The sequence below is a fragment of the Anser brachyrhynchus genome (genome assembly GCF_964034855.1).
Source record: "Anser brachyrhynchus genome assembly, chromosome: 3".
NCBI classification, from domain to species: domain Eukaryota; kingdom Metazoa; phylum Chordata; class Aves; order Anseriformes; family Anatidae; genus Anser; species Anser brachyrhynchus.
The window spans coordinates 125,098,052-125,234,205 of record NC_137696.1 but is presented as its reverse complement, the minus strand read 5'-3'; the positions used below and the strand labels follow the sequence as shown (position 1 = coordinate 125,234,205).

Genomic DNA, 136,154 nt, shown 5'->3' with positions numbered 1-136,154 from the left:
GTGATCTTAAAGCAGGAAACCCCACATTTGGGGCGATCCTAAAGCCCGAAACCACGTCAGGGGCGACCCTAAAGCCAGAAACCCCACATTGGGGGCCATCCTAAAGCCCCAAACCCCTCATCAGGGGCCATCCTAAAACCCCAAAACCATGCCAGGAGTGATCCCAAAGCCCGACCCCCCCCGTCAGGGGCCATCCTAAAGCCCAAAACCACGTTGTGGGCGATCCTATAGCAGGAATCTCCCCCTCGGGGGCCCTCCTAAAGCCCCAAACCCCCCCTCGGGGGCCCTCCTGAAGCAGGGAACCCCACCTTTGGGGCCATCCTAAGGCAGGGAACCCCACATTGGGGGCGATGCTGGGCTCACCCCCCCCCTCCTGTCCTTCCTCCGGCAGGGAGTAGCCGCCCCGCTGCCGCAGCAGCCCCGCGCGGGGGCTCAGCCCCTCCTGCCCCCCCCTACCCGCGGGTGAAACACCGTCGGCACCGCTCCTGCTGCTGGGCCCCCAGGGTCCGGGACAGAAAATAAAAGGTAGAGTTCCCCCCCCTCGGCTGGCTGAGCTCTCCTGGGCCTTTTTGGGACGCGCCCCGGCACAAATAAACCTCGCAAAAAGCAGCTGTGTGCGCCTGGAGGGGGGGCCGGGGGGTGCGAAATATGGGGAACCCACCCTGAGGGGGCTCGATGACGCTTCCCATCCCCTGCACGGGGCACGGACGCGGCCCCAAAGCCAGCGGGGGGGGGGAGCTGAGCTGATACGGGGGCCCCATGAAGGACCCCAAAGCTCGCCGTCGATGGATGAGGACCTGAATCCTGCTATGGGGGGGGACACACGGGGACAGGGCCCCCAGGGTAAAGGAGACCCTTGGCCCACCCGTGCAAGGGACAGATGCCGTCCTCCACCCCGTGCCATCCCCCTTTTGGGTCCCCAACGTCCCCCCCCCCCCAGCCACCACGCAGCGAGCCGGGGGCACTCGCCCTTTATTTGGCACAGCCCCGGGGTGGGGGGTGGGGGGCGCAGAGCAGCAGGGCCAGCCCCGACCCCAATCCTAGGAGCTCACCCCGAGGGGCACCCCGTTGTTCCCGTGTGCCGAGGAGGAGGAGGAAGAAGAGGAGGAAGGCTGCCCTTCGCCACGCCGCCAGCACCCCGGGGAGGGGGGCAGGCTCAGGAGTCCGGGGAGGGGGGCTCAGCTCTCGCTGTTGATGGCCCCGCGGTCCCCCTGCAGCAAACCCTCGCGCTCGGCCGCGCTGCCCCGGGCCAAGCGGGCGAGCAGGGGCCGGTGCAGGCCGTTGTAGAGCGCGGTGCCGGCCAGCAGCACCCCGAACCCCAACACCTGGAGGCCGTGGAAGCTCTCCCAGCCCACGGCCAGGCTGACGGCCCAGACGACGAGGGTGCGCAGGCTGTCCAGCACCATGCGGGTGGTGGCGCTCAGCTCCTTGGTGACGCTGACGCCGGCGAAGTTGAAGAAGGCGATGCTGCCCACGTTGCCCAGCAGGGCCAGGGCGATGAGGGGCCGGTGGCCGACCTGGCAGAAGGCGTCGAGGGCGTCCTCCAGCGCCCGCCGCGGGTTGCCGCTGAAGCCGCCCGCCGGGATGTAGTACATGGGCACCAGCAGCAGCGCCAGGATGACGAAGCCGAAAAATCCTGGGGGGAGGAAGAGAGGGAAGAGGGGGGGGGGCGTGTGAGGCGGGCGCCGGCTTCAAGCACACCCCCAGGGCTGCCCGTTCCCCCCCCCACCACCCGTCCCTGCCCTGTGGTTGGGGTCCAGCACCCCCTTTGCAGCCTGTTCCATCCCCAACCCCCCCCCAAAAAAACAGCTCTCCCCAGGCAGGGTTTGCACCCCCCCCAAAAAAACGCCCGGCCCCGCGACGCAGCAAACCTTCGGTGCCCACGGCCTGCAGCGGGTGCACGTCGTGCTTGTAGACGAATTTCTCCTCCAGCACCATCTGGATGGCCACGATCACCTGCGCCATGACGATGAGGAGGTCACCTGCGGGGGGACGGGGGGGGACGGCTGAGCCCTCGCAAACAAGCGGCGCGGCCATCCCGGAGCCGTGCCTGGGATTATTTCCTCCCCCCCCCTTACCCCCCCCGGGACCACCACGTACCCGTTATCACCTCGCTGAGCTTGTGCTTCTGGCCGTGGTCGCCGCGCAGGTCGGCCAGCCCCACCAGCACCAGCCCCACGATGGTGGCCGCGATGCCCAGCCACTGGCTCAGCTCCAGCCTGCGGCCCAGGAAGGCGACGGAGAGGAGCCCGGTGAAGACGATGACGGAGCCTCGCAGCATCTGGAAGCTGGAGGCGCTGGTCATGTTCAGGGCTGTGGGGTGGGGGGGGGAGAGAGGAGGACCCCAAAAAAATCATCCGTAGGCAGCCGGAGCTGCCCCCAGACGCCGCCGCCCCCTTTGGTTAGGGGTTCCCCAAGCCCCGCTGCTGCGGGGGGCTCCGGGGGTCTCCGAAACGGAGCCGTGCCAGTCCTCCCAGCACTCACCCACGTACATGATGCTGGTCCCAGTCATGTCGCAGAGCGCCGGGGGCAGGAAGAGCAGCGAGCTGAAGGGCTGCGACGACGGAGCCGGGCTGGGCTCCGGCCTCCGCCGCTCCCTCCACAGCAGCAGGTAGAAGACCCCCAGGCAGGAGAACTCCCCCAGGAACATGCCCGTCGCCTGCGGGAGAGGGCGGGTGAGGGCGGCCGGCCCCGTCGGGGACACCCCGGGGTGCCGAGCTGGGCTCTCACCTGCAGGAAGGGGTGCTGGAAGCCGTGCTCCTCCGTCCCGCCGCAGCCCGCGGCGCTGAAGTTGTCGGCCCACCTGCGGGGCGAGAGAGGGCGTTGGGGTTAGGGGAGGTGGGGCAGACCCCCAAGCACACCCAGGGCTGTCCTCGTCCTCCGCTTGCTCGGGGACAAACTGGAGGGCAGGGGGCCGGCCGGGGAGGGGGCACCTGCAGGTGCCGTCGGTGACACCGTGGGACACGGCAAAGCCAGGGGACGGCTCTGGGGACGGGGCTCCCCGTGCGTCCCAGGCTCGGGAAGGATCCGTGGCCACCCCGCCGTGCTGCGGGCTGCTGGCCCCGCTCCCAGCCCTGAGTGACAGGCGGGGAAACGGGACACCGATATGCACACACACCGCCGCCATCCCCTGGCCCCGCGCCCAGCAGGGCTGGATGCGGCCGAGCAGGGTGGCAGGGGACACCCCGACAGCACCCCGCGCCCCCGGGGGACGGGGCCCCTGAAGGAGGCCGCCTGCAGGCTGGGAAGGCAGCGGCACCACCCGCCCAGGGTTTTGGGGTGCGGGGCTACGAACCCCTTCTTTTGGGACGTCCTAGCCACCGGGCAACGTTGGACAGGCAGGAGCAGAGTCCCCACAGCCAATTCTGGGGAGCATCGCCCCGTCCACATGGAGGAGGGGACCCCAGACAATTGGTGGCTGAGGATCCCCAGCCCCACAGTCCCAGCTCCTGCCCCCCAACCCCCAGCTCCTGCCCCATGGCCCCAGGACCCCAGCACCAGCCCTAGGACCCCCGGCTCCAGCACCCCAGCTCCTGCCTCACGACCCCATAACCCCCAGCTCCCGCCCCACTGTCCCAGGACCCCAGCACCAGCTCCACGACCCCCAGCTCCAGCCCCACATCCCCAGGACCCCCAGCTCCTGCCCCAGGACCCCAGCTCCTGCCCCAGGACCCCAGCTCCTGCCCCAGGACCCCAGCTCCTGCCCCATAGCCCCAGGACCCCAGCTCCAGCCCCAGGACTCCCAGCTCCAGCCCCTAAGGCCCCAGGACCCCCAGTTCCTGCCCCAGGACGCCAGCTCCAGCCCCACAGCCCCAGGACCCCCAGTTCCTGCCCCAGGACCCCCAGTTCCTGCCCCAGGACTCAAGCTCCAGCCCCTAAGGCCCCAGGACCCCCAGCTCCTGCCCCAGGACCCCAGCTCCAGCCCCACAGCCCCAGGACCCCCCCCGCTCCCGCCCCACGACCCCCGGCCCCTGCCCCACGGCCCCACAACCCCCAGCTCCCACCCCAGGGCCCCCAGCTCCCGCCCCCCAGCCCCAGCCCCTTCATGCTGACACCGCGGCCCCGCAGAAGTGCTGAGCAGGGACAAGCAGCGTGGGGAAGGCCGCGCTGACCGCAGACCGCCATCCCACGGCCGTCCCCAGGCCCTCCCCAGCCAGGCCAGCAGGATTTCGGCCTGACTCAGCCCCGCTGCCCGCCGCCACCTTTCGCAAGAGGGCCGGGGGACGGCGGCTCCCGTGCCTCAGTTTCCCCAGCACCAGCCTGGGGGGGGGCAACCACAGCCCGGGGCCTGAGCCCTGGGGGCTGGAGGGGCCCTGGGGGGGCTGGAGGGGCCCTGGGGGGGCTGGAGGGGTCCGGGGGGGGCTGTCAGTGCCCGGAGCCCCCCCTCCCGCACTCACTTGGCCGCCAGGGTGTTGATGGAGCCGGTGAGCAGCATGAGGGCGGCCAGGCCCAGCTGGTGCCGGGACCACGACATGGCCCCACCGCCGCCCGCGCCGCCGCCGCCCGCCCTGAGAGAAGGCCTGGCCACGCCCCCCGACTAGCCCCGCCCCCCGAGTAGCACCGCCCAATCGCAGTCACGCCCCCGTTGTAGCCCCGCCCCCTCTCTCGTAGCCCCGCCCCCTGTGGCTCCGCCCCCCGCAGTGTTCAGCCCCGCCGTGGCCCCGCCCCCAAGCCACCCTTGGCTCCGCCCCGCAGGGTTAAGCCACGCCCCCAACCTCCCTGGCCACGCCCCCGGTATCCCCATGGCCCTGCAACCGCGTCCCCGTATCCCTGTGTCCGTGCCCCCGTGCCCCCCGTCTCCCCACCCCCATATCCCCATGTGCCCCCCTCCCTGTGTCCCCCCATGTCCCCGTATCCCCTCATCCCCATATCCCCGTGTCCCCCTGTCCCCATATTCCCACCATGTCCCCATATCCCCGTGTCCCCCCATCCTCGTGTCCCCCCATGTCCCCATATCCCCCTAACGCCATGTCCCCATATCTCCATATCCCCCCCATGTCCCCATACCCCCCATATCCCCTTACCCCCCCATATCCCCATACCCCCCCATATCCCCTTACCCCCCCCATATCCCCATACCCCCCTCATCCCCATACCCCCCCATATCCCCATACCCCCCCATGTCCCCATACCCCCCCATATCCCATTACCCCCCCCATATCCCCTTACCCCCCCCAACCCCATACCCCCCCATATCCCCATACCCCCCCATCCCCATACCCCCCCATATCCCCTTACCCCCCCCATATCCCCATACCCCCCATATCCCCTTACCCCCCCATATCCCCATACCCCCCCCATATCCCCATACCCCCCCCATCCCCATACCCCCCCATATCCCCATACCCCCCCATGTCCCCATACCCCCCCATATCCCCATACCCCCCCCATCCCCATACCCCCCCATATCCCCATACCCCCCCATGTCCCCATATCCCCCATGTCCCCATATCCCCCCATATCCCCATACCCCCCCATGTCCCCATACCCCCCCATGTCCCCATACCCCCCATATCCCCATACCCCCCCATATCCCCATACCCCCCCATGTCCCCATATCCCCATACCCCCCATATCCCCCCATATCCCCCCCATATCCCCATACCCCCCCCATGTCCCCATATCCCCCCCTATCCCCATACCCCCCATGTCCCCATACCCCCCCATATCCCCATACCCCCCCATGTCCCCATATCCCCCCCTATCCCCATACCCCCCATGTCCCCATACCCCCCCATATCCCCATACCCCCCATATCCCCTTACCCCCCCCATATCCCCATACCCCCCCCATCCCCATACCCCCCCATATCCCCTTACCCCCCCCATATCCCCATACCCCCCCCATCCCCATACCCCCCCATATCCCCATACCCCCCCATGTCCCCATACCCCCCATATCCCCTTACCCCCCCCATATCCCCATACCCCCCCCATCCCCATACCCCCCCATATCCCCTTACCCCCCCCATATCCCCTTACCCCCCCATCCCCATACCCCCCCCATATCCCCCATACCCCCCCATATCCCCATATCCCCCCATATCCCCTTACCCCCCCATATCCCCATACCCCCCCCATCCCCATACCCCCCCATATCCCCATATCCCCCCATATCCCCATACCCCCCCATATCCCCATACCCCCCCCTATCCCCATACCCCCCATATCCCCATACCCCCCCATATCCCCATACCCCCCCATATCCCCTTACCCCCCCCATATCCCCATACCCCCCCCATCCCCATACCCCCCCATGTCCCCATACCCCCCCATATCCCATACCCCCCCATATCCCCATACCCCCCATATCCCCCCATATCCCCCCCTATCCCCATCCCCCCCCATGTCCCCCCATATCCCCCCATCCCCATACCCCCCCATATCCCCATACCCCCCCATCCCCATACCCCCCCATATCCCCCCATACCCCCCCATGTCCCCATACCCCCCCCACCCGATCCCAGTGCCACCAGATGGCGCCGTTGCTGCAGCTGGGCCGGGCGGGGGGACACGGGGGGGGGACACACACTGGTGGTGCCAGGGCGCCCCCTTCCCACAGGTCTCCCCCCCCCACCCCAAGGGACTCAGCCCCCCCAGGGGTCCCCCCCCGGCCCCCCAGGGCTCAGTGCGGCCCCCCCATGGGACCCGGGGGGGGGCGTTAAGGGTTGCTGGAGGCGCTGCTGTTCGTCTCCCAGTTTGTCCCAGTGCAGCCTGGTCACCCCCTCTGGGATCCCCTGGGGGCACCGGTGGGACCCCTGGGAGCCTCCTGGTGCCTCCGGCCTCCCCTCGAGGGAGAAGGGGAAGGGAGGCCAAGGGAAGGGAGGCCAAGGGGGAAGGGGAAGGGAGGCCAAGGGAAAGGAGGCTGAGGGAGGGGAGGCGAGGAAGAAGGGGTTGGGAGGCCAAAGGAAGGGAGGCCGAGGGAGGGGAGGCCGAGGAAGAAGGGGTTGGGAGGCTGAGGGAAGGAAGCTGAGGGAAGGGAGGCCTAGGGAAGGGAGGCCAATGGAGAAGGGGCCAGGAGGCCAAGGGAAGGGAGGCCGAGGGAAAAGGGGAAGGGAGGCCAAGGAAAGGGAGGCTGAGGGAAGGGAGGCCAAGGGAGAAGAAAGGGCCCAGGAGGCTGAAGCAGGTTTTTGGGCTGAAACATTGGTTTGGGGACGGTGGGTTGGGGACGGCGTTTTTGGGGGTGGCGGTTTGGGGACGGTGGGTTGGGGACGGTATTTTGGGGACGGTATTTTGGGGACAGTGGGTTGGGGACATTGGTTTAGGGATGGTGGTTTGGGGACAGCAGGTTCGGGATGTTGGTTTGGAGACGTTGGTTTGGGGACGGTGTTTTTGGGGATGGCATTTAGGGGACCGGTTTAGGGACATTGGTGTGGGGACGGCGGGTTGGGGACGGCAGGCTGGGGATGTTGGTTTGGGGACGGTGTTTTTGGGGATGGCGTTTTGGGGACAACGGATTGGGGACGTTGTTTTGGGGACGGTGTTTTTGGGATACCCGTTTGGGGACAGTGCCTTGGGGACGGCGGGTTGGGGACGGCAAGTTGGGGATGGTGGCACAGCCCCTGTGCCCCCCCCGAAGCCCCCCTGGGTCACCCCAGCACCCTTTTTAGCGGGGAGGCACCACGCGGACACGGACCCCCCCCCGTCCCCATCACCCCAAAACCTGGTGGTCCCCGTCCCGAGGTCTCATCCAGCACCGGGGGAGCCAGGGGACCCAAATCACCCCCCAGCACCCCCGGAGCCTCTGGGGACGGGGGACACCCCCCGGGAACCTCTCTCCCAGGACAGGTCCCAGCACCCTGGTGCTGAGCAGAGGGGCAGGATCCCCCCCATACCCCGGGACACCCCCACCTTCCCGGTGCCGAGGGCCCACCGCTGGCCCCTGCCCCCCTCGGTGCCCCCCTGGGACCCCCCCGGTCCTTCCCTGCCGCTCCCCGACTGGGGGCACCCCCAGCCTGTCCTCGTCCCTCCGGGTGGCTGCGGGACCCTCGGGGGTCGCCTCCCCACTTTGCGTCCCCCCGAGAGGGGACGGAGGGCTTCGAGGCAGGTAGGGGCAGGAGGGGACCCCAGAGCTCCGCCGGGGCCCACCCCGGGGCACCAGCAATGCCCAAATCCCAAAGGATTTTTGCCCCGAGATGCCCTGGCCGTGGTTCTTTGCGCACCTCAGCGACCCCAAAACTTGGGGGGGGGGGGGGGGGGGGGCTCAGCCCCGTGCCCCCCTCCCGGGCCACGCAGAGGGGTGAGGCTGCGTGCTGGTGGGATGGGAGAGGTTGGGGACCCCCCGGGACCCTTCTCGTGCCACCCCCAATGAAACGATGCCGTGGGGAAAGTCCAGAGAGGGGCACAAAGGCGACCACCGTCGGGACCCCCCCCCCCATCCCCGTGCGTCCCGGTCCCCAAAACCCAACGGTGACGGCGCGGGGGGGTGGTGGGGGGAGCGGTGCCGCGGTTCGGCCCAGCCTTTATTTCTCTCCGTACCGGGGGGAAGCCAGCAGCGCTTTGGGGGGGCAAGGGGGGGGTGAGAGGGGGTGAGGGGGGGGTGAGGGGGGTGATTCCGTTCCCCAAAGCAAATCCCCGCAGCCCTCCCTTGGCGCACCCCCCCCCCCCCCCCGCAAGCCTCCCTCCCAGCGGGGATTTCTGGGGTCCCCCCGCGGACGGGGTCGGGGCGCTGGTTATACCGAATATACCCCCCCCCGCTCTCAAATAATACACATTATTATTTTGGTTTTTTTTTCGGTTAAAAGGTGAGAAAAGTAACGCCGCGCCGGGGGGAGGGCTGCCCCCCGAGTCCCGGTGTCCCCCTTGGGTTTTTTTTTTTTGGGGGGGGGGGGCTTCAAGAGGGGGTCAGTGCATGTCTTGGTGTGTCATTCCCCCCCCCCCCCCCCCCCGTCCCTGCTGTAGGGTCAGCCTGTGCTTTGGGGGTCCTGGGGAGGGGGGTGTCACGGTGCTGGGGGGCGGGGGGTGACGGTGCTGAGCCCTCCTCTGTAGGCATTTGGGGGTGGTCTTGGTCCTGCAGCCCCTGCCCAGCCCACGTTGGGTGAAAACAAGGAGTTTTTTTCCCCCTGTTTTTCCCTATTTTTCCCCCTATTCCCCTTTTCCATGGGGCTGGGATGAGGACATAGCCCCCGTGCCCCCCCCCCGTGCGATGTCCCTGTGCCACAGAGCGGGGGGAGAACCCCAAAAACTGGGATCAGAGTGCGGGGTGCGATGGGGCGCAGTGGGGTGCGATGGGGTGCTACAGGGTGCGATGGGGTGCGTTGGGGTGCGATGGGGTGCTATGGGGCACAATGGGGTGTGTTGGGGTGCAATGGGGTGCGATGGGGTGCTATGGGATGCGATGGGGCACTATGGGGTGCGATGGGGCGCTGTGGGGTGCTATGGGGCACAATGGGGCACTATGGGGTGTGACGGGGTGCAATGGGGTGCAATGGGGTGCTATGGGATGCGATGGGGCACTATGGGGTGCGATGGGGTGCTATAGGGTGCGATGGGGTGTGGTGGGGCACTATGGGGTGCATTGGGGCACTATGGGGTGCAATGGGGCACAGTGGGGTGCGACGGAGGCAATGGGGTGTGATGGGGCACAGTGGGGCACAGTGGTGGGGTGCAATGGGTTGCAATGGGGTGTGATGGGGGCAATGGGGTGCGGTGGGGCACAATGGGGTGTGATGGGGTGCTATGGAGCACCATGGGGTGCTATGGGGAGCAACGGGGTGCGGTGGGGCACAATGGGGTGCGATAGCATGCAATGGGGTGCAATGGGGTGCAATGGGGTGCAATGGGGCACAGGCTCAAGGGTGCAGCTCGGGGGCGTGAAGAGGACGGGTGAAAAAGCCTCCCCGTGCCCTGCATTGTCCCCCCCCCCCAAAAAAAAACAAAACACTTTGCCCCAGGTGCCGCGATGGAGATGGGGATCGGGGTCGGGGGGCACCCTACAGCCTCGGCCCGGGCACCTCCACCTCCGGGCACAGCCGGCGGCGTTTTGGGCTACGTGACTCGTGGCGTGTCCCCCCCCCCCGAGGGGCAGGGCGAGCACAGCTCCGTCTAAGCCCCTCTTAGCCTGATTTACGGGTGCGCGCACGCTGCAGCAGCCCGGGAGCTGCCCACCCCCATGGGACCCCCGGTGCCCACCCCAGCGCCCCCCTCACACCCGGAGAGGGTGCCGGGGGGGGTCTTGGGGCTCCCCGGATAGAGACGTGTGTGCTCCCCCCTCTGCTCACCCCCCCCCCCCTTCCCTTCCCCGCTGCTTTCGGCCAGGTTAAAACACCCTCTGCGGCTCTTCGAGTTTCACATTTTGAGGAGTGGTTTGCACAATAAAATAAAAATAACCATTAATTTAAGTTAAAATAAAATAATCCGGCCGCTCCCCCCCCCCCCACGTACCCACCACCACCACCTCACCACCACCACCATCGACACCACCACCTCCCGCCCCGCAGCCGCCCCGAGTCCCTTGGGGACCCCGGGGGGGGGCTTCCAAGGAGGGGGGGTCCGAGGAGATGGGATGGGGGGGGGGGTGATGCCACCGGGGAAGGGGGGGGGGGGCTACACGGAGCTGCGGCGCTTCACGAGGCCCTGGAAGGCCGAGAGGCTGTGGAGGCCGGTGGAGACGGAGCTGATGGCCGAGCGCCGGGCGCCGCAGAAGCAGCGGTTGGAGGGGGTCTGGGGGCAGCGTCCCGGCGAGGAGTGGCTCTGCTCCACGCAGGTGTCCGAGGTGGACAGGTCCCGGGGGATGATCATGGGGATGGAGTACTGCAGCTTCTCCCGGCTCTTGTACCACAGGCACGAGCACATGGACTGGAAGTGGAGCACCTCGGCGTAGACGTTGCGCAGCCCCCCGCCGCTGCCCCCCAACCCGACTCCCCCCGATGAAGCCGCCGAGGCCACCGGGGCGCCCGGAGCGGCGTCGGCGCCGTGCCCGCCGCCCGCCTGCCCGCCGCGGGTGAGCAGCGCCCGGTGCTCGGCGTCCCGCTTCTCGTCCTCGGCGTTCATGGTCATGAAGCGCAGCACCACCAGGTTGAGGAAGGCCCCGATGACCGTCAGCCCCGTCAGGATGTAGACGAAGCTGAAGGCCACGTACTGCGGCTTGTTCTGCAGGGCCTCGTCCTTCTGCAGCGCCACGTAGTCCCCGAAGCCGATGGTGGTGAGGGTGATGAAGCAGTAGTAGTAGGCGTGGAAGAAGCTCCAGTGCTCGTAGTAGGAGAAGGCGGCCGCCCCGATGCACAGCGTGCTGATGCAGGAGAAGAAGCCGATGGTGACCATGTTGGCCATGGAGACCTCGGCGCGCCTCATGCCCAGGCACTTCTTGGCGCGGTGCAGGAGGTAGCGGACGAAGGTGTTGATGCGCTCGCCCAGGCTCTGGAACATGACGAGGGTGAGGGGGATGCCCAGCAGGGCGTAGACCATGCAGAAAACCTTCCCGCCGTCCGTGCTGGGGGCTGCGTGGCCGTACCCTGCGGGGAGAAGGCACGGAGAGGGTCGGGGTGGTCCCAGCACCCTGCACAGCCCTTCCTTGGCCACCCGGCCGGGGGTGGGGTCTGGAGGGGGCACCCGAGTGAAGCCCCGGCCGGGGGGGGGGGTTGGTGCTGGCACCAGGGCATTGCAGGCGCTGTTCCTCAAATGCACCTCCCGGGACAGCCTGACCCATAAGGGCTGCGTGGGGGTGCGAAGGAGAAGGGGAAAAAATGGAGTTTTTAAGGAATGGAGGGGTGACGGCTGTCCTCTGTCACCCCATCCCTGAGCCCCTGCATCCCCATGTCCCTGCATCTGTGTCCCCATGTCCCTGCATTTCTGCGTCCCCATGTCCCTGTATCTCTGTCCCCATGTCCCTTTATCCCTGTGTCCCCATGTCCCTTTATCCCTGCGTCCCCATGTCCCTGTATCCCTGTGTCCCCATGTCCCTGCATCTGCTTCCCCACGTCCCTTTATCCCTGTATCCCCATGTCCCTTTATCCGTGTCCCCATGTCCCTTTATCCCCGTGTCCCCATGTGCCTGCCTCCCTCTGCCCCAGGTCTCTGCCATCGGCCACCCAGGGGCTGCCAGGGGAGCTGGGGGGAGCTGGGGGGACCCCAGCCCCGGGGGCAGCATCTGGACGCGCAGTAATCTCCTGCCTGCGCAGGACGCGTGCAGATGGGACTTTGTGAGGGGGATTATTTGTCTGTAATGGATCCCGGGAAGAGGCAGCTGAGCCCGGGGGGACGTGGGGGGGCTGGGAGCTGGGGGGGCTGTGCGCTGCCAGGAGGTGCCCTCGCCACCGGGCAGCCACCCATCACCTTGCCCTGTCCCTTCTCCTTCTCCTTCTCCTTCTCCTTCTCCTTCTCTTCTCCTTCTCCTTCTCCTTCTCCTTCTCCTTCTCCTTCTCCTTCTCCTTCTCCTTCTCCTTCTCCTTCTCCTTCTCCTTCTCCTTCTCCTTCTCCTTCTCCTTCTCCTTCTCCTTCTCCTTCTCCTTCTCCTTTCCCTTTCTTATTCCCTTTGCCTTTCTTATTCCCCTTTCCCTTCCTCTTTCCCTTCCTTCCCTATTCTTTTCCCTATTCTTTTCCCTATTCTTTTCCCTATTCTTTTCCCTATTCTTTTCCTTTTCCCTATTCTTTTCCCTATTCTTTTCCCTTTCCCTTTCCCTTTCCCTTTCCCTTTCCCTTTCCCTTTCCCTTTCCCTTCCCCTTCCCCTTCCCCTTCCCCTTCCCCTTCCCCTCCCCCTTCCCATTGCATTTACAGTGCCCCACTCCTCAATTACTAAAAGCCTCCAGAAACACGTTCCACATAAAAGACGAGGCCGCGTTCCCCTACACGTGGAAAACATTTCGATGTTATTATTCAGGCGCAAAGGCAGGGACCTGCCGGGCGCCTCTCCCCCGGTGCCAGCAGCGTCCCCGGGGCCCCGTGGGCCATTTCTGCCCAGTGCTGAGCGAGCACTGTCGGGGCCAGGTGGACCTGGGGACGGCTTCGGGGAGCCCGACACTGGGTTTGAGGCAAATTTACCCTGAAAAAAGCTCTGGTCCTCCTGGGGCCCAGCCCTGCCCTCCGGGGAGCCCCCAGCCACAAAGCCTCGCGTGCGCCCTGGGGGTTTCTGGTCCCCTTTCCTCCTGCACCCCGCAGGTTACTGGTCCCCTTTCCTCCTGCACCCTGGGGGTTTCTGGTCCCTTTTCCTCCAGACCTGAGCTCGGCCCTGGTATTCCCACTCTGCCCCGTCTCTCCTTCACCCTGCCTTTCCCCCGCCGTCCTCGCCGGCAGCCTCCGAGGGGCCAAGGATTTACGCCGTGCCGGGGCGAGGCGAAAGCACGCACGTCAGATCTCCTTCCAAACCGGCCCCGTGGAGACGGTGCTGAGCTGCAGAGGGGAGCTGGGGGGCCCCAAATACATCTCCAGCTCCTGGGGAGCCCCAAATACATCTGCTGCTCCTGGGGATGGGGGCTGAGCGTGGTGCCCCCCCTGGGGACCCCGCGGAGGGGACGCCGCGGCTGTGCCACCCGCGGCAGGATGGAGCTGGGGGCGCAGCTGCCGGCTGCCTCCATTTCCCCCGAAACAGCCCAAACCTCCCCATTTCCATACGGCCAAGGGTGGGATTTTAGGGCCCGAGCCTCCAGCGGTGCCCTGCCGGCACCCTCACCGAGCACCCTGCTGCCATACGGGCTCCTGGGCTATATTTGGTATATTCAGCCCCATTTCCCCTGGGCCATATTTAGCATATTTAGCCCCATTTCCCCAGGGCTATATTTAGTATATTCAGCCCCATTTCCCCAGGGCTATATTTAGCATATTCAGCCCCATTTCCCCAGGCCTATTTTTAGCATATTTAGCCCCATTTCCCCAGGGCTATATTTAGCATATTCAGCCCCATTTCCCCAGGGCTATATTTAGTACATTTAGCCCCATTTCCCCAGGGCTATATTTAGTACATTTAGCCCCATTTCCCCAGGGCTATATTTAGTATATTTATCCCCATTTCCCCAGGGCTATATTTAGTACATTTAGCCCCATTTCCCCAGGGCTATATTTAGTATATTTATCCCCATTTCCCCAGGGCTATATTTAGTACATTCAGCCCCATTTCCCCAGGGCTATATTTAGTACATTCAGCCCCATTTCCCCAGGGCTATATTTAGTATATTTATCCCCATTTCCCCAGGGCTATATTTAGTACATTCAGCCCCATTCCCCCAGGGAAGGCCAAGCACCCATCGACCCCCCTCCCCCCCCCCAGCTTCATCGGGCACTGCCTGATCTCCGCCACATTTTTGGGGTGAAAGTCGGGGGTTTTAAAGCCTGGAGGAGAGGCGGATAGCGGGGGGGGAGAGACCCGGGGAGGGTGAGCCCCCCAAACCCCTCTTGCACCCCCATTTTCATCCCTTACGGGCAGGAAGAGCGCTGGAGATGCTGCCCGAGCCCCTGCCCCATTGGGGACCCCTTCCCAGTGCCCCCCAGCCACAATGGGGCCGGATCCTGCCCTCCCCACCCTTACAAAGGGGGCTCAGCACCTTTCCTCTGTTTCTACACCCCATAAACCGTCCCCATGGGTGCTCCTCAGAGGGTGCTGGGGGTGCCGGGCGGGCAGGGAGCGCGGTGCCCGTCCCCGGGGGGGAACCCTGGCACGTCCCCGAGGAAGGCGGCCGGCTCTTGGCCTTTTTAGGGCCGCGGAGGAGCAGGTGCAGGGCTGGGACCTGGAGCACGTCCCGGGGATTAGCGGGCAGCGGGCCATGGGGCTGGAGGAGGGGGGGGAATGGTGCTGAGCTGGGGGCTGTGGGGCTGCGGGTGCCAGGGGTGGTGGGCGCAGAGCAGGGGGCACCGGGTGCTGGGGGGGGGGGGGGGGGCGTGGGGGGGGCTGTGTCAGCTCCAGGGGGTGTGGGGATGGGGGATAGGGCTGCTGGGGGCCAGGGGTAGGGGGCTGCAGGGGGTAAGGTATGGGGCTGCAGGGAGTGAGGGTATGGGGCTGAAGGGGGCAAGGGTATGGGACTGCAGGGAGTGAGGTACGGGGCTGAGGGGAGTAAAGTTATGGGGCTGAAGGGATTGAGGGTATGGAGCTGCTGGGAGCAAGGTGTGGGGCTGCAGGGAGCAAGGTTCTGGGGCTGAAGGGGGCAAAGTTATGGGGCTGAAGGGGGCAGGGGTACGGGGCTGTATAGAGCAGGGTATGGGGCTGCAGGGGATTAAGGTATGGGGATGCAGGGAACAAGGTATGGGGCTACAGGGGGGTAAGGTATGGGGCTGCAGGGGGTAAGGTATGGGGTTGCAGGGAGTGAGGGTGTGGGGCTGCAGGGAGCAGAATATGGGGGTGCAGGGAGCAGGGGACTGGGGCCCCGGGCAGCCTCCCCCTCCGGCAGGCAGCAGCACCAGGCCCCTCGCTCCGTAACCCCAACCCCAGCGTGTCCCCTCCGTGTGTGTGTGCGTGTGCGTGTGTGTGTGTGCGTGTGTGTGTGTGTGCACTGCTCTGTGTGTGTGCAACAGGGGGGTCACAGCCCCCCAGGGCTGCTCGCAGCCCCCCCACCGGGCCCCCCCCCCCCCCCCCCGCAGCCGTGCGCCCCCTCCCCCCCGCCGCGGGCCCGATGCTGTCATGGAAAATCCCTGCAGCGGCCAAGGGCCGTGTTTGCGCTGACCCAAAACTGGCAATTTTTCACTCAATTTTGGGGCTCCGCCAGGCCTCTTCCCGGCTGCCCCCCCCAGTCCTCCCATTCGCCCCACCACTGGGGGGGGGGGGGGGCACAGCCGTGGGGCTGGGTGCTGGTGGCCCCCCAGCGGGAAGGGGTCTCGGGGCTGGGGGGGGTGCCTAGCACCATGCACCAGCACCGTGCAGCAGCACCAGCACCGTGCACCAGTACTCATCGCTCTGCACGAGTGCCCAGCACCATGCACCAGCACTGTGCAGCAGCGCCCAGCACCGTGCACAAGCACCCAGCACTGTGCACCAGTGCCTAGCACCATGCACCAGCACTGTGCACCAGCGCCCAGCACCGTATACGAGCACCCAACACCATGCAGCAGCACCCAGCACCATGCAGCAGCACCCAGCACCATGCAGCAGCGCCCAGCACCATGCACAAGCACCCAGCATCGTGCACCAGTGCCTAGCACCATGCACCAGCACTGTGCAGCAGCGCCCAGCTCTGTGCACCAGTGCCCAGCACCGTGCACAAGCACCCAGCACCATGCAGCAGTGCCTAGCACCATGCACCAGCACTCTGCACAAGCACCTAGCACCGTGCACCAGCACTGTGCAACACCAGTACCATGCAGCAGCGCCCAGCACCGTGCAGCAGCACCCAGCACCGTGCAGTAGCACCCAGCACCCTGCACAAGCACCCAGCACCCTGCACCAGCACCCAGGACCGTGCACCAGCACCATGCAGCAGCACCCAGCACCCTGCACAAGCACCCAGCACCGTGCAGCACTGCCTAGCACCGTGCACCAGCACTGTGCAACACCAGCACCGTGTAACACCAGCACCGTGCAACACCAGCACCGTGTAACACCAGCACCATGCAACGCCAGCACCGTGCAATGCCAGCACCATGCAGCAGCACCCAGCACCGTGCAGCAGCGCCCAGCACCCTGCACAAGCACCCAGCACCATGCACCAGCACCCAGAACTGTGCACCAGCACCATGCAGCAGCACCCAGCACCCTGCACTATCACCCAGCACCGTGCAGCAGTGCCTAGCACCGTGCACCAGCACTGTGCAACACCAGCACCATGCAGCAGCACCCAGCACCGTGCAGCAGCACCCAGCAGCGTGCAGCAGCACCCACCACCGTGCAGCAGCGCCCAGCACCATGCACAATCACCCAGCACCATGCAGCAGTGCCTAGCACCGTGCACCAGCACTGTGCAACACCAGCACTGTGCAACACCAGCACCGTGCAACACCAGCACCATGCAGCAGCACCCAGCACCATCCAGCACCCCCGCAGCCCCTCTGCCCGCGGCTGCTCTCCCCGCCGCGAGCCCCCCACCCCGAGGCAGCAGCTCGTCTCTCCCCTTCATTAGCCCCACGCCACCCGGCCAGGATTTATCCAAGGCGGCGCTGCCCGCCATAAATCCTGCACGCTGCGCTCCCTGCAGCCCGAGAGGCGGCTGATAAATGTTGAGGCCGGCCCGTAAATCACACGCGGGTCGGAGCAGGCTCTCCCGCGGCTCCGGATCGGGTCCGGCTTCCCAGCACCAGACCCAGCAGCACCCAGCTGGGGCTCGGCACTTGGAAAAAAAAAAAAAAAAAGACAAAAATAAAGAAATTGGGCCGCGGCTTGTTTCTTTCTGCCCGGTGCCGGGCACCTCTGGCCCAGCACGGGTTGTTTGTGCCTGCTCCGAGCCAGCCGCTTGCAGAGCTTAATGAGGCGTCTGCAGGGAGAGGCATTAATTGCCCTTATCTCTCCAGGACAGGGATGAGCAGGAAATGTACAGGCTGGGAGCAGAACTGAGCTCCGGGGGGGGTCTCCAGGATGGAGCCCACCGGGCAGGACACCCAGGAGCCTCCCCAGGACAAGGCTCTGCCTCCTCCTTGCCGCGGGGGTTGCGGTCGGCACCCCAAAACCCCATCACGCAGGGCCGCGGTCTCGGGGTGCGCACGCTCTGCACCCCGTCTCCCCAGCCGCCCTCCGTGCTGCGCGCGCCCTCGGTAGGCTTAAGAGTGAACGTCCTGTGCAGTGGGGGCAGGGGGGGCCTGGTGCCTGCGTGGAGGGGGAAGGACGCCGGTCCTGCCCTCCCAGCACTGCTTCGTCCCCAAAACAAGCCCCCGGGGTGACCGCAGGTGGCTGGAGCGGGTCGGGCGATGCGTGTTCCCCGTGGGCACGGGGGTCCCGCTCTGGGCATCGCCCCCCCCCAGTGGGTGTTTGGGGTGTGGGGAAGCAAATCCCATCCCTAAACCGGAGCGGCACGGTCCTTCCCTCCGGCGCGTTCACTCTGAAGCCTACCGAGGGCGCGCTCCCAGCTGCCAAGACCGATTTCCCCCGCGCTCGTCGAGCGCGGAGCGGGGACGGAAATGTCCGGGGGGGCTTCCGAGCTCCGTCCCCAACGCCCCTGCTCGAGCGACCTGCTCCTCGTCCTCCGGGCCACGCGTGTCTCACTGCCACCGTGCCACGGCCCCAGGGCCCGGGGAGGGGGGGCTTGTGGTCCCTTCCCTCCCCCTGCCTGCGGTTGTCCCCCTGCGTGTCCCCTCCCCGCGGGGCCGCCAGGACGAGCCCGGAGCAGGGTGAACGGGGCTGAATCAGCGATGAAAATAGCAGCAGGGCACGCGGGGAGCGCGGTGCTCAGCCTGGCTCTGCGTCAGGCCCGCGCTGCCAGCGGGGAGGAGGCGCTGCCGGGGACGGGCGGCGAGGCCGAGGGCTTTGGGGGGGGGGTGTCCGAGCAAACCCGGCCCTGCCACCGCGTCCCCGCGTCCCCAGGGCATGGGAACCCCAGCGAGGCAGTGGGGAGGGGGCTGCAGGGCCCCCCCCCCCCCCCGTGGCCGGCACCCAGAGCACCGCGGTGCCCACGTTCCCATGTCCTTGTCCTTGTCCTCAGCCTCTTTTTGTGTCCCCCCCTCCCCCCCGCGGGGTGCTGAGCAGGGAAGGTCCCAGCACCTTCCCGCGGTGCCACGGGTTTGGGACATGGGGCACGAGGCTTTGGGGTGTGTGTGGGGGCACCAGGAGACCCCCCGGGGGCAGAGGAGGGGACGCGGTGCCACCGCTGTCACCGCAGCGCTGCCCCACGCCGAGCTGTCCCCTCGCCATCCCGTGCCATAAACAAGCCCAGAGGGAGGGGGACGGTGACAGATGGTGGCACCGCGGCCGGCCTCCGCCACCTGCCCCAGCCCAAATGGCCGCAGCGAGGTGCTGGGGACACGTTTTGGGGCCGGGGACACGTTTTGGGGCCGGTGAACCCCCCCCACCCCCCCCAGCACGTGGCAGGGACACGGGGTACCCGTCCCCGTGCGTGTACCCGGCTGCCACCACCGCTGTCCCCGTGAGTGCCACCCCTGGGGGGGGGGGGGGGGCTCATCTCCTGCCCCCAGCAGCTGACGGAGCCCCCCAGGGCAGCAGCACCCAGCCCCGGGCACCCTTGGGTGCCCCCCAGCTCCGTCTCCAAACCGGAGCCCCCCCCGGGAGCATCGGAGGGGACAGAGCCCAGGAGAGCTGGGGGACAGGGGACAGGGGGACGCGTGCTGGGGACAGGGCCCCCAGGGACCTTCGGAGCCTCGAGTTTTGGCTCTTTTCCCAGGAGAAGGAAAAATAATAAAGATAGGGAAAAAAAAAAAAAAAAAAAACACACAAAAAGCAAGGAAAACTTTGGAGCGGGACCCGCCGCCCGCCCCGCTTTTCCTCCTTCCCTCCTTAAACCTGACCTTGGCCGGCTCAGCGCCCTCCCTGCCTGCCCTGCACCCCCGCAGGATGCGTCCCCGGCTGGGGACAGGCACAAAGCCACCCCCCTGCCACCCCTGGGGAGGTCGGGGGGGGGTGCCCAGGGCCACCCCGAGGGAGACGGAGGCTGAATGTGACGGGGCCGGCCACAGCCCCGAGCCTGCCCCAGCTGCTCCGCCGGCCCCCAGCCCATAATAACCCCCCCCCAGATCAGCCCTGCAGCCCCCCAGGACCACCACCACCCCCCCCCCCCCCCCCCAGAGACCCCCGGGTCCTGCCCGCGGCACGCTGAGCCTGAGCCTTTTGGGGCTCCCGGGGATGGGGACGTTTTGGGGCTGGGGGCTTATAGGGGTGCTGCGGCCCCCCCACCCCCCTGTCCCCTGCCCCCTGTCCCCCTCTCCCAGGTGGGGGGAGCCCCCAGCAGCGTTTCCCCAGGGATTTTTGGTTCCTGGCACCCTGTGCGCCCCCAGCTTGGGTCGGGTCAGGTCAGGATGGGGCAGGGAGATGGTCCTGAGCCGTGCCCCCCCCGCAGCAGCTCCCCCACATCCCTGTGTCCCCCCCCGCCCCCGGCAGGAGATGGGCTGCGATGGGCTCCTGTCCCCAGGAGACCTTCCTCCTCCTCCTCCTCTTCCTCCTCCTCCTCCTCCTCCTCCAGGGAAGGGGTCAGCCGAGGGAACGGCCTGTCCTCCGCGGGGAAGGGGACAGAAGCACCCCAGGGTGCTGGGGGGGGGCACGGTGTGCAGGGACGAGAACCCCCCCCCCCAGCCCTGCCGGACCCCACAACCCCCCCAGGACCTCCCTGCAGGGCTGGGAAGGGGGGTGCCTGCCCCGAGCCAAGGCTCAGCCCCCCCCCAGACACCCTGGGGCTGCAAGGGTGGGGGGGGGGGAGTGGGGGGGGGTTATTCCGGGCAGGGGATCCCCCAAACTGGGGGACCAGAGGCTGTGGGGTGGGGGGGGGGGTCCTGGGACAGTGGGGGCTGGGAGGTTTCAGGGGGAGGGAACCCGTGGGGGTCTCCCCGATGCTGCAGGGAGGGGTGGGGGGTGCGGGTGGGGGGGGTTTCCTGGTGGTGGGTGGGTGAGCCTGATGCCGGGGGGTCGGGTGTTTTGGGGAGGGGATTTTTGGGGTGGGCTTTTTGGGGAGGGTGCCCTTGGGGTGGGGGTTTTGGAGAGGGTGCCACTGGGGCTGGGCGTTATGGGGACGGGTCCTTTGGGGTCAGGCCTTTTGGGGAGGGGACTTTTGGGGTGGGGGTTTTGGAGAGGGTGCCACTGCGGTGGGCATTTTGGGGAGGGGTCTGTCGGGGTCAGGCTTTTTGGGGAGGGGTCCTTTGGGGCCGAGCGTTTTGGGGAGGGGTCCGTTGGGGTCGGTCGTTTTGGGGAGGGGACTTTTGGGGTCGGGCCTTTTGGGGAGGGGTCCGTTGGGGTCGGGCGTTTTGGAGAGGGGACTTTCGGGGTGGGGGTTTTGGGGAGGGCGCCACTGGGGCCGGGCGTTTTGGAGAGGGGTCCTTTGGGGCCGGGCGTTTTGGGGAGGGGACTTTTGGGGCCGGGCTTTTTGGGGAGGGGACCTTTGGGGGTCAGGCCTTTCGGGGAGGGGTCCGGCAGGTCTAGCGGGGCTCCGGGGGGGCCAGGCGGGCTGCCCTCCCGACCACCGCGAGGCTGGGCGCAGCAGAGGCGAAGGGAGGAGGAGGAGGGTGGCGGTGGTGGCGGCGGCGGGGATACGGGGGGCCGGGGGGGGGGGGGGGGTCGTTACCTATGGTGGTGATGACGGTGATGGCGAAGTAGAAGGAGCCGGCGAATTTCCACTGCACGCCGGCCTTGTGCGGCTTCAGCTTGAGCACGACCCACTCGAGCTCGCGGAAGCCGGCGGCGCTCAGGTTGTACTTGCTCCGCAGCTCCTGGCTGCGCGCCTCCAGCCGCCTCCTCTCCGCCGTCTCCCCCTCGGACTCGAGCGCGTCGAAGACGGCGGCGCCCACCAGCAGGTAGGTGAAGGTGCACATGATGAGCGCCAGCGTGCGCACATTCTGCCGCTTCATGGTGCGGAGCAGGAGGCGGCGGTGGCGGCGGAGGCGGCGGAGGAGGGCGGGGGGGGCGGCGGCGGGGCCGTCTGGGGCATGGCGGCGGCGGCTGGAGCGGCGGGGGAGCGGCGGGGCCCCGGTGGTGGTGCCGGTGGTGGTGCTGGTGGTGCTGGTGGTGCTGGTGGTGCTGGTGGTGCTGGAGGTGGCGGCCGGGCTGGCGGCGGAGGAGGAGAGGGGAGGGGGCGGTGGAGGAGGGGGGCGGGTGGGGGCGGAGCTGTCCTTCAGCACCGGTGCGCCCCCCCCCGCTTCGGGAACGGGGACTGGGGACCGCGGTTGGCACCGGGGACCGGGGACCGGGTTTGGCACCGGGGACCAGGCACCGAGCACCGGGCGCTGGGATTGGCACCGGGTACCGGGCGCCGTGCGCTGGGAACGGCACCGGCACTGGGCACTGGTCCCATAACCTTGCACCAAGCACTGGGGACTGGGAATGGCACTGGGTACCGGGCACCATGCACTGGGAATGGCACTGGGTACCAGGCATCGTGCACTGGGAATGGCACTGACACCGGGCACCAGGCACTGGTACCATCACCAGCACCGGCACTGTGCACTAAGCACTGGGCACTGGGACCGGTACCAGACACCGGCACCAGTCACTGGGAATGGCACCAGCACCAGGCACTGGTCCCATAACCTTGCACCAAGCACTGGGGACTGGGAATGTCACTGGCACCAGCACCAGGCACTGGTACCATCACCAGTACCATCACCATCCACCAAGCACCGTGCACTGGGAATGGCACCGGGCACTGGGCACCGTGCACTGGGAATGGCACCGGCACCAGGCACTGGGCACTGGTACCATCACAAGTACCGTCACTGGGCACCAGCACCGGGCACTGGGACTGGCACCGGGCTCCATGAACTGGGAATGGCATTGACACAGGGCACCGGTCCCATAACCGTGCACCAAGCACCGTGCACGTACACACGCTGGTACACCCCGAACCCTCAGCATCACTGCCAGGCTGCACTAGCACCAGCACTCAGGCCCCAGCACCATGCACCAGGCTGTACCGGCACCGGCGTTGGTACACACCCATGCGGTGTGCACCAGCACGCACCAGTGCGCTGTGCACCTTCGGTGCCAATGCGCTGCACTGGCACACACGGGCACTCACCAGTATGGTGCACCGACTGGTATTGTGCACCGGTACACACCGGCAGCACCCCGCTGTGTGCACCGACACAAGGCCAGCTGTTGCACGCCTCTCTCTGTGCACACCCAGAGCCCGCGGTCACACGCACGGTGCGGGGCTGCGGTCGGAGGCACGGTGCTGGTGCAAAGCGCCTTGGTGTCAGCCTTGTGGCCTCTCCTCTGGCCGGGGGACGCCGAGGGAAATCCCACGGCCGTGTTGCTCGCGCCCCACCCCATCTCCGGCAGCCGTGTGCACGGACACGGCACGCTGTGAGAGGGGATGGAGAGCGAGCTGCCCAAAGCTGCCGGTTGCTGTCCCCAAAACCGTCCCTGTCACTGGAGGTGCCCCAGAATGGGCACCGCTCCTTACTGCATCCAGCACCAGCTGGGCACAGCGTGGGGGACCCCTGGGGGAAAGCCCCCAGGCGCAAATGTCCTCGGTGGAGGCAGGAACCGGGGATGGGAGCTGCTGTCCTGCTGAGCCCGGGGCAACAAGGAGCGACCTCATGCTGCTCGTGTGGCCCCAGGACACATTTTGTCACCCGCTGACACCCGAAACGAGGAACAATTGCGCTTTGCACATGTGCTGGCACCTCAAGCAAGCTGCCAGCAGGCAGCGACACGTGGCACTGCGGCAGGACGCCCGGGTCCCTGCGGTCCCCAGGGGGTTCCCAGCAGCGCCCTGCCTCCAGCTCCTCTCCACGTCCCAACACAGGAGGGGGCAAATCCTGCCCGAACGGGGCTTGGGCACAGCCAGTGGTGCTCTGAGAGCTTACAGGGGTGCAAAAGCCAGGGCAAGGCTCAGTGCCCCAGCTTCTGCTCTATGCAGGGTGTGGGGAAGGAGGGTGCTACGTGGGGACACCAAGTCAGCAGCGGCGTCCCCGGGGGCTTTCCCCTGTGCCAGGAGGTGACGGTCGCCCTCCTCGGCTCACAGCCGAGTTTTCTGCCCCTCGTTTGTTTTGCTTTCCAAGCTGTGCAGGTGAGGAAGGGCAGGGGCAGCCGAGGGGCCGGGGGAGGGCGCTTGCCCGCACTGCCGCTCTGGGAGTTGGCTTGCGTCTGTTCTGCAGCCGGTGAAAGCAAGAGGAGGAAAAATCAAAGCTCTTCCAGGAGGCAAAACGTGCATGGAGCTGAAATAACGATAGTGACAATGCGGGAGGCAGAGCTGAGGTACCCTGAAGGATCCCTGGGGGCAGAGGGAGACCCTAATGCCCAGAGCAGCTCAGCGCTGCCGGGATGGAGCTTGGGGACCTGGTGGCATCGCCGCGCTGTTGGGGATGGGCTCATCCTGCGCACACGTGTGTGTGTTTGCACGGGTAAAAGCCCCAGCTCGCTGCACACAGAGGCATCCCTCCCGCGTCTGTTGGAGAGCTGCCAGCCCACCTTGCCTCTGCCCTGCCCGGGGCTAAGCCCACCCGAACCCGGGGGGACCCCCTTCGCCAAACCCAGGGCTCCCCAAAGGCAGGGGGCAGGGGACAGGCTCAGGGATGGGGTGCACTGTTAGCAGTGGGAGGATTGGCACCAGCAGCAAAGGAAGGGGCTTCAGCCCTCTGTGTGCTGCTCCGTGCACATCTCTGTGGTGCTTAAACAGCACCCAGGCTGGCCTTAACGAATCCAGCCTCGGCTCCCTGCTCCTGATGGCGCTGCATTCGTTGCTCCGGGCTCTGCGCCTCCTTCCCCCCTCGGGCACCTGCTGGGTGAGGTGGCCCCAGTCCTGGCTGGGGTGCTGGGGTGCTGCTGGGGTGCTGGGGTGCTGCCGGGGTGCTGCTGGGGTGCTGCCGGGGTGCTGCTCTATCCCCAGCACAGTCTCCGCTTTCCACCAGCCGGAGCGGCGAGGTGCGAGCAAACAGAGCACAACACAAGCTGTCGCTGGCAGCTGCTGCCTCTCCCACCAGCACAGCCCCGGGGAAAAGGCAGAGGCAGCCTTTTTTGGGGGAGAATCCAGCAAAAATCCTCCCTGCTGAGCCCCGGACACCAGCCCCAGGAGCATCCCTGGTCCCGGCTCCAGCAGCTCCAGGCCCTTTGCTTTCCGTGGGGGGAAGGAGCAGTGAGCAGGGAACGGGCCCCCCCCCCCCCCTTCCCAAATCCTGATCCCATGCCCTGGCAGCCAGGTCACAGCATTTGGGGCAGTTCCCAGGGTGGGGAACAGCTCAGGGTGGGCGCCACAGGTCCTTGGTCCTTGGCAGCACGGGGGGACCCCAACCCTGCTCCTCTCCTGGGTCCCGGGTCACAGCAGAGAGCACCGGGAGGAAGAGGATGGAGTTCAGGGGGGACCGAGGGGGGGGCGCAGAGACAGCCCTGCAGCGGGGACAGGCAGGGTGTGAGCACGTCTTTGTCACTGGTGCTGGACAGAAAAGGGGTTGTGCAAAGGCCCTGTGCCTTTTTCCTCCTGGGTATCCATGTGCAGGGAGAGCTGTGCCGAGCTGTGCTGCCCTGCGAAAGGGCTCGCCTGGTCGGACACCACCTCTGTAACACGGTGCTGGGACAGGGGCGCCTGCCCTGATATCCCTGCACCCCTCTACCCTGCTCCTCCATCCCTGCACCCTGCTCCTGCACCCCTGCACCCTGATCCTGCCTCCCTGCTCCTGCATTCCTGAATTTTTCTTCTCCGTCCCTGCTCCTCCGTCCCTGCTCCAGCATCCCTGCACCCAGCTCCTCCATCCCTGCTACTCCACCCCTGCACCCTGCTCCTCCATCCTTGCCCCCTGCTCCTGCATCCCTGCACCCTGCTCCTCCATCCCTGCTCCTCCATCCCTGCACCCTGCTCCTGCATCAGTGAACTCTTCTTCTCCATTCCTGCACCCTGCTCCTCCATTCCTGCTCCTGTCCCTGCACCCTGCTCCTCCACCTCTGCACCCTGTCCTTCCATCCCTGAACTCTTCTTCTCCATCCCTTCTCCTCCATCCCTGCTCCTCCATCCCTGATCCTGCACCCTTGCACCCCGTTCTTCCATCCCTGAATTCTCCTTCTCCATCCCTGCTCCTCTGTCCCTGGTCCTCTGTCTCTGGTCCTCCATCCCTGAATTCTCCTTCTCCACCCCTGCTCCTCCATCCCTGCTCTTCCCTCCCTGCGTCCTGCTCCCGCCCCCCTGCTCCTCCGCTCCTGCACCCTCTTCCTCCGCCCCTGCACCTCCACCCCTGCTCCCCGACCCTGCACTCTCCTTCCCCACCCCAGCCCCCCCCCGCCCAGCACCCTGCCGCACCCTCGGCCCTTCCCCGCGCCCTCCCCTCCGCGGCCCCGTGGCCGTGACTCATGCCCTCCGCAGCACAAAACGTCTCCAACTCCGGCCGCTTCTGCCTCTTGAAAGCCACAAATGCATCCGGGCTCGAGCGAGGCCATTTACTCCCCCCCCAACCCCCGCTGCCATCACGGCTGCCAAAAATAAAATAAAAAAAAATAAAATTAAAAAAAAAAAGAAACCCAGAAGACCTCCTAAAAAGCAGACTGCGCTGTCTGCCTTCCGGCTGCGCTGCCGAGTCACTCCCCAGGGGGTTTTTGTTTCGTCTCGGCGGACCCGCGCCGCGCTGATGCTGCTTTTCTGCCCCTGCAACCGGGCTGCAAGGGCTGGTGGAGGGGAGGGGGGCTGCCTCCGGGCCCCCCCCCGTCCTTGGGCTGTGCGGGCAGAAATGTGCCTTGTGCTGCTGCTCGAGGGGCCGTGGGTCTGCGGGGAAAGAGCTGGGGCCAAATCCTGTCCTGCCACCCATGGGGGTGGGATGGGGGCGCTGCGGGGAGCGAGCAGGGAAATGGTTTTGTCCTGGGGGGTGCTCCGTGGGCGAGCACGTCCAAGGGGGGGACTGCGAAGGCCAGGGCAGCCTGGCCCCTCACATTCCCCCTGGCAGGGCAGCTTGGGATGGGGTGGGGTGGGATGGGGAGGGATGGGATGGGATGGGATGGGATGGGATGGGATGGGGATGGGGATGGGGATGGGATGGGATGGGGATGGGGATGGGGATGGGGATGGGGATGGGGATGGGATGGGATGGGGATGGGGATGGGATGGGATGGGATGGGGATGGGGATGGGGATGGGGATGGGGATGGGGATGGGGATGGGGATGGGATGGGATGGGATGGGATGGGATGGGGAGGGGGATGGGGATGGGGATGGGGACGGGGATGGGATGGGATGGGGATGGGATGGGATGGGATGGGGATGGGGATGGGGATGGGGATGGGGATGGGGATGGGGATGGGGGTGGGATGGGGATGGGGATGGGATGGGGATGGGGATGGGGATGGGATGGGGATGGGGATGGGATGGGGATGGGGATGGGGATGGGGATGGGGATGGGGATGGGATGGGATGGGATGGGGATGGGGATGGGATGGGGATGGGGATGGGGATGGGGATGGGGATGGGGATGGGGATGGGGATGGGATGGGATGGGGATGGGGATGGGGATGGGGATGGGGATGGGGATGGGGATGGGGATGGGGATGGGGATGGGGATGGGATGGGGATGGGATGGGATGGGATGGGATGGGGATGGGGATGGGGATGGGGATGGTGGGGACAGGATGGTGGGAATGGGGATGGGATGGGACAGGATAGCGGGCTTGAGACGGTGGAAATGGGATGGTTGGGATGAGGATGGGAGGGACAGGATGGTGGGATTGGAATTGTGGGGAAAGGATGGTGGTCTCGGGATGGTGGTGAAGGGGAAGGAAGAGACAGGATGGCAGGGTGCCCTGCACCTCTGCTCGCCCCTGCCATCACGGCAGCTCCCGAAATCATCCACCCCCCCCCCCCCCAATCCATCTCCACTCAGCACCAGCGGGTGGCTCAGTTCCCTGGCGTGATGGCAGCCAAGACGAAGGGTTCCCGACCTGCCTGCTGCCCCCACAGCGGCGGGGTGGCTGCAGTCCCTGAGGACGTGACGCGGGTCTGGGGGGGGGACACAGCCACCCCCTCTCCCCAGCATCCCACCAAGGCAGCCAACCCATGGGGCAGGGCGCGGGGACCCCCCCCCAAGCACCCCTCCCCTGTGCCCCCAAAACAAACCCTGCCCGGGCAAGAGCCGTGTGATCCCTGAAAAACCCCGATGAAAACACCAAAACGCTCGTCCGTGCCATCTGGAGCAAAAGAAAATGGAATTTTAATTAAAAACTCATGAGCCGGCTGCTATAAATACACCGCCTCGCTGCGAGCTGCTCACCCGTCGGGAACACCGAGGGCTCAGCTGGAGGAGCCGGGCTGTGCCGCGAGCGCTCGGGGATTTTGGGGGGCTTGGACCCCCCCCTCTGGGGGCCGCGACCAGGTGCTCATGTGGGAGCACCTGTATCGGGCATGCAGCTGCCCTGGGGAAGGAGAAAGTTTTGGTAACGGAACCCAAAGTGCCCCAAAAAGCGCTCCTCCAGGCTCTGGGGGTGCCTGGCAAGCGAAGCTGTTAACCCTGAAGCCTAATGATGGATGTACAGAAGAAACAGGAAAAGGAAAAACTCCCTGGCAGCAGCACTGGGTTGGATCAGAAATGTTTCTGGCCCAGGATCTTGTCTCCCTTTGTGGAGAACGGGCACAGCCCCGGGCTGGGATGGGGCAGAGCAGCCAGCCCCCGTCTGGGCACTTCTATCAGGAGTTTGTGATGTCCCAAAGCACCTCAAGCGCTGCTTTCGGTAGCCACGGAGGGACCTTTGCGGCGGGAATTTGCCCACTCCCCTGTGGCTCCCACGACCTCTGGTTCCACCCGACACTTAAATGCTACCTGGGATTTACCCCCCCTTGAACTTGAGCTCCGGAGGATCCAAAATCTGCCCGGGCAGGCGTGCCCACCTCCTCCAGCGGGGCAACATCTCACGGGGCAACGAGCAGCAAGGCTGGCAGGAGGGACCTCAGATCCCACACCCGGCAAATCTTACCCCAAAACGAGCCCAGGCTGAGCGAGCCCTGAGCCCCAGCTGCGTGGGATGCTCCTACGGAAGGTCTTGCCCTCCTTCCTGCCCGATCCCACCCCCGCAGGCTGACCCCGAGGAGCGCGGCGATGGAACAAGTGGGTTTTTATAGTTTGACGGGCGAAACATTTTCCTGGCAGCAGCTGGCCTGCGCTGGCACTCGCTGACGAGCACTGCTGCTAAATCACCGAGCTTCTGCTGCCCCCTGACCCCGGCCCCGGGGGGAGGCTGCGAGGGACGAGGTCTCCTGGGGGCCGCGGTGCGGGAGGAGCGGGTCCTGCGGGCCCCTTGGAGAGCTCCCAAAGCACCTCCATCAGGGGTTACTGGGTGATACTGGTGGTAGGGGACGGCTGGACCGGCTGATCTTGGAGGTTTTTTCCGCCCTTAATGGATTTATTCCACGATCAGCGGGCTCCGAAGGGGTGCAGCACGGCCTCGGAAGGGCGGTGGGGGCACGGGATGTGCTCAGCTGCACGGGGGGGGGGCTTCACTTGGGTGCAGAGCATTTAGCTGGCCACAGGGCAACAAGGACAATCCAGATCTTTGTTTAAGTGGATCACGCAAAGCTGAGATGCTCAGCTCAGAGTGGGGCAAGGGGAGACTCCTCCAAAATGCTCCGGACCGTCCTTGGGTCCCGCGCCCCAGTTGGAGAGCCGAGGGACCCGCACCATGCGTGTTTTCAGCGTCACGCACACCGGCAGCTTGGACACGAGGTCAGACCCAGCAAAGAGCTGGAAGCCACCAGAAAACCTCCCGAGCACGTCTTGGGCTTCACGTGAAGCACGTACGTCTGCTGTCCCGAAAAGACAGAACCAGGAATGCTAATAAAATAGCAGCAATGTAAATAGCGAGCGCTGCAGTCAAAACAAGGAGCCCCACGCCCGCACTCGCTGCAAGCAGCGCGCCAGGTCACAGCCCCGGGCTCCCAAAGGGGCTGGGGGGCCGGGAGGGCTCCGCAAACCACCGATGGCCCCAGCAGGGACAGGGACAGGGACACGGGTGGCACCGGCCGCTCCCCATGGCCGAGTCACCTCCGGGATGCAGGCGGCGATGTCCGGAGGGACCCCGGCTCCCAGCACCGCGGGGAGGAGGCTGCAGCACAGTGCTGCTCGCCTTCTAATCCCATTCCTCAAACCTTTCTGGACGTTTTCACGACAACCTGGGATTTCAGCTCCCTTCCTTGTACCAAGCCCCTGTCCGGCTCCAGCCCTGGATGACCTCCGGAGCTGACCCTCTGCAGGGCGCAGGATCCGCGCGGCCGCAGCAGCGCGTCCCCCCGGCACAGACCTCGGGGGACTGGCAGCAGTGCACCCCAGCACGGGGTCCCCAGGGTGCTGCCGGGCCTGCTCAGCAGCTCATCCTCGCTCGGACAGCCAGGGATTGCACTGAAAAGCCTGGGAAAGGCAGGGGGAGATGGGGCCAGCACCATGCCCTGCACCGGCTGGGTGCTGGGTCTGAGCAGCCGAGGGCTGGCGGTGCCGCAGGTGAGTCACAGGCGCAGGGAAACATTAAATTAAAACCTGTAATTGACTTGTCCTGCTGGGGTCAGCGGCTTGGAGCCATGGGCTGCCAGGAGGAAATAGAAACGTCTGCTTTTGGCTTGTAAAGGAGGGAAAAAAATGAAGAGGAGAGGGATTGTTTGGGGATGTGGCATGAATCACCGGGTACAAACAGAGAGCGCTTTCCTGGCGGCCAGAAGAGCAAAGGGGTGAATGCAACCTGCTGGGAGCTGGGGAGCTCAGTGGTCTGTGGGGCGAGAGGGGCTGTGAACCCTAGAGGTAAAACCCTCTTCTTGTCCTGAATGCCCTCAGAATGGTTGGGGTTGGGAGGGACTCCTGGAGGTCCCCTGGTCCAGCCCTGGCACATCCTTGTTATCCTGGCCTTGAAACACCGCCGTGAGCAACCTGATGCTCTAGGCCAGCTTTTTGCTCTTATTTTAGAAAAAAAAAAAAAAAACAAAAACAAACTCTGCCTTGCACCTCCCTTCCGCATTTCAAGCCTAGGCTTTCCTGCTGGCCATGAGACCAGGCGATATTCCTATTTTCAGACAAATTTTGCATATCTGAAAACAACGGTTTTCAGTGCTCTGGGCACTACACGAGAGCAACTCCCGTCCCTTTTTGGGACTGCTGGAGGTGATCAGAGCGAAGGCACCGGTGAAGCCAGGTGGGGTCTCAGTGCATCAGCACCGGTGACTGCAGGGGAACACAGGGCTCAGCACCACGAGGGCACCCGAGCTCCCCGCCGCCGCAGGCACCGTCGCTTGAAGCAAGCACAGGAGTGCCCGAGAGCCACCGGCGCCCGGTACACGACAGCAGAGGAACGAGCTCAGAGCAAATCCAATTTCCTCCAGAGAGCAGAAACAACCCCCGACAGGCGAGGGAACGGCACAGTCCCCAGCTGCTGCTCTCCGTGAGGATGCGACGGGCCCCAGCGCGCCTCCTGCAGCCCCTCGGCACCGTGAGGCCACCGTCCCCAGAGGCCATGGGGACCTTGCGCTGTCCCCTACAGCCCCAGCACAAATAATAATGGATCCCAAAGCCCCCCGGGAGGCAAGGCCAGGGGATGCCAGGCGCTGTCCCCCCCCTCCCCACCTGCCCGTTTCTGGCTGCATCAAGCGCAGGAAATCGGCTGCGGGCGCGGTGCAGAGGCACAGCTGCGTTTCGGGGGCCTGGGCAAGGCTGATTGCATTACACCGTGGCCAGCCTGTGCCCAAATGAGCCTGGGGAGCAGGGGGGGCAGGAGGGGAGCGGGCAGCACAGATCTGCAGCTCCGCAGCTCCACGTCCCAGCCCAGGAGCAGCAGGGGCAGAGCACCGGCAGCGCGCTGCTTCGCCAGGCAGGGTGAACGGGGGGGGCTGCTCCCGGCCGGTGCCTTGCCTGCCATCCCCGAGCGTTTCGTTATCCGCTTCTCTAATCCGTGTTTTCTCGGCGTGCCCACAAAGCTGGGGCTGTAGTTTGGTGTTTTCCCACCTAATTACACAAATAAATGAACGAAACCAGCACCCAGCGGGTAGCGGGCGCCGTGCCGGCGAGGAAGCTGCTGGGAGCGCGGCCTCTTTGCCTGCCTGCATTTCTCCAGGAGACTTTTGCCATTTGGGGACCTGGAAACCCATGCTCTTAAGCACGAGGTGCTCCTCCTCAGAGCCAGGAGGTTTCACCTCCCAGCCAAGGTTTTTGCAGATAAAGCCCCTGCTCCTGCAGGCAGTGCATCCCACGGACCCAAGCCAGCGCCTGCTGTGCTGAGTCCTGGGGGGCTCTGTCCCCCCTCCACCCCAAAACAGACCCACCTACAGCCCCACACGGGGGTCCTCTATGGGGAGGAGACCCCCATCCCCTTCAGCTGCCTCATCTCTTCCCCAAAATTCATCCCCCAGCTGCTCCATCGCACCAGCAGGCTGCGTGTTACAGCCCCAGGACGCTCTGCCTCCCTCTGACGGAAGCTGCCCGTGCATGGGGGGGGCTCCCATCCCAGTACGATTGCCCTAGTGGGGGGCAGAGACCCCCCCCCCCCCCCCCCCGTTTCCCCGATATGGGTTTTGGCAGCATGATGGTGATTTATCCCCATGAAAGGACCAGCACCAGCAGAGGCAGCCCCTGGAGGGGGAGCGCCCACCCGTGCGCACCCACGTTGGGGAGCCTCCCGTCACCCCCTGCCAGAGGCTGGCCTCCGTTTTCCTCCCGCATTGTCTCGACGGGACAGGGATCTGAATAATACAGCGCAAACAGCTATTTTAAGGGGAACAACCTAATGCGCAAAAAAGCCCGCGTTTCTGCCAAAATGGCCTCACAATGCGGCGGAGTGCTCGGCTCCTGACACGGGGCCCCATGCCCAAGTTAGGCGAAACTATTCGCCATCGGCCGCCGGTGCCTCGGGGCTTTTCCCAACCCACCCCAAAAGCCCGTCACCGTGGTGGTGGCCCCGTAGGGGACACGGCGCCGTCCCCTCCGTGCCACCCCGTTGCCGCGGGTCCGCAGCCCTTCGCCTGGGTAGCGGAGCGGCCGAGGGAGCCATCAAATATTCATGACGCCTCCCATTTGCAGGGCTGCGGTCGGCACGGGGGCGGCTGCGGCTCTGCGTCTCCTCCGGGGTCCTGCAGGAGATCGATGGCAGCGCAGGGAACAAAGCTGGGGCCGTCCCCGTGCCCTTGTCCCCGTCCCCGTGTCCCCATCCTCGTGCCCTTGTCCCCGTCCCCATGCCATCGTCCCCATCCCCGTGCCCTTGTCCCCATCCCCGTGCCACTGTCCCCGTCCTCGTGCCACTGTCCCTGTGCCCTTGTCCCCATCCCCATGCCCTTGTCCCTGTCCCTGTGCCATTGTCCCTGTACTTGTGCCATTGTCCCCATGCCCTTGTCCCCGTCCCCATGTCCTTGTCCCCATCCTGCCATCAGGGACGCATCGGTCCCACCATTTGCCATCACCCCAGTGCCGGGGTGGTCTCATGGTTTTAGGTGCAGGAAGGTCCCGTGGCAAAGCCCCAAGGGGCTCCAGGGACCCTGCACCAGGCTCCCCAAAAGCCCAGCCCCAGCTGGGGCTCATGGCATGGGAAAGGGAGCAGAAACCCTTCAGGATCCTGCCCTGAACACTTTCCAGTGTCCCCGCTGGTGCCACCGCACCCCGAGCCGCCTTCAGAGCAGGGCTGCTGAAAATAACCTCGGCGCGTGGCGGCAGCTGAAGCCTCCTTCCCCTGATTTACTGCGTCTCCAGCTGCATCCCCGCGCATCGCAGCTGCACGGTGCTGAGCCCTGAGAGCGCCCAGGCTGGTCCCAGTCCTTAATGACCCGGCTGAGGTTAATTAGTGCCTGCAGGAGCCATGGGGAGCAGAGGCAGCGGGTCACGGGGCAACATCACCCACCTTTATGAGAGGTTTGGGTTTTTCCTCTGTTTTTCAGCATTGTGAGAGCATCACCAGCGTGTTCTGCTTGTGACTTTTATTGAAAATCCCATCGTGTCGTGCTTCCTGGGGTATTTTATTTTTTTCATATGCTTGCCATCTGCCAGCATCTGCTCTCCCCAGCCCCTGCTCCCGCTGCTGAGCGTTTGGATGGGGAATAAAAACACCGGGTAGGGGATAAATAATTCATGGGGCAGGTTACCGAGTGTGGCAGGGACCGAAAAAAAAAACAACACTTTTTTTGGCCAAACCATGCCCCTGGCACCCTGCTCCCTGCATCGCCAGGGCTGGGAGCACGGTGTGCCTGGTGCCACCGGTGTGCCACGTCGCGTCCAGCCTCATCCCGAGGCTCAGGATTGCTGGCAGGGAAAAGGGAGAGGGAGATAAATCAGCTGGCAGGGCTGGATGGGTGCTCGGGGGAGGCAGAGCACTCCTCCTCCTCCTCCTCCTCCTCCTCCTCCTCCTCCTCCTCCTCCTCCTCCTCCTCCTCCTTCCCCATCACTTTCTGCTGCAGTGACCCAGGGTGGTGAGAGCACACCTCAATCAGTTGAAAAATGATTCAAAATTCAAAATTCAATCAAAAATGATTCACAAAATTCAAATCCAATCTAAGCTCCTGTTTGCCATTCAGCCCTGGGCAAAATCCCCGGTGTGTCTCCTCTGGGGCTGGTGGCACCCCTGGGTGCTGTGGGGGCACACGAATCCTGAGCCGGAGGAGAATGGGACACTGGGGACACCTGGGGTGGCCTCGTCCTGCCCCAAGGGTGTCCGAGCCCCCCAGCTCCCACCCCTGAGAGCAAGCAGCTCGTTAGTGCTGCCTAATTGCTGTCCTGCCAAGTTTTTTTTTTTAGCCCCTAATCCAGGGGTGGATTTATTTACCAGGTCTGACCTCGGGGGCTTCAGCTGGGGTTTCCCTTCGGCATTCTGGTTTTACTTTCAGCATTTTTGGGGTGATGTGAAGTGAGACCAGGACGGGTCCCCACCTGCGTGCAGGGGGTGAAGCCCCCCCGGTTCCACCCTCCTTGCTGGGCCCCCCCTGCCCCTCACCGTCCCTCCTCCTCCTCCTCCCCCAGGACCTGTTTTTTTCTTTCGGTCGGGGCTGGAGGAGGGAAGGGGCGAGCAGGATACGTGCGGGCCGTGCCAGCCCACCGCAGTCACAGGCTCGTTTTAGCTCGGCCGAGGTGCCAGGGCATTGTCAGCAAGGAGAAAGGGACAGCGAGGGGACAAGGGCTGGCTGCCGCAGGGTGGCCGAGGGGTTTTGCGCAGGAGCCTGCTGCACACGGGGGCTGTCCCCTGCGTGTCCCCTCCGTCCCTGCTGCCTTAACCAGGGCAGAGCGGCACGGGGCTGTCTGCAGCTCGGGACGTGCCTGGAGCTGGGATGGGTGGGTGCAGGAGCTGGGGGTGGGATGCTCAGCATCCTGGTGCTCAGCTCCCGGCACCGACCCTGGCCTGATCCCCTGAGACCCTGCCCCAAAGCGAGTGATGCTGCAGCCACACAACTAAAAAGAGCATTTTGATTTTTTTTTTTGCTCCATCCTTGGGAAATCTGCCCCAAAAGTTAGGGCTGCAGCGCTGAAGGCTTTTATTTTCTTTTTTATCCTGAGCAACACGATCTGCCAGGTCCTGCACGCGGGGGCTTACCCAGCTGCTGCCGCTTGTCTCGCCAGCACCAAGGGACAAAGGAAGGGTCACGGCCATGAAACAGGACACCAGCAGGACACCAGCAGGACACCCGGTGTGCCCCGGGCAGGGAGGAGCTGGAGTGGGAATAAACCCCCGTGGGGCAGCCAGGGCACGGCACAAGGCTGCCCGGTGCTCCCAGCATCCCGGCCCCAGGGCTGGGCTTGGCACCTCCGAGGCAAGGAGCGATGCCTTAGGAAGGGAAATTAAAAATCAACCTCTTCCCAGCAAGGCGCTGGCGTTTATCCTTGTCAGGTGTCAGCCTGGGTCTGTCACTGGTCTCGGGACTCTTCTGCCAAGGGAAAAGAGAGAGAAGAGTTTGTTGGGTGGTGGAGCCCGGGCGCACAGGGCTCCGGTTTGGCACCCAGGAGCACCTCGGATAACCCATTTCCACCTTTATTAATGCAGGGGAGCGTCTTAAGCAGCGACTTGCATTTAACCCATGTCCAAACAGCTCCTTGCAGGGCTCCCTGGGTGTGAATGAGCCCCAGGGCCACGAGCAGCCCGGAGCTGGCATCGCCCCGTGCCCCCCAGCCCCGCTGCTCCGTTGAGCCTGGCGCAGAGAGCCACCAGCCCTGCCGACGGAGCCTGGGGGAAGCACCAGCGTTTATCTGCACGGTGTTTGACTCTGCACGTCTGTGCCTGCAACGTGGCTGGTCCCTCCGGCTGCTCGTTATCCTGTTGACCCTATTTAGTGGGGTCTTGCTTCCTCGTTCATCATCCGGAGCCCGCGCTGGCTTCGTTGCGGCCGTGGGGAGCGCGAGCGGCTCTGCTCCCGCCTGTGCCAGGAGGCTCAGCCTCCCTCGGAGGCCAGATTGCCCGGCCACAGCACCCCAGCTCCTTCCAAATTAATTTCTCCAGCCCTTCAGACTAGGTCCGAAGCAGCAGCCTTCCCGCGGGAAGCAGAGAGAAGCCCCCTCCGTGCCCGTCATCTAAGAGCCAAGAGTTGGGTGAGCAAAGGGATGAGAAGCATCCTTCGTCCTCCCTGGCCGATTCCTGCCAGGCAAAGCCCTCGGAGGGCTGGGACAAGCATCTCCCCAAGAGCTGGACCCTCCAGCAGGCAGGAGGGCAGCCTGGCTGTGCCCCCGGGCGGCGCAGGCAGCAGCCGGAGTGGGCAGAGGCAGGGACAGCACGCCCTGCTATCAGCCCAGCCAGGTGTCTGATGGAAAGCTGCGATTGCCACAGCAGGTCCCCAAAATGCAATTAGTGCCCTTAAAACAGCAGCCCCGTGCAGCTCCTGCTTCCAAGGGCAGCGTGGAGGGCAAGGCTTGGCTGGCTGGCTGGGGGGAGCCTGCAGATAGCGCCCCGGCGGTGACACTGGAGAGGTTTGCAGGGGGAAGGAAGGTTTTGGGGGGCTCAGAGTGGGGATATCACAGCCCACATCTGCTTTGGAGCTGCTGGAGGATGGCAGGAGAGGGGCTGAGGCCACCCAGCCATGCAGAGAGCATCTCGGTTTGTCCTGAGGCTGCCCCCATCCTGCCCCCTTCACCGCTCCCCCCGTGCGCCCCTTTCCCCACGCGGATGGGGGCACAGCTCGGGTGTGGGGCAGGCAGGAGGGATTGAGGTCCACATCTCCCTTTGGATGGAAGAAGATCAGGGCACAAATTATTCATCGTCTGCTTTCCCCTCCACACCCCACCCTGCGCTAAAACCCTTCTGTTCCTTCCCCTTTCCACGGCAGAGCGCACCGGGCCAGCTTTTCGTGGCTCTAATTGCAGCTCTGCTCCGTGTCAGGCTCTTGGCTGCTCTCAAGGATCATGAGGAATTGATTTTTTTTTTTTTGCCTTTGAAGCACTCAAAAGGCTTATTTTTAAATTCTGCTTTCCTCTAAAGCATCCCATTTTTCTTCCTGCAGAATTTAGATCCTCGGATAAACAAGATCCCTGCGCGGATAATAAATATTCCTGACCCCATCTGAGCCCTTCGGGGTGGGTTTGTAGTGCACTGGCTCCTGTCTGGCTGCACGGGGAGAACAATTAACGCCGTGCTGCAGAAACCTGCCCATCAGCGCAGGAAGATAAAAAGGGCTGCGAGATCCAGACGTTAAGAAAGAAGTTTAAATACCCAAAGACTGGCTGCGTGACCCGGTGCCATTTGGACACATTTGGGTCCCAAAGGTCCCAAAGCTGCTGCTCGGGGGGGCAGGACCAGGCTGGCAGCGGGCAGGGGGTGAGGCTCGTTAATTTTTGCCTCCCTGTGGTGAGGGTGAGAGTGTTTTATGCTACAGGACCTCGTGCCCAGGTTTGCCCTTGGGCAGTTTCCCAGCACGGGATGCTTCGGTTGAGGCAGTTTTGAGCTTGGTAAGGCTGCAGATAAATGAATTGCTGCAGGACATCAGAGGTGCTACACAACTTCGGGATGTCCTACAGCCCCACTGCCTTCCTACAAACGTGTCCTGCTGGGGTGGGTCGGACCACCATCTCCCAGGCTCCTGGGGCCAACAGACCCCCCCAGCCTCACCCCCCCTTCCCGTGGGTAATTTGGCCCCAGAGCGGCGGTGGTGGAGCACGCTGGGGCCGTGGGGAGGTGAGGACTGGAAGGAGGATGGAGCTGGGGGAGGTGGCGAGGAGCAGGATTCCCCTCCCCGAGACCACGAGCTGCAGCGACATCTCAGCGTGGTTTGGTTTTAGTGTCTCCTTCTCTTTCTCTGTCTCTTTTTTTGCAGCAAAGACACACGTAACGCATACACAGGAGGCGTCCTGTGGACTGGTTTCATACTGGTCTTCTCTCTTCCCCAGGGCCAGGAGAAGAGCATCCTGGTGCAGGACAGAGGCTGCGGCACCGGGTTTGTGCCCAGGGCTGGGACACTCCTCAGGGTCCCACACTCCTCGGGGTCCCTATCCCCTCCACAGGACCTGTCGGAGCCTGGTTCACTCCTTCCACCCACCTCGTCTGGGGCTTTGTGGGTGCTGGCGGTGGGCAGCAGCGCTGTTGGCACCAGGAGGGGCTCCAATCCCTTTCCCACTTTTCCAGCCCCATGCATCTGAATAGGGCTGGGAGCTTTTGGGGAAGCTCCGGGACTTCTGGTACCGATGCAGGACCCTTGGTGTCACGTTGGAGCCACATCCAGCCTCTGCCTGCTCGAAAGCCTTGAGTGGAGCTGGGATGCAGAGCCTGGACCCCATCCAACCCGAACATGGACCTTTGTATAAGAGGTCTGGAGAGCTGAAGGCGCTGGCCTGGAGAATACACCTCACGCTGTGTCCCACCAGCCCTGGTCGTGTCCCAGCCCCATCCCAGGCTGCCTTTAACCTTGGGTTTCACCTCGGTGGCCTCTTTGCATTCTTGCACACCGGGCAGCGTTGCCCACTCCTCTTTGATCTGGTCTCCCAAGCGCCACGGTAAAGTTTGCTTCGCAAACCAATCGATAATAAGCTGCCTGAGCAGTGTTGTGTTGGGGTAATGGCATTAGAGAGTCCGGGGGGAATTAAGGAAATAACAACTGGCTTTATTAAGGAGCTTAATTAAATTACAGGGGCAGGATGGTTTAAGCTCCAGTCCTGAGCTCTCGGGGCGGGATGCTCAGCGGCAGCAGCGAGCGCACAGCCCGAACCCTCGCAGGACGCCCTGGAAAACCTCAGCACAGGGTGGTAATTCGGATCGAGGTTTCCATGAACAAGTGAGCCTGCAAAATGCTTGCACCCACCTGGGTGCACAGCTGAACAAAGGCAGGACCAGGACACACCTGGGACGAAGGCAGCCTGCAGCCAGCGCAGCTTCGGGCACGCGGTGGCCACGAGGATGCTGGTGGCAGAACAAGGGGGGATGTCCGGCAGGTCCCAGCACCCACACAAAGCCCTGGGCTCGGTCTCCCTCGGAGGCCAAACAACAACGAGGAGGCTGCTTTGTCTCCAGGACACCGGGGGGGAGAGCTGGAGCGCTCGCCCTGAACGGCAGCAGTGTCATAAACACGTAGCAGGAGCGGCGAGGGACATCTGCCTAAGACGCGTAATTGAATTTTATGGCAGCGAGTGGATTAAGGGATCTGCAACGGGAGTTTTGAAATCATAACAGCGCAAGGCGAGGGACGTTGCACAACCTGGCTCGGCTGCGGACCATGGAGACGAATACATTAATCCCGGGAGGGCAGGAGCCGAAATATCCGGGAGGCAGCGAGCGGGGCTCGTGTGTGCGCAGCTCGAACTGCAATGCCTGCCTTCCTGCCCCTGCGAGGGTTATAGAAAAAAATGTTGGGCCATCCAAGCCTTTTTCTGCCTCTTTTGGCGAGGTTTGCCAGCACCCTTTGAGAGCCAGAGACCCGAGACCTTTTGGGGATGGAGATGCCTCATGTCTCATCGCAATTACAAGATCGGGTGCCCTGGATGCTGCCCCCAAGCACAACCAGGGCGCACGGGGCTGATATTTCGGGTCGCCAGACACTCCTGGCAGCCAGAGGAAGGTCTCAGATATCGCATAAAGGAGCCAGATGCTCTTGCAGAGCACCGTGCTGAGCAGATATAGAGGACCCTCGGATGAGTCCGGCTCTGTTCTGACCCCACGTACGGGTCTGACATCCTGTAGCGACATCCCTGGCACCACGCAGTGACAGGCACCACGTGCGGCACTTCCCTGTTTGCTTTCGAAGCCTCTTATCTTTCCCCCAGGGTTGAAAGTCCAGCCGCTTCGGATGGCACCGGGGCGTGCACCTGCCAGGTAATTCACCCCGATCAAAGTGCTGGCTGCAGGACGGGAAAGGTAACCGTGAGAGGTAAGGGGGCTGAGACAGGAGCCCTCCCCATAAATGAGCCCCACGGGGGGGGGCGAGGGGGGCAGGTTGTCTAGGTGTCAGCGTAAGAGCGAGCGGAGATAAGCTGCAAACAATGAAGTGAAGGCTGTGAGTTACATGGCACTCGTAGTGTGAGCCTGGGCACTTTCAGCCCGGGCTCCTCCTCCCCCAAATCCGCCCCCGCTGATGCCAGGAGGGATGGCACAGGACAAGCCCCTAGGAGCAGGGGGTCACCTCGTGTCTCCTCCACCTCTCCCTCCCTGAAACGCAGTAAAAACACCGGCAAAAGCTCGCCGTATCCCAGCTCCCGGACGTCTGCTGCTGGTGGCTGCTGGGGACAAAGAACCTCCTACGTGGACCTTCCTCCCACCCCATCCGTCCTTCTCTTCCTCGGTGCAAAAGGGGCCTTCCGAGGTGGTCTTGGATCTTCCTGCATCACAAGGCACACCAGCAGCCTTTATTAAGGGTTCCTGAAAGGGGTCCCTCGTGCCTTAACCTTATTTATTTTGGGGAAAGGAGGGCCTGCATCAGTCTGCGGTGCCGGAGGGCGAAGCAGTTTCTGCAGCTGGCCTCACAGCTCCCAGGTGGTCATGGCACGGGGAGGCTGTCTTTCTCTTCTGGCAGGATGGATCTGGAAAAAGGGCCTCAAAAACAGGGCCTGAATTAGTTCTGGTTCTGGAGATGGGGTGGGACGGGATGAAACGGGATGAGACGAGGTGGGGTGAGGTGGGGTGGGAAGGTGAGAGGGTGAGAGGAGACGGTGCTGGGGATCACAGGGCCCTTGGGCAGATGACCCCATGGGCTCATGCCATCCCTTAGCACACACACACAGACCCCAAAGAGACGGAATCTGCAACAGCCAAACGAGGCAGCTGGGAAGCAAAACCCCAAACCGGAGCTGGAGCAGGGGAAGGACCCCCAGTCCCGAGGGATGTCCCAGCTCCCCCAGGCACCTGCAGGACACCCGGCCAAACACCCCGAACCAGGAATTCCTGCCCAGCAGGACCAAGCAGGTGAGATAACTGAATTTTGAAGCAAATTTTTACCCTGGTCCCATTTCCCCCTGGTTTCCCCTCGGTGAGCAGCAGCAGCTCCTGCGCTCAGCGCCCAGCAGGCAGGAGCGACGTCTTCCCTCTGCTGCTTTCTGGAGCCCTGCTTCGATAAAGAGGGGAATTTAATTGCTTCGTTACCAAATACTGGATGACAAAATAATAGCCCTGCACAGTTTCATTCTCCTGAATGAAAACATCTCAGGGAAGCTGCGATCTATTTCATTTTTTTCTCCCGCACTCCTCGGCAGCTCACACATCTGCCCAACAACAATCTAATTAGGAGTGTTGTCCTCGCTCCCTTTCACACACACGGAAGAGCAGCAAAACAGAAAGAGAACAGTTGTATGAAATTATCTCATCCCAGCCTCTTCTGAGAGGGAGAGGACCAAGAGGGTGTTCTCCTCCCTGCACTTTGTGCTGGGTGTGGGGAGGCGAAGAGGCTCTGGCCGTGCACGGGGTGCGCGTTGGGTGCAAGCTGCCTGATGCTCCGTTGTTCTCCTTGCTTCCAAATATTCTTTTTACATTATTCCAAGGCCAGGCTTGCACGGCCGAAAGGACCTTGCTCACCTCTTCCAGCCCTGGAGGGTAATTTGGCTTTCAGCTTGCTGACACCCCTACCGGCACCCCCACCTCTGTGCTTGGAGAGCATCGCCCAGGTCCCCTCTGCTGCCTCTCCGGGGCACACAGAGCGGAAGGTCACTCTGCACTGCCCTGCTGGACACATCAGGACCCAAAAATCTCATGGGGTCCCCAAAAATCCCTTCCCACCACCAAGCCCTGCCTGGTGCCGTCCCCAAACGAGGAGAGCCCTGCGTCACGGTCTGGGCACAGGCAGTGCCTGCAAGCGCCCGGGTTTCTCGTGCGGCCCGGCTCCTCCCAGCTTTCATCTCCGACACAACGTGGGAAGGAGTCTCTGAGGACCGCTTTATTGCATTTCCTTGGAAATTTCGCTGCCCAAATGTGGTCGATGACTGAGCGAATGCAGGCAAGCTAAGCCGGGGCCAGAGAGGCCAAGGAGCGCCAGCGAGTCCAAGCGACACACTAAAAGGGCAGCGATTACCCATCCGGTTCCCCGGAGGAATTAATTCCTCCAAGTACAACTTGCAGAGTATTACTCAGACTGCTGGTTCTCGCCACGCACAGACATTCAGGACTGAGGTTGGGACAAAGCTGGGAGGGTTTTTTTGGCACTGTTTTCGAGCTGTTTCCTCCCGCAGATGCTCCATTTCTGGGGTGCTGCTGGGACGGGGGAGTGGGCACTGGGGTGATTCCTGCCCCAGCGAGCAGTCCCAGGCGGGAATGGTTCTTTTTGGGCAGGTGGTGCTGGCATTCCTCCTTCGTTTCCAAGCACTTTCTGGGAATGAGTCAACGCACACAAGCCCATCCATCAGCCTGTCCTCCAGCCGCCCGGGGCGGAAATGGATGCAGTGGGTGAGGGCAGCTTGGCTTTGCTAAAAGCACATCCATCTTCCAGCCTCGCTCAGTGCCTGGGGACGGGGACAGGGCAGAGAAAAGCTGGAACGGGAGCCGGAGGCACTGAGGAGAGCTCATGTTTCCGGAGGAGGCTTCAGACCACGATAGCTCTCAGGGGAAAGAGTGCTTTCTGTGCAAAGGAGCCCAGGACAAGCCGGGGTCTGCATTTTGTGCCATCCTCAGCCCCGCATTTCATGGGGATCCAGCTCTCTAAGTCAGTAAATGCTCTCTCTTCTCCATCTCCCACGAGAAGAGCTCCTCACGTCAAGGCAAAGCCATCTGCCTGCCCCTTCATCTCCCCCAAACCCAGCAGGTCCCCAGCAGTCCGTGTAAACGGGGTGGGTTTATCCGCGCTGCTGGCCCAGGGACATTTGGGATGGATGTTCCCTTTCAACGCTGCTGTGAGCAAGTTTGCACCCTGATTTGTGTTTAGGATGAGTGTGATCCACAGCCCTTGTTCATCGGTTCATCAGGCACGGGGGAAAACAAATGTTTTATTTTACTCCCATCCAACCCATTGCCCGTGGCAGCTGACCTCGGAGGATGCCGTAATTGAGCGGAGGATGCTAACAAGAGCGATGCTGAGCAGAGCAGGGTGAGTAAGGGATAATTGGGTTTAGTGACTGAACTGACGAGTCAAAACCTAAAGTTATTCTGTGAACAGGGAAATTCATTAAGCCCCAGCGCCCCCACCACCCGCAGCCCCCGGGGTACCGCAGCGGGCGAGCACAGCGTGGCCGTGACACCTCCGCATCCATCCTGCTGGCAGAGGGGCACGCAGGAGCCTTGTATCTGGGCACAAAAATCATTTTACACTTCCCATCATGAGTCTGGGCTTTAACAAGTTTCCCCGCTGCCCACACGGAGCATCGTCGTCAGTGCAGGCAGCCCAACAAGTGCAGCGAAGCTGGGGCCCGATGCTGACCCATGTGCTGCTTTGCCTCGAAGGGGATTACATATGCAGAGCATGCAGCCATGTCTCCTTTTTTTTTTAATTTTCCCTTTGTCATTTCCCTTTTCAATCATTCTGCATGCTTTAGGGATTAAACGCCTCGTTAGAAAACCCACATTACACGCGTCTCACGTCCCCGGGAGAGAGGACGCACCGCTGCCTGTACGCCCCGAGAATAATGCGCCTGTTTTATTTTATTTTATTAACGGGGAAACTGCACATGTAGAGCTTACAGAAACGCTGCTGCCTGGCGTGCCCGGCGGGGAGGGAAGCGCTGGCTCCCGCAGCAGGGCTGATGGATGGATTGCTCCCCGCCCGGCGCTGCTCGGTACTGTCAGCGCTCGGAGAAAACCCTAAATCCTCCCGCAGGGACTGTGCCTCCGGCACGATGGGGGACCCAGGTGGCTCATTATGGGCTAGCGGGGACACTAAGCCACCCAGGGTTTGAGGCGGCTGCGTACGAGGTGGCGTTGCTTGGGGGGACACCACCAGTGCCACCACCCCCTAGGGAAGGGGACGCAGCTCGGCTGGGCTCCGGCTGCCGGGGGGGTCTCCAAACCTGCAGAGGAGGCTCCGGATGGGGAATCAGGAGCTGGGGAGTTTGCTGGTGGAGAGGAAGCTCTACAGATTTTATCTTTTTTGAGCTGGGATCTTCTGATCCTGTTGGCATTCCTGGCCTGTCCCTGCTGCAGTGGGTCAGCTGAGCCGGCTGCCTGCTGCTGGCTGCCGATCGCCCTCCTGATAATTTCATTCCATCCCCTTCACGCTTGGGATTTGCGAAAGCAAAATGGTTTTTCCTGCTCGCTTCCTGCTGCGAAACCTTCGCTGTGCTCCTGGTTCCTGGCTCCTGGTTCCTGGCTCCCAGTTCCCAGCTCCCAGCTCCCAGTTCCCAGCTCCTAGATCCCAGTCCCCAGCTCCCAGCTCCTGTATGTATTTTATATATTTTTTTTTTCCTGAAAACCACTTGGGTATCGTGACATGACAGTCGCATTTATTGCCCAGGGCCGAAAGCTGCTTGGCTCTTCCCAAGATGGGAACACGGTCCTGCTCGAGGCGTGTGCCGTCGGCCCTAAATAACTCCCCAACTGTCCTAAACACATCTTCCTGACTTTCAAGCAAAACTGCCGTGCTCATCCTTTACAGGCAAATCCCCGTCCTCGCTGCAGCAGCTCAGCACCACGCCAGAGGCTTTGCTGTCTGCAGCCAGGGCCCCCGCAAAGCCCCCAGCCCCGGCTCTGCTGCTCGCCCTGCCTTTCTGCAAGACCCCTAAATATTTTGGGAGCTTTAGCCCCAAAGCTAAAAGATTGCAGACAGGAAGGTAAGGAGCTAGGGATGTACACTGATCCCGTGCCAGGGCGTTTCGTCTGCCACAGCAGCCCCAGGGGGGACTCGGCCAGCAGCTCACGTCACCCCCACACCCCTGAACATCTGCGGAAGCCAGGAAGGATTTACCAGGATTTCCTCTCTCCTCTGGGCTTGAAATACAAATGAATCATGCAGAGGATTCAGGCCTTTTCACATCTTTCCTCTTGCTTTTCTTTTCTTTTTTTTTTTCTTTTTCCCCTCCTCCTTTGTAGTTTCTCCAGCTGTGGAAAAGCCGCAGAGGGGCTGTGAGAGCTGCTGGGAGGAGAGCTGAGAAGCCCTGCTGCTGGTCTGGGGGCTGCTCCTGGGCTTTGCTCTGCTTTCCCCTGCCGGCTCTGGATAAATCTGGACCTTGTGTTTTGCTGCTTTTCACGCTCCCCACCCCAGGGCAGGTCCGGGTCCCCAAACCGCTCCCCGCCGCGCGTCCTCGTGCACCTCGTGTCCCCTGCCACCCCGGCAAAACTCGGGTCCATGCAAACAGCCACCCACAGGAGCTGCCCCAAATGGGATGGGGCAGAGGAAAGGAGGAGATGGGGCAAAGTATGGTGATAGGAGAGGCAAGGGCTTCGGAGATTCCTTGGGGTGCTTGTGCCCCCCGTGCCAGCCGTGCACCCCAGACCGTGCCACGCTCCGTGCGGCTACGCACCGCCGTGCCCCTGCTGGGAGAGAGGCTGCTCCTTTCCCCAGGGTGCTGTAGCAGAAGCCAAGGACGCTTTAATGATCAGTCTCGTGTAATTACTTCCCCTCGGCGGCGCAGATGGCAGGGGGTGGGGGACAGATGCTCGCCACGAGCCGCAGCCCCAGCACGGCCCCCGGCCCCAGCTGCGTCACCGCAGGATTACGCTGCCAAGGGAAAAAACGGGATAAGTGCAAGGGGGAGGAAACATCTTTCACTTCACACTGCTGTTTCACGTAGTGCCACAAACCTGCCCTCAGGGAGGAGAGGAGAACCTGGGGACAGATCTCTTTGGGGCAGCAGGAGCCCGAGTGGGGTTGTCCCTCCTGCCCTCTGCAGCCCCCCTTGTGCTGCCTCTGGTGCACCCGAGGACCTTGGGGTGTTCCTGCGGGGGCTTCAGCGCCAGTGCCACACTTTCTGATCCATTAAAAAAAAAAAAAAAGAAAAGGTTTCTCAGAAGACAAAAAAACAAATGAGCAACTTCACCATTTCTCTCATCAGAGAGATTCTCTTGTGGCAACCCGTCCAGGTTTCCTCCTGACGTCAGCAGCATCCGTCATCTGTCCAGGGCTTAAAATTTGGGAAATCAGGAGTGAAAAGAGCAAATTCCTGTGCGGGAACCATTCCTCTGTCCCAAAGAAGAGCAAAAGAGTGAAGAGGGAGTAGACTGAGCTGTGCTTAAGAAATCAAACTATCGCTCTGGAGGGCTTAATTAAAACCCAAGAGCTAAGAGTATTTAGATAAGCTGTCAGCCTGCATTAAGCCAAGCGCGTTTGACTTCCCTACGTTTAATTAAAGCTATCATCTGCATGAAGGGCTGCACAAATCTCACAGCTCAACTTTACCAGCTCCTGGAAGAAACGCTGTAAGAGCGAAGAGCTGTCAGGGGCATTAGAAGTTAAGACAAAACAAAGCTGGAAGAGGAGGGGCACCGCATCTCCACGTGTGTCGGAGGGGCGGGTGGGAGGGCACGTTTTGGGGGGCTTTGTGCTCGGTGAGTGTCGATGGAGGTCCTCCCACGAGGCTCTGGCAGGTCCCAAAGGTGCGGAGACCACCAAGGAGGCAGCAGAAAAGGCCCCTGAACCTCCCCAATTTCTCTTCATTTCAGAAAGTGCACACCAACCATCTGCAGAAAGTCTAGCTCTCCAACCCAACCCAACCCAACCCAACCCAACCCAACCCAACCCAACCCAAACCAAATCAAACCAGACCAGAACAAACCAAACCAAACCAAACCAAACCAAACCAAACCAAACCAAACCAAACCAAACCAAACCAAACCAAACCAAACCAAACCAGCAGAAGATACGTTAAAATCATGCTCAGATTGCTCAAAGCTCTGCTCCTCTGCCTGATCTTCGAGCAAAGCCCAAATCATGAAGGTCTTTGTACAAAAAACGGACCACGTGAGGCTGAAAACACCCAAGCTGGCCGGGACCCTTCCCGAGGTTAGGGGTTAAGTCCCACAGCCCCAGCTCAGGGACGTTTGTCCCCAGGCAAAGCAGTCGGGACATTTCCCTGGGACTGCCTGCGAGGTCTCACAGCCTGGGGATGACGCAGGAGCTCCCAGGCACGCGCCTCCAGCAGCATCTGATTGACCCTGCCAGAGAAAAAGCAACTCCCAGGGCAGCCGGGAACGCTGCCTGGACCATAGAGCTTTGTTTTTTCTTGTTTTCCTGAAAAATTGGGGTTTCAAATGAAACGATTTTAAGGCCAGGTTCCCAGCTGGGGTGGTCCGTGCGGGGTCACCGCTGGTGGCAGGGGTGGCAGCAGCACCTTGCGGGGCCACCACGGCCCCTGCTGGAAACCTTCAGGCCCCTGCCCCGCTGCTTGCTTACCTGCAATCCGCCTGCTTCCTCCTGTGTGCGTGGCTCCTGCATCTCCCTCTGCACTCAGGATTGTGCCAGAGGCTTAAAACCCGAGGGAAATAGGGCTGGAAGGGTGCTTGGAGTTTGGCAGTGTTTCTCCCTTCCTGCCCTTGGATAGCAGCGTGCTCCTGCTGGCACCCGCCTGCCCCACGCCCAGGCTGCACCCTCCCTGCCTCTCATCCCCGTGGAAAACCATAGGGACATTTTTTTTTTTCGCGTTTTCTAGTGGGAAAACGAGCACTTTGTTATTCTGGATCGTCTGTTTTCTGCCCAGCGCCTGGCTTGGTGCTGCTGGCGGAGCGAGCGCACGATAAAACACATCCCCAGGCCAAAGGAGCTCGCAGTCTAAACAGGGAGAGGTGGGACAGAGCCAACACCGCTGGCGCGCGGGGAGATTAAACAAGTTGTCCCGGCGGGGGCGAGCGCTGGACCGATCCCATAAACTGGGCTGATCCACCTGCAGGCTGCTGGGACGAGGGGCGCCCACACTGGGGGGCCGAGGGGGGAAGCACCCGGCTCGGAGGGCAGGGGGAGAGGCGGGAGGTGGTTTTCCAGGCGCACAGGAGGAGGGGGCTTGCTCGGAGACATCAGGGGGTTGTGCCAAACGCGGAGCCCGCCCGAATTTGTGGGATGTGGGAAGGGGGCCGCAAGCGGTGGGGTTGCTGCTCCATGACATTTCTGCTGTGACGGATGAGAGGCGAGCTGGGAAACGAGGCGGGGGCCTTCCCTTTCCCCCTCTGCCCCACGGCTGCGTGAAAGGCAGGGGACCCACGTGCCGGGCTCTCTGCAGCTCTGTGCCCAAAGGAAGACGCGGGGAAGCGTCCCCGAGCGGTGCTGGGGCGCTCAGCACCCCCCAAAGCACCTTATATAGTCCTCTGTGACGCTGCGGGCTCCGTCCCTACATCATCCTTCTGATGGCTGGAGCCTTTCCAGGGGAGGAAAATTCCTTTGGATAACACCAGTCCCTGGATCACGGCACGTTTTTTTTTTTTTCATTTCTTTGCTCTCTCTTGGGTTCAGCGGACCCTGGGGGCTCTGCCCGGTCCCTGCTGAGCATCCTGGGGCTGGGGACCTGTTCCCAGCACCTCTCCCTCCATGCTGCCCAGCTCAAGCTCCCCATTAGGGCACCCCAGGCCCAGCAGCTCCTCCTCACGGCGCAGCCCCCAGCAGGTTCCTCGTGGCCCCTGAGGGCTGACTCCTGAAGGGCTCCTGAAGATTTGAACACATTTTCACCCAAGAGCCCCGACCTTCTCAGGGTGTTTCAGGGCCATCTTCATCCCCTGCCCTTGGCTTTTGCTGCAGAGGGCACGCACCAACCCTTTATTCCTTAATTTCTGCCTGCTGCCCTTCCCTCCTGCCCCCACCACGGCAGAACAACCCACTGTGCCCCCCTTCCAGTGCCACGGGGGCAGCAAAACGCGCCAGCCAGCCTCGCCGAACCACAGAGGAAAAATCCCTTCGCCCCGCGCCAGCAGACATGCAGCGGCCTTGCTCGGGTGATGGGTTTTAATCCCGGACACAGCTGAGCCATCCCCGTCCCCAGATGGTGCAAGGACCCAGCTCCTTCCAGCCCCAGCCCCATGCAGGTCCCATACAAGTGCAGGTCCCATACAAAGTGCAGGTCCCATACAAAGTGCAGGTCCCATACAAAGTGCAGGTCCCATACAAATGCAAGTCCCATACAAAGTGCAGGTCCCATACAATTGCAGGTCCCATACAGGTGCAGACCCCATACAAAGTGCAGATCCCATACACTTACAGGACCCCCAGCACCCAGACCTGGACCCAGCGGGCAGAGCCCAGCCCAGGACCCCCGGGGTGCGGCACGATCCGGATCAGGCCCCGGTGCCGGTGCGCGCATCCTGCGGGGCTGCGCTGCCCTCTAACGGGGGAAGCGGGGGGAAAATCGCGGACCGAGCCCTGCTCCGAGCCTCTGGGGAGCTGCGAGAGCTGCAGAGCCAAGGGACAAGGGCATTTTTTTTTGCACAAACCCTTTTCTACCCTTTTTTGGGGTAGAAACCTGAGGCTGCTTCAATTTGCGCCTTGTTTTAGGGAGAGTTGCAAGTGCTACACCCGCGGCAAGCACTGCGTTTTCTGTGCCAGGATGAGCCACAAACCCCGCAAACCCCCTTAAAATAAGGCTGCAAGGGCTGTGAGCATCCTTGGAGGGGTTTGGGTGCTCGTGTGCTGCAAACACCCCCGTTTCTCTTGGCGTTTGGGGGCTCACCAGGACTGGGAAGGCAGAGGTGTTCCCGGTGCTGCACGGAGCCCTGGGGAGCAGAGGGTAAAGGGGTTCAAAATCTGCTGAAGCAGCTCCATCACGCTGCACACAGCAATTGCCAGCATGGTTTAAGGCTCACAGACCCACCCCAATGCTTCCAGGAGCATCCCATGACCACATTTCCTACAACCAAGAGGAGAGGGCGAGATATCCCCCGTGGAAGCACCCTGCAGGGCACCGAGCTCCTTGGGGTCTCCACGTGCCGGGAGGGTGCTCATGGGGCTGAAACTGCCTTGGAAATGTTGGCCAGGACAAAACATGATGAGATTTCCTTCCTCGGAGGTGTGGGGAGCTGCCAAGTCCCCAGAGGACGATGCTGGAGGGGGGCGAGGAGCTGCAGAGGGGTCTCGCAGGGCCGTGGAAAGCCCCTCCAAGGAGGCAAAATGAATTTGGGAAAAATGGTGAAAATGGTGCCACAAACATTTTTTTTTCTCATATTCCAAAGAAATACATGTCCCTTGGTGTCTGGTCTTGGCACCACTGGCACAAAGCGACCTTCTTCATCGTGTCTGCAGGCAGGTGCTAAAATCGTGCACAGTGTGAAGAGGAGTTTAAGGTGATTTTGGAAATGCACTAAAATGCACAAGAACTTTCCTCGGTGTGTTAAAATTAGCTTTTGGAGTGCTGGAGCAGTCGGTCCCCACCAGCCCATCTAATGGGATGACACAAGCTCACAGGGGGAGGGCTGAGCTTTAAAAGGGTTATTTCACTTCAGATGTCAGCGAGTGGAAAAAAAAATCAATAAAAAACTGCTAAAAAAACACATTTCTGGGTTTTCAAATGCGCAAACACCCGGGGGGTTGCATGTCCCCTTCCGAGCTGGCTCCGTAATGGTCACTGGGAACAGTGCTTGGCCTGGGAAATTGGTACGGATGTGCTGAGCATCGTCCTGAGCCCGTGCTGAATCCGACCCTGGGAAGACGTGGCAGCAGAGCAGGGCTCGTGGGAGCCCAGGGGACACCCCTGGGACACGAGCACCGCTTGCAGGGCTGCTCCCTGGGGACAGCTGGGTGGCACTGCCCTGCAATGTGTCACCCATGTCCAAGTCACAGCAGAAAAGGTGTGGTTTTTTTTTTTTTGCAGAAATGAAGCAGGGATAAGGCTGTGCCCAGCCCCTCGCAGCACCGTGCACCATCCAGCAGCAGCAGGAGCCTCCCCCTGCAGAGCACCCCCGGGCTTTCTGGCCCTAAATTCCACAGTCCTAAGCATGACGATTTTAGGAAGTGGTCTCAAATCGCCCCAGGGGAGGCTCAGATTGGATATTGGGCAGAATTTCTTCATGGAGAGGGTGGTGAGGGACTGGCACAGGCTGCCTGGTGCACTGGTGGCATCCCCATCCCTGGAGGTGTTTAAGAGATGCGTGGTCGTGGGGACATGGTTTAATGATGGGAATGAGATGATCTTGAAGGTCCCTTCCAACCTAACCCACCCTACGATGCTATGGGACTCGGAAGGTCAGGCTGGCAGTTGGGCTTGATGAACTTGAAGGTCTTCTCCACCCTACACGATTCCATGAGTCTACGATTCCATTATTTTATGATTTCTGCTTCCCAAACCTGCCTGTTTTCCCCCCCATCCTGCCACATCTCTCGACCACCCCTTGCAGACCCCCAGCCGGTGGGCTCCCGGGTGCCCACCACCACCACCAGCAGATCCCCGGGCAGCAGGGCAGCGCAGGGGCTCCTTGCCTGGCAGACGGTGACCCCACCACACCAAGCTAATCCCCTGCCCGTCCCCAATCCCTGCCAGCCTCTGATGGCCTGGAGCAGCAGGAGAAGCTCCCCCATGGGTGGCTGCCCCCTCTCTTTAGGGTCCCCAGGCAGTGCCCGTGCGCACAGAGCCCACCCAGCACCATCTCCCTCTGCTTCACGTTTATTTTACGGCTCTGCCCCCTCCATCCAGGAGACCACCTCACCACCGAGGGCAGCCTGGGTGCTGTGGCTCACGCTCGGTACTCGAAGAAGCTGTCGCGGACCTCCCTCTCCTCGGGGGTGACCCTCTTGCCCGAGGGGAAGGTCTGGTAGGTCCGCAGGTTCTCCGGGGACACGCGCAGCAAATGCCACCGCGTCTTCCCGCTGAGCGGGGGGCTGCGGGGGGCGAGACACCAGGTTACCAGGTAGGGACTGAATTTTTGGTCTCTGGGGGCCGATGGTAAAGCTGCCAGCAGGTCCTGAAGGCAGGGAGGCACCGGGCATTGCCCACAGCTTTGTTCTCCACCGCCCTTAGCAGCGCAGGAGCTGGCCGTGCGCTCTGCCAGCTGAACCCCCGGGAGAAGGATGCGTGCCCGGCCCTGGCAGCAGCTGCTCCCCTCTTTTTCCTCCTCTTCCCACTCTTTCCTCCTCCTCAAAATGGGACCGGGGAGGTGAAGGACACCCTCCTCGCTGCTGTGCACTGCCCTCATTTCAGGTGGCACAGGGCAGGTAACCCGGCGGTGGCCAGTCCGGAGGGGCACAGCATGCAGCGTGGGGGCAAAGTGTTCCGTGCCTACCTATTAACCACTGGGTTAAGCAGCTTTTCGGAGCTCCACACACAAAATTTAAGGGATTCACGGGCTTCCAGGCTTGGTCAGTCCGTGCTGATGCTCCCAGGGGCTCTAGGGGCCTGGAAGGTGCTGTGCCTTCGCAGGCAGTGGGTTTGTCCTAAATCTTTTTACCTTTACGCACCAACAGGGGCTAGCTTCACCTGGAGGGGCACAACGAGGGCTCCCCAAGGAGAGGCAGTGAGCGGGGTGGGTTTTGTCCACAAGGGGTAAGGGGGATGCCACGATCATCCACCCAGCAGAGAGGGGCGAGGAGAGGTGGGGCGGGATGGGCACGGGGGCTGGGGGGACCTGTAGTGCCCAGGAGCCCCCCCGCCTGGTGCCGGCAGCACGAATCGCTGCTTGAGCAGTAGCAGAGGGCGAGTTTTGCCTTTCAGTTTCTCTGGCCTCCTCTCGTCTCCAGGACCCCTATTTTGGAGGTAGCTGCTTGGCAGAGGACCCCCAGCTCTGCCTGGACCAGGTGTGGGGCTGGCTCTCCCCACACCCCTCAGGCTCGGTCCCACAGCCCTGGCTGGGTCACCGGGTGCTGCTGTGTCCTGGGGTGCCCCCTGGGTACTCACAGGTCCAGCGGGTGCGGGTATCTCTCCTCCTTCACGGGCAGCACGAAGTAGGGGACGGGGTAAAGCGTCCCAGTCTTGTCCTGGTAAAACTCGCGGTGCTGCTGGGCCAGCTGTGGTCAAAGACAAAGGTGCGGGGGTCTGGGCAAGCAGCAGGCGCCTCTCCCCGGTGCAGCCCCCCAACCCTTATTTGCAACAGGAATTTATGGGGGGTTCTTTTCCTTTGCAAGCCCACCGCTGTCACCTCCACCCCCCTAACAGAGCAGTGCTGCCTCTTGGGCACTGGGTTATCCCTGGTGTTGTGCACACAGGTCCCTGCCTGCGGGATGATGCACATCAGACAGTCCCTGTTGCATTCGAAACCCCCCCCCAAAAAAAACAGAGATGGGAGCAGTGCAAGCTCCGGCTGCCCGCCTGCAGCAGCCACGCACAGCACACGCTGCCATGCAAATACAAGAGCAATGCTCGGGCTGAAACACCCGGGGCTTGTTTCGGCTCTGTGAGCACCCCGGGGTGCTCAGGCTGCCTGCGCTCCCAATTTGGGTGCTGCGGTGCCATCCCTGCCCGCTGCCCCTGCATGGGTGCAGGGGATGGAGCCCCCTGGGTGCAGGCAGCAGAGGAGGGGACACCAGCTTTGTCCCCCATCATCGTCCCCGTCCCCACCTGGTAAAACCTGCCCAGCTCCAGGGCTCGGCCACCATCCAGGTCGAAGCGGGTGCGCAGCGGGGTGCAGGGCACCTCCTCCGGGTAGGGCGCAGGGGGCTGGGGGCTCCGCGGCTGCGTCATGGTGGTGGTCCTGGGGTGTGCAGGATGATGGGCCTTCCACACCTGCATGGGAAACACCTGGTCGGATTTCCCCTGGTGAGCATCCTTCCTCACCTTCCTCGCCCCCCCAAGCCACCAGGACACGGTGACAGGGTCTGCAGGCAGGGAAGGGCTGCACGTACCCATTTCTACCACTTCTTTCGCTCAAAATTCGTTATTTGGAAGGTCCCCGAGCCCTTTGCGTGCTCACAGCTGCGAATCCAGTTATCACTAACAATAATTGTTCAAAAAGCGTGTTTCCCTTTCGGCTGCCCCAGAGGGTCCGTAGGATTCCCCGTGTGTTTGCCCAGAAGATGGAAATGCGTCCTCTACATCCTCGCCCTCCCTGCAGCTCACTGCTACGGCTGCGTGCCATCAGTGCTCCCAAAAATCCTTGTGTGCCCATTTCACGGGGCCAGGGGAAGCCGCTTCTTTACCCAGGCTCTGCACAGGACCTGAAACCAGGCTTTCAGGTGTTGCACAGCACCTCTTGGTGCACGCAGAGCAGCTTTCCCAGGAAAACCCTTCCTGACCTGCACACCGAAACCAATCCCTTTGCTCATCTTGGAGCAAGACGCAGCACCACAGCTCTGCTCATCGGGGACCCAGGTGAGTTTTCACCAGGTCGTCAATCCAGACCTCGCTGTTAGGTGAACGCTGCTTGCCCGGGGGGGGGCTTTTCCTTCTTCTTGCCTGCAGCGTGGCTGCAGTTTGGTGTTGGCCGGAGCAGCCGGGAGAAAAGGAACGGGAGAGATCTGGCAGCAAATCTGCTCCAGGGTTAAAGCACCGAGAGCCCTTCAGCCACAAGCCAGCAGGGGGCTGCCAACAGGGTGCTGGGCCACAGAATGATGCTCTCAGACGAGCCGAGGAAAATTATTTATATATATGTGTGTGTTTCCTACAGCCACAGCTCTGCCTAGAAGGGGGACGTGCTCAGGGAGCAGCAGCAGACCGCTGCCAGCCGGGCACGTAGCCCTGCTAGCCACAGACTGTGGGCAGGGGGATACCAGGGGTGCTGAGACATCTTGCAGTAATTTGGACAAGCCCTGACAGCAGCGGCATTCTTTGCTCATAAAAAACAAAGGGAGAGGTGGAAGAGAGCAAGAGGAGGTGGGGAGAAGCCACTTGGGGATGGGAAGGGGCCAGGGGGCAGAGGGAGGGCAAGCAGGAGCTCAGCGCTGCTGGCAGGGCTGAGGGATGTTTAGGATCCGTGGGGAAAAGCCCCCGATCTCCCCCCGGGACCCGGCAGTGTTTCGGCAGGGAGCACAGCCTCTGCCAAAGGCAGTTACATGAGGACTGAGCAGCGCATTCCCCAGCAAGAGCCCTCTCACGGTACCTTGGATACCTTGGGATGTGCTCAGTGCTTCGGGGCCAAACCCAAGCTGTCGGCACAGCCCCGGGGTTGGATTTGCCACGCAGGAGGGCAGAAGGGAAGCCCCAAAAGCTGCCACCGAGACCGCGGTGTCTGCGGACACAGCCCGCGCTGACCAAGCGTAGGATCTGCGCAGGGTGGAGAGGGCAGGGTGCAGGATCCATGCAGTGTCCGGGATCCCTGGGACAAGGTGCAGGATCCATGCGGGGTGCAGGGTCCATGCAGGGTGCTGGATCCCTGGGGCAGGGTACAGGTTTGTTGCAGGGTGCAGGATCCATGCGGGGTGCAGGATCCACGCAGGGTGCAGGATCCACGCGGGGTGCAGGATCCACGCAGGGTGCAGCCTTTACCTGCCGCAGGTGCCTACAGCCCGACCTGGATCCCTCCCGTTCTGCCCTGCCCGCCCCAGCCACATCACAAACACCAACACCAGGCAACGGGGGGAGCCCAGCGCCATCTCCCCCAGACCTTCCTGCACCCCCCTGCACCCCCAGCACCCTGACACCCTCTGCACCCCACAGCACCCACCCATGAGCATCGCCTGCTGCCACTGCCTGCACCCTTTGTGAAAGGGGAACCGTGGGCTCTTTTCCTGCCCGGGGAAGGTAACTGGGGACCTGCCCCCAAAAACTTTGGGAAGGGTGAATCGTCTGCGTGGAACCAGTGCAGACAACAGTTGCACACACAGACAGAGGCACATTCGGTTAAAATAATTTAAAAATCCCATTAGGCTTGCAAGGGCGAGCGCTCGAGCTTGGGGACATGCGGGAATTGGAGGGGCAGGTCTTTATCTGAATCTTGATCAGAAAGGTCTGAGATATTGCAAATAAAAAATAAATTAATTAATTAAATTAAAATTAAAAAAAAGGAGAGAAAGAAAAGAAAAAGAAAAGGAAAGAAAACAGAAATCCAGAGACCTCCCAGCACCTGCATCGTGCTAGGATTTGCAGCTCTGGCTCCGGAGATGTCCTGGCCACCTCTCCTGGCCAGCTCATGACCCAAATGCTCGAGCTCTTGTGGCCGTCTTGTCCGGTTCCCAGTGAAATGTGGATTCATCCGGCATGGGACTGGTGGGAAGAGGGGATGGTTCAATCCATCCCATAGGAGTTTTCTACGAAAAACCTCGTGGAAAAGCACCGCGCGTCCTCACAGCCTGCTCCTCCGCAGTGCGCATGGATTAGGAAAGCTGGGTTTGTTAGTTGTGCTGAGTTCAAGAAAATGGGAAAACCTCCATATCAGAACTTGTTAAAAAAAAAAAAAAGAAGGAAAAAAAGAAAAAAAAGGAAAATTTCCCCACGGAGAGAGCTGCTGCAGAGCTGAGGCTGCCGAGTAACAGGATCAGCTCTGGCATTTAAGGAAGGGCGAGGAGCTTGCCTGGCGTCCAAGCGCGGCTCTCCAGGCGGTCTCAGAGGATACCATGGGAAGGAAAGAAGGTAAATGGAAAATGATGCAAAAGGCCACATGGATTTTTTTTCCATTTCCCCCCGTGCTTTCTTAGCAAGCCCTTGCGTTTGCTCACGCTTCTGCTTTATGTACAGAAACTGCCTCCACAGCATTTTTCCCCCTTTCTTCCGAGACCAGCACGCGCGTGCAGAGCCGCCCACCACCGCGCTCCGAACTGCAGATGATGCCGCGGTGCGGCGTTACCCCACAAAGCCTCGCTCGTGACGGTGGCGTCCCAAAAAACCCTGCAAAATGCAAGAGACTCGATGCGGGGGGGGGACACAGCTGGTGCGGAGAGACCTGCAGCGGGCGAGTCGGGTTTGGGAAGAGCAGGGATGGGGAAAGACGGAGGCTGGGCAGCGTGGGGCTGGCCCGAGGAAGGTCTGAGCCGCACAAGGGTCGCTTCTGCTCCTCGCTGGCCTGCCCCCAGCAGCAGCAGGCGATGGAGAAGTGGTTTTGGTTGCCGCTCCCATTCCGTGGGGTTTGGGATGGCGGCTGCCAAAGCCAGAGGGCTGTGGCTGGCGGAGATGAGCGGGGTGCCCCAGGTTTTGAAGCCCAAGCCGCTGCCGAGCTCGGCGGACAGGGGAACCTGCAGCGCTTCGGCGATGGAATTAAGACCCTGCGGGAAAAGGGCAGGCGATGGCTCTCTCAGCAAAACCACCCACTGGAAAACGAAATCCTCTCTATCCTCGCACAAAGCCGCTGCTTGGGCCAGCTCAGGAGCTCCCTGATAAGGGTGGTTTCTGTGTCTGAGAGGAGCCCATCGGCCAGAGCTGCATTAATGCTCGTCCCAGCGGCGAGGCGAGCCTGCGGCGGGGTGAAAAGCCACGGGCTGGGCTGCGCGAGCACATCTCCATCCCCTGTGTCCCCATCCAGCAGGATGAAGCACTCGCAGGACTTCTGGATGTGTTAAATGCCAAATTCCTGCTCCCAGGGGCTCAGGGAGCAGCTCTCCCAAGCTGCTTGCAGGGCAGAGGCAACGGAAGGGAATTGCTCAGGCATCCTTCGGGGCTTTCTAGCAATCAGAAGGAGATTTGGAGAAGCTCATTTGGCAGAGACAGCTCCTTTGGGTGTGCTCTTTGTGCCGTAGGTCTGGGTACAGCCCTGGAAGGAGCTCTCTGCCTCCTCCAGGCTGAGCAGCAGCTTGGAGCTGGGGCTGCTCGGGCTGTGGAGCTGCTGGGACTTGAGGCAGCACCCCACATGCCATGGAAAAAGAAACCTAACACATGAAAATCTGCCTCTATGCGTGTTCACACACAGCCCTTGAATAATACACGGGCATCCCGGTAGCACTGGCTTGGAGCCTGTCCCAGAGGTTCCTGGTTCCCAGCTCAGTCCCCAGCACGATGCCCCTCTCCGGCTCTCCGACGAGCTGGCGCTGCCCACAAAATCAGGGAAAAGAAAAACATACAAAGAAAAAATAACATAGAAACTTTCTGTAATTAATATAAAGGATCTCAGCGGTTTGACAAATGGGGAGGTTGATATGATTTCTCCGAGCGTAGGAGGAAAAGAGCTGGAAAAAAAATAGAGAAAAAGAGTTAAGAAGAGAAAATTTCATTAATTTTGGACGTGAAGTCCTGTAGCATCATCATAAGGCCATTGTTTCGGGATGGATGATTGGATTGGGCTTACTTTGATGGGATACTGGTGCTGTGGGAGGTGCACGCAGAGGGTCTAGCTAAGGCCTGATCCTGCCCTGGCAAGCCGTGCTTTCCCCTTGCCTTTGGTGTAAACCCATAGTAAATAGGAACAATCAGTGGTGATTCAGAGGTGGGTGTGGGATTTTATTCACATGCAGTGATGTGAAAATTGCAGACAGGTTGTGAAAATCGAGATTTATGTTTATGAAGGGCATTTTCTCACCTCGCTCTGCTGATCACATCCAGCTGGGGGAACGCTTCGGGTGCGCCGTGCTTCGGGGCCCCGTGTGTTGGCTTGGCTTGAAATCGGGTTCCTGCGTTGTTCCTGCTCGCCTTCATTATCCCATTTAATTGTGTAATGGGTCGATAAATCACCAGCGGTGCAGGTGGAGACCTTCTCCCATCTAAAAAAAGCACCGAGCCTCTTCAGCTACGAGCAGACAAACACCAGCAGAGTTTGTGCAGGGACGTGACCAGGGTGCAGCTCCATCCAGAAGACCCATGGGGGATATTTGCACACCCGTGGAGCTCCTGCAAACCCCAACCCCCAGGACGGCTGGGGCTGGGGGCACCCCTGGGTGCCCCTGTCCCCCCCTGCCCCAGCAGGGTGCCCAGCCCCATGTCCCTGGGCTCGGGGAGCTCTCCAAGGAGCAGCCCCCGGCCCCTCTCCGTGGGCTGCAACCCACCGAAGCCAAGCACGTGCCCGGGGTCTCGGTCGCCACTGACCAGGGTCCCACCAAACCCCGAGCAATGTGGGTTTGCCTCCAGCCAGGTCCTTCTTTAAAGATAGTTCATGTGATGTATAAAGAGTAATTTATAACAGCTCAGATATCTGCTTTCTGGTGCTGGGGGGGAGGTTAAAATCAGCTCCATGGTGCAGGAGGTGCTCTCTGTGTTCTCTGTGGTGCCGGAGCTTTTGGGGCAACGTGGGTTGCTCTGACGGTGACTGCCTGAAGCACTGGTGTAATTTGCCTGCTCTAAAACAGAATTTGAGAAGCGGAGCTGGGGGAGATAAAGGCGAGGACATCTTCTGCTGGATCTCCAGAAAGTACAAGTGGTACCAGCGGGAGGTTTCACACCACTGGGTCTCTCCGGATCTGATTTGGAGGAACCCAGGGGCTGACGTTCATCCAGCTGCTTGTTGGCCACACAGCAGGGCAGAGCCAAGCACCTGCAGGGTAAAACTTGTGCCAAAACCCATGAGAGCTCCTCTGGATGATCAGGACAAACCCCGGAGAAACCCTCGTTGCCCCCAGCCTCCAGCATTTTAGCAAGAGCGAAGGCAGAGGGGGGAAAGGGGCTGCAAAAGCAGCAGCAGCCTGCGCAGCTCTGCCGAGGAGGACCAAAAAGGAACCAAGAAAATGTTGTTGGATGGAACCAGATGCCCTATTTCCAGGGCTTTATTACCCATTTATGAAGGCTGCACCCTCTCTTGTCTCTCTCTGGTGACACTAAATCCCTCGTGGGCTCGCTCTCCACCACAGAAGTATTTCTCTGGGAAGCGTCCAAGCAGGAAAGCAAGACGTGAGGCTCGCAGCCCCCCACCTCCGTGCTCTTCCTCTTCACAAGCCCACATTTTAAAGCTGTTATTTATGTCTCGACCCCCCCCCCCCCCCCTCATTTTGAGGCTCAGAGCACGATGAGTGAGGGCTGCAGAGCGGTGCACGAGCTCCCAGCATCTCCACCAACCTCTGGCCCCAACCCAGAGCAGCTGAAGGGTCGAGGTCCAGCGCCCCTGGGGGGACTCTGAGCCTGTCCCCCCACCCCCAGGGGCTGGCACGGGCGGGGGGATGGATCTCAGCCCCCCCACCACTTGCTCCCCACCCCAGGAGATGCTGAGAGCAGCGGGGTCCCCATGCACCCCATGTCCCCATGGTGGTCCTGGGCGGTGGGACATGAGCTCAGGTCCTCCCAGGCACCATGTCCCCCGCCCCCCGTGACATGCCTGGGGGAGGGGACACACACACGTTTATTCTACCCCCCCCAACCAGCAGCACACCTGGGAGGTGCCTCGCAGCGGGGGGGGGGAGCCCTGCCTCAGTTTCCCCACTGGGAGATTGGGGGGGGGGGGTCTGGGGGTGGTTCCTGCATCCCGCCCCCCCGCTCCCCCCCAACCACCTCCAGCCCCGGGGAGAGGCGGGCAGGCGGGGCCGCTGCTGAATAAAGGGATTAATTCGGCGCTGGGGAGGGAGAGGGGGCACCGCACCGCACCGAGCACCGCGCACGGCACCGCACCGCGCAGAGCCCCGCGCATCTCCGGGCGCATCGCTCCGCACCCCGCGCATCTCCCGGCGCATCTCCCGGTGGAGAGCCCCCGCGCATCTCCCCCCACATCTCCCCCCACATCTCCCCGCACATCTCCCCGCACAGCCCCGCGCATCTCCGGGCGCATCGCTCCGCACCCCGCGCATCTCCCCGCGCATCTCCCGGTGGAGAGCCCCCGCGCATCTCCCCGCACATCCCCGCGCGTCTCCCCGCTCCGCACCCCATGGCTCTGCAGCTCCAGCTCCGCACCGTCTCCGGCCTCCGCGGCAGAGCCGACCGCATCGCCAAGGCGGCTTTCCGAGGTAGCGGGGAGGGGGCTGCGGGAGGCGGATTTCGGGGGGGAGGTCCCGCCGTGGGCCGTGCCCGGGAGCCCCTGCCTCAGTTTCCCCATGGTGGGCGCACCCAGGGGGTCGCACAGCCCTCCCCGAGGGGGTGTGAGCCCCCTTGTAGAGCTGTCCCCCCCATCCCTGCTGCCCTGGGGAGGGGAATGGGGAGGGGGGGGGAAGTCCTAGGGTGGTGAACCCCACTTCCCAGGGGATGGCTGGGGGGAGCCGGGCCCCTTTTAGGGTCAGAGCTACAGCTCGGGTGGCAAAGCGGTGCCGCCAGGGCAGTGTCACCAGAAGGGCTGGGAGAGGAACTTGCCTGGCTCCAGGACCCGCCGCGTGCTGGGATTTCTTCTGAGGCTGCAGCTTTGGTTCTGCTCGGGTCCCCTCCAGCCCCAAAGCCTTCCCGGGGGGGCTGAAAAAGGAGCCAAACCTCCCCAGGGGTCTGTGCCCTCAGCACAGCCACTCCTGCCCCATCCCTTCCTCCCAAAATCAGCACAGGGATAACCCCCCCGGGAACAGGTCGCACCTTGGACCGATGGAGAAGCCCAGGATGGTCCCAGCCCCAAAATGCTCCCACCTGGAGATGCTCCCTTGTCCCCATCCCATGTTCCCATCCCTATTTCCTGGCACAGTGCAGGATTGCCGCCGCTGTCACGCCGGGCAACGCTGGCTCCAGGCAGGATGACACCAAACCTCACGGCCCCGCTTCCTTCCCCGCGGTGCTGAGCCACCAGCTGGGCTCCTCGTGGGCGTTTCTTTGCCTCTAAGAAATTCGGTGTCGTGGCCGAGGAGGTTAGGAGCTGTTTTCCTGGTAGCCTGCTGCACTCAGCCTCTGTGCGCAGCGGGGACTTGGCCTCGTGCTGCCCATCTCACCGCCGTGTGCAGCTGGGGATGATTTTTTTCCCCAGCTCCTCCTGGGCAGCGCAGGGTCCGCGGCCAGGACACCAGCTGCCGCTGTTCTCTGCAAGCTCAGCCCTGGAGGAGAAGCTCTTGGCGGCCAGACCCAGCAGGGCTGGATCCTGAGGTTGTGGCTGGCAAAACCCCATGGCTAAAAGGGCAGCGGCGGGTTAGGGAGTGATCCCCATCACGGCTGGGGCAGGACGGGCCCCCTTTCCTCGCCCAGCGGGTGGAGGAGCTTTGGTCCCGTTCCCTCCTGTGTCACTCAGTCTGTGCCAGAAGCTGCAGCGAGCCTTGCCCATGAAGGGACCCATAGCTTAAAGTGCCCTGTTTGTGCCGTGTTAGTGCCATCCAGCACACCCAGCCCCAAATCCTGCCCCAAACTGCTCGTGGTCCCCAAAGGGGACAAGAGGAGACCGCTCGGTGCCTGCCCTGCGTGCAGGGGTGTCCGGGGGCAGAAGCTGTGGGTGTTTTGTGGATGCAGCACAGCGTGGCTCTCTGCTGCAGGAGAGCACGGGGCTGAGGGTGCTGGCTAACGTGGGGCACGAACCCTGGACAGGTCCTTGTTGTGCAGGGCTGCATCACCCTGCTCCGGATGGATGGACTGGAGTTATCAGTGTGCCATGATACAGGAGCTGTGCGATCGTTGTAGGAAGGCGATCTCCCCGAGACACCCCTTGTTCAAGAGCTCCGCCAGCTGTAAGGCAGGAAGGAGGATTTGCCCCACCAGCTGGAGCTCCCTGGCGTTGGACCAGAGCTGGGTGGCAGCGCACGGTGGGAAGGAGCAAGGAGAGAAGCAGTGGCAAGCTGAGCTGCTGGTTGCTATTCGGACGTCAGAGCCTCAGACCAGACGTGTTGGCAGCCCCGGGGGCTTGGACAGGCTCACGTGCTCACCTCGCGGTCATTTCTCGGTGGGCTTTGTGGATGCTTGCCTGGCTCCTTGCCCCGTGATAATTTAGGATCGATGGGGAGCAGGGTGATGGTGTGGGGACGTTGTGTTATTGGTGTCCTGTTGGCTTCCCAGCCCTGTGCTGGGCTGGGGCCAGCAATGTTGGTGTTGCCCTGAGAGGGGCCGGGGGCTGCTCCTTGGAGAGCTCCCCGAGCCCAGGGACCTGGGGCTGGGCACCCTGCTGGGGCAGGGGGGGGACATGGGCACCCAGGGGTGCTCCCAGCCCCAATCATTCTGGGTTCAGTGACCCTAGTGTCAGCCCCGGGGGAGCATCCCCAGGTGGGCAGCTGAGGTTGGTGCCCAGGAGTTGAGGGAGGAGACTCGTGCCGCTCTCCGTTGACTCTACAGGCAGCGATAGACCCCAGTTTTTGCGGGGAAGGAGTTAAGGAAGGAGCCGGACCCGGTGCGACAGGCTGCTGTGTGCGTTCCTGCAGGCTGTGCTCTGACATGCTGCTCAGCTCCAGCTCGAGGGGGGGATTAATAAGTCACAGCTCCGATAAAAGGGCTCCGATTAGGGTCCGACGTGGGAGGGGAACAGATCAGGGCTGCTCGTCTTACACCAGGGGCCCCATGCACCCGGTGGCTGCCCTGGTTGTGCTTTGCAAATAGGAGAAACTGAGGCACGGACGGGAGCTGGTTGTTGCTCTCGGTTGCAGGAGGAGCTGCCAGCTTGTCCCCCCCAGGAGGAGAGAAGGGGATAGCCAAAATCCCACCCTGAGCCATCAGGGGCTCCCCTCCCACCGCAACGTGGGACTTGACTCACCAGGCACCCAGGGGCCACCTGTACCTGGGGGACCGGGCTGTGTGAGCCAAAATCCCGCGTCTTTTTGAGACCCTCAGCTTTCTTAGGAGGTGTGGGGCTGGTTCTGAACTCCATCACGCTGTCGGTGCCCTGTGCCTGCCCCAGGCTGGCTCACAGGAGTCTGCACAGCCCCACATCCGCTGCCTCTGCAGCTTTCCAGCTTTCCACCCCTTTATTCTGCAGGGAGGACTCAGAAGTGAGCTAATTTGGGCTTTTAAGCAAATCTTTGCGCTGCAAACTGGCTTCAAAGGAAGAGTGGAAAAACGTCCAGAGGCTGGAGCACAAACAAGCACGGTGGGAGGGGAAACACCGGAGGTGTCCGCTGGTGAATTTTCCCCACCCTGCTCATTTTGTCGGGGCCAGCTCCTGTCTCCCAGCAGGATCTGAGCTTTTCCAGGGCTGCAGTGGGACAAGAGCATCCCAGATCCCAGTGCAGGGTGCAGGATGTTTCCCTGCCCTCTTCGTGCTGTTGTGCACCCAGGGCTGTGCCGGTCCCCTGCTGGAGACAGGTCTGCCCGTAGCGCAGTGTTTTCCCTTAAACCTGGTGCAATCAGAGCACTTGTCAGCTAATCGATCACAGGAGCTGGAGAAGAGCTTGGCGAGGTCTCTGGATTAGCTGTGCGTAAATGAGAGACCAGCCAGAGACCCCGCAGCACGCCAGGCACCGTGGCTGATGGCATCACTTTAAGGAAACAATTCCTGGCTGCGCATAGGGCAGGGGCTTCCACCACCTTCGCTTGCTGTAATACCTGCTCTCAGGTCAAATAGGGTGGGTGGCAGATTGCCCACCTTGGGTGGAGTGTCTTCTCCAACCTGCACGTGCCCACCGGTGGCTGATTGTCCCCCCCCGACCTGCGCACGTCTCATTACCCTGGTCTGGTATCTTGGTGTGCATGGGGATGCTCAGCACCCCCCCCTGGGAGCCCACAGCGGTGCTTAGGCGCTGCCTGCACCGACACACGGTGCCTGACCCCATAGCTGGGGACTTTTAGGGTCTGGCTCCTGGTGGCTCCGTCCCTGGTCCTGCAGGTGGAGCTGGCTGGTGTGAGGTCCTCGAGAAAATCCCTCATTTGTGGGTGGAAAGATTCATGGCAGGGGACCGGGAGGGTGGTTTGGGATGTGCGGTGCACCTTCTGGCTTTGCTCCCAGCACCTGGCAAAGGGATTTTCTGCCTCTCCTTGGGTAACGATTAAATCCGAAAGGGCCCAGCTATGGGATGGGGCATTCCCTGCAAAGAGCCGTGCCCGCAGGATGTCTCAATTTTGGTAAAATGAAGTTGGTGGCACAGTGGGAATGGGGGTGCCCCGGCCTCCAGGGGCTGCCTGTGCAGGCTTGGCCCAAAGCACCCGCCCTGAGGCAGCTTTAATTACCCAGGAAGGAAAAAAAAAAGAAAAAAAAATCAATTTGATTCAGTGAGATATTATTAGCATTTTCATAACACCACAAGAGGCAAGGTTATGAAGTGGCTATTAACTAGAAATATCGGTTTGGGGATGGGGGGGTGAGGTTATCCCACGAGGGCAGCCAAAAACACCAGGCTGGGGCTCCCGGGACGTGGTTTCGTGGTAGCCCTGGCAGCGCTGGGTGAATGGCTGGACCTGATGGCCTCAGAGGGCTTTTACACCTCAGCGATCCTACGATTCCCTGGGGAAGCCGATCTCAGCAGCCACCCCAAAGGCTCGGCACAGAGGCTTCTCTCCCCGTCGCCCTGCTCACAACCAACCCGTGTCTCCTCGTCCCCTCTGCAGGGCTCTCCTTCTACACCCGAGTGCTGGAAAGCTGCGAGGACGAGGCCAGGTTTGACGAGGTAAGAGGAGACGTGCCTGCCTCCTGGTCCATCTCACGTGCCTGGCTTGCTTTGCCGTGACTGATTTTCCATAAAAATATCCATTCTCCCTCTGGAGCAGAGGGATTCCCAAGGCAGCAACAGCTCCTTGCAAGGACAGAGGGGGAAAAAAAATGCAGTTACAGGTGAAAAACTCAAATTTAAGCGTGTTGGCACCATCTTTATGAGCTCCAGCATTTCTCTGGTGGGTGCTGAATGGATCTCATGGGCCACAGGACCCCGGTCTGGTGGGGCTGGGGGTGTCGGGGGTGTGAGACCTGCAGCACTTCCCCATGGTGTGGACGCTCCTGGGAGCACGGCTCTGCCTTCCGCCTGCCTTTCCCCTCAAACGCAGCCCTGGTGCATGTGGGGCACGGTTAATTAAAAAAAACAACCCGTGTGGTTGGCACTGAGGTTTCAGGAAAAAATACGGGGGGAACCCCACGGGCTCGTGGCTCGCCGTCCCCTTGCCTAGGAAGGAAGAAGCCCTTCTTGTCCCAAATCTTTGCTCGGTGCCAGCCCCCATCCCCTGCCCTCGCATCGTGGTGGTGACAAGTTGATTGATCCTTTTTGGGGGCCCGCGGGGTGACGGATCAGCCCGGCGTGGGGCTTGGGAAGGGGGGCGAGAAGGAACCGCAGCCCCAGCCCTGCATGGTGTTAAAATGCAGCTTTGCCTTCGGCGGTTACCGAGAAAATATTCAGAGATGATTGAAATAAGGTCACCCACACAGGCAGGGAGTAGAGCTGCTGCTCTGAAGTCACTTTCAGAATGGAAATAGGCATTCAGAGGAGAAGGGGTGCTTCCTTCGATCGTTCTGCGCTTCTCCGAGAAGACAACCCATTCCCAGGGGCGGGAGAATAGGTGAGCCCAGGAGAAATATGAAGATTTTAAAGCTGTTTATCACGTTTAAAGCTTTTTTTACCGTGAGAAAATAAGATTCCTTCCTGGTTCTGGGTGTGGGGTGTGTCTGTGGGATGACAGCCCCGAGCTGCTCCCAGGTCGAGGCACCCCCAGCTGCTGGATGTGACCCTGGGGGGGTTTTGCCCTCAGTGCAGGTTTTGGGGGCAGAGCCCAGCCTGGGCTCCCCCCAGTGCCAGCAGGATGGGGTCAATAATTGCTGGTAGGAAAGGCAAGCCCCCGCTCCTGGGCTCACCCCTCCAGCTCTGCGGGTGACTTGTTGGCAGCTCACAGCCCTGCAGGATCGGACCAAGGGTGCTGTGCCTCCTCTGGGTGCTGGAACGGGGCTGCTGCTGCAAAAGGTGTTATAGGTGCAGTCTTGTTTCCTCCCACCCCATTAAATCCCTAATTAATTGCTCGTGCTGCTGAAGCAATGGCCAGGGCAGGAACGTGGGTGTTGGAGCCAGCGAGGGGGTCCTGGGCTGCCCCCAGCAATTAGCCGATGGGAGAGTCCGGGAGAGAAATATTTCCACCTGGGTATACACAAATAACAAGTAATCGACAAGCCCAGATGACAACTTCTTTTTTAAATTAATTTTTATTATTGCCTCACTGCAGCACCCCAAAGTCCCCCCACCAGGAGCCTTCGCAGGGAAGCAAAGAGCACATCAGCTTCCCCGCCCCCGCTTAGCATTCGCGAGATCCCACCACCAGGCTGGATTTGGGCTGCCCCAGTGGTTTCCTTTTTGTTTGTTTTCCTCCCGTTTCTTTTTTGCAATTATTTTTATTCATGGCTTAATGAATTATGCAGAACCTGGGCCTCTCCAGAGCCTGGGGAAGAAAAGCTGCTGGCTATTCCGCAGGGTGGCCGCGGCGCTGTGGCTGTTTCACATAACCAGGAACAGTCACATCGTGTCCCACGTGCACCCCGAGTGGTTTCTGCTCCAAGGGGAGAAGAAAAAGAAACCTTCTCTTTTTTTTTTTTCTTTTTTTTTTTTCCCCTTTGCTAATAAAACAGATAAAACTGACCCAGCAGACATCACTCGCTTGGCTTTGCACAGGGCTTTTGATAAGACTTCTAACAACAAACCAGTGAGGAGAATCACCTGCCAGCCAGCTGGGGAAGGAGGGAGCGCAAGGAAAGCAGGGGGGGAGCTCGGGGAGCAGCCCCAGCTCTGGGAGGTGTCACGGTGATGGATGGTGGGGATAGATGTGCTCTGGGTCCGTGTTAATGGGGTCTGCTCATGGGGCTGGGGGCAGAGAGCAGGGGGCAGCCCTTCCCCACATCCCACTGCAGCCTTGACACCTGCAGGTTCAAGGCAGAAATACCCTGCAAATATTTACTACTGAAGGTAACCAGCTGTAGAAGCCACTTATCTGGAAGGGTAATTAATTGCTGATTGAATTCTGGTGTGTCTTTTTTTTTTCCCCTGTTTGTTATTTGTTATGAGTGAGGCACAGGGCATCTCTGATTTAGGAGCCTCTGAGTAAAACACAAAAAAAATCCGTGGTCTGGGTTGTATTAGAGGTCAGTGAGTGACTATAATAATCCTTTCCAGGCTTAAAAATATATATATATATATATATATATAAAATTCTTCCTAAGGCTTAGAGCACAGCATCCTTGGGGGAGCGATGGCCACGTTTTGCTGCAGGATGCCCCAGGGCATGGGATGGTGCATCTGTAAGAAGAAGAGGGAGCAGGGCTGAATACCCCAAATCATCTGGATCAGTTTTCCACGCACGGGGATAAAACCAGGAGGAGAAGGAGTGTGGATGGGCAGGGCACGGGTCGTCCCCGTGCTGGGGAAGATGTCACAGCTCTCTGTGGTTGGGGATCTGGGTGACGTTCCTTGTCCTGCTGGTGGTTTTTGGGGGGTTGTGGACAACTTTCAGAGCAGGGCGCTCTCCTTTACTGAATCGCATTCCCCAGGGTTTGAGGCAGACCGCCAGCTGTTAGCAGGCTGCGTGCGTGGCTGCGGGTGGGGGTCCCTCTGGAAACAGCCTGCAGAGCTGGAGAGCTGGACACACGGCTGCTTCTCCTCCCGGGGCTGGAGACCTCTTCCAGCACAGAGCACAGCGCCGTGGTGTGCAGCAGGGCACGAATAATGCTGGGAAGAGGAGTGGAGCTGCAGAGAGCAGCAGACTGGGGCTCGTCCCTGTGCTTTGCTGCTCTCCCAGGTGCAGGGCTTTGGCATTTGCTCGCTGGCTGTGGTGTGAACATCCCCCAACAGGCTGCGTGGCATGGAGGGCTCTCAGCAAGGCTCAGCGGGGATGCTCGGAGGGCTCGCCCGTGCTGGGGGCTGCACAAACCCAGAGGGCAAGGGGCAGCTGGGTCCCCGACCCCACAGCCCAGGAACATGGGGCAGGGACTCACCCATGTGCGTTCAGGACAGGGGGATGCTCGTTCCAGTTCCTCCCCAAAATTTGGTCTGTGGACAGTGACGTGCCCAAGGAAGACGTTCTGGGGCACTTTATCCAAAAGCCTGACTGCCCCACTCCGGTGGGTGCCGGAGCCCTGGCACAGGTCCTGGGCACGGGGCCTTGCTCCCCATCCCTGTGGGAAGCAAAGCGATGTCGTGAAGCCATTTCTCTTTTTTTTTTTTTTTTCCTATTTCTGGATGTTTTTATATTTGCTTCCTTGACTCACTGCAGGAAACATAAAAGGGAAAAAATTAGCTTCGGAGATAAGCATTTGAATGTTTCTGAAGAGTCACAAACATCTTCCTGTGAAGCTGCTTGGCCAGCACTTTCCCTTCCAGGCTCTGAATGCAGCCCTGCAGCGGTGCGGGGCTCGGTCCCGCTGCCGCGTCCCCGTGTGCTGGTGCTGCTGCCCCCGAGGCACCGAGGGCAGCTCGGCTGGGGCTCTGCTCGGACATGGGAGGCTGCAAGGGATGCGAGACTTGGAAAATGAGGGAAGCTCGGGTGGTTTGGCCTGGCAGGGTGATTCCTTAGCTTGGGGAGGAAGAAAAGGAAAAAAAAAATGAAACCCAAATATGTCTATATCTAATCCAAATCTATATCTATATCTAATCCATCTATATACCTATATCTAATCTATCTATATTTATATCTATGTAGATAGATATATCTATATCTATAGATATAGAATATAGATATAGAATATAGATATAGAATATAGATATAGAATATAGATATAGAATATAGATATAGAATATAGATATAGATATATTTGGCACCAGGACACATGGTTAGCGAGCCTCCTGTGAGACAGCCCTGCCTTTTGCTGGGCAGAAGGGGTGCTCAGCATCCCCCCGTGGCCCTCCCAGCCCCATCCTTATCACCTCTGCCGCCTCTCCCTGTCGCCAGCCTGACATCTCCCCGTCCTTCCTCCCCAGACCTTCCGCTGGCCGGTTGCGAGCAACGTCGATGGGAACGAGATCCTGGAGATCCAGGTCTTCAACTACAGCAAGGTCTTCACCAACAGGTGAGAGCGGGGCTGCCCTTCCCTCCCACCATCCTGCTTGAGCTGGGGCCACATCCCTCTTGGGTTTGGGGGCCAGAGGGTGACGAAGAGGTCGGTGGTGTTTCCTGGGTTGGGCAAGGAAGCCCAAATGTTTTGTGAAATAACACAGCTTGTGAGTGCAGCTGCTAGCACCCAACAATTCAGTTGTGGTCGCAGCCACGTCTACACCATGGTTTTGTGAAGGTGCTGCCGTCTGGTTCAGTACGCTTTGCATGTGTTTAAGAGAAAATTAAATATTTTTGTAAGTTAACAAGGTGGAAGTTCCTGTAGTAAGTTAACAAGGTGGAAGTTGATACCTGAAAGTGTCTCTCCGGCTTTGCAAATTCTGCACTTGGTTATATATCTTACTATTTATTGTAATTTGTTTTCACCTGGATATGGTCGTTGTCAGGACTTATGCATTATGTGTGATGTTATGAGGGTTTTTTTTTAAGGTTTATTCCTGTTAAAGTTTTGCCCACACATTGATAATGAACACAAGAGAGGAAAGGTTTGTCCTCTCTGTCAGCCCTAGTGTTTTTCATACATTTTTCCATGCTGTCACTGCAAAAATATGGGAGCGTTTCACAAAAACATGAATGAGATGTGGGTTGTCCTACAGAACATTTACGCTGATATTATAGAGGAAAAAACAAAAAAAAGATCCTTTTTTTTCAAGGTTTGCAGACTGCATTAACAGACAGCTGATGGGCAGCCAAGGAGAGGTTCTGCAGGGCTTGTCCTGCTGCTGTGCTCACCCCATAGCCAGGCCCTCTCCTCTCCCATGAGCTTTGGCTTCAGAAATAGAAGCCAGGACTTCACGGTGAGCCTAGGAATGGGAAGAGGAAGAAGGTTTGAGAACTGGTGGACAGAAGGAGGGGACCTGGGTGACGCACAGGTGCTGTGCTGGTGCCCACGGACAGGGGCAGTCACCGTGAATCCATTTCTTGTGTGTGCGGTGGGGCCAGGCGCTGAGCCCCCCCTTACTGCGAGGTGTCACCCAGCCGTGGCGTGTCCTGGGGTTTGCTGTCGCTCCCAACCCTTCCTCCCTGGCGCCTTGTCTTTATAAACCCTTCTGCAGCCAAGGAAGGGCTTGGGCTCGTGGCTGGATGTTGGATGTTGCTGTTGGTTTGCCTGTGGTTGGACGTTGCTTGGGTCTGGCTCTCTGGAGGAACACAAGTTGCTGAAAGGATTTGTTGTAGCAAAAAAAAAAAACAGTGGCAAAAATTTTCACTCTGAAAACAAAGTGTCTTCCCCAGCTGGGGCTCAGCAGGGTCTCCAGAACATCTCCCAGATGCACGCAGACGTTCATGCAAAAGCTTGCTTCGCGGCCCAAAAACGAGGAGACAGATGGTGTGCAGGGCAGGCGTGCTAAATACGCACAATTAAAAAAAAAAAAAAAGAGAGAAAAAAAGATTACCTACCTTCATCTTGCTTTTAAGTCGGAGCTTGAGCAGCAGGAGAGTTGAAAAACTTGTGCCATTCAAGGAGCAAGGCAAGGAGCCCCCAGGGGGTGGTGGCTGGGCTGGGGGGGAAGCATGGCAGATGCAGAGAGAGGAGGGGGCCAGGGAGATCCCAGCTCTGCTTGGCGTGAGCCACCTTGAGCCACGTTCAGACCACTTACTAAAGGCACCTACACTGAGACAGGGGAGCTGGAGAGGTCTCCAGGCTCATGAGCGATGCCCACAGGGCATGTGTGAACACCTTTGTCCCCTGGGTACTGTCACTGCCACGCGGTGCAAAGCACTTGCGGCCAAGGCAGGCTTGCTCCAGCCTGGAGACAGACGACGGGAAGGGACGGGGCATCCCGCCAGCCATGGTGGCTCCAGGCCTCCTATCTTCATCACCCATCAAAAATAAACAAAGTCAGGCCAGCTGAATCAGATGGTTTTGCCTTATCAAACTGCGCTTCAGGGCGTACCTCATTTACCGCCTGGACAGCAGTGTGGTGTGCACACAAAGAAGCAATCCCCTCTCCTATCTCTCTCTCTCTGAACCTGAAAAAAAAAACACTTGAAAGATGCACTAAGAAGTAGAAAGTGCAGTGTGTGTGTCTGCAAACAAAGGACTGTTGGTGTTCCTCTGTGGGACCTGGAAAGAGGAAAAGCCAGGGCATGGCAGCAGGCTGCACCGATTAGAGGCTGAGCCAGCAATCACTCGGGTAATTCCTTCCTCCCCCTGGGTGACCAAATTCTCTTAGAAATCTCCAAATACCCAGCACAAAATAAATATCCCAATAATGCAGCCAAATTAATCAGTGACTTTTTTCCTTTGACGAACTGCTTATACAGCCGCATCAAGCCAGCTGAGAGCCACTTCCACTCCCAGGACAACCTTCAGTATTAGCATTCCCATCACTTTGGTTATTTTCCTCAGTTTGCCTTTGGCTCATGGGGGCCTGGGCTGCCCACGCCTATCAGCCTTACTTTCAGCAGCAGCTGGTGGTGCAGGAGGGGAGCAGGCTGCAGCCTTGGGTCTGCACCTCTGCCTTCCATGGACACTCAGCCGGTGCTTGCTCCCTACGACCCCATCTTCAGCATGAACCGAGCAGCACCTTCACCTTTATCCCTTGCTGCTCTGCACTGAGCAGGGATCCGACCCCAGCTTCCACCAGCTCATCCCCCTCAGTACAGAGAAAGCCCCACGCTGTGCTCCGTGCCCCAGGGACACAGGAGTCACAGCTGTGGCAGCAGGGCTCCTGTCGTGGTGCCTGCAGCCCACAAAACCAGGAGCACCTCTGCCTGCTTCTTGGCAGGCATTTTCATCCCTTGAAAGCTCTCACGCCTTTGTAGTCAGAGCATCCCTCTGCCTTGCTTTTGAGAAGGCTGTTCCTCTTTTTTTTTTTTTTTTTTACCATCCCCAATCATCTTTGCAGCTCATTATCCCACCAGTGTTCAGTTTTCAACGCCTCCCCTCCGAAGCGCAGGCTGGACACACCTTACCCACCTCCCTCCTCCCTTCATGCAGCCAGGCAGTAATTGCTTCGTTACGCTCCGTGGTGCAAACTCCTGCAGGGCTGTGGATGCACCAGCTTCTTGGAGCTGTTCCCAGGAGCGCAGACCACGATCTGCCAGCCTGAGGTGCTGCTTCTTGGAGGTGTTTTTGGCCCGTGAGTGCCCGTTTGGGTTGGCTCAGGCACACTGTGAGGTCCTCACCATCCTGCGGGGCTGCCTCCACTCCCCGGTGATTGAGTGCTCATTATTTGGAAATTGTTTTGTAAGTCATTTTTACATGTCAGTCACCAATGTAGTAGTCATCGGGGTTTAATAGCAAAATTGCACTATAGCACTGCCATTCAGCGATGACTATCAACTGATATCCTATTTTTAGAGTTTCTCCATTAATCTGCTCTTGTTAGTGTGTAGCATCGATAGCAGGCACTGTAAAACCAAACGTTTTGTAGGAACCTATTCCTCTCACGCAGTTACCAAAAAAAAAGATGACTCTGAAGAAGCACACCGAGCTTGTTTTGACATGCTCCGTCTCCTCATAAACCTACCTTGAATGTCATTGATTACACTCCAGTTTTTAATTGCATTTTTGTTGAATCCTATACAGGATTTTCTATGATTTTCCTAGGATGGCTGCCAGGTGAGCCGGGCTCTCTCCATTCACCCCGCGTGAACGCTTTGCTGTGCCGGGATTTCTCTGTTATTCCAACTTCATTACAAATGCTGTCAGTGGATCAGGGGCTGCCAGCTTGTGTGTGATGATTACCCACAAACTACCTCTGGAACAACGCACAGAAATATTTATCCAGCATGTTTGCCTGCTTTATATCATTATGGGCTGGAACAGCAGCTACTGCCCCTGTTTCTGGGCTGCATTTGCCTTCAAAAGTGGAGCTCATTGTCCCCAGTACTGCTGGGGCCAGAGGCCGGCTGGAGGATGCTATCGTCCTGCTGTGGTCCTGGGGTGGGCGCTGGGAGCATCCTGACACCATCAGGACCAGGCTCAGGCGCTGGCACGGGGCTAATCTCACAAAGATGCTCTGTGGCGGAGCATCCCCAGCTCCCCGCAGCAGCTTTCCAGAGTTTAATTCCCTGTTCCATCTCTCTGCTAAATTAAAAAGCACTTCAGGTTGGAAACAGTTTCCTCGTGCTGGCATTTACAGACAGTGGTGAAGTGATCCCTGAAGCATCCCTGCAGTGGTGTGTGTGTCCCAGCAGCGAAGGGAGCCCCAGCACGGGGTGCTCTGGTTGTGTGGGGCCCCCAAGCCATCCGTCCATACAGCACAGCCCAGGGCAGGGGTGGGGAGCAGGGAACCCCCTCGGCAGGCACCCAAAAGACACCACCTCGAAGGAGCTGGCACCTCTATTAGCGTTGTTATTACAACCGGGCACGATCTTGTCATAGCATATCAGACCTCAGACAGGAACCAAAAGACGGGGTGAGCAGCGAGGTGTTAAATCAGGGAGGTGAGAAACTGGGGAAAGTGCTGAAGGTTTGGGGTCAGGGTGGCAGCTTTGTGTCGCAGCACGCAGCCAGGAGGGCTTTGAAATCTGGGCATGGTAGGCCCATCACGCAGGCACCGCAGGTGGATGGGGACCCTTGTCATAGCCCCCCGGGATGGCTGGGGGCACCCCTGGGCGCCCACCCGGCCCAGCAGTGCTGCCTGAGGGGCAGGGGGAGCCGCCGGGGCTCCAGGCTGGGCCCGGGGCCTCTGGGCCCGGCCCTGGGCACCGCCGAGCAGAGCCCGGCTCCGGCCTCTCCGCACCTCCCCGCGGGTCCTGACGGCCATGGGGGAGCTCCCCCGGAGCCTCCTCTGCTCCAGGCCGAGCAGCCCCAGCTCTCGCAGCCTCTCCTCACAGCACGGGGGCTCCAGCAGTAACGGCAGCAGTAACGGGCATCAGGGCTGCCACCGAGACAACGTGAAGGAGAAATGAGGTTTCAGGAAACGACCTGCCATTGACCAAGTAACCCTCCGAGTAGCTGAACCCGCAGTGAGCGGCGAGGGCTCTGGAAGAGCTGGGAGCAGCAAAATGCATCCTGCCCTGGAACCATGTGTTTTGGGACCAGGGGGTGGACAAGTTCCTGAAGTTCCCTGAGGCAGAAGGCCACCAGGAGCCCAAGGGGGCAATGGCAGCAGAGCCTCGGTCCAAGCCTACAGGCTGCCTAATGGTGGTGGAAGGAACTGGCTTCAGATCTGAGCATCGGCGGCAGGAATCAACCTGCAGAAGAGTGCTCCAAGTCAGAAATATAAAGGGATTAGCCGTGGATTTATGTCCTGCCTGCTGAGAAATGCCCACACCAGTACATCAGTGCCAGGTCCCGAGGCAGGGCCACAACCACAGCCCGTCCTTCTGTCCCAGGAGGAGGAGGACAGACAGACACAAATCTTGGCCAGGAGGGAGAGGAGAAGGGAGAAGCAGAGCCCTGTCCCCAGGCTTTGGAAAGGCGAGCCGTGGTGAATAATTCACGTGCAGCTGATTAGCACAACTTATCAAAGCCCCAGATAAAGGCACGACACCCGATGCAGGCCTGCCGTGAATAATGGAGGGGGCCGGTGCCGAGCCGCAGCTTCGTGGCTATTGCCTTGCCTTTGTCTGCTGCCCCGTGGCCAGCACCATGCAGCTAATTAGCTGGTAAGATAATCCTTCCCTGGCCCTGGTCCCCTGACAGCAGCTGATTGCTTCTGGCTCCATGGAGGGGCTGTGGGCTTGTGCCTGGTGGCTGTCTTTGGGAGCCGTTCCCCAGGGCAATGCATGGCTGGGTGCCCGAAGAAGGGGGCAGTGCCTTGAGACAGTTCATGAGGGCACCTTAAATGAGGAATACCATCCTCCAGCCATGGTCGGTGGCAGTTTCTTCAGTAAAAATGTGTAAAGAACCTCCTGATTTCCACGGTGGCTAAAGGACATTTCCCCTGGGATGTTCATTCTCCATCTCCAAACCACTCTCTTCTCTTCCTTGGTCAACACTGCCCAATGTCACCTTGTTGGGGACCAAGCGGAAGCAGGGTGCCCCACGCCAAGGTATAAAATTGTGTCAGTGCACGTCCACAGCCAGAACTACAGAACCACAGCTTCCCTGCCCCTACCTCGGCACCACGGCCGGGCTGGGAACTCTCCCTTCCAGCCCAGACCCATCCAAACCACCCTGGGGACACCCTGCCCTGGTGTGGGTGGATGAGGGACAGTGCTGCATCCTGATGGAGGTTAATTCACTAGAGAAGGTGCAGATTTAAAATCCTGCACCCGAGAGCCCAAGAGAAGGACAAATAGGAACATTTTTATGCACCCATCCTGAAAACATGAGATTCTTCATCTGATGCCACGCATCGCGTTATGGAAAGCGGGTGATGAAACCAAACAGCTGCTGCATTGTGAGGTGCTTTGTAGGAACTCAGTGAGGAACTCCTACAGGAGAACAATTCATTTTTGCCCTTTCCCTTCTGGTCCCCCGGGGAAACCTAAAAAATATCTCCAGGGTGAGTGAAAATTCATGGGATATGATGCCACAGTGCCCTGGGAGGGGGCATGTGCAGGAGGAAGGTGTGTGATGTGGGGTCCCAGATGTGGACCCGAGTGTGTCTGGGCAGGAGAAGACACCGTGAGCCACGTACCAGCGACCTGGCGTGGGGGACCACATGTGTGGGAGATGCAGAGAGAAGCAAGGAGCAAGCAGAGGCAGCAGCCAGGGCCGCACGCCCTGATGGGGAGACACCAGAGGACACCAAGTGGTCCAGCAGCCACAGAGCAGATCCCCAAGACAGGAGGTCCTGCCCTGACCTGGGGGACCGCCGGGAGCAGCTTCTTCTGCGCCCCACGTTCTCCCCGTGCCTGGAGCCAGGACATCCCGTAAGGATGGAGAAAGCTGCACGAAACCTCATGCCTTTTGCTCCGTGGAGGTTTGTTTTCCTCCCCGCTGGCTGCATGTCACCGTTTTCCTCTCCGGGGTGAGAAGAAGCAGTAACCAGATCTGGACAAGGGTGATGCCGGGGTGGGCACGCAGATAACACCCCCGGCAGAAAGCCGATCCGAGGAGAGCAGGCGGCAGCTGGCTCCCCTTACCTGGCCAAGAGACAGAGGGACTAATACCAAGGGCTTTTAATACAGCTCTCTGGGATAAAAATAGAGCTTCGTTTTGTCCTTCGTGCTCCGGCTTCTTCGGTAATCCGGGTCTCTGCAGGATTTGTGCCTTTAGTGAGAAGCTGCCCCCAGCGGGACTTGGGGGCGCCAAGGTGCTCACCGCTTCTGCTCGCCCACGGACGGTGACGTGCTGCAGAGTCACCGCAGGAGCCTGCAGCGCTGGGACCTTTCTGCTGCCAGCCGCGCCGAAACGTCACGGGCAGCCCCTGCAGCATCAGCGGTGCGGCAGCAGGACCGGTGCTCCCCAGTTCCCCCTCAGTGTGCCAGGTCCCAGGGACGCCACGAGGTCGCACCCGGGGGCCTGCGTCCCACCCAGTGGAGCCCTGGGCGCACGCATAAAAATGTGCTTTTTGTGCAAAGAATTGCTCAAAGGCAGAAAATAACTGCACCTCTGCAAATAAAACCGTGTGCTTTTAACCCAGACAAAATGTTTGCAAAATATTTCATCTAATAGATCGAAATGGATCTAATAGACCAGAAAAGGGGCCAAACGCTCTGGAGCTGCTTTATTTTATTTTATTTTATTTTATTTTATTTTATTTTATTTTATTTTATTTTATTTTATTTTATTTTATTTTATTTTATTTTATTTTATTTTATTTTATTATTTTATTTTATTTTATTTTATTTTATTTTATTTTATTTTTATTTTATTTTATTTTATTTTATTTTATTATTTTTAAACAGTAAATTAAATTAGGCGTCTTAAGTTCAGAAGGGGAGATAACTTGCTTTAACTTTTTCTTAGCCCTGAAGTGATCAGAGAGCTGGACTTGATCTTTGAAGGTCCCTTCCAAGTGAACTATTCTACACTGCGCTATGCTGTGCTGTGCTGTGCTATGCTATGCTATAACAGACCAACATCCATCAGGCTAAACCAGGGAGGCAGCAGTTATTCATCCCCTGTTCCAGCAGAAAAATGTGAAGGTTTAAAAGAAGACATCAAGAGGCAGGCTCAGGATGAAGTGAGTCTTCAGACGAAGCCAGCTGGGCTGTGGAGGACCCCAGGACGTCTTGTGGATACCAGAAGTTTACAGGCTCAAAACTGAATTTGGCATCTTCATGGAATAAAAATCTACATGAGTTTATTGAACACCAAGATATTTCCTCTGGGCCAGGAGCCCTACCGTGGGCATTTTTGATGGGCCAGAAGACATGTACACTGACCAACAGGGCTTGATGAGCTGCCTGATGTGTCTGGGTTATCAGTACAAACTGATTTTTCCTCCTGAGAGCCCAGGCTCCCTACCCTTTCCGATCCATGAACCGTACTTTTTATTTTTTTATTTTTTTTTCCTAAAATCCGCACTTCCTCTGCATTTTCCATTGCATTTGTTGGGCTGTGGGGTTATTCGCCTCCGAGGCAGGTCCATGTCCAACCTCTCTTCCAGGAGCCACCAAATGAGTTTGGTGGGATCAGTGAGCAGGGTCTCCTCGAACATCCCCCTGCACTTGGACGCTGCAGAGCTTGCAGTGGCAACCACTGGCCATGCCTTTAGGTACAAAACAGGGCTCATGCCATGCTGTTAGATGCAAAACATTCCCTCCTGTGGCTTACATGATGTGCGCCCAGAGCCTGAAGCAGCCTGAAGAGCTTTTTTCACTGCACAGCCAAACCGCTGCTTCTTTTGTAATCATCCTGCTGCAGCCAAAGCTTCCCAAATCGCTTACCTCCTCATCGCCCTGCTGCGCCCTGCCTGCGTGGACGGTAAATTGGCTTACCCTGTGAGTGTGTGCAATCATTCCTGGTTTGTTAATGGCTGGATAACCCAGAGAAACGTAGGACACCCCAGCTGCTCCACCCCAGCAGCCTCCAGATATGAAAAGTTGCTTCGGTGAATTAACTTTATTTTTTCCCAAGCAAACTCTCGCAAAAATTCTCATTAAATATGAATGGATTTTCATTCACCCTGGAAGACAAGTGGAATAACATAATGAGTGCCAGTCAGCCCTGTCTTGTAGAAACAGATCCTGTCAGGAAAGTCGCTGGGGATGCGATTACAGACCTGGTTGCCAAAGGTGCTGACGTGGATGCGCTCAGGCTTGGCACGGTGTCTGACTCGGCGGCACACAATATTTTGACTAAGAAATGAAAACCCAGCAAATCTTGTCACGGCGGGCGCTGGGGGTGTCGTGCACGTGCTAAGATACCCGCAGAGACTGGGGACAGGGATGTGTCACCAGGGAGGATGGCAGCCTGGAGAGCCCTGTGGGGATCAGCAGGGCTCCTCGTGCGGCCGTGCGCACCTCCCCGCACTGGTGAACTGGTGAAGGAGAAGGATGGATGGATGGATGGATGGATGGATGGATGGATGGATGAAGGGATGGATGAAGGGATGGATGGATGGATGGATGAAGGGATGGATGAAGGAATGGATGAAGGGATGGATGAAGGGATGGAAGGATGGATGAGTACAGGGAGGGATGAGAGTCTACCTGCATTCCAGAGGCCCTCCCAGGTTCCAGGAGCAGAATTTGCCCAGGGAACAAATAGCATCCAAGGGCTGAGCTAGCAGGGAAGGAGGGACAAGCCTTCATGGCCTGGAGGATGCTGTTGGCAGAACTGGACCAAGCTGCACAGACTTCAGCTTTTTTTTTTTTGCCTAATAACATCTCGGGCTTCAGTGCTGCAGCCTTTGCTTTGAGGGAGTGGGCACTTCAGTGCTGGCAACGCCTGGCAGGGTTTTGCATCCCCCCAGGCACTGTCTGTCCTGAACTGCTCTGGGCATGGCATGCAGAGGGATTATTGGAAAGGTGGCACGTGCCACGAGGGCAAAGAGCAAAGGGCAGCACGTGGTGGGATGTGCAGCAGTCCCAGACCGCCCCAGTCCAGGGCTGCAAGCCCAGAACCGGGCTGGGCTGGTAACAGAAGATGCTCGAACAATCTGATAAAATTACGAGTGACCCAGAAAAACTCCCTCTCTCTTTCCATCAGCAGAAATGCCAGGGAAGGGAGCAGGGCACTCGATGAATTATGAAAGGCTCGGAAGTGAAAGGCGGCGCAGACAAGTGCTGAATATTTGATCCCCTCTGGCTTGGCTCTTGCTGGAGACGTGGGCTGGGAGGGGGCCAAGGAAGGAGACCACCGCCCCAAGCCTGACGTGGGTGCATCTTTCTGGTCCTTCCCAGACATGAGCTGGGCTGAGGTCTGCGAGCAGAGTCACAGCTCACAAGGGGCTGCAAAGACATGCAAAGAAAGTGGTGCAAGGGCCAACGTGTGGCTGCCTGCTCGGAGGCAGGAGCACCTGCTCGGTGCCTGCTGCCACGATACGGATATTGTGGCTGGGGAAAAACTGTCAGGGGGCCAGAGCTGGCACTGAGACTCCTGCTCTTCTCCAGCCTCAATTAGGAGCACTCACAGGCAGCTTTCGTGTGCTTTTTGGCTGCAGCTCAGTGGGGGGGAGCTGAGAAGTGCTGGAGGTGGGCATGATGCTGCTCCCCCTCCGGGCTTCTCTCGGTCCCAGAGAGGAGCAGCACAACAGCAGGGCACAGAAGAAGGGGGGGTGGCAGCTTCAGGTGGGTCTGGGGGCTCAGGAGCCCTCTGCTCTCTGCTGCAGCCGGGTCCTGCTGCCCGGGATGTTCCCACTGCCTGCTTGGGGGCAGAGATGTCTCCCCTGTGACTCTGGGGTCTCCCCATCCACAACCACGCTCTGGACGGCTTCTGACTGCATGTCACCAGTCCTTGTGATGCTGGGAGGGGGGCTGGATGGGTGCTGAGCCCGCGTCCTCACCCCCTGCATGAGGAACCCGACACTCGGACGTGTCAGATGAGGTCTGCGGGGCTGCTTCGCTCTTCTCAACTGTTCCCCCTGGAGCCCAGTGGGACGCAGAGGGCTGCTTGTGAAGCGCCTCCCGGAGATGTTTGCTCCTTGTTGGCCTCCCGGGCTCTTTTCCCACTCTTCTAGCAATGCATTTTGACAGCGATGGATCCAAACACGCTCTCAGGGAGAGCTGCAGCACAAGCGTGTGGCTGCTGCCGTGCCCTAAAGCCCTGAGCCCTCCTGGCACGGCCCAAGCAGCACTGGGGACACCCCCAGGCTGTGCCCGTTCCCGAAGTGATGTTGGTGTTAAGACATGAGATGGGCAGAGCTGGGGCCTCTCGCAGCTGCCTGCTGTAGGGGTTTGTTCCCCACAAAGCACCAGGGAAGCGCACGCGCTTTGCCACTGCTATTTGTCTGAAGCACGCTTTTTAAGAGCAGCCTGCCCTGTCCCACCAGCAAGGAAGGTCGTAGAGGAAGCAGAATCAGCATCCATGGAAGGATGGATTGGGGGGGGGGGGGGGGGGGGTCAGCATCCACGGAAGGTTTTGAGGTTTGGCAGGACAAAGCCAATGGCCAGCCTCATCCGGAGCAGGGGGTGCTCACCGCAGGAGGTCCCTTCTGCACAGCCAGAAGTAGTGACCCTTGAACGAAAAGCTCCATCCTGCTGTGAGATTCCTTTGGAAAAATTAAGGAAAAACAAACAAACAAACAAACAAACAAAAACACAAAACAAAACACAACTGCTTTGTTGTTGGAGCAGCAGCAGCTGTGAGCCCTGGGCTGCAGGGGATTTCAGACGGGAAGCAGATGTCCAGGTGGTAAGAGCTGGGCACGGGCACGTTCCCACCCCTCTGCAACTAAAACAAGCCAAGGCAGCTTGAAACCACTTCAGAGCGCTCGCTGCAGTGTACGTGGGAAGCAGAAACGTCCAGGAATGAGGAGCTGCAGTCGCACTTTGTTTCTCCTGCCTCCACCAGCCCGAGGATGCTGGAGAGGGCGGTGGAGGCAGCCGGAGCCCAGGGCAGGTTCCCCGGCTGCCTCCAAGTAGCTGCAGCTCATTTCCCTCCACGCTAGTAAGGACTTTCCGGGACTTCCCCACCCCTCTGGGGGTGTTTCCAGTTACAGACACCTCTGCCATGTGCACCAGCCCTGCACCTTAGGGCTGTGCAGCATCGCCAAGGGGCTGCATTTTGTGCCAGCGGGTTAAATACCGGCAGCTACAAACATGCAGGAACACAAACTGCACAGTGAGCTGCCAGCTGAGCCTAGAAACCTTCACAAACCAACCTCCCTAGTAAGCAACCGTACTAAAATAACCTGATTTTAGAGCTCAGGCCACAAGAGAAGCCCTCCAAACTGACTTTGAGCAGCTAGCTGCTGACATGGATCCAGCCAGGAGCAGGGGACAGTTCTCCAGAGCCCCCCAGCACAGCCTGTGACGAGGTTTGAGAGATGAAGACATCTCTAGCAGAAGCCTTTCCAAAGCAACAGAGAGCAGCTTCTCTTGCAAACAGCAAACCTCATTATTTAGCAAACCCTGAAATCCAGGCTGATACGGCATTTTTCCCCTGATAAGTGCATCCCTGAGAAGACGCGGGTCTCGGTGGGGAGCGGTGCTGCATTATTCATGTGTGCAGCAATGGGAAACGCTTGGAGAAAAGGAGTTTGTGATCAACCTGGCGTCTTGGGGGTGCACCAGGGAGCTGGGGCGGGGAGGTGCAGGTCCTGCAGGGTGCTCACGGGTGGGTGGGAGCGCGGCACACAGGACAGCCCTGCCCTGTGCTGCCCTCTGCACCTGGAGCATCACGCACCGCCACGGCACCCTGCAGCGGGGTCCCCCTGCTGCTGCTGCAAGCCGGGGCTGGGTAAGTGGTTGAGCCACAGAAAGGTCATTTTTCTGTTCTCCTCAGGTGGTTTATTAATGTCCCCCCCAGCAGGTCACTTGGCGAGGGGTGGGAAATTGAGTAACTACATGGCACAGCTTGTTTTCTGGTCAGACACCCCTGGGGCTCTGGGCAGCTCCATCCCAGGTCAGCCTGGACACAGCATCGGTGCTTGGGCTGCACAGGGGCAGAAGCGCCCTCCGTGGCCCACGCACAGCACGGGCAGTTCCTCTCTGATATCTTATCTCGATAAATCAGCATCACAGGGATGCCTCGAGGTTCACAAGAAAGCGGTTTTGTCAGCAGCTGCTTCCTTGCTGGAGCAGAGTACTGCAGAAATGTTCCTGGTGCACCACCTCTGTCACCTGGGATCGTGGCGCTGGAGGTGCCATGCGAGGCCAGTGGTGTAAGGCAGCTCCACTTTCACCTTTTCAGGGCTTTTTCCGTGTCGGGAGCCACTTGTTTACTCACAGCTGGCTCTTTCCTCAGGCTGACTCAGCCCGGTCTGCACAGGTCCCTCTGGTGCCGCACCAGCACACGGAGAACATAAAGCCACAGCTCCTTGACAAGCCATGAGCCGGCGAATAAGTAATGGCTTTTATTAGCGAGCGCCAGGCTTCTCTGCTCCCCGTGGCATCCTCTTGGGCTTTTAATTTAACGAGCAGGGCTGCTTTTAGTGCACGGTGCTGCACTCCTGGCTGCGAGAGCAGCGGGGCGCAAAGAGCCTGGGCAGGAGCCACAAAGAGCGACGAGGTGTCTGCAGTCGGGGGGCTCAGGTGCTGGTGCGACGCTCGGGGAGAAGGATCCACGGTGGTCGGGAGGTGTTGTACGCCCTGCATCAGCCTCGGTGCTTGTTGTATGCCCTGCATCTGCCTCGGCGTTTCCTGCAGCCCGTGGTGGGAGCCAGCAGGTCCCGTGGGGACAGATGTGAGCCCTCGAGCACAGGAGTGGGAACAGCTTGGGAAGTGTATTATTGAATTGTATTGTATTATTGTACAGTGTATTATTGCTCCACTCCTGCTACACGTGTCTACCTTCAGCCACGAGCCCCTGTGGCTCTGGGACCTGTGCTGCTGGCTCGGGGCAGGCTGTCAGCTGCTGCAGGAGGTGTGACAGCCACGCAGAGACTGGGCACAAAGGTGTCCTGAATCCTACAGATCACAGCAGTAATGGCAATATCGTAGGATAAAGGGTAATATCGAAGGATCTCAGGATGGTTCATACTGGAAGGCTTTCCAGGAGTTCTCTAGCCCAGCCTCACGCTCAAATAAAAATAGAAAAAATAATAATAAATAATAAAAAAAAAAAGAAACAGGCTCAGCATCGCCTACAGCAATTAAAGTTTTCCCATTTTTTCCCTTTCCCATTAAAAAATGAATTCTGGCGGGTGCTCGCTGCAGCTCGCCTGACTTTGCTCTGCTCCGTAGGCTCATCGGCACGTTCCGCATGGTCCTGCAGAAGGTGGTGGAGGAAGGGCACGTGGAGGTGACGGATACGCTCATAGATGACAACAACTCAGCCATCCAGGTAGGTCACGGCCCCCTTCCCGAGGTTATCTACCCGCCTGTCTGCATTTGCTTTTGTGCAATTGCTTGTGCGCAGCTCAGAAATGGCCTGAAAGTGTCCTGCTGCTGGTTGCACTGGTTGTCTGCAACGCTCTGCACTCACAGCATTTCGCCGTGACCCCAACGCTGCTTTTATCCGACCCTGATAGTGCACGAGAAACGTGAAGTCCCACTCTTTGTGCCTCTCTGGGGAAATTTGGGATAAGAAAAATGGCCCGATCTGGGTGTGCACCCCTCATCCAGAGCTCCCCAGGTCTGGCTGATGCACCTCATGGGAGCTGTTTACCACGGAGACTGAGTTTTATAACACACTTGGAAATACAGCTACTTTTGACCTTCCTGTGTATAAAAACACTGGTGTTTTGAGAAAAAAAAAAAAAAGTAAAATTTCTGCCTCCCTCCCCGCTAGACACAACACCGTCCTGTCCCTTTATAAGCGGGTTCCTAGGCTCAGCACAAGGGAGCTTCATCAGCAGAGACACAAGGTGACTTCTGGGGGCAGAGGGAATGAAACTGATAAAATTAATGGGAAGAAGTCCTGAGGAGGGGCAGGGGAGCAGAGGCAGCACAGCCCCAGGATGCGGCGGTGATTTCAGGGCTGGAGAAGGCACCTCCTGGTGTTGTTGGTGTCGAACCTCTGAAGGAAGAAAATCCCGTATTCCCAACTCACGGTGTCACGGGGAAGAGAGGAAATATCGACGGGTGGAAATTAGGTCCAGGTAACTCCTCGATGCCGAAAATGATCAAATTTTAGAACGAACTGACCTAGGAACAAGGAGGCACCTGCACAATTGGGCACCTGGGGGCCTGGCCAGGTGCCTGGTGGAGCAGTGCAGTGGGTGGACGAAATTTTCTGCTCTCCTTCCCCTCTGAACAAGCCACGTGCTGCTCACTGGTGGTCCCTGGAGAAAATCAACCTTCCCCAGCCCGTGCTGGTGTGCTGGGTAACCTGTGCTCATCACCTCCCCTCGGAGGTCCTGAAGCCCACGTCTCCTCTGCATCGTGTTTTAGCAGGGTATGGGTCCCCCTGGGGTAAGAGGAGGAATCCCCCACGTTCTGCACGCTGCAAGCCACGTGCGTGCACCCACAGACCTTTTGGGGCTTGCTTTGGGCAGAAAGGCCACGTCCCTTTATTCCCCCTTCATTTCGGGGATGGTTTAGCCCCAGGTCTCCCCTGCTCAAGCCGGAGCCGGGAGGTGAGGGTGCAAGCTCGTTTTTTGGGCTTTCATCAGGATTTCGGTCCCTTCTCCCATGCAGTCTCCATGGCAACTCCAGGAGAGTCAAAACTCACAAATTTGTCTCCAAACCACTGCCGGACTCCGCTCTACGAGGAGGAGGAATTCCCTCAACCCATGGTCCCGGAGGCGTGTGTCCTCTGCGTGGGCACGGCTCCGGCACCGCAGCAGGAGGGCAGGGACGTGGGGGGCAGGTGCCCAGGGACCCTGTGCCGCTGGACCCCCCCCGTGCTGTGGGACCCCAAATTTTGGGACCCCTGCACTTCGGGACCCCTGTGCTGCAGGGCTCCAGGTGGGTCCAGTTCAATGTCACCATCTGGAACCAAACACAGGGAAGGGCTGAAAAAGGCTTCTCTTTTTCTTTGCTGCCCAGCCCTAATAATAGCGTTACTGACCGAAAGACCCAAGAGCTGCAAAGCCAGGAGGGGTTTCGTGGTTGTGTAATATGGCCATCAACAAGGGGCTCTGGGACACCTCAGAAATTATTGGTAGCTGGCAGGGGAGCATATAAAATAAAAGCAAAGATTAAAAATAAATAAAAATAAAAATAAAAATAAAAATAAAAATAAAAATAAAAATAAAAATAAAAATAAAAATAAAAATAAAAATAAAAATAAAAATAAAAATAAAAATAAAAATAAAAATAAAAATAAATAAAAATAAAAATAAAAATAAAAATAAAAATAAAAATAAAAATAAAAATAAAAATAAAAATAAAAATAAAAATAAAAATAAAAATAAAAATAAAATAAATAAAAATAAAAATAAATAAAAAGTAAAAATAAAAAACAACACGAATACAAATACAAATATTTTAAAATGTCCAGTGACAGAGGAACCAGCAGTCCTTCAGTGAACTATTCCGCTGCCTAATTTTCTTTACCATTAAAAGTCAGAGTTTCGTTTGCAGTGTGAATTTGGTTTCAGTTTATAACTACTATTTTCCCTTCAAACGAGCGACAATTTTATTCAGCCCCAAGACAAAATCATTCATTTTATTGCACCCATCATTTCTAGTTTCTTTTTAAGGATTTTTTTAACTTTTAAAGAAAGTTTTAAAATAAGATTTTTAAATCTTATAAAATAAGAGATTTATTTTTAAAATAAGAGATAAAATAAGAGAAAATGTCTCATAACAGCACTGAAGTGGCTTAAAAATATGAAAACATAATGGTTCAGCGTGGATCTCTCCCTCTCCTCTGTATTTGCTTTTTCGAACCATTTGAAACAGCTTGGTGGGGGCAGCACAGTGGGGCAAATCATTCTGATTGACTCAAATTTGCATTTTGCTGCGGAAAGAACAAAATCAGTCAAAACCTTCCGCAAAGCTGTGTCCAGCTGGGCTCGCTGAATGCCCTGAATCCCCCCCCGGCCACATCCTGCGTCTCCCAGCTCTTCTCCCTCCCTCGGACAGGCAGCACCAGGATGTCCCCCGTTCTCCTAAAAATACAGGTGGTTCTCTTAAAAATACAGGAAAAGGAAGGTTTTCCATCGCATTTTTTCCTGCTCAGGGTTTGCGTCTCCAGCAGTTGCTGGCAGCTGACTCCTGGTGGATGCTAACGGTGGGAAATTGCTTGTGCCAAAATAAATAAATAAATAAATATTAAAAATCCTAGATTTACAGAATCATAGAATATCCTGAGTTGGAAGGGACCCATAAGGATCATACTGGGATGCAGAAGCTCGGCCACCTGATGCAGGGCAGCGCTGCTCCTCTGCTGGGGACGTGTCCTCCCTCTTCAGGGGTCCTGCCACCACCTCTCCCATCCCTGTGCATGGTGCCGAATTCTCCTTTCTGCTAGGAGCATCCCGTCCTCGTGTCCAACACCAGTTTTCTGAGTGCTACCCAGTAACTTCTCAGCAGAAGGTGGAGGTGAAGAAAGGTTTGGGGTTCGGGTTTGGTTTAATCTTTGCAGCAGCTCGTTCCATAACTGCCTTTCCCAAATTCTCTGGTTTTAGTAGAGTCACTTTACTGGCTAGTCTGACCAAAGCAGAGTTTTTAGGAGTGTGGCCATCAGGACAAGCGTGGCGTTGGTGGCTCTTTGCAGCATGATGAGCTCACACATCCTCGGCCGGGCCTTAAACCCCGAAGGCCCAGTCCCCAAATGCCTCATGCTCTGGAAGAGAAGAGGCCCGGGGACGTCAGGCAGCCAAGGCAGCAGCTCCTCCTGCCTTTTGGATTTCGTGGGACCTGCCTTCCTCGGGGCTGAGCCCGTCTCTTCGTGTGTTGCAGACCAGCATCTCCATAGAGATCCGGTACCAGGCCCAGGACGGGACGGTGGGCACGTGGAGCGACAAGGAGTTCCTGGAGACCCCCGGCCTGCGCCCGGAGGGGGACGGCAGGTGCCCTCTGGAGACGGACAGCCTCCTCCCCGGCCTTCGGCAGAGCTCCGACGTGTCCCCGGGGAAATCCAGCCAGCAGCCTGCCGACAGGAGCTTCAGGAGGTAAGGGGGGCAGCATGGCGGTGGCCGGGCTGTCGCCAAAAGGCTGCGGTGTCCCCAGCACCCATCTGAGGAGCTTCCCGCCCCATAGCACTCCTCCTCCTCCTCCCCAGCCTCTGTGAGACCCGCACCAGAGCTGGAGGTGAGGATGGGCCGTATGGGGCCTCGTGCCGGTGCCAACAGGACCCGGTGCTCCTCCAGGGCCCTCCAGAACGGAGCCAAGGCCTCCCACAAGCATCGGGATTTGGAAGGCATGGCAGGCGTTGGGTTATAAACATGATTAAATACAGATCTGAGGAGGGTGAAGGGTCTGGCTGCTGGCAAACCTCCTCGTATCGGGTGGGACTGGGGCTGGTCGATGAAGTGTGGGGTCCCGCACCTCGACCCCCAGCGCAGGAGGTGGAGGTGTGCTGGGGGCAGGAGGCAGGCCGTGATCCCACACCGATGACGATGCTTCTGGGGTGGTGACAGTGCCTTTGACCTGTGTCCATGTGCCAGGAGCATTACGAGTGTGCACGTCCCGTGGTGAGGCTGGAGGAGAAACCAGGGGTGCTGTGGAACAGAGGCGATAAGCCCTGTTTTCTGCTTTGTCCCCCTGAACGTCACCAGGTTTAAATGACATCTCCATCCCCATGCCGGGGAAGGCGAGCCCTGTTCGGGTTAGCTGAGAACCCCTGGATGGCAGGGGGACACCTCCAGGCCTCTAAGGGATGCCGTTACCGGCTTTCTGTTAGTTCACAGCACCTTGGCATCACCTTTGTGTCTTCCTAAGATCACGGGATGTGATCCCAGATGAAAACAAGCCCAGGAACGGTCTCCCTCCATTGCTTGACACAGAGCTGCTGCAACCAGTTGCAAAGGATGTGTGGGGAGGGCTCGGGGCTGGGGACGCTGCAGGTGGCTGTGCTTTGGGGTGAGGTGAGGGCTGAGGCTGCTGCTTGCGGGTGCTCGGGACCCCAAGGAACAGCCCCTTTACCACTTTGTATGCCACCCGCAAGGCCAAGGCACGGATGGACCACAGAGACGCTGGGCTGGATTTCGCCCATTCTGAGCCCCGTGCTCAATCCCTCATCCAGCTTTTAGGCAACAGGAGGGCTTTGCAAGTGTAAAACCACTCAGGTATAACAGCATCGGGTTCACGAGCTGCCAAGCCACGTTTTCAGGCAAATTTATGTCATTTATGTAGTTGTGCTGTCCTGACAGTCACTCCATCTGCCTGGCTCCACTCCAGTAGCTCTTGAACCCAGCTGGAAAAGTGGAGACCTCAAAGCCCTGAACTTGCTTAAAATCTCGTAGAAATTGATAAACAGTAGAGGAGGGGGAGCTGTGCACGGAGGGTGCAGAGCTGGGTGCTCCGGTCACTCTACACCCCCCAGGACCACGCAGTCCCTGGATGAAGGTCACAGCCCAACTGCTTGCAAGGTGAATCAAAGCATAACCCTAGGAATTGACCGCTTTTTTAAAAAATATTTGCATCTGTGGTGCTGCTGCAGCCATGCATCCCCCACCCTGCGCTTCTGCAGTCGTGTGCTCCGGCACTGTTTGCTTTCTGCCTGCGTTTAGCACTTTATTACCGCCATATAAGGGCAAAATTTCTTTTTCCCCACGGCGAGATTGAGGAAAGATATTCCCAGTCGCTCGCATCACTCCTAGGCACTTAATTAACTGTGTGAACTGGGCCGAAACCTGTGAATTTTCAGGCAAATGGAAAGCGCAGACTCGTTTCCCGGCTCGGCGGACTGTGATGCTGCCGGGAGGGAAGGTGCTGAGGGCTTTGGGGGGGGGTCTTGGGATGGTGTGCAGGCACGGCCCTGCTTGCACAGCCCCCTCACAGGGTCCCATCCTGCCCGTACAGCTCTCAAACGAGACACAAGGAGACTCTGATGTGTCTCTGCTGTGCCTGGGGGCTCTGCACGAGGTCTCCGGGGGCTGCGGATGAGGCTGAGCCGGCCAGCTTAGCCCACCGGGGGCACTTTTCAGGGCAGGCACCTGGTTTGCTGAGCACCCCTGGTGCTGGAGGCTGCTGAGCTGCCCCCGTGCTGGTGCAGAAGGACATTTTGAGGCCGGTTTGCACCCAGTGCGTGACCCATCCTTCCTACCGGGGAGCTGAAATGAATGCGGCAGTTTAGGAACAGGCAGCAGGGACGTGTGCAGGTTGAACACCACCATGGCAAATCCTACTCGGCACTGATCCTTTCGCTGCGTTCCCCCCACAGCTCAGCAGGAGGGAGAGCGGCTCTCAGGGGCCACAGTCTGGCAAAAGCCTCCGAAACTTGGCAGCATTTTTTCCTTGATATCCACAATACTTTTCAAAAAAAAACTCTCATCCGCAGGGCTGACCCAGAGCCAGGCTGCTGCAGCTCCTTCCCTGGGCATCCCAGGAGCAGGCAGCGGCACTGCAGTCACCCCAAAAATGCAGGGCCTGCTCTAATCACTGTCCCAAGCAAGATATCATGAGGATAAGTGCACTAAAGCTTGAGGGTGGCCCAGGGTTCGCCTGCTGCCTTTGTCCCAAGGAGAAGATGGGATGGAGAAGATTTGTCCCGCAGCAGCAGCACAGGGGGCTTCGGTCCCCCGTGGCCATCAATGTCACCCCCAATACAAACACCAGGGAGGAAAGGGGCTCACGTTTCCCATCCTACCACCCCCGCAGGATGGAAGAGGACGAGATGTACTACCACAGCGAAGACGAGCTCCTGGGCGAGGGGGACACCCTTAGCCAGGGCTCCCTCAGCACGAGGTAGGGAGCCTGCCAGCGCCCACCCGTGCCGGTGGCCGTGGGGAGTGCAGTGCTGCGTTGCTCCTGCCGTGTCCCTGGGGATGTCCCGCAGGCGTTGCTGCTGGATTCCCACTTCCCAGCTGTGGGAGAGCTGTGATGGAGCAGCTGTAGCAGCATCCTTGGAAAGGATGCTCGGGTGCTGCGATGCAGGAGGAAAGGCCGTGGGGTGAGGCTGCAGCTGGGGTGCTGCCTCACCTCGGAGGCATCTCCATCTCCACAGTTGTCCCCAGAACCTGAGACCAGCCCTGTCCAGAGCAGGGGAAAGATCCTTGTGATGTGTGTTTCCGTTTGCAGTGGCTTTTCTTGCTGTGCAGTGCTGTGGGTTGTTCCCCACCGTGCCCAGAAAGGGTTCGGGGAGGAGACGCAGCAAAGAGAAGTTCGGGTAAAACCCAGGCACAAAGCTGACACCGGGGCCAGCTCCACAGGGCAGATTTGGGGTTATTTCCCGTCCAAAACCTTTCTTTGGATGGGGGAGATCAGGACGGGTGTGATGATTGCCAGGCAGTGTGTCTTCAAAGGCAGGGAGCGTGCCCTTGCACCTTTAATCTGGCAGTGCAGAGGTACGAGGCTGCTGTACGTGCCCAGAGAGCAGGATGAAATCTCCTTGGCAGCCCCTTTCATGTAATCCCACGTGTCTTCTCAGCCTGCTTCCATCGTCTGTGTCCTCCTGGGGATGCTTTGGATCCGGCTGAAGGCAGTGGAAAGATCCCCCTGGATTTCCACGGGCTGTCGGTGTCTCCATCACAGAGCTGCCTGCCTCCTCCCGCGGCTCATTAGGGACATTATTTTGTTATTCAGCCGATTCCCTTTCCTGAGAGGGTGCACGGGGGGGGGAGAACAAACGGGCCTTGAAAGGGGAAGAGCAGCAGCAGCAACCAGGAGCGCACAAATAGTGCCGTGCTTGCCGGGAACTCGCCAGGCGTTCACGTGCAGCTGGGACCAAGGGGGCTGCCTGCAGCTCGAGCCCCGTGTCCCGGGAGCAGGCACAGACACATCCTGCAGGCAAACACCTCCATCAGGTGCTCCAGGTCACTTCTCCACCACCAGAGAAAAAAACATCAGTTCCCAAAAGATGCTCATGCCAAGTGAATGATCTTACATCCTGGACAAAAATAACGTTGGCCCCAAACTCGCCCCCCCCCCCCTTTTGCTGTGGCCTGGGGCTGCTGAAATCCTGCCTGGACCTTGCAGCTGGGCACAGGAGCTCGGACACGGGTGCAGGTGGATGGGAAGAGGTGGCCAGCTCAATATCAGGGTCACCTCCCTTGGGTGGCTTGGTGGCGGTGAGGTCCTTAGGTGCAGGGGCTGCCCAGGGAGGTAACAGCACTGGGGTGGGGATGATGGGGATGCTCTGGCACTCAGTTATTTTGCAGCAGGGAGCAAGGGATGCCAGCTTTGCCATCTCTCTGCTTTATGTCCCTTCTGCCCAAGGCCACCCTGCCCTCAGCCCTAGGCACAAGGGGACGGCCATTTGCTCCCCATAAAGTCCCAGCAGGATTCCTGGCAAGGAAGTGCAGACACAAAGCCATTTTGCTATTATTTTTTTTTTCCCTCCACGACAGGGAAAAATACCAAAGAGCCTGGAGCACCTCCCGGGCTCCCTGCTAATGGTTCTGGCAGAGACAAACAGCACAGTGAGAAATCAGGCTGCGGTCAATAACCTGCAGAAAGCAGCTCGTTGGAGGCTGCAGCCTCGCTGCAAAGCCTGCTTCGTGTCTAGCAGCAGCAGCCCCAGAGCTAAACATCATCACCCCCAGCAGGAGCATCCCCAAACCCATCAGGGACTGTTCGAGGAAGCTATAAAAGCCCTCGTCCTCTGCGGGCTTCTGTGACCCATCACGTTGTTATTTCAGAGGCAGGCTGAGCGACAGCAGGAGGCTGCTCTTTGGGCAAATATTCCTAAAACACAGCCCCCAGATGTGCTTCCTTATGGCTTAACCCCTGCCTGACGGATCCCCCGGCAGCCTGGGCTCATCCTCTGCTTGCACGCACGCTGCAGCCCGGCTGGAGGCAGGCGAAGGGTCCCCGTGCTGCTCCTGGGGTCCCAGCCCACCAGTTGTTGTTTCTATTATACTGGAACGTTAGGTGAGAAAAAAGTCAGGGAGATTGCAGTGATTTATCTCAGAGAGGCAGGTTTTTCATGAACAACAGGGCTGGAAGCTTGCAGCGGGAAGGAAAAGACGCAGAAAATGTCAGTGCAGCCTGTCCCATCCCTGGGACAAAGCCCTGGGATGGGGGGCTCAGCCCCCAGCCCACCCCAGTCTGCCCCATCGAGGTTTTGGGGCTTTGCTTCGGGGTTTCACCTTGTGCTGCTTCTACCAGGTCCACCTGCAGCCCAAAAGGGGCTGCAAGCTGCTTTCGTTCCAGCTCCTGCAGACCCCCTGGATGCTCTGCACCAGGTGCTCACCCCACAGGGGACCTACCCACCTACCTGCCAGCCCCACCAGAGCTGAAATCCAGCAGTAAACCCATCCTGACTGCCGCTCTGGTCCCAGGTGGGCTGCCTTTGTGCTTTGCATGCTGTTTTTTTTGGGTGGCCGAGCAAGCTGGAGACAAGACAGAGAAGGCAGGTGCTACAAGTGAGGGTGAGGGAAGCCACTGCCACCCCAGCTGAAAAAAAATCAAGCTCAGCTCAGCTCAGACTGGTTGTGGGTCCTCAGGCATGCGTGGAGTGCTTTGCTGTGGTGCTGTGCTCTGAGGTTATTCCTGTACTGGAGCAAATCATCCCTTTTTTAAAAATTCTGGCACAGCGGAGGAGCCCTCCAACTTCTTATCACAGTGTTATTTTCCCTCTCTCTCTGTAAATGCCCCAGCCTTGGAGACGACGCAGAAGAAGATCAGCACATTAGGTAAATACCCCCAGCAGCCCTGCTCAGACCATGGCCCTGAAATCCTGCCTCTGACCCACTGAGACACGCTCAGAGTCTTGCTCTCCAGAGACCAATTCCTTAAATCCAGGCCAAAATGTCAAAACCTGGGGGCGCAGATCTGCCACATCCAGGTTTATACATTTCACCGGGGCTCTCCGTTCGGAGCCTGCTCACCCTGCGGTGTCCATAAGACACCGAAGTGTCCAACACAAGCTGCATCGTGGCCAGAGAACGAGCCCTGGTCCATCTATTTCCCATCTATTTGTCCCTGGGTTCCCTCTGATGGGCACTTCCAGAGCAGATCAGGTAGAGCAGCGACTGCTGGCCTGCCCAAATTTCGGTGGGATGGGGCTGTGTGCATCACATTTGCCCTCCACCTTGAAACCGAGCCCCCACGACGCATCACCTGATAGCCGCTGGCCTTGAAATATTGATGGGCAGCGCAGAGCCCTCAGCCGAAAGCAATCTGGGCACGGTGAATTATTGATCGTGCCTTTTTTTGTGCGTGCCCAGCAGACCCTAACCGTGTCCGACCGGGTTCAGCCCTCTGCCCTCCACTAATTATCCCCACGGGTCGCTTGATCCGAAGCTGGCATCGTTGCCAAGCTCTGGCGTTGAGCTTGGTGATGGAAACCTCCAGGACGTGAGGCGGGGAGGTGCAGACCCCCTGCCTCTGTCATGCCTGGGCACCCCCCCTGGCCAGGTTCAAAACCTCCACGTCCAAGTAGATAAGGAGGTCTGGAATTGATGGTGCAAGCGTGGCATTTGGGCACACACGTCAGGGGTGTTGCACAACGCCTCCGTCAGCACGACTGTGCAACCTGGGTCCTTTTTGTCCTGGGCAAAGGCAATGAAACGACCTCCCAAAGACTACCAGTCCCTGCCACGCTTCCCCCATCCTTTTTGCAACCCTTCCCATATGCAATGAAGTTGCTGGAGATCTTCCAGATCCAGAGGAGCACTGGATGTTGCCTGCTGCCAGCTGGTGACAGCTCCCGTGCCCTGTGCCACGAAAGGCAGCCCCTGCCACCCCAGGACCTTCCCTGGGGATGGCATGAGCAGCTATGCTGGAGAAGCCTGGAAGGCACTGGCCAGCTCAGCACGTGCCTTGCTGCTGGTGGGATGCCTCAAGAAGCCTGACGTTGTGGTTGTTTTTCTCTCTTTTCGGTGCCTCGCTCAGGATTAAGTTCAACGACGGATACAAGTCGGTAGCAAGGTACCAAAATGTCATGGCTGGTGGGGGGTTGCCCTCATCCTGGCCCATCCTGGTCGTAGAATCAGGGAATCCTGCGGTGGTTTGGGCTGGAGGGGACCTTAAAGACCATTTAGTTCCAACCCCTGCCCTGACACAGCGTCAATCACTGGAGGAGATGCAGGAGGAGGTCTGTGCTTTGCTCCTGCTGCTCAGTACCTGGGGGAGGTGGAGAGGATTCAGAATTTGGGACAGGATCGCTGTCCTGCTGCCGGGACGGTGCCTCCTCGCTGCCTGGCCATGCAGTGCTGGCTGAGGCTGGAGCAAACCGTGCCCTTTGCTGTGCATTGCAGCGAGTGAACCTCCTCAGCATCATCTCCAGGAGGTCATTCTTGGGGTGGGGAGGGCAGCCGGTGTTCCCTTCTCCTCTTGTGGTGGGCTTCCATGGGCTGTAGGAGGGTACGTCTGTTTGGGGTGGGGGGGGGTTGGTTCTTCCTCACATTCACCCTCCTGGCTGTGTCTCTTCCAAACAGCGAAGACCCTGAAGATCCCAGGTACCGGGGATGGTATCTCTTCTTGTCTCAGGCCCTTTGGCCACTCTGTGTGCACGCATGTGACGTGTTGGCATAACAATCCCTGCATGGTGTTTGGCCCCAAGGAAGGATCCTAACTGCTTCCTGCCCTCTTCTTACTGGCGGGCAGAGCTTTCTCGTGCTCACCCCACTCCCTCCTCCCCAAAGGGCAGGTCTTCTCTGGGTTTGGTCTGTTCTCCCCTACGACCAACAAGGACATACTTCCTTCTACTTGGGGGCCTTTTGAAGGAGCTTGTAGGATGAGATTTATCTGTCTGCCTAGCTATCCATCCACCCACCCACTCATCCACCCACTCATCCACCCACTCATCCATCCATCCACCCACCCATCCATCCATCCATCCATCCATCCATCCATCCATCCATCCATCATGCATTCATCCCAACACAGTTCTTACTAGCCACCACCTCATCCTAATGTTATTTTCTCCACCTGTCTGTCTGTGCATTGATAGGTCCCAATAAAATCCACCCATCTCATTGAATTTCTTTCCATTCATCTGTCAGTGCAATGCTTTCCATCCATCCCTCCCTGCATCCACTTCTATATAGGTCTGTCTCTCTGTCCATCAATCCCAGTGCCATACCATCCATCCATCCATCCATCCATCCATCCATCCCTTCATCCATCCATCCATCCATCCATCCATCCATCCATCCATCCATCCATCCATCCCTTCATTTATCCATCCATCCATCCATCCATCCACCCATCCACCCACCCATCCATCCATCCATCCATCCATCCATCCATCCCTTCATCCATCCATCCATCCACCCACCCATCCATCCATCCATCCCTTCATCCATCCACTCATCCATCCATCCATCCATCCATCCATCCATCCATCCATCCACTCATCCATCCATCCATCCATCCATCCATCCATCCACCCATCCATCCATCCATCTGTCCATCCATCCGTCTGTCTGTCCATCCATCCATCCTTCCATCCACCCACCCATCCACGCACACGGCCAGTCAGCCAGTACATTCCCATCCCATTCTCATCTGGCGTGCCTGCTTGGTGCCTGATGCATGCTGCTGAGCATGGTTTTGAGGGGGAGAAGGCGGGTGCAGGTTTTGTCACTGCAGCAGGACGAATCTCACCCGAACTCATCGATCTTTGTGGTTGCAGAGCTAAGGCTAAGGGCAGAGAGAAAAAACACCTCGTGTTGCCATTCAGGTACCTGACTCCCCCTTCCCTGCTTTGGCCCGGGCTCACTTTCCTATTGCTCTCCCTTGGAACAGCTCCAGGGCAGGGCCACAAGTTCAGCTGTGCTAACGAGAGTGCTTAAGAACAAGTTTCATGACGACATAAAGTGGGAATTCCCTGGTGATGCCATCCCGGGAAATCCGTGTCCTTCTCTGGCACCAAAATGCCAAACTGTGGCAGTCGGAGAAGCTTCTTTCTGCAACGAGGGTTGGAGCAGGAGAGGCAGGGGATGAAGGATGGGACAGCGAGAGAAATGCAGCATCAGCTGCTCCACGGGGCACCGGAGGAGGGATCTCTGAGCCCCTCACGGAGCTCAGCACTTCTGCAGCCCCCGCGTCCACCCAGGTTAATGGGATCAGCCACCCGAGGATGCTGATCCCCATCCAGAGAGGGGGGCAGGGGAACCCCAGGGGCACCCCAGGGCGCTTTGGATGGGCTCTGGCTGTGGCAGGGAAAGGTCCTGCAGGGATGAGTCCCTTGGGGAGATGCAGCAGCTCATCCCCATGGCCTGTGCGTGCAGAGACAGCCGAACCAGTCCCGCAGCACTGGAACCAGTTTGGTGCGGGCTGGGCTGCAGGGATTATTGGGGTCCCTCTCATTTATTTATATTTATATTTATATTTATATTTTTTTATTTATATATGCTTATATATATAGCTTATATTTATATGATATATACATTATATTTATATTATTTATATTTATATTTATATTTATATTTATATTTATATTTATATTTATATTTATATTTTGGGCCATGTGATTTGCTGGTGATTTTATTTTCATTTAGTTGATTTTCTGCTGAAGTTCAGTGTCCCCCCTCGCTGTTTCTATCTGTCTCCGTAACGCAGAAAACACAAGCAGCCCTTTTTTTTTTTTTTTTTTTTTTTTTTGAGGAAGCTGAGGTCCAAGAGCTGAGGCTTTAAGAAAGCCAAAGCCAAGAGCCCAGCGAGGTGGGGCTGGGAGCTGGCACAGCCAGGGGATGAGCCCCCAAGCCGGGGTGAGGTGGTGACAAGCCACAGCTTTTCAGGGAGCTTGGACCACATGCATGAACCACAGAGGAAAGCCTGGCGTGATTTAAATCCCTCTCCGCCCCGGGCAGATTTACAATGTAGATGGCGCAGCTGAGCGGCTGCCATCGGTGTTTGCTTTTCTGGGTGGATCTCCTTGGCTGCTCCCCAGCTCCAGGCTGACCCCTGCCCGTGCTGGGCTGAGCAGAAGAGCCCTGCTTCCCCTGCACCTAATGTCTGGGGTCAGCCTGGCTGAGAAAAGGTGCCCGTGGCCACAGCTGGGGATGGGGTACCCGGGAGCACCCCTGAGGAGCAGGAGAGCTGCAGGAGGGCTGCTTTAGTGGGCTGGCTGGAGCTCCTGAAACGCACTGAAACTCATTTGCCTTTTTTTTTTTCCCCTGACACCCGGCCACCGGCTCCAGCAAAGGCAGAGAGAAGACGAAGGAGCACAAGTAGGTTTGCTCTCCCCGCTCCTTCTCCTCCTCCTTGTTTCCAGCTGTCCTAGCTCACCTTGGGGCTGGCCCGGTGCCTGCTGTGCTCCCCCCTTCTCTAAATCTGAGCCTGTCGGGTCCGGAGGAGCTCGGGTCTCTTGGATGCTTGGATGTTTGGGGCAGGAGAGGGGTTTGGCACAGGCTATCAGCACAAGACTTGGCACCAGCTTTACAGCTCCGGTGCCCGTGGGTCAGGCTGCCACAGCATCCACGGGGACGTGTTTCTTCACCTCTTGCCTTGCTTTTATCCTGGTCGCTCGTGCTGGTACCAGACCAGGCTGTGCCTGAGCAGCATCCCCCAGCCCCCTGACACAGATCTGCTGGCGCTTAAGCTCGAGTCTCCTGCGAGTACAGGCTAATATCTGCTGCCCGGCGGACAACCCCTGCCCCACCAGGGCACTTCCCCACCAGTGTGGTTTCCTCCGGCTCATACTCACTGCACTGCTGCTTAAAGACCGGTTTATGGCAGGATTTTGCTGTGTTGGTCAGGCATGAACAGAACAGGCACTCGTGTAAAGACAGGAGACGGGGAGGAGGTGGGGAAAGGAGAGAAACGTCCTGAAGGCAGACACGAGAAGAGGTGGGAAGAAAACTCCCTGCCCTGAACAGCCCAGCCCTTTCTGGCCTTCCTCCCACACTGGTTGGAAGGGGGAGGAGAGGGCTGGGGTTGGGCTTGGGGCTGGGGTTGGGGTCTTCCCTGCACATTTTTAAAGCTGTCTGGAGGACGGTGTGGCCCTGGGGTCTGTCCTTGGCACACGTGGAGGCAGCACCCACCTTACGGACAGAATTCCTGCGGAGAAACGAGCCGTGACAGCCCCGCTCTCCTTCCCTGCTCTCAACTCCCCAGTAAAAAGCAATGATTAGAGCGTCCTTTCTACCCCTGAATAATTAACCAGTAACCCGGCACCAGATCTTTAACCAGAAGCTGCCCAGGAGAGGGGCTGCTTCCAGCTCCCTGCACGTGCTGCAGGTCCGCCTGCCCCTGCTGCGGGGCTGCGCTCTCCTGGGAGCTGCAGGCAAAACGTGGATGTGCCTTCCTCCATCGGCCGAAGACGATTAATCTGCTCAGTCCCATGTCAGGCACCAGAAAATCCCAGGGAAGAGCACCGGGGGAGGCTGGGTGGATGCTCTGGTGTCTAATATGGGGCTAAGCTTGCTTGGAGGCACCAAACCAGGTTGCAACGGGCCAGCAGCTGGCACGGTTTCAGAGGGAGCAGGCAGGCAGGCTGGCGGCATCCCGGTGCTGCAGGAGGCTAAGCTCAGGCTGCGGCAGAGGGGGTTGTGGCACAGCTTGTGTCAGCATCTCAGGTTCACGGGTCCTCATGCAATATTCATGCGGGGACGGTGTCAGCTCTCCGCCGGCTCCCACCCGGCTGCTGCCGCCTGCCTCCACGTTTTAGCCCAGCAGGAGCAACGGAGGGGCTGGCACGGCCTTTCCTTAACGCTGCCAAAAAACCCCAGCTGTGCCCAGAGAGGAGGCTTTTGGCCAGGGTCCCCGTCCCTGCTTGACCCTGACCTGCTCGTGGGGCACAAGGACATGGCCATCCTGCCATAGATGTTGGCGGCTCTCCCGTCTCGGCGGAGCTCTTCCAGTGTCTCCTGGAGGAAGCCAGCTCCTGGCGGCCGGCGGGTGAAGGTAGTACCCCCGTGGGACGGGGAGGGGATGGGGGCAGTGATTGGGACCTGTCGGTGCTCATCTGGCTTGGAGAGGGTGACACAGGGGGCTTGGGAAGGGGCTGGAGCTTCTGGGGGGTGTTACCTGGGTGTCTGCCCCCAAAGCACCTGGGATGGCTTCCTCCTGGTCCTTTGCTTGCTTCTTCCCTTGTCCTTGATATATGCCACGCACGCTGCCAAAATCCACCCAAATCCACTCCCTTGTGCTTTTTTTTGGTTTTCCTCGGTGGCTGTTTCCTAAATACTCATCCCCCTAGGGCTGCAGTGCCCGGGGGAACACCAGGAGGGGCAGGGCGAGGGAAGAACTGGGGCTGAGCCGAGCATGGGGACGTGGCTGGGTACCCTCTGAACTCTGCTCTGGAGCTTATGCTCATCTTACGGGTGGCCTGGAGGCTCTCAGGATATGTATTTCCCATTTCTGGGGCCTCTTCATGGAATCCTAGAATGGGTTGGAAGAGACCTTAAAGACCACCCAGTTCCACCCCCCTGCCATGGGCAGGGACACCTCCCACCAGACCAGGTTGCCCAAAGCCCCTTCCCACATGGCCTTGAACACCTCCAGGGCCACCAACCTGCCCTAGTCCCATCCCCAAATCATGTCCCCTGGTGCCACATCCACACGCCTTGTTCCACATGGCCCCAAGCCAGCCCCGTCGTTCCCCTGAGGGGGCCATCAGACGCTGTGCTCGCCAGGACCCTATAAACCCTTGGTGGCCCTGGAAGGAGCTCGATATTTCGGTGGGGCAGCAGCACTGCCAGTGTCTTCTCTGCAGGTTCCTTCTGGATCCATCACCAGCTGCTTTTCTGCTTTGTTTTACTTCCCAAGGAAAAAGGCAAAGCCTGGAGCAGGCTGCCCGAGGAGCTGTGGGTGCCCCATCCCTGGTAGTGCCCGAGGCCAGGCTGGATGGGGCTGGGGGCAGCCTGGGCGGGTGGAAGGTGTCCCTGCCCATGGCAGGGGGTGGCACCAGGGGGGCTTTAAGGTCCCTGCCAGCCCAAACCATTCCACAATTCTGGAAGTAAATTCCCAGGACAGATACAGTGATTTTATCACCAACCATCTGCAAGCAAATTGCCTGCACGGCAGCTCGGGGGCTGGTGAGATTTTCTTCCCCATTTTTTAAGATATGTCTTGAAAAGAAGGGAACATAACCAACACCAGAGGTGTGCAGCTTGCCGAGGGGCCGTTTGTCTGCTAGAAGGAAACTTGGCAGTGGAGAGCGGTCTCGGAGCAGAGTTTTACAGCCTGAGCTCCTGCATTTGCTCATAAAAGAGGGAGTTTGCAAAGGGTTTAACAGTGCTGCTGCCCCCGCAGTTGCTCTGGGAACGTAGATCCCATTCCTCGCCCATCTTCTGGCTGCCCAGCAAGGGGCTGTCCCTGTCTTTGGGTCCTGCGGGCAAATCACAGCCACCAGAGTGCCCTGAGACCTTGAGCACTGCTTCATCCCAGCCAAAGTCCAAGCATCTCTCCAGCAATTCACTCTTTAATTTAGAAGGGAGTTATCGCACGGTGTGATTGTGCTTCTGCCGGTTCCAGTTCTGCAGATGCTGTGGCTACTTTGGGGATTTTCAGCTGATTCTTGAGGCTAAAAATCCACATTACATCCAGTCTTGTGCAACTCTGAAGCTCCCAAGTCTTTGCAACAGCAGCACAGCCTTGCATCCAAGTAACAGTGAACGTTCTCGCAAAAATGTCTGCAAATCTGTTGTTGCCTTCAGCAATCTCTGACCTTTGGTTAAATCTCTATTTTAGAGCAGTCTGGCCAGTGTTGTGATAATCCTGTCGCATGCCGAGTGCTGCATTTTAAGGGCATTTTCTATCACCCTGCAGTACTGTGCTGTACGCAAGTTAGAGTATTTGGTGCTGTACCAGAGCAAGCCAGGGACTAGAAATTAAGTTCATTTAAATGGTCCCAGTCCGTGAGGCTGTGGTGAGCTGAGAAAACACCCCAGGAGGCATCCATTTAAAAAGTTACTTGAAAGTCTGCTTGTTTCCTTCTGAACTGGGAGAGGTGTAAATGGATGTTAACAATAAGGTGAATTTTGAGCTCCAGAAGCCAAACATTTTATCTCAGACTCCTGAGATGCTTCTGTTGAAATGGGGAAGTAACATAAGGTCCGGATGCCTGAAGCACTTGTGGTAGCATCCCACCACAGCATTTGGAGCTAGGGGAAGTTTTTCTTCTGACGCTTGGCTTAAAGTGATTAACATTTTTGGAAAGCAACTGGCAGGCAAGTTGCAAACCTTTGCCAATCCAGCCCAAACCCTCCCGAGCGAATTTGACCCCAGCCCAGAGAGCAGGCGGGGAGCTCAGCCCTGGCCCCCCGGCTTTGCTGCATACCTAGCCAAAGACGTTACTGATTTTTCACACCAAGGTGGTTAGAATTGGTTATTTTTAGTGAACAATTTTTTTAGGTAATTGCCCTAGGGAGCAATCGCACAGGGGTTAGGAGAGGAAGGGAGCAGCGGGGGCAAGCAGAGAGTGGGGGCATGGGGCAGGTGGAAGAGTTTGCTGGTGCTGTTGCTGTGCTCCAGCCTCGTGCTTTATCTCAGTGTGGGGCATTTCTGAGAAAATGTGAGACCCAAGACTCAGAGGCAGTGCATTTATGGGGACTCTGGCGTGCCGGCCCTCGTTTGCTGCTGTCCGTGTCTGCTCTGTCAGCTGACATTCCTCTCTTGATTTGACCTGTGGAAAGCTCCTACTGCTCTCACATCCAAATCCCAAACAATGGCACTGAAAACACAGGATTCAATGTGGTTTTTTTTGTTGTTGTTGTTGTTTTTTTTCCCTTTCAGAGCCGGGAAAGGAGTATTTTCAGCCATGAAGCTCGGCAAGGCGCGTCCCACAAAGGATGACCATCGGAAGCAAGGTAGGTGCCGGGAGGAGGGTGTTCCCTGCTGTGCTGCTTTTCCACCATCTCCCACGCCCCAGGAAAGCACCTGAGAGACCCCACAAGGGGCTAACGTTGGGCACAGCCCGTCTGTAACTCGGGGATGGGGCAGGGAGTGCTTGGTGCAGAGAGAAGAGCTGGAGGGAAGGTCTCCGTGGGGAAATGGGGAGTGGGACCTGATGGAGAGCGTTCCCCAACGACCCCTTTGCCAGACAGCAATGTGCAACGGTGGTGAAAAGCCTGGAGGTCACGCAGGCAGCCTCCAGCTTCTTTTTAGGGATAATTCACAGATGTGACGATGCCAAGCACAGTTTTGCCCTTGCACCTTGGTGCTTGCACAGGCATCAGCAGAGCAAAGGACTGGCTCAGCCGCCGCGGGGCCGCCTGAAATCGGACGCCTTCCTGGAGACGCACGAGGGGCAGCGATCGGAAATTCATTGCTGTTTCCATCCAGATCGAATATTGGGTTTCAATGGCCAAGAGTTGGGGCAGTGCGTTCTTGTGGGGAAGGAGGAAACGTTGCATTAGACGCTGGTTCTGGTGACCTCCCCGCACCTGGTGGCAGCTGGTACACGGCAATAACTTCTTCCCCAGCTATCCACGTGCCCCTGGCTTTTGCACGCTTTGCAGGGGCTCTGCTCACTTCATACCACCTCTGTCAGACCCCTGGTCCTGCCAGCTGGTGTTGGGACGGGGTGGCTGTCTTCCCTCCTTTGGTTATACGGCAACATGCGCTGGGTTTCCTGCTGTCAGACCACACTGCAGTGCTAAACGAACAACACGTCAGTTTTGTGATTCACAGAGTCACGGAACCACAGAATCATGGAATCATAGATTTATAGAACCACGGAGCTGTTTGGGTTGGAAGGGACCTTAAAGATCACCTAATTCCAGCCCCCTGCCATGGCAGGGACACCTCCCACCAGCCCAGGCTGCCCCCAGCCCCATCCAGCCTGGCCTTGGGCACTGCCAGGGATGGGGCACCCACAGGGCACCCTGTTCCCAGTGCCTCACCACCCTCTAACTGATGAATTTCCTCCTAACACCTCATCTAAATCTCCCCTCTTTTATTTTAAAACCATTCCCCTTGCCCCTGGAGCAAGCTGGGGGCCTGCCTAGGCTGGTAGAGACAGGAAACCTGTCCCTCAGGAGCAACGCCCGTGCTGCGAGAGCAGGTTTGGTGCTACCCCGTGGTGCCACCAAGCCAAGCTGTGTTCCACCACCTACACCGGGATGTCTGACTCAAAGGACAGGGACTGTCCCTGCTTTGCTCGTTGCCTCTGAAACTGCTCGTATCTGGCCCAGAGCAAAGGCAGGAGGGCAGGCACTGCATGCACGTGACCCCCACACAAGGAAGCTCAGCATCTCAGCAACTTCTTTCAACAGAAATGCAGACCTCTGGGTCTGCAATTGCCAGTTGGCTTTGGGGGTTTGACCCACCTGGGACGTGACCCCTTTCTCCTGTTTTTCAAGACCCGACCACCCCTGAGCTGGAGAGCTGGTTGCCCTTGCAGCTGCTCTCCTGGTAGCTCGCTCTGCAGCTTGCTCCAGTGTTGTTTTACCCCTTGAAGTCTGGGCTGTTTCTCATTTCTCAGTTTTCCAAAGCTTCCTGCTGTCACAAAGCCGTATACAGCACGTTCCCCGGGTGGAATAATATGTCACATGAGGCAAACCTCCTTTTAATCCTTTTTGGACCGGGCTGCCTGTGAGCTGACCTGGCGCCCATTGTTCTTTGTGTTATCGGGTGAGGTCGATAGGACGTATTGGTTACCTTTCTCTGCACCTTTAATTATTCACTGAGTGGAAACAACAAGAGACATTCTTTTGTCTCCGTGTGCCTATGCAGATGAACCCGCTGTTCTGGAGGCAGAAGACCTGGACCGAAAAGCCATGAGGCTCGGAGGGGGGCTGGACCCGGACACGATCTCCTTGGCCTCCGTCACGGCTGTAACCACCAATGTCTCAAATAAAAGGTGAGGGCCAGACGTGAGCTTGTGCAAGCAGGGGGGGCACGCTGGCACATGGGGGTAAGGGAAAAATCATGTCATCCTGTGCAAGCAGTGCTTTTTGGAAATGTCCAACAAAAGAGCACGAATGTGCCGTGGTGGCTTGCAACCCTGGGGTTTGTGTTCCTCACATTCACGGGGATTCCCTGCAGATTGCAGGGCTGCCCATGCTCTGTCCCAGCTGGCAGCAAGTCCATCTGTTGGTTGACTGACGGTTCCCTCTGCCCCCCCCAAAGGTCCAAGCCCGACATCAAAATGGAGCCGAGTGCCGGGAGGCCGATGGATTACCAGGTAGGCGACAGCGCTGCGTCCGCAGCTCTCAGAGGGGAGGATGCTCGGCTGGATGCTTTTAGGAGAGGAGGAGGCAGACTGAGAGCTTTTATTTCGAACCTTCTTGGACCATGAATGTCAGCAGAGTCGCTGCCTGAGGAGCAGGAGCTCCTCATCCCGGCACGTGTCCCCCACTTCCCGCAGGACAGCTCAGGGGCCAGGAGGAAGGACCAGTGTGGCTTCCCATGAGCTGGAGTTTCAATAGCAGAGCAACACGTTCTGCATTAAGTCACTTGCTGGTGTGGCTCCCCATCCTGAATCCGATCGCCCAATCTGAAGCTCAGAAAGCCCAGATTAATCTGTAATAGCAGCAGGCCACCTCCAAGGCATTTCTCTTACTTCCCAAGACCTTTCAGTCTGCCAGTTCATACTGAAGACTGGAGATCCTGGCAGTTAGCAGCCAGAAAATCGCTGTATTTCCTCGGGTAGGTTGGGACATGGCTGCTGCTCTCTTCTTCAGCAGTGCTCCATTCCTGCCACTTTAATCCAGCACTAAAAGAACACACATTTGGTTTCCCAAGGCTCGTATGAGCCATATTACTCCCGTTTTTTTTACCAGTTGGTGTCGGCGTGATTCATAAATTGGTTTCTCTCCTCATTTTCACCGAGGCGCGCTGATTCGGCAGCAATTTCGCTTTATGTCCTCGCCTCTCGGCACAGCAACACCTTCCTGGGGACATCTCGGAATGACAGAAACAATGATTTTTGTTAGAGATTTATTGCAGGGCATTGCCAGATCCACTTGTGCATCCCAGATGAGACCAAACAGGAGAAGCAGTTAGAGCAGTATGTATGTGGAGGAGGTTTAATTAGACACATAATGAACCTAGACCGAACAGTGAGGCTTGTGGGCAGTGAGTGTGCTCGGTTCAGGAGTGGTGCAACCAGAACATAAAGAGGAGGGGGAAGGAATTGCAGCCAAGAGACAGAAGGGACACAAGTTCTGGTTATTCCACCCCTGCAAGCAAGAGGATCGCAGGACAGTGTCTGTGGGGGATGGCTCATTTCTGGAGTATGACGGGTTCGTGGGATGCGTTTACACCTCAGCTCCATTGTGCTGGGTTGGTTTGTGCACCGATTTTAAGGACTGGTGGGAGATGTGGAGGTAGGGAGCCGTCTTGGGCAGAGTGACCATGACATGGTAGAGCTCTCTATTCTGTTCTATGACAAACACCAGGCAGCCTTGCCCTCTTCCTCAGGGGGCTCCGTTACCCTTTCTCAGCTGCCTTGCAGGAGCACTGCACCCTTTGCATTTTCTAGCGGAAGCACCTTAAGCCAGCTGGGGTGTCACCAACCAAGCCTCTCCTCCCAAAATCCCCTGGACTTTACGCCTTGTGGGAAGCAAACCCATGCTCCGTGCTCTGGGGAGGAAGGATCAGGGATGCCCTGGGTCTCCTGCTCTCACCACCTCACAGCTCTCAGGCTTGTCCGAGCAGCTGGGTGTCCTTGGTGTGACAAGGAAACCCCAAAGCTGCCAACACTGTGATGAAAACGCTTCAAAACCAAAAGCCAGGTGGAGATGGGAGTCAAGGAGCGGCATCTGATGCTGCCCTCGCGAGGGGAAGGCCCATGAATCCCTCTCCGCAGGTCAGCGTCACCATCATCGAGGCCCGGCAGCTGGTTGGGCTCAACATGGACCCCGTGGTCTGCGTGGAGGTCGGAGAGGAAAAGAAATACACGTCCATGAAGGAATCGACCAACTGCCCTTATTACAATGAGGTGGGTCTGTCCCCCAGCGATGCTCACAGACCCCCTGTTTCTACATAGTCAATTAAATGGGATTTATTTTCACCCGGGGTTTCTTTCTTCTGTCAGTTCTTGTCAGAATAAGATGAAATCTCAAACCACAGAGAAAAAGAAAGGGAGCCTTTGCCCTCTGGCATTTTACAAAGTGGTACAAAGCGATCTGTGCCGACCTCTTCTCGGTTTTTCCAAGCAGTTGGTTCTTCCTCCTGGTTGCTCGGACCGCAGATGCTGCCAGGGGCTGGGGTTGTCCTGGCGGAGTGGGCACCATAATGCTGTCTTTCGTCCCCAAAGGAGCTGCTCTCCTGCCCTCATGCCTGCCCTTTCCCTTTCAGTACTTCGTCTTCGATTTCCACGTCCCCCCAGACGTCATGTTCGACAAGATCATCAAGCTGTCCGTGAGTGAGCGCAGTCGTGTTGTCCTTTTTACCAGGCTTTAAAGAAAACGACACAATTTTGCTCATGCACTGGGAATGGATGTAAAGTCCTTGACAGGAGCCGAGGTGTTCGGCCCTACAAGCCTCACCTTTTTTGCTGAGCCCTGGTCCCTCTCTGCCACTGGCCTTCAATTGCTGGGTCCACACAGCTCCGCTGCCGTGTCCGCTGTGCCCTCCGTGGCTGACTGTGGGTGTTTTGACTCACCAACTAGGAGCCCCCACATCCATCCCATGCACAGACCGGTTGTACAATGTCGCCCACAAAGGGAATTAGGGCACCAATTTTGATCATCCTAAAGACCTTTCATGTAAATGTCCTGGTGCCCTGGTGTCCTGGTGTCCTGTTGCCATAGTGGCTAGAGCACTGCACCTTGTTGCAAAAATGAATTTATTTGCATTGCTTCTGTTCAATCCAATTAATACAGGCTTGCAAGGCTGCTAAGCAAGAGCTACCAACCCATCTCTGCCTCTTAGAGTCCTAGTACAGACTAAGGTCCTGCACCGAGCAAGGAAAATGCATCAGCTCCCTTCCTGCCTGACACTGAACACCTCTGGGAAGAGCCGGGGCATAGGCAAACTTCTGACTTGGTTTCCCCTCTCGATTTCCAGGTGATCCACTCAAAAAACCTCCTGCGCAGTGGGACGTTGGTAGGCTCCTTCAAGATGGATGTTGGAACCGTTTATACCCAGCCAGGTACGTAGCCACGGTGTGCGACTGCCGTGCGTGCCTACCTGCACCCCTGAATAAACGCCTTTGCAAGGCAGCCAGGCAGGCACTGCTCCCTGGGGTGATGCCAATCTCACTTAATTAGTGTCCTAGACATAAGCAAGTCACTTGGGCTCCCTCTGCAGCCGAGAAAGAGCACTTGGCACCTCCAGAGAAAGTGGCATATCCTACCCGGAATAAGGTGGCACCGCTGCATGTGCCAGCTCTCTGCTGACCCACTGCAGAAGCCCAGGGTAGCTTTGCAAGCACGGCATTGACCTTTCAAATAGCCCAAAGTCCTGGGATGAGGTCCTGGGATCTTGCCCTCTGTGTCTCACATTTAAACCAAGAAAGGGAGATGCTCAGTGTGCGATGAAAAAGAGAAAGAGGTTGATTAGCGCTGCTGCTGTGTTGCTGGCTGATGATAAAGCCCGCAGTGACTTAGTGCAGATGGGCCTAACGAGCGCTCCTGAAATCTGCTGCACAATTATGGGCCTCGTTTATAGCACATCTGTTTCAGGGAAACCTGTTTTATAGAACTATAAATGAGAAGTGAATGCTTTTGGCATTCTGTCCTTAAGCGCGGGCAGTGAGAGCAGGCGCGGATGGGATTAGTTTAGGGAATTGTGTAAAAGAGGTCCAGAGGGGTCCCTGGAAAGCTCATTCAGTCCATGCCTCGCTCCCTGCCAGTTTCTCCAGGACACTTCTGCCTGAAAAGCCCAGTCCCTGAATCAGGGAGTCGTGCTGGTCCTGCCTGGGGGACTGACAAAGCAAACACACACCCAGGGGACCTATGAAATGCCTGCTCTCTGCAGCAGAGCATTGCCCCTCTGAGGGCCCGGTGCTTGCAGCATGCCAGAGCTGAACACATCAACTTCCCTTTGGAAAAGATAGCTCCAAGATCACTGCATTTTTTTTCCTTGCTCCCATGTCATGCCTATTGCAGCAGTCTGCCTCTGTAAATAAGCCTGAGAGCTCAGGTGTAAATGGAGCCTCCAGTGCCTGCGCTTCAGGGGTGCTCAGCAAATGGTGCTGGGGGGACAGAGGGAGTTCCCTGCTCCACATGAGGATGAAATCTGTCTCACACCATCCAGAAGGCACGTTAGGCCTTAAAGACTTCCAGTGGTCAAGGCTACATCCCGCTACAGACAGTTTATCCCGTTGTTTCTCTGTCTTTAACATGAGACAGATCTTTTAATGATTTTTTTGGGAGGTTCTGTCCGAATTCCTGCTGTGCTCCGTTCCGACAGTGACTGTCTTGTCCCCTGGCTTCCAGAGCACCAGTTCTACCACAAGTGGGCCATCCTGTCCGACCCCGAGGATCTCACCGCCGGGCTGAAAGGTTACCTGAAGTGTGACATCGCCGTCGTAGGGAAGGGTGACAACATCAAGACTCCACACAAAGCCAACGAGACAGACGAGGATGATATCGAAGGGTAAGGATTTGCAGAGCCAGCTTCACACATCCGTTCTCGGGATTCATGCCTCTTTACCTTGGGTTGTACGATGCAGAGAGCAGCCTTCCCAGATCACCCCTCTTATGCCCATGCTTACCTTGTGCAATGAAACCAGAGGGACCGAATAAGTTGATTTTTCAGAGAGAAAACAGGACCCTGTGACCCTGCAGACCCCCTAAAATGCTGTGGAAGGAAAAGAAAAACAAAAAACAAAATTAAAACAAACAAACAAACAAAACAAACAACAACAACCAAACAAACAAACAAAAACCAGGAGAGTTTAAAACATAGTTCTAGCCTCAAATGTCTCAGGCTAATTAAATATCTCCATGTGCATCCACAGGATTTAAAATCCACTTCTCAGCCTCTCACCACATGGTCAGAAACCCAGACTAGGAGCAAAATGCCTGTGTAGCTTTCTTGTCTTGCTGGGATCCGGGGCTGGAGGCACCACCTGAGCTGTTATAGGTCATAGTTCTGTGCTATATTTATGATATTTTGTCACTTTTTCTTGGACAGCTCCATTTCTTGGACAGGTCCAGCAATTCCTCTAGAAATTATTTTCTTCACATCATCCCCCACGGCTCTCATTTCTTCTCCTAGAAAAGGAAAAGATCTGCCAATAAAAGGCATGTGGTGGAGTTCAGGTCTCACCCCCAAATGATCATCCCTCCTACCACGATAAAGGAAAGGCTCTTCTAACATCCCTTTAATAGGGCCTGCTTTATCTAAATTAGGCCAAGTTTAATTGTCCCCTAGACTCCACTGACTATAATGACTATACCCCTTAGGTGGGACGCAGATTGTCCCAGGGACACCTCAAGGGACTCCTTTAGGATTTTGCTTACAAAACCATCCCTTCCTATCCCAAAACAGGAGGACGGGTGGAGGCAGGACAGCAATAAAATGCAGGGCTGCAGAAATAGTCCTCTTTCCACCTCCCCGAGCTGGTGCTCAGAAAGTGGGGCAGCTTCTCGTCCTTCATTAGCCTCTCCTGCCCAACCTGGCCACTCAAGGGCTGTGCCCAGCCCAATTTGTGCCGTTGCAGGAACCTCCTCCTCCCAGACGGGGTCCCTCCGGAGAGGCAGTGGGCTCGTTTCTACATCAAGATCTATCGAGCAGAGGGCCTGCCCCGTATGAACACCAGCATCATGGCCAACGTGAAGAAGGCTCTCATTGGCGAGAACAAGGACTTGGTAGACCCCTACGTGCAGGTGGTCTTCGCGGGGCAGAAGGTGAGGGAGCTGCATGCAGTACTGGGCGGTGATGTGAGCAGGAGCAGTCTTGGCACAAGGACACCAGGGGAAGGTTAGGTTGGATATTAGGAAAAACTTCTTTATCGAAAGGGTTGTTAGGCATTGGAATGGGCTGCCCAGGGAAGTGGTTGAGTCACCATCCTTGGAGGTCTTTAAGAGACGTTTAGGTGTAGGGCTTAGTGATACGGTTTAGTGGAGGACTTGTTAGTGTTAGGTCAGAGGTTGGACCAGGTGATCTTGGAGGTCTCTTCCAACCTAAATGATTCTGTGATTCTATGACACGGAGGCACGGAAAAGCCGCCGTGTTTGCTGCGTACGACATTCCCCTCTCTTGTGCAGACTAGGATGGGGTGGCAGCAGCCCCAGTAGAGGAGAAGAGCCTGTTACAGGGGGAGCCACACGGCAAAATGTGGGTTTTGGCGGTCGCTAGCAAGGAGGAATTCAAGTTGTGATGGGTTTTGAGCTCAGACCACCCAAGAGATGTCAAACACCTTTCTTGTCCTGCTTGGCAGGGGAAGACGTCAGTGCAAAAAAGCAGCTACGAGCCTCTCTGGAATGAGCAGATAATCTTCACAGAAATGTTCCCCCCCTTGTGCAAGCGGATAAAGGTCCAGATTCGAGACTCAGACAAAGTTAATGACGTGGCCATTGGTACCCATTTCATTGACCTGCGGAAGATCTCTAATGAAGGAGACAAAGGTAATGCTACAGCGGGGTGCAGATGGCGAGATATCGCTTTGGCAGAGGTGCAGCACAATAGCTCAGGCTCTGTTTCCACCCCTGGAGGTAGCTGCTTCGTGGTGCCCTGCTGGAGGGACCTTAGCTCGCTGCAGCGGCCTTCCGAGGTCACTGGACACACACTTTTTGAGAACCAAGCCCCATCACAAGCCTCCAGTCCAACACTTGAAGGCAAAGACGCCCAGGAACAGCTGGCCCTTCCAAAAAATGTGTTTCCAAGAAGGGGTGAATATCTCACAGGCTGCCACTTCCACACACCCAGGAACACACCAGCACACGTGGGCAGGAGCAATGCAAAAACAAAGATGGGTTTTGAAAAAGGGCTGAGGGGGGAGTCCTCTTTTTCTTGACTCTCCCATTGTGTGACTTGTCCCATGGGAGACTCGCTCCTGTTTTTGGGCTGGCGCACTGCACGGAGCCCATCACTGCCTTCACTGCAAAACTGTCTCCACGTGCAGTTGCAAGAAGGCATTTCCATGCACACACATCACTAGATGATCTTATAGGTCCTTTCCAACCTTGTGTTTCTATGATTCTATGATTCTACGTGCATATTTAAGTCCACATCACTGCACACACACCAGGAAAGTGATGCCAACCCATGAGCATGTTTGCACCCTGAGACACAGACGTGCCCTCCTTGCACACCCCCACCCTACGTGCACGTCTGGTCTGCTGCAGGCTACCTGCCCACCTTCGGCCCCGCGTGGGTGAACATGTACGGCTCCACTCGCAACTACACCCTGATGGATGAGCACCAGGAGCTGAACGAGGGCCTGGGCGAGGGCGTCTCCTTCCGGGCCAGGCTTCTGATGAGCCTTGCTGTGGAGATCTTGGACACCAGCAACCCGGAGATCAACAGCTCCACCGAGGTGCAAGTCGAGCAGGCCACATCAGTTGCTGATGTAAGTCTCCCCTAACTGTGCAGAGCTGAAGAGTGAAGAGTTATCTCAGTTATTTCAGTTAGTTATCTCTGTTATCACAAACTGAGGATCTCATTTAGCGTTGCCCTAAATGTTCTGGATCGCCCAGCATAATGAAAGCAAGTCCTGCAAGGATTTCAGGTTTTATGATCATTCAGATGATGGGAGTTAGAGACAATGAGAGTCATCTCCTAATGCCAGTGTTCTCACTCCCATCTTTGGAGGTGGGGTTAAAACAGAAGCCAAGAGCAACTTTTTAGTTGGGCAGATAATGATAGGACAAGTGGGAGTGGTTTTAAACTACAAGAGGGGAGATTTAGATGAGATGTTAGGAGGAAATTCTTCCCTCAGAGGGCGGTGAGGCACTGGCACAGGTTGCCCAGAGAAGCTGTGGATGCCCCATCCCTGGAGGTGTTCAAGGCCAGGCTGGAGGGGGCTTTGGGCAACCTGATCTCACGGGTGGCATCCCTGCCTATGGAAGAGGGTTGGAAATGGATGGTCTTTGAGGTCCCTTCCAACCCAAACCATACTATTATATGATTCTATGAAATCTATTTCCCAACCAATTCTAGCAGGGTGAAACTGCTCAGAGAAATTAAACTGCTGCTTCCTGACAAAAGGAAGTCCCACGGCATTAGTCCTGATGTCTAAAGCCTGCAAGGCCTTTGCCCGTGCCCTGTGTAAATGGGCACATCCAGGCTTGGATGCCCACACACGCCAATCCATGGAGCCAAGTGTGGGAAGTAGAAGTGGAGCAGTCGGATGGCAGTGCACATTTAGTGTATTTTGGAAATTAAGTGGTCTCAGCTCACCTCCAGGGGAAATTAAGCCACCTGGAAATAAAGCCGTTCCAGTTCTGAGAGACCATCCAGGTTCGATGTAGTTTGGTAATTTCACTTGGAGAACAAACTCGGGTTCATATTCCTGAGTGTCACTTAGACAGTCCCTCACAAACGAGGGATGGCTGATCTCAGTTTATCCACCACATTTAAACATTAGGCTCAAATCTTCAACTAAACTCTCTCTGCAGTGAGCCTGAGACCCCTCAAGTAGGTCAGGCTGAGGGGGACATCCCAGGGTCTCCTCGAGAACCCATAGGTGGTGGCACCTCACCTCCAGAGGGCCCCTGGGGTGCTGAGAGGTACCAGGTGATGCACCCCTCTGCCCAGCACGGGGTGTCCCTCGGGCTGGCCTGAACCCCGATCCCTGGGATTTCCCCTGCAGAACTGCACTGGGAAGATGGAGGAGTTCTTCCTCTTCGGAGCCTTCCTGGAAGCGACCATGATCGACAGGAAGATTGGTGACAAACCCATCAACTTCGAGGTCACGATAGGTTGGTTGGGTTTCGGCGAGGGTGGTTTCGGAGCATTTACAGGGGGGAATGCAGGATCCAGAGCCAAGAGCAGCTGTCCCCTTTTCCATGCTACCACGTGCCAGAGCACACGGACCAGGGATGATTGAGGGCCCTGGTAAAGCAGCCAGGGGGCAGGGATGGAGAGCAGGGGATGGAGATCTGCCATCAATTTGTGGCTTCTGGGCAGGGTTTTGGAGAGCTTAACACTGCTGTCCCGCATGGGTCCTGCAGAGAAAATATCCCCAGCCTGAATGAGAGGCAGGTCACTGAGCTCGTTTAACCCCCGATAAATTACAGCCCCATGACTTCGTTTCACATTTTATTCTCGAGGTAATTATGGGAACCAGATCGACGGCATGGCCAAGCCCGTCCTGCGGAGGAAGAAGGAAGGAGGGGATGGCGACGAGGAGGAGTCCGAGCTGCTGCAGAACTCGAGTGAGGATGAAGGTGGCGAGGACGGAGAGATGGTCTCCGTCTCCTCATCCCAGCCCATGAAGCCGCTGGTCACAGACAGGTGACGTGCCCGCCTGGCCACAAAAGGGGGCAGAGATGGGCTCCATGGGTGTCCCCACATGTGCTGGGCGTCCATGGGGCCGTCACGGGGCCTAGCAGGCCTAGGGCCACAGGTGCCGTATGTAGGGAACACCATTCCCTGCTCCAGCAGGGGGATTGGATTAGATGGTCTTTCAAGGTCCCTTCCAATCCCTGACATTCTGTTATTCTGTGATTCTCTGATGTCTAATAAGGGTTGAATTCATGTCTCCCCCACTTGGCCAGCTGTACACCCAACACTCGTGGCTGTCCATTGCTCTAACCCTGTGGTAAACTGGGATGAGGCTAAGCAGTGGATTCAAAAAGCATTCAGAAAATAGGTCCGTTCCTGTACACGTAAGTTCCATGCGTTCAGGAAACTAGTCTAAACCCAGGTTGTTCCCGAGGAGCACCGCCACCCTTGGCACTGCACATCATGGGGAGAGGTCTGGGCTTCACCTCTTTGCTCTCTTTAGCTGCACGACAGAAAAATGTCACAGGAACCATGTGGAGGCAGGCAATATCCAGCTAGAGATAAGGCACGGATTTCAGTAGTGAGGGTTATTTGTGCTGGGACAAGCTGCATTTTCTCATCACATGGGATCTTAAAAGCTATACAAGGTCACGGCCACCCAGAGAGGGGAGGGTGGGAAAAAAAAAAAAAGAAAATAAAAAACACTGGAAAAAGTTCTTGAGAATGAGCTAGGCAGGACACTGGGATGAAAGACAAAATCTTCTCTCTCCCTAGTTTGCAGCATCTCTTTTGGTCAGTCTATCTATCCCCATTGCTTGCAGTCGTGGACAGGCCACTGGCTGGTGCTTGACGGAGCCAGACTTGGTCCCACCTTTGGTCTGTGGATGCACATCTGGTTGTCAGCAGACAGACTCCTTCTGCTCTGCCTGCCTCAGTTTCCCCAGCTTCAAAATTAAGACAACCTTTTGCGCCTCCTTTATAAATTGCCATGTAGTGTGCAGGTAGCAATGACCTTAACGTACAGACAAGATCCAGACAGCTGCAAAGTGGGATTCTGGTTGGTGCTTTCTGCCCCAAGCAGCTGGATCAGAAAACCCCAAACTGAGCGGGATCAGCCCATGTCTTAGTGCGTCTGGGCTGGCCTTCAGCCCCAGCCCGGGTCTGCACGTAAAGGACTTGTACTCAGGCAAGTTAATTGGATGTAACCTAATGAGAAGTACTTACAGCGGATTATTTTAGCTGTGTTTTACCAGTAAACAGATGTTATTTATCAGAATTGATTGGCTGACTGAACTCAGATGGGAAACAAAGCAAACCACGTTGAACTGGGGCTGTTTGCCCTCCAGTTAAGGTGTCTGCCTGGGGGTCCCTCGCTTGTTCACCAGCTCCTTGTGGGGGGGAACACCAAACGCTGAGGGGACACACTTGGAGAGCCTGGGCTCAGCTGCTCATGCTCCCTTCCTCAGAGCCTCCAGCCTCTGTGTGCCGGGAGCCTCTCGCTCGAGCATGGGGCTCTGCTGACATCTTCTGGATGGAAATACCCTCGATGGCTTCAGCAGGATGAGCTGAGGCTGGTTTTGGACTAAGGGTGACCCCTGCAAGATCTGCAGTAGCTTAATGCTAGTAGCTTTATGCAATAGCTTTATGTTTGGGTGGGCTCTGGCTGGGGACAGAGTGGGGTTCCCTCCTGGCAATGGCCAGACTGGATGGGGTTTGGGGCAGGGAAGGGTGCTGGGAGAGCTGGAGCCTCTGTCCTTGAGGGCACAGCTCACGTCAGCCCCCTTTCTCCCAGCCTGACCCCCCATGTGCCCCTTCCCCATCACAGCTCTGCCTCCGTGGGAGAGGCAGGGGACAGGGTTTGGTGCTGGCCAGGGGCACTGAGCGCCCCTTCTGCCTCCTCCCGCAGGAACTACTTCCACCTGCCCTACTTTGAGAAGAAGCCCTGCATCTACATCAAGAGCTGGTGGCAGGACCAGCGCCGCAGGCTGTATAACGCCAACATCATGGACAAGATTGCAGACAAGCTGGTCAGTGCGGGCCGGGGAGGGAGGCAGCCAGGGCTTGAGTTGGCCATGAGGCACTTCCAGGCTCCCCGAGCATCTCTGCAGCTTGCCACAAAGCTGGGACAAACTGCAGGACTCAGTAACCCACTTGTGCAGAAAGGGGAAAGTTCCCCCATGTGAAATGCTCGATTTGAACGTCCAAATCCCAGGGGATCATTGAATTTTCTGTGAGTTTGACCCAGGGGTCCCCACCAAGGGCAGCAAGAGGGGGTTGGCTTTGCCTTCGTGGACTTTAGGCATGGGCAGGCCGCTGGGAGGTCTCCCCGGAGCCTTCTCCTCTCCAGGCCCAGCGCCCCAGCTCCCTCAGCCTGGCTCCAGAGCAGAGGGGCTCCAGCCTCTGCTCATCCTCGGGGCCTCCTCTGGACTTGTTTTAATATATCTGTGTCCTTCTGGCGCTGGGGCCCAGAGCTGAATGCAGTGCAGGTGGAGGCTCACAAGAGCAGACAGTGGAGTAGAGGGGTCCAAATAGGACCCACAAAGAGAAAACCTACCAGGTCCAGCCAAGACAATGTGGCCCTTGCTCAGCCACTCTCACTGGGGGTAATGGAGCTATTCCCACCACCCAGAACCATCTCCCCCATACAAAACTGCCCCAAACCCTAGCCCCGTGGACATCAGGTCTGGAAAAGGAGCAGATGCTTCCCTCTGGCAGCACCCCAATGGGGCTGCTGTCTGTGGAGCTGCTGTGGGGCCGGACCCCACCCCACTGCCCCCCTCACGGCTTCCCCCGTTGTGCTGCAGGAGGAAGGGCTCAACGACGTGCAGGAGATGATCAAGACGGAGAAGCCGCACCCGGAGCGCCGGCTGCGAGGGGTCCTGGAGGAGCTGAGCAGTGGGTGCCTGTGAGTAAAAATGGGCAAAGGCGGTGTGCTGCACACCCCTGCTCTCTGCAGGGCTACGGGCAAGGCTGTGGCACTGGGAGTGTGACCTCACCTTGACTGGTCGTCCTCTGGAGGATGGGAGAGCATTTCAGCCATAGGACTGTAGAATCCCATAATTCCAGCGGGATTATAATCCCATAATTCCAGCCAGCCTGGCCGTGGGCACTGCCAGGGATGGGGCACCCACAGCTCCTTGGGACAGCCTGCTCAGTGCCTCACCACCCTCAAAATAAAGGATTTCTTCCTTTCCTTTTCTTCCATTGCATTGGCGCCACTCCATATTGGCTGCCTTGTGGCTTGGGCAAAAAGACTGAGGACATTTCTCCCTAGTCCTGGTGGCACAGAGGCAGCCACACTGCTTGAGGGACCCATCAGGATCCCGCAGGATTCATGCTGCTGACCCTTTCCGTAGGCGCTTCGTGACGTTGGCTGACAAGGACCAGCACCACGCTTCCCGCACGAGGCTGGACCGGGAGAGGCTCAAGTCCTGCATGCGGGAGCTGGTGAGTGTGATGCAGCCAGGCAGGGAAATGAGGAGGTTTCGGGAACAGAGCTAGACCTTGTCAGCGCAATGGGGAGTTTGGTCCTGGGGTGTTCTGGTTTCTCTGTGCATGGAGGGATGGGGGTTGTTTCTGAACAGAGGAGCCCAAGAGCACTTGGGTCTGGTAAGGGTCCCAGGTGTCCCGTGGGTTCACAAACAGCTGAGGGCTCTGGCAAGGAGGATTTTTAGGAGCCCTGCAGAGCACAGATGCTTCAGCAGTAGAGAAAACCTAAATATTTGGGGCTGGTAGCCCAGCTCCTTACAAGGGAGTTAAACAAGCAAATAGACATCCAGAAGAGAAATACAAAGAGCAGAGGCTTATCCAGCTGGCACAGCACAGGCCATCAGCTTCTGTAGCCAGCTGCATACCACCAAGCTACAAATTTATCCTGTGAAAACCTACACGCCCCTTGTTCTGTCCCGGGCTCTCCTTTAACCGCAGGAGAACATGGGCCAGCAAGCCACGACCCTGCGGTCGCAGGTGAAGAAGAACACCATGAAGGACAAGCTGAAGCTGGTGCAGAACTTCCTGCAGAAGCTCCGCTTCCTGGCGGACGAGGTGAGAGCCCTGCCACGGGGACAGGGACGGAGCCGCGAGGCAGCAGCCAGGCCTCATGGAGGCCTCTGCACGCCCTGAGGGGGGAGAGGGCCTCAGCGCACAGCTCTCGGCCCAAGGAGCCTCTCCGCTTTTCTGCGCTGCCCCAGGCCTCCCAGGCTTGTCTGGTTGGAATGAGTCAGTGCTAGAAGGAATTTAAGAGCCCTTCTCAACTGGCCACAGAGCTGGGCCCTCTTGCAGCTGAGCTGAAGGTGGTCTCGCCAGCCTCCAGCCATGGCGAGGCCGTGCAGGTCCCCACACACCAGCCATGGGAAGGCAGCACCATGTCCACACAGCACTGAAATCATCACCAGGGGGATGCTTCTGGCTAGGCAGGGAGCTGTTAAAGTACATGGCTCTTCAGAGGGCTGTGGGATAAAGCCCTGTCCTCCTGCAGGACTCAAGCCATCTCATTTTTATCACAGCAGCATGCTCTTGCTTCACTCTGGCTCATGGGTAAGAGAGAATACACCATTACATGACAGCTCCTCACAGCACTTCCAAAGAGATGCTGCATCAGCAGGATCTTGTTTTCCTTCCTTCAGAAAATTACCGTTCCTCTGATATTTCCAGTTTCAGATTGGATCAGTGGGGTGCAGCCAGTGGGGGTTCCTGGCCCTCGTGGAAGCTGTAGTCGTTGCCCCTCCTGTTCTCACTTCCCATGGCAAGCTCCCAGGCTCAACTACATATTCCTTGCTGCTGTAAGGGCTGCCTCGGCTTGGACTCTCCACTACAGAACATAAAACAGACTGTAGGGCATGGTGGGGAATGTGCAGACAGGGAACCTCTTCCAGAGCAGGGAACAGAGGAATGGCCCCTGCCCTACAGTCCCCATGGCCACCGGGTGAAGAGGGAAGAAAAATCTTTAGTCTTTTAACCCATTATTATTATTATTATTATTATTATTATTATTATTATTATTATAACAAATGTAAATCCCAGTTTCTTTCCTGCTAGGCTTCACCCTGTTGAGATTGGCTCTCAGCAGCTTTGCTTAAGCAGACAAGGTTCTGCAGTGGGAGGCTCAAAACCATTTCTATGGCCCCAAGGTGGCACGAGGCACGTCCATCTCCTGTGGGATCTGCTGAAGTTGCCTTCCAAAGGTCTACAGCCCTGCCAGTGCCTCAGTGGTCAAAGAGCTGAGACACTGACAGGGCTCTTTGCCGGTGTTCGCAGCCCCAACACACCATTCCCGACATCTTCATCTGGATGATAAGCAACAACAAACGCATTGCCTACGCCCGCGTCCCTTCCAAGGACATCCTCTACTCCATCGTGGATGAGGAGATGGGCAAGGACTGCGCCAAAGTGAAGACCGTCTTCCTCAAGGTGCCTGCCCATCTTCCCTGGGGAACTGCAGCCGGGAGGAGGGAGATGGAGAAGGGACAAACTGGGAGGATGGGAGCTGGAGATGAGGGAGCTGGGTATCCAGTTTTGCTGGTGATTGAATACTACGCACAACAGATCCACCACTGATAGTGGAAATGTGCTGCTAGGAAGTGTAAACCACTGGTCATATGCAGTCTGGTGGGTGAGAAATGGCTGTAAGGAGAGAGATGTTCGATCCGGCTGGCCAGGAAAGGGAAATTTGTCTTGGAAAGAGGAAGCCAATGTGGTAGGAAAAAGATAACGCATGAGACAGAGTAGTGGGCATGATCCAAATTGATGAGGGCTGCGTCCCTGGGTGTAAGTGGGGTACAAGCAATGGTGGTCTGTCCAGCTCTAAGGCCTCCCCTATTGCCACCTAAACTCATCTGTCCTTTGCACCCAGCTACCTGGGAAGAGGGGTTTTGGACCTGCTGGCTGGACGGTTCAGGCCAAGATGGAGATTTACTTGTGGCTGGGCCTCAACAAGCAGCGCAAGGACTTCCTGAGCGGCCTGCCCTGTGGCTTCGAGGAGAAGAAGATCGCCAGAGGCCAAAACCTGCCGTCCTTCCCACCCATCAGCCTCCTTTACACCAGTAAGAGCTTGCTGCCCTTGGTGGCTCTGGGGACAGGACACGGAGGGCAGGGGGAGCCTGGTTGGACACCACTTGGGCCAAGGGTCTTCCAGGAGCTAAGGGGAAATACTTCCAGTTGTCCCATGGGGAGTCCTATGGGGAGCTGGGGTGTGGGAATTGTACCTCCTCCTCCCTGCCCCGTTCATAGCTGCCGTTCTGCATGCTGAGAGCAGGATGCTGAGGAAGTCCTTATCCATTTGGGAATCGTATTTTGAACCAATTTCCTTCATTAGTGCCAGCCCTGAGCAATAGCATGCCTCAGAGACCTTGCTCTCCAGGCTGAGCCCTACGGCTGGGCTCCAGACTTGTGTACCAACCTGTCTCGCTGCCCCTCTCCATTGCAGAGAAGCAGGTTTTCCAGCTACGAGCCCACATGTACCAGGCCAGGAGTTTGTTTGCTGCTGACAGCAGCGGCCTCTCGGACCCCTTTGCCCGAGTCTTCTTCACCTCCCAGAGCCAATGCACTGAGGTGAGCACCATCTCCTGACCTGGAGAGCTGGTGGGAAGTGGGAATAACTTGTGTCTGCTTTCCCATTGTTGTGGCTTTTTACTACCGGGAAAAGTTCTTGGGAGATGCCCCATGGCTTGCTGGCCCAAAAAACACGTATGCAGCCAGGCGCTGGAGCTGCAGCCTGAGACGTGGCTGAGACAGGCTGGGGCTGTGCTCATTCTCCAGAACCCATCCCTGTGACTGCCCCTGGTGCAGGAGAACTGAGACCAACAGCCTGCGTGCCGCCCCTGCCCAGGGTCCCAGTAAGTCCCTCTCCCTTTCTTCCAGGTCCTCAATGAGACCCTTTGCCCAACCTGGGACCAGCTGCTGGTCTTCGACAACGTGGAGCTGTACGGAGAAGCCCATGAGATGCGGGATGACCCCCCTATAATTGTCATTGAGATCTATGACCAGGACACTGTGGTAAGACGAATCTCAGCAGAGGAAAATCTCTGATATAGATGCTGCAATCGCTCCTGGCTCACAGGCAAGGTGAATAGTGCATAGGGTGCAAGAAGCAGCCTTTCTCCTGACCCTTGGGAGAAGGTCTCCCCACATCTCCCAGGGCATGGACTAGGAGCCTCTGCTTCTCATTAAATCTCTTAGACTCAACTGAATGATATCTTATTTATGGAGAGTGAAGCGAGAGTTTTTGTGAGGTGGGAATCAAGGAGACGTTACCTCAGTCTTTCCCTTCGGAGTGGCTGCTCAACCCTGGCCTTCTTGCTGTCCCAGCCCTAGGCCATCTCCTTCACCTTACTTGAAGATGCTGATGCTTTAGGAAGCGCCTTTGGATGGGAAGCCAGGAGTGAAAGCTGGCGCTGAGCTTTGGTGGCCCAGGCCCAGGGGGCTGGTCCTGTTCTGACCACGGTGGGGAGAGCTGGGAGGCGTCGTGCTGGGCCAGCAAACCCGAGCGCTCTCTTCCCCTCCCCAGGGCAAAGCTGACTTCATGGGCCGCACCTTTGCCAAACCGGTGGTGAAGATGTCAGATGAGCAGTACTGCCCGCCGCGGTTCCCCCCGCAGCTGGAGTACTACCAGATCTACAGGGGCAACTCCACCGCGGGCGACCTGCTGGCGGCCTTCGAGCTGCTCCAGGTACCAACAACCCCAGCCTGAGGGAGGGCAAGGACGGGCTGGAGGGTTGCAAGGCAGTGGGGTCAGTCCATTTTTACACAAACAGCAGGTAGTTCGTACATCTTAGAGGAGCTAGAAGGGTTTAACGCAGCTACTGAGCCAGCAAGAGGGCAGCTCCTGCCCAGTTATGCTGGTCAAGATGATGCGCAGCGAGTCCCAGCTTCCTTCTGGACAGGGCACCCCACTAAAGGGTTGCATGAGCCCAAACTCTCTACAGCATCACTGGGAGATGCCAATGGGAGTCTTGGGGCTCTCTGAGATGCCAGGTTGAAGGTATAAGGAAAAAGGGATGAGAAATCAGATCAGCATCCCAAGAATACGGCAAAATTTTATCCACATAGTGCATGGAGGTACCAGGGTTAAACCCTCCCTCTCTCCTGCCTTCTTTTCCATGCACTGATACTGTCACATTTGTACGGCCACGTCTCAGCAGTCTCCTGGTGTGCAGGGAGGGGGTGAGACCTCCCAGCTGAGAGGAGAGAGGCCCTGGCAAACTCATCACAGTGGTGGCTTTGGATGTGCTGAATGGCTGCAGGCTCCTCTAATGCAGCTGAGCACCAGCTGGGGCAGCGGTCTCAGGGCTGGCCACGCATCTTTGGGCACCAGGAACAGACAGTGCCTGGGAGGTGGCCGCTGGGGGTCCCTTTGCACTGATTGAGCCATCCAAAGAACCACCCCAGCAGCCACCTCATCCTCCCCAGCACCGGTGATGTGCTCCAAAGACAAGGCACCCCGGCGCTGGGGCTTTGGTCTCTGCCATGCCGCGATGCTGAGGGCTGTGGTGGCGATCAGATGGGGTCCTGTCCTCAGAGCCCCGGGGCAATAGGGTGGCTCACATGGGCAGCCTGGGCTTCTGGGAGGTGTCCCTGCCCGTGGCAGAGGGGTTGAACTAGGTGGGCTTTAAGGGTCCCCTCCAACCCAACCCATCCTATCATTCTGTGATCCTAATCTGAGCTGCATCTCTTCCAGATTGGTCCTGGGGGCAAGTCGGACCTGCCCCCAATCGACGGCCCCACAGACATGGACCGGGGCCCCATCCTGCCGGTGCCACTGGGGATTCGGCCGGTGCTGAGTAAATACAGAGTGGAGGTAATTGCATCGGAGCACCAGATTTTAATGTTCAGCAGCGAGGCGGATACACAGCAAAAGCTGCTGTGTTGGCGTGGCCTTGGCCGGGTCACGCTGTGAGTGCTGCTTCTGATGGGTTGTGTAGGGCAGGAGAGCCTGCCCGCGGGTGTTTGGAGGCCAGGGGGGGGATCACTGGTGGCTAGCTGGGCACCAAGCCCAGATGTCTGCACTGCAGGGATCTGTCTGTAGTGGCTGCACGGGGAGCTAGGCTGCAGCCACCCCAAAAGAGCAGACGACTGGATCACCCCTTGCTTAAACGTGGGCACCACAGCGAGCCTAGAGCCTGCGGTAAAGGGCACTTGGGCTTGGCCATCAGCATCCCTCTCCCTTGGCTGCCTTGTTAGATAGTGCAGGTGGAGGCAATACAGCCCGAGATGTTCTGTGCACAATTCACCCATGGGTTCGGGTGTCTCTGCTGGATGGAGATGCTGCAGGACTCCAAAGAGATCCCATTTCCCTGTCTCAGACACTCCCAGGGGATGCTCAGAACCAACTCCTTTGGCCTCCAAGCTGAGGGCAGCCCTCTCACGTTCATGCCTTGCCTCCTCCTCTCCTAGATCTTGTTCTGGGGGCTCAGGGACCTGAAGAGAGTGAACCTGGCGCAGGTGGACCGGCCCCGGGTGGACATCGAGTGCGCTGGGAAGGGGGTGCAGTCCGCCCTCATCCAGAACTACAAGAAAAACCCCAACTTCAGCACTTTGGTCAAGTGGTTCGAAGTGGTGAGTGTTTCCCCCTGGCTCCTCAGCCGAAACCCAGCCTTTCTGAAGCCCAAACTGGAACTCCCAGACCCTTGCTTCAAGCTCCCCTGCAACAACAGAGGACTTGAGCTCCATCCCAGCCAGCGGGGGGGCTTTTTCTGCAGGCTCCCAAGCCCTGCTCTGCTGAGCTGCTCTAAACCATCCGTGCTTTAGTCCCTGCTGTTTTTTCCAACCACCAAAGTGAACATCCCACAGCCGACATACGTCCCTTGCTAACCAGCCCCCCTCTGCTCCCCAGGACCTCCCGGAGAACGAGCTGCTCCACCCGCCCCTGAACATCAGGGTGGTGGACTGCCGGGCCTTCGGGCGCTACACCCTGGTGGGCTCCCACGCCGTCAGCTCCCTCCGAAAGTTCATCTACCGCCCGCCAGACAAGAAGGCCCAGCACTGGAACATGACGGGTAACCAGGAGCATGGTTGCGGACAACGGAGGGGCGCGGACTAAGAGGGAGATGAAATGTTTCCTCATCTTGGTGGAGCTGTGCTTCAGGGATGGGGACAACAGGGTGGGAAGTTGCAGGGCGTAAGGCCCCGAGTCCCCTCCGAGTTTTTCATCTGTGGATCTCACTGCAATAACTGCATGCTCCCCCGACACCTGTAAGACAAGGAAGGCTGGTTCACCTCTAACCTCTCTGCGTCTTCATGAGCCCACACTCTCCCCAAGCCTGGGAGGTGGATTTGCCATGCTCTCTGCCTGCTGCCATTATTTGGGTAAAACTGGAAAGCTACAGATGGGGGCCACCCTCCGAATCCCAACCTCCATTCTCTATCAGCCCTGGGGAATCCTCCACGGCAAAACCATCACAAGTTACTGTCCCTGCACCCAGCCCAGCAGCCTGGGGCTTGGTGATCCACTGGAATCGCTCCCCTTCTCAAGGGACTTGCTGGAGGTGGAGGCACTCCTGGCTGGGCAGAGATGGGAGGTCTGGGGGGTTTGCTGGGGTCCGTCCCTGCCTCCAGACACAGATCTGGAGCTGTGTTGCATCTGTGTGCTGCTACTTTCAGGGCAATCTCTTCTCCTTGTCTTTTCTCCTTGGGAGGCTGGGCAGGTGCCTTTGTCACCATCTGCTTCCCTTTGCTATGGGAATGTTTTTTTTTTTTTCATGCTGTAAGGGGCTGTGCTCGTTTTCCCTGCTCTTCTTCTCTGAGCAAGGCGGCCACACATCACTCCATCATGAATCCTGAGGGATCTCACCTGAGCTCTCAGTTTCTTCTCTACACTGTCCTTCTCCCTTGTTCTCTCTTTCTCTGTCCCCTGTCCAGCTAAACATCTCAAAGGCTACCTGGCAATGGCCAACGGGGCCCCTCGCTCTCGCCCCACAGGGGAGATCGTTGTCAACATGGAGCCTGAGGTTCCCATCAAGAAGATGGAGACAATGGTGAAGCTGGAAGCTGTGAGTATCCGTGTGTCAGCGCCACGTTAGCATCTCTCTCCTCACTGAGTTGCCAATCCCACCCTACGGAGGGCCACCTCGTCCTGCTGAACATGGGGCCAGGCTGACCCCCGGAATGAAGGGCCTTGGGGTTATCAGCAGTCCTACAAAGCAGCCCCTTTCCGTCCTGGCTGGGCTCAGCTGGACTATCCTGGGCTAAGCAAATCAGGCAGCTCGATGTTTTCCTTCAAAAACAGCCAGATGGGAACGAGCACCCGTGAGCACAACCCTGTCCCTCTCTGTGACCAGCGGTGGACAGGCAATGTGTCCCCGAGGCACGGGGCTTTGTGCACAGCCTGAATGTACCTGTGCTCGTTTTCTTGTCCAGAATGGGAATTTCTGCTCCTTCTTATACCCTTCTGCACCAGAGCTTCATCCACGAAAAAGAAAGAAGTTTCTTTTTGCAGGGGGCCTTTTGCAGCAACAAACACACACAGATGAGCAGAACACGCATGTGCCTGCAGGCACGTTGTGGGCTCCAGATGTGCATGGCCCCTCACACGTGCACTTTTACAGAAAGGCTATGGCACACACGTGCCTTACAAGCACACGTACAGGTGCACACACCCCAAAGTCCCTGGTGCATTTACACGTGCAGCGGTATGCAGAGTTTCTAGCACCCGCACAAGAAGCTGTATCATGTACATCTCACACAGCTTCGTGCAAGAGGAGCAACTGCACATATGAGCACATCTGGAAAGCCCCAGCAGCCTACCACAGTAGCCTGCAAACCTCCCTGGCTGGGCAGGAAAGCTCCAAGAGGGCAGAGAGGAGTTATCCGTGCTGAAAGCCAGGGTACGTCCCCAGAGCCAGGCTCTCATTTTGTGGGACTTTCCCTTGGAATCCCAGAGAGATGTGTCCCCCGGGTTTGGCATCTCACAGCATTCGTTTCCCATGTACGAGCAGCGTGCCCAGCCAGGGCTCTTCATTCAAGGCTTGTGGTTCCTTCAGCCCTGGCGAGCGGTCTGCGACTCCTCCGGCTCACCGTGCACGCGTGTGCCTGTGTGTGCTTGTACTCGGCTGCGCTGCTAACCTGCTCTCCCTCTCCCTGTTCCCTTCCACCTCGGGCGGCAGAACTCCGACGCGGTGGTGAAAGTGGACGTGGTAAGTGATGGAGCTGCTCTTCATCCCTGCTCCCAACCCTCCGTGCCCCCTCTTGCCCTTCTGTGTGGCTGTCAAAGGGGACCAGCACCCCCTTCATCCCAAGGCAGAGACAGAACAGCGCTGGTCCCTGCAGATTGGGAAGCACTTCTGGACCTGCGCTTCCCAGCCCTGCTGTGTCGGGAGCAGCAGGGCAGCATCCTGGGAGGGGGACGCTGGTTTCTGCCAGCACAGCCAGACACCAGCTCCAAAAAGGACTTGTGGTACCTCTAGGTGGATGCAGGGCACTTTCCTGGGCTAAGAGAGGATTGCTGCCGTGTACAGTGCGGGTGCTGTAGCCTAGAAAATGCATTGATGATAGGGATAGACAGGAGGGGATGTCTTAGGACTCTGACACTGTGTCTTGCTGGAGCCCTGCACACCTTGCTGCTCCATGCCTGTGGCTGTAAAAGGGGGAAAGAGCCAAGGAGGCCACCCAGCCAGGAGGGCTCTGCCTTCTCATGTGCTTTACCCGCCTCCTTTGCACATCAAGAGACATTTTGTTTTCATCTGATCCCTCTCCTTCTCTGTCTTTGCTTCCCTTGTCCCTGCAGTCTGAGGAAGAGAAGGAGAAAAAGAAAAAGAAGAAGAAAGGAGGAGGAGGAGGAGGAGGAGGAGAGGAAGTAGAAGAGGAGGAGCCGGACGAGAGCATGCTGGACTGGTGGTCCAAGTATTTTGCTTCAATTGAGACTATGAAGGAGGTGGGTGCAGAGCAGGGGGGTGAGACACGTAAGGTAGAATAGGAAAACCTTGTCTCCTGTAGGCAAGGTCTCAGCTCTCTCCAGCTATTTCCAAAAGCTTGGGGCTGTGCTGCTTTCCTTGCTAGCCTGCTGGCAAGGCTTTTACCTGACAAAACCGAGCAGGCTTCCCCTTCCTTGGGTGCACTTGGGGTGCATGGCTTGCAGGCAGACACGGTTCTTTCAGAGCTCGAGGCTTCATCTCTCCAGCACTGCCAGACCCCAGCTCCCTGCTTGGACAGCTGGAGAGCTGCGACCCCCAGGCAGCCACTTCTAGCACAAGGACCTCGACACAGTCACCCACTCCTTGCTCACTTCTTTCCTTCCCAGCAACTCCGGCAGCAGGAAGCGGCCGCAGCAGAAGCAGAGGAGAAGGAAGAAATGGAGATTGCAGAAGGTGAGCAGGGGGGGAGCGGGGCCACCAGGGGAAGGACCAGGGCTCCTCTCGGTGCTCGGGCACCCCTTTTGGTGCATGCAGTTGTTCCTCTGCCACACCAGGTGCTCCCAGCATGTACAGCCCAAAGCAGGATCGATTTTTGTGACTGCAGATGTGGCGTGGGCAGTGCTGGGCTGACACGGCCGGGGTGCAGAGCCTGGGACTGTGGCAGCCTCCAACCCGCCCCTGCTGGGAGGAAGGCTGCAGGGGAGCAATGCGGGGTGCTGGCTGGGGGTTGTGCTGTTGTCCCAGGGCATTTTTGTGCAACCACCAGTTCCTATGTCATTGGAAGTGTTGCTTTGGCCATGCAGATGTTTTAGCTTCTGCTAAGCGTGCCAAGGAGCAGGTGTTCTAGATCGCCTTCGTGGGGTTTTCCATCCTCATTCTGCAGGAAGCTTTAAAGAAAGAAAACTTGTTTTGTCCCAGCTTTTCAAGGGAAGGTTCAGCCAGACAAGGGAAGGTTCAGCCAGACAAAAGGTCTGGAGTTCCTCTAACCTGACCGCTTTTACCTGTGCGTAGAGGCATCCTGGTCTGTTCTCCCTGTCTAGCATAGGCAGAAGAAAATCATGAGCTTCTAGTGCCAGATCTCTGACCCCTTTTCAGTACTGTGTAGCAATAGGATAAATTGTGCCCTAAATGCATCTGTCTCCGAAGGAAATCGGGGGGGTTGTAGCTCCTACAGGGGCAGGAGACACTGCAGGTGTCTAAAGTTGACTGAAATAAAATTTGTAACACAAGTGATATGGGCCAAGAATACCAATGAGATGGGCTGTATGGGCCAGGGGTGACCTTGTCCATTTGCAGCCCCTTGCCGGTCCCTCCAGCAGGGCTGGGAAGGGTTTTCCTGAGGACTTTCACTCATCTTCTCCATATGTCCCACATTCACACGACAGAAGGTTGTTGTCTTGCCTGGGTAATGCAAAATTTCTTGGCTGAGATGACTCCAAGCATACTTGGAGGTGACCCTGAGCAGCTTCTTCATGGGCTTGCTGTCATGGCAGGGCTGCCAGGGGGTGTCTTGAGTCCCACATCACTCTTGTCCTGTCTTCTGAGCAGAATCCATTTCCCCTTGGCACTCCCATTCCTTCCTCCTTTCCTTTCCACACCAAGTCCTTGTGGTCGTCTGTCTGTCCCCGTCTGCACTGCCCAGCAGTCATGAAAGCTGGCGGATCGAGGCAGTGAGGGACGGGGATTGTGAGGGCTGGCAGAACGGTCTGGCATTGCCTGGGCTCCTGGAAATGCTGTGAGCTGGGCAGCGATGGCCAGGCTCAGGGAAAGACAGGAGAGGGCTTGAAAGGTTGCTCCGGGGCTGGGCTGGGAGCTGCAGGCAGTCACAGCTGTCAGCTTTCATGTTCCTTCTGTGTTAAGGACTTTGATCAAGTCCCCCCTTCCCTGTCTTCCCCCCCTCATTTCCATCTCCTCCATCCCCGCTGCTTCCCCTCGGCCTCAGAAATCAAACTTGATGACTCTCCCATGAAAGGCTTCAAGGGCCAGGCAAAGAACAAGGAGAAGTCCAAGGCACCCAAAGACGACAAGAAGAAGAAGCAGCAGTCGGCCCCTGAGCTTCCTGAGAAGAAGAACAAGCAGAAGATCGACGAGCTGAAGGTGCGTGTGTCAGCAGGAGAGGAGGAGGCTCTGCCTGCTCAACAGAAGCAGGATGGGAGTCAGTCCCAGCTATCTGGAGCCTTTTTTTTTTTACCTGATTCCCCTCCTTTCCATCATCTAGGTCTTCAACAAAGAGCTGGAAGCAGAGTTTGATAACTTTGAGGACTGGCTGCACACCTTCAACCTGCTCCGTGGAAAGATTGGGGACAACGACGACAACGCAACAGAAGAGGAGCGGATAGTGGGGAGGTTCAAAGTGAGTTTGGTTGCTGAGTTAAACCAAGACTAGGGCAGCCCTTGCCTACAGGCTTCTCTCCTGAAGGTGCTTTAGCAGGAATAGAAATAGGAAGCGATTTGACTTGACCCAGCCACAGCACCTTGCAGGGAGGGAAAGCCTCCAAGGGCAGCCCCAGGAATCAGATGGCTCCAGGTAGAGCATCCACAGAGGGGATGATCTGCAGGCAAATGGATGTTTCACAGTTCTTGAAGAAGGCCAAGGGAAAAGCAGATCCTCTTTGCTGGCCACTGGAGAAATAAGTCTTGCCCCGGGTTTTCTCTGCGAAACCTTTCTCACCGGTAGTGCTCACCTGGACTCACTGGCACCAGCGCCAGCCCCCAGGCAATGCAGGAGCACCTCTGCCAGCTCTAAGATTCTTGGACAAGTGGAGCTGCTTTTGGAGGTTGTGAGCCTGGCAGATTAAGCCAATTAATGCCAATTTAGCTCTTTGCTTGCATTTAAGTGACGTAAAGAGCGTGGCTGCCTCCTCCAGCTGCTCTGGCCCAGGACTGCCCCTGCCCAGCACAGGATCCCAGCTCGGTGCCAAGGCTGTTGTCCCAATGTCACTTTTACTCTTGGAAATCCCTGCCCATGCACCCTGCTAGTCTGATTCCTAGGCAAGCCTCTTTCCCGGGGCAGCAGGACTCTGATCAGGCTGTGCACTCCATCCCTCCAGGGCTCCATGTGCGTCTACAAAGTGCCTCTCCCCGATGATATCACCAAGGAGGCAGGATACGACCCCAACTTCGGCATGTTCCAGGGGATCCCCAGCAACGACCCCATCAATGTGCTGGTCCGAGTCTACATTGTGCGGGTGAGTGTAACTGCATGGTGTGGCAAAGTGTGATCCTGTGCTCCCTTCCACAGCTCAAACCCACAAACCGGTCCAGCACGCAGCAGGACTTCTCACCAGTTTAATCCAAGTGACTCAGCTGAGAGGGACCAAAGAGCTCAGCCACGTGGCTGTGGCTGGGAAGGGACTGCTGGTTTCAGGGACCAAGATCGGGGCCATTCCTGATTTGATCTCTAGCACGGATGGAGCTGATCTCTCTCGTTTCTCCCCCCTAGGCCACGGACCTGCACCCAGCTGACATCAACGGGAAAGCTGACCCCTACATTGCCATCAAGCTGGGGAAGACAGACATCAAAGACAAGGAGAACTACATCTCCAAGCAGTTGAACCCTGTCTTTGGAAAGTGAGTTGCCCAAGCTCTGCTACCTGTTTGCTCCTGGAAAGGGTGAGCTAAGCCTGAGCCAAGCTTGACAGCCCTTGGACCTGCACCCTGTTCATCCCACAGCTGCTTGGGGTTCAAAAGATGGGACTCATCACAATGAACTTTCCTTACGAGCAGCGTAGGCACCCTCATTTAAGCCATTTCTCCTTTAGCAGGAGTATGGTCAATACGATAAAGGATGTTTAGATGTCCATATCTGATCACAATTAAGTATCTGCTGTAGGAAACATGAGGCCTGAACTCCAGTGAGAGGGTTGCCTGGCTCCCCAGCGACACAAACTTAGTTTCAGGGCTGTTGAGGCACCCAGGCCAAGCAATGACCATGTGCTACCTCCTGCCTAGGGACAGACCCACCTCACCCACGGGTGGCTTTGAGCACCAGCCATGTACTTCAGCTTGTTCTCTTCCTCTTCATCTGCTTTCCCCTGGCCTAGATCCTTTGACATTGAGGCCACCTTCCCCATGGAGTCCATGCTGACGGTGGCAGTGTACGACTGGGACCTGGTGGGGACAGATGACCTCATTGGGGAGACCAAGATCGACCTGGAGAACCGCTACTACAGCAAGCACCGAGCTACGTGTGGGGTGTCACAGACTTACTCCATGTACGAACACAGCTTTCCCTGCCCGGTCTCCTGCCTGGACCCATGTCTGTCTCGTCTTCCACACCAAGCCTAGGTTTCCTGCAGGAATCTCCCTCTTCCATTGGCTGCTGATGGGGAAGTCTGTGCTGTACCTTTACTCTTAAAGGGGTTTAGGATCAAAACAGATGGGCAATGGCAACAGAAGGGGCTGAGGGGCACTGGTGGGGCTCAGTAGATGGGTGAGCAAAGGAACAAAGCTGAGCTTCAAAGTCAAGTAGGGTGCACTGGGGTCTGAGTTAGCACAAAGTAAAGGGATTGGGGTGGAAAGGTGCTAGCAAAGGGTAGAGATTGGGGTGCAGAGCGACCTCATCTGCTCTGAGGCTTCACATTTGGAGCCTCAGATCCTTCCCCCGTGAATGCTGGATGCTTCATGGCAGGAGTATTTGCGTCACTGGGGAGCAAAATGGCTTTTGCCTTCGGGTCTTGCTACTACCTCACAGACCTTGCGCTCCTATTTGCAGACATGGGTATAATGTGTGGCGTGACCCCATGAAGCCCTCACAAATCCTGTCCAAGCTGTGCAAAGAGGGCAAGGTGGACGGGCCGCACTTCGGGCCAGGAGGAAGAGTGAAAGTGGCCAACAGGGTCTTCACCGGCCCCACGGAGATCGAGGATGAAAATGGTACCTGCCCCGTGGGGTGAGGGTTGGGGGCAGCAGGGCTCTGGGCATCTCTTCATCATCCAGGGCTGGAGGCAGGTCCAGTGGCCCCATCACCTGAAGCAGCACAGCAATCATTCCCCATCCACCACCTTGCAAAGATCCTGCAGTATGTGGCCTGCCAGTGTCTTACAGACCACCCAGGCAAGTGGGTTGCTGTCAGAGTCACCCACAGGTGTCCGCGGCATGGCCAAAAGCTGCCTTCAGAAACCTCCTCCTGGTATGCCTGAGGAGCAATGAAAACAGCCCACCCCGGCCCTTCCAGGGCTTAGGAAGCCACGCGCTATGTAGTTGAATCCTCAAAGGTTGTGTCCCAGCGCACCCACGTGCTCAAGAAAGATGAAGGCAGGCCAGGAGGGGTGCGGAGGAGGAGAACACGGTCAATGGACATGGAGCTCGTTTAGCCTGGGAAGAAGCAGACTGGCTGGGGACCACCTTCCGTGAATGGTTAGGGTTAGAGAGAGGAGAAAGAAAAGAGTTAGGAAATGTTGGCTCGAGGACAAGGTGGGCACAAGGCAATGGAGAGGAGTAGCTACTCGGCAGCACTGCTCCTTGCAGCAGGGAGGAGCTGGAAGAGGAATCCAAGGGGAGTGTGTGTGCGTGGGCACATCCCTGGGGAAGGTGCTGTGGCTAGAGGTTTGCAAGCCCAGTCGGGATGCCAGGAAGAGCCGGGGTCCTTCCTGGGGCAGGGGAAGAGGGGTTTTTGCTGTCCTTGGTGTCCTTCTGCCCAGACCTCCACGCTCAGCGCTCCCTTTGCCCTCGCAGGTCAGAAGAAGCAGACCGACGAACACCTGGCCCTGAGTGTGCTGCGCCACTGGGAGGACATCCCCCGGGCAGGCTGCAAGCTGGTCCCCGAGCACGTGGAGACGCGCCCGCTGCTGAACCCCGACAAGCCGGGCATCGAGCAGGTCCTGGCGGCCCCGGGGCAGCGGGGACACAGCCTGTAGGGTGCAGGGACCTCAGCTGGGCACACCAGCCTTGTGGTCAGCGGAGGGGATGGAGGCGCCCTCCAAACAGCAGCACTCGGGCACCAACAGCCCTTAGCACCCTCCTGGTGACCCCAACAGACTGAACCTCCAGTGTCTCCCCCTCTCCTGCCTTCATCCACTTCATACCCCCAAGTCTCTGGGTCCCCTGGATCCCCCGTGTCCGTGCACATTGGCACCACACCATGCCAGGAGGGTGGGCAAGGACTCCTGGCACAGGGCAGCCCTGTCCCACCCCACATCTGGCAGGGTTCGGCGTGGTGCTGCAGCCCCTGCCCCACATCTGGCACAGCCAGACTGATGTTGAAGGGCAGGAGGAGCTGGGGGAGAATGCTACAGGGTCTGGGAGCAAGGAGGGGCCCGGGGAGCTGACTGCACCTCTCCAACCCTGCAGGGTCGCCTGGAGATGTGGGTGGACATGTTCCCCATGGATATGCCAGCGCCTGGCCCTGCCACCGATATTTCCCCCAGGAAACCAAAGAAGTAAGGAAATCTCCCAGATCTGTGGGGAAAACCCAAGGCTGGGGGGGGGGGAAGCCCCGCTTCTCCCTGCTCTGCTGCTGCTCCACAGCCCAGCCCTCTGCCTGGGCACCCCGACCACCCTGGCGTTTCCAGACATCCCAAGACTGGAGGCACCAGGTGGTGTCTTCCCCTTCCGGAGGGTTCCCCTTTCGCCTGCCCCTTCCCCACCGCCTCCCCTCCTTGTCTCCCTCCCTCCTGCCAGATATGAGCTCCGAGTGATAGTGTGGAACACAGACGAGGTCATCCTGGAGGACGACGACTACTTCACGGGCGAGAAATCCAGCGACATTTTTGTCCGGGGGTAGGTACAGCGTGGTCAGCCCGTGCCACCCCCTCTGCTTCAACCTGGGGGGTGCTGGTGCTTGGGGGGACCCCAGGGTGGGTTTTGGGGGAGCTGTGGGTGTGGGGTCAGTGAGCACCAACACTGCTGTTGTCTTCTGTGCTGTCTCTGCCTCTCCATCTCCATCTCTGGCTGCGTGACCTCCGTGCGTGCCTGTCCCAGACACCCAGCTTGGAGCTGTGGGTTATTATCCGGCCAAGCTGGGCTCCTCAGGTCCCTTTGCTGGAGGCTGGGTCAGCAGAGACAACCCCACCCCAAAGCAGACCCTGCATCAGACCCTAAATCCTTACAAGGGGCTCAAATAAATGTAAAATAAGGAGTCCATGGACACCTGCGGTCAGTGGAGGTCAGACTAGAGGGTTTCTTGCCCTCAAACCCCACTGGTATCTCTAGGACCTTGTGCCCCATGCCCATGCTGCCCCTCGGAGAGGCTGCTGCAGTGCTTCACGCAGCCCCAGCCCAAAGCTTATGGCTCTAGGTCCTTCCAGTCCGTCCATGCCTTGCTGGCCTGGAGACGTCCCGGCTGCACGTGCAGGATGTCCCCGTGCCCTCTGCTCCCTGCTGTTAGGGCACGCCACCCCTGTCACCCCTCTGGGCCCTGCAGGTGGCTGAAGGGCCAGCAGGAGGACAAGCAAGACACGGACGTCCATTACCACTCGCTGACTGGTGAAGGCAACTTCAACTGGCGCTACATCTTCCCCTTCGACTACCTGATGGCGGAGGAGAAGATTGTCATCTCCAAGAAGGAGTCCATGTTCTCCTGGGATGAGACCGAGTACAAGATCCCGGCCCGGCTCACCCTGCAGGTGTGGGACGCCGACCACTTCTCGGCCGATGATTTCCTCGGTAAGAAGGGGCTGAACTGGGGCAATGGGGTGGCCGGCGGGGGTCCCTCAGCGGCTGGAGGAGCAGGGGTGATGTGCGGCGAGACGACACCAAGATGGGAACGGAGCCTGGGAGGGCAGCCCTGGTCCTCAAGCCCAAATATCCTGCAAGCCCCTGTGAGAAACAATCTGCAGCCAGTAACACCGGATCTCAGTGAAGGAGCATTTTTATTCATGATTGCCATGGCAGGCGTCCTGCAAGCAGGAGTGCACAGCAAAAGTATATCATAACCTTACATTCCCTATCACCCGACGCTTGATTCCTCCCATTTCCTTGTTGGCTGAGTACTACAGGTTCACAACCTACTCCACACCTTTCTATACCATATATACACAATTTTGTTTGACCAACCACTAATTTCTCCTTTTCCTCTTTTTTTTTTCCTTCTTCTCTTGTGACTAGATATCCCATGATTTTTTTTTTTTTTACTAATTTGTAGTGCTCATCCTGTTTTTCTTAGCTATCCCTGTTATTTTGGGGCAGTGGGACCTTCCGCTGTCCCCTTTTGTGCTTAACATACTCCCCCCTGTTATGCCACTGTTATGGCTGCACAATCACTTTCAAATATGCAACGTTAGTGTAATTTTACGCTGTAAAAACACAACTTTAATTCTCACACCCCTTTAGGTATAAGAGCAGATAGAACGAGAGCCTTTATTTCCACTGCTGCTGTTCAAAGGCTGTTCCCATAGCAAAGATGTCAGCTTTTTAGTTCCCCCAAAAAAAGTTTTCCAGGACGGTCTCTAGACAAGGTCTCTCATTTCGGGTCTGCCAACATCTTTGCTTCCCATCATCTCCTGCCAGGGGCCATCGAGCTGGACCTGAACCGCTTCCCCCGGGGAGCCAAGACGTCAAAGCAGTGCAGCCTGGAGATGGTGACAAACGAGGCGGAGCTGCCCATGGTCTCAATCTTCAAGCAGAAGAGGGTGAAAGGCTGGTGGCCATTTGTGGCCAGGGATGAGAATGATGAGCTGGAGGTCACCGTAAGGATGGGGAGAAGGGGGTGATTTTCTGTCGTGGGGATTGTGCTCTTTGCAGAACACCCCCTACAGCCAATTCTGCTCCCTCAGGCCCCCTCTGTTCCTATGTCTCGGGGGGGCAGGTGGGGAGCACTGCCTCGCGTTCAGCAGAGCTCTCTCTGTGCAGGGGAAAGTTGAGGCTGAACTACACCTCCTGACTGCAGAGGAGGCAGAGAAATCCCCCGCCGGGCTGGCTCGCAATGAGCCTGACCCGCTGGAAAAACCCAAGTAAGTAGGAAAGCCCTCTCCCCAGCAGATACCTGGGCTTGTAGGAGATGCTGTTGGGTGGTCCCTTGGGGAGGGAGGCATACATGGGGAGGTGAAGAAGGCTTACACCTCAGGGGATGTAGAAATGAGAACTATGGGCAGAGCCATCTGCTGTGGTTCCCACCATTGCCCACTGTTCACTGCCCTGTTCCGTTCCTCTCTTCCTCTTCTCCCTCCCTTCTTGCCTCCATCCCCTTTTCCTGGCCTCCCACCTCCTGCCCTCTGGTCCTGATGCCCAGGACACCAACTTCACCTGACTCCCTCACACTCCTGCATCACTCTCTCTGGCACACATCCTGCTGACTCCCCTTGCAAAATAGGCCAGGGAAGGGGGTCCCGGGGCCTCCCTTTGCCCACCATGGCTCTAGCTGTGCTGCCTGCCCTCCCCATGGCCATGGCATTCATGACAGGCGTTTCCTTCCCCGGCAGCCGCCCAGACACGTCTTTCATCTGGTTCCTCAACCCACTCAAGTCCATCAAATACCTCATCTGTACCCGCTACAAGTGGCTCATCATCAAAATTGTGCTGGCCCTCTTGCTCCTCATCATGGTGGCCCTCTTCCTCTACAGCATGCCAGGCTACATGGTCAAGAAGCTCCTGGGGGCATGAAGCATGGGGGCAGCCAGCCCCCAGCCCAGCACCACCACCTGCCCCAACCCCGTGCCCTTCTCCTGCCCGAGGCCTCACAGCAGCCTTGGAGGACATCTCACTGCTGCTGGTCCTCCTCTACTGCATTTCTCCACGGATCCCATTTCTGGCTTCACTCCCAGAGAAATAGGTCTGGAGGAAGGCTCTGACCCCGAGGCTGGGCATCTTTCCCCTGGGCTAGTAGCAGTGACCAGCCGGCTGTGGCGGGGCACTCAGGCTGGGGGTCTTGGACACCTTTGCCCAGTGGGGAAGGAGCCAGTGCTCTGCTGCAGCGGGAAGGGGAGCAAGAGCTGGGGCTGCATTTCTGGAGCCGTGGGAGCGCTCCCCAAATGCTCTTTCAGGGACACTGAGAAGTGGAGCCCTGGGGCTGTGCAAGGGGCCAGCCCAGCCCTCCTCTGCCCTCTCCGGGGCACTG

At 58.3% G+C, this 136,154-nt stretch overlaps 6 protein-coding genes and 2 long non-coding RNA genes across 11 annotated transcripts in view; 3 read left to right on the top strand and 5 right to left on the bottom strand.

The window, feature by feature from the left end:
• The window catches only part of CLU (clusterin), a 3,473-nt gene extending 2,864 nt beyond the window's left edge, over window positions 1–609 (top strand). Inside the window, exon 7 of the mRNA XM_080584141.1 lies at window positions 392–609. Coding sequence (XP_080440267.1) covers window positions 392–398 — 7 coding nt within the window. The 3' untranslated portion in view covers window positions 399–609. The remainder of the gene's footprint in view (window positions 1–391) is intronic.
• Window positions 610–955: 346 nt separating this feature from the next.
• Window positions 956–4,553, bottom strand: SLC35F6 (solute carrier family 35 member F6). The gene is made up of 6 exons (XM_080584143.1): window positions 4,398–4,553; window positions 2,731–2,803; window positions 2,485–2,659; window positions 2,101–2,313; window positions 1,872–1,982; window positions 956–1,636 (listed from the first exon to the last, which is right to left on the bottom strand). The coding sequence occupies exons 1-6, from the start codon at window positions 4,472–4,474 to the stop codon at window positions 1,179–1,181; spliced, it is 1,107 nt and encodes a 368-aa protein (XP_080440269.1). The 5' UTR covers window positions 4,475–4,553; the 3' UTR covers window positions 956–1,178.
• A 5,720-nt stretch (window positions 4,554–10,273) lies between these two features.
• Window positions 10,274–21,552, bottom strand: KCNK3 (potassium two pore domain channel subfamily K member 3). The gene is made up of 2 exons (XM_080584142.1): window positions 21,072–21,552; window positions 10,274–11,452 (listed from the first exon to the last, which is right to left on the bottom strand). The coding sequence occupies exons 1-2, from the start codon at window positions 21,352–21,354 to the stop codon at window positions 10,545–10,547; spliced, it is 1,191 nt and encodes a 396-aa protein (XP_080440268.1). The 5' UTR covers window positions 21,355–21,552; the 3' UTR covers window positions 10,274–10,544.
• A 69-nt stretch (window positions 21,553–21,621) lies between these two features.
• On the bottom strand, window positions 21,622–32,108 carry LOC308193681 (uncharacterized protein; the record flags this gene model as incomplete). Its single annotated transcript, XM_080588616.1, has 3 exons — window positions 21,622–21,820; window positions 22,284–23,358; window positions 32,052–32,108. The coding sequence occupies 2 exons, from the start codon at window positions 32,106–32,108 to the stop codon at window positions 22,357–22,359; spliced, it is 1,059 nt and encodes a 352-aa protein (XP_080444742.1). The 3' UTR covers window positions 21,622–21,820; window positions 22,284–22,356.
• A 3,843-nt stretch (window positions 32,109–35,951) lies between these two features.
• LOC308192675 lies at window positions 35,952–38,927 on the top strand. Of its 3 annotated transcripts, none has more exons than XR_013948981.1 (3): window positions 35,952–36,320; window positions 36,851–37,295; window positions 37,661–38,927. It is a non-coding gene; the product is annotated as an uncharacterized lncRNA (long non-coding RNA). The 3 variants fall into 3 exon arrangements; XR_013948982.1 differs by having other exon boundaries at window positions 36,851–37,521; XR_013948983.1 differs by having other exon boundaries at window positions 36,851–38,927.
• Window positions 38,928–51,323: 12,396 nt separating this feature from the next.
• Window positions 51,324–53,896, bottom strand: CIMIP2C (ciliary microtubule inner protein 2C). The gene is made up of 3 exons (XM_080586510.1): window positions 53,145–53,896; window positions 52,485–52,594; window positions 51,324–51,472 (listed from the first exon to the last, which is right to left on the bottom strand). Exons 1-3 carry the CDS (start codon window positions 53,430–53,432, stop codon window positions 51,328–51,330), a joined length of 543 nt encoding a protein of 180 aa, XP_080442636.1. The 5' UTR covers window positions 53,433–53,896; the 3' UTR covers window positions 51,324–51,327.
• Window positions 53,897–55,427: 1,531 nt separating this feature from the next.
• On the bottom strand, window positions 55,428–59,237 carry LOC308191602. Its single transcript, XR_013948166.1, has 3 exons — window positions 57,967–59,237; window positions 57,736–57,824; window positions 55,428–57,616 (listed from the first exon to the last, which is right to left on the bottom strand). It is a non-coding gene; the product is annotated as an uncharacterized lncRNA (long non-coding RNA).
• A 29-nt stretch (window positions 59,238–59,266) lies between these two features.
• OTOF (otoferlin) lies at window positions 59,267–135,846 on the top strand. 2 transcript variants are annotated; one of them, XM_080584140.1, is made up of 49 exons: window positions 65,676–67,090; window positions 69,065–69,153; window positions 83,331–83,430; window positions 86,937–87,148; window positions 89,799–89,885; window positions 94,520–94,540; window positions 95,719–95,766; window positions 97,229–97,258; window positions 101,766–101,839; window positions 103,707–103,833; window positions 104,103–104,157; window positions 105,784–105,915; window positions 106,275–106,337; window positions 106,986–107,070; window positions 108,359–108,518; window positions 109,588–109,774; window positions 110,308–110,494; window positions 111,215–111,438; window positions 112,681–112,789; window positions 113,141–113,324; window positions 115,222–115,342; window positions 116,120–116,220; window positions 116,672–116,762; window positions 117,243–117,359; window positions 118,572–118,724; window positions 119,167–119,356; window positions 119,740–119,864; window positions 120,174–120,308; window positions 120,820–120,981; window positions 121,990–122,109; window positions 122,706–122,867; window positions 123,145–123,307; window positions 124,230–124,300; window positions 125,414–125,443; window positions 126,034–126,180; window positions 126,547–126,613; window positions 128,133–128,257; window positions 128,379–128,513; window positions 129,211–129,348; window positions 129,603–129,730; window positions 130,204–130,374; window positions 130,875–131,035; window positions 131,837–131,979; window positions 132,452–132,540; window positions 132,782–132,880; window positions 133,524–133,765; window positions 134,609–134,787; window positions 134,951–135,051; window positions 135,520–135,846. In XM_080584140.1, the coding sequence occupies exons 1-49, from the start codon at window positions 66,950–66,952 to the stop codon at window positions 135,698–135,700; spliced, it is 6,162 nt and encodes a 2,053-aa protein (XP_080440266.1). In that variant the 5' UTR covers window positions 65,676–66,949; the 3' UTR covers window positions 135,701–135,846. The 2 variants fall into 2 exon arrangements, with proteins under 2 accessions (XP_080440265.1, XP_080440266.1); XM_080584139.1 differs by lacking the exons at window positions 65,676–67,090; window positions 89,799–89,885; window positions 94,520–94,540; window positions 95,719–95,766; window positions 97,229–97,258 and adding exons at window positions 59,267–60,310; window positions 64,731–64,789 and having other exon boundaries at window positions 124,170–124,300.
• Window positions 135,847–136,154: the final 308 nt, after the last annotated feature.

Excerpts from the sequence above, each read along its gene's own strand:
- CIMIP2C (XM_080586510.1), bottom strand. The coding sequence starts at position 53,432 with ATGGGTACGTGCAGCCCTTCCCTGCCTGCAGACCCTGTCACCGTGTCC. Across the intron at positions 52,595-53,144 it reads AGCTGGGCAGGTTTTACCAG|CTGGCCCAGCAGCACCGCGA; the intron begins GTGGGGACGGGG and ends CTTTGACCACAG. Across the intron at positions 51,473-52,484 it reads TACCCGCACCCGCTGGACCT|CCCCCCGCTCAGCGGGAAGA; the intron begins GTGAGTACCCAG and ends CGCCCCCCGCAG.
- OTOF (XM_080584140.1), top strand. The coding sequence starts at position 66,950 with ATGGGGCTGGGGGCAGAGAGCAGGGGGCAGCCCTTCCCCACATCCCAC. Across the intron at positions 89,886-94,519 it reads CAGGGCTCCCTCAGCACGAG|CGAAGACCCTGAAGATCCCA; the intron begins GTAGGGAGCCTG and ends TCTTCCAAACAG. Across the intron at positions 94,541-95,718 it reads GAAGACCCTGAAGATCCCAG|AGCTAAGGCTAAGGGCAGAG; the intron begins GTACCGGGGATG and ends TTGTGGTTGCAG.
- SLC35F6 (XM_080584143.1), bottom strand. The coding sequence starts at position 4,474 with ATGTCGTGGTCCCGGCACCAGCTGGGCCTGGCCGCCCTCATGCTGCTC. Across the intron at positions 2,804-4,397 it reads ATCAACACCCTGGCGGCCAA|GTGGGCCGACAACTTCAGCG; the intron begins GTGAGTGCGGGA and ends CTCGCCCCGCAG. Across the intron at positions 2,660-2,730 it reads TCCAGCACCCCTTCCTGCAG|GCGACGGGCATGTTCCTGGG; the intron begins GTGAGAGCCCAG and ends CCTCTCCCGCAG.
- KCNK3 (XM_080584142.1), bottom strand. The coding sequence starts at position 21,354 with ATGAAGCGGCAGAATGTGCGCACGCTGGCGCTCATCATGTGCACCTTC. Across the intron at positions 11,453-21,071 it reads CACCGTCATCACCACCATAG|GGTACGGCCACGCAGCCCCC; the intron begins GTAACGACCCCC and ends TTCTCCCCGCAG.